At 41.3% G+C, this 144,179-nt stretch overlaps 4 protein-coding genes across 7 annotated transcripts; 2 read left to right on the top strand and 2 right to left on the bottom strand.

Moving 5' to 3' along the window:
- Positions 1-54,277: 54,277 nt before the first annotated feature.
- Positions 54,278-68,549, bottom strand: tes (testis derived transcript (3 LIM domains)). The gene is made up of 7 exons (XM_037768084.1): positions 68,342-68,549; positions 63,668-63,753; positions 60,973-61,558; positions 59,065-59,787; positions 57,383-57,598; positions 57,078-57,236; positions 54,278-55,113 (listed from the first exon to the last, which is right to left on the bottom strand). The coding sequence occupies exons 1-7, from the start codon at positions 68,366-68,368 to the stop codon at positions 54,922-54,924; spliced, it is 1,989 nt and encodes a 662-aa protein (XP_037624012.1). The 5' UTR covers positions 68,369-68,549; the 3' UTR covers positions 54,278-54,921.
- Positions 68,550-74,388: 5,839 nt separating this feature from the next.
- On the top strand, positions 74,389-79,584 carry cpa5 (carboxypeptidase A5). Its single transcript, XM_037765970.1, has 11 exons — positions 74,389-74,575; positions 74,926-75,007; positions 75,208-75,342; positions 75,503-75,607; positions 76,627-76,728; positions 76,883-76,984; positions 77,094-77,204; positions 77,960-78,050; positions 78,600-78,799; positions 79,007-79,091; positions 79,232-79,584. Exons 1-11 carry the CDS (start codon positions 74,511-74,513, stop codon positions 79,417-79,419), a joined length of 1,266 nt encoding a protein of 421 aa, XP_037621898.1. The 5' UTR covers positions 74,389-74,510; the 3' UTR covers positions 79,420-79,584.
- Positions 79,585-80,591: 1,007 nt separating this feature from the next.
- Positions 80,592-89,842, bottom strand: cep41 (centrosomal protein 41). 2 transcript variants are annotated; one of them, XM_037767577.1, is made up of 11 exons: positions 89,700-89,842; positions 89,320-89,383; positions 89,169-89,216; positions 87,293-87,354; positions 86,914-86,983; positions 86,588-86,732; positions 84,785-84,951; positions 84,622-84,689; positions 84,392-84,506; positions 84,017-84,238; positions 80,592-82,942 (listed from the first exon to the last, which is right to left on the bottom strand). In XM_037767577.1, the coding sequence occupies exons 1-11, from the start codon at positions 89,730-89,732 to the stop codon at positions 82,815-82,817; spliced, it is 1,122 nt and encodes a 373-aa protein (XP_037623505.1). In that variant the 5' UTR covers positions 89,733-89,842; the 3' UTR covers positions 80,592-82,814. The 2 variants fall into 2 exon arrangements, with proteins under 2 accessions (XP_037623505.1, XP_037623506.1); XM_037767578.1 differs by having other exon boundaries at positions 89,165-89,216; positions 89,700-89,838.
- A 1,454-nt stretch (positions 89,843-91,296) lies between these two features.
- Positions 91,297-143,300, top strand: poc1b (POC1 centriolar protein B). Of its 3 annotated transcripts, none has more exons than XM_037767574.1 (12): positions 91,297-91,673; positions 92,125-92,209; positions 92,775-92,946; positions 93,049-93,228; positions 94,021-94,128; positions 94,666-94,781; positions 94,923-95,056; positions 95,183-95,251; positions 95,392-95,544; positions 96,546-96,623; positions 140,727-141,038; positions 142,367-143,300. In XM_037767574.1, exons 1-12 carry the CDS (start codon positions 91,659-91,661, stop codon positions 142,514-142,516), a joined length of 1,572 nt encoding a protein of 523 aa, XP_037623502.1. In that variant the 5' UTR covers positions 91,297-91,658; the 3' UTR covers positions 142,517-143,300. The 3 variants fall into 3 exon arrangements, with proteins under 3 accessions (XP_037623502.1, XP_037623504.1, XP_037623503.1); XM_037767576.1 differs by lacking the exons at positions 140,727-141,038; positions 142,367-143,300 and adding exons at positions 127,826-127,911; positions 129,071-129,484; XM_037767575.1 differs by lacking the exons at positions 140,727-141,038; positions 142,367-143,300 and adding an exon at positions 127,826-128,088.
- The last annotated feature ends 879 nt before the right edge of the window (positions 143,301-144,179 follow it).

The following is a 144,179-nucleotide window of genomic DNA, read 5'->3' as shown; positions in this document are numbered from 1 at the left end:
GGCACTGACTGTCACATTTGTTCTAGGCAGTGGAAAAAATTTCAACAACAAGCTTCAAAAGCCCCTCAAACCATTTTCCAAAATAGCCCACAGATCTGTCTCGCAATGTGCTTGGACGCCGTCTGTAAACTCTGTCAGTGTCACCTGTCGCTCTGCTCTCAATCTGCCGGCCGGTTAGAGATAGGACCGTCTTCTTTGACCCATTTGACCCCAAATCAAATGTTTTACCACATTTGCAATACAAACGCACTTTATTAAAGGGATTATGACTCAAACACAATCTGAGGTGTCCTGATACAAAACATATTGGGAGAAATTAAGGCGGTGAACGCCACAACATGAAGCGATGTTCGCTTCAATCAAAGATTGTTGAAAGTTCGCTGTTAAACACGACCTGCTGTCAACAATATATTCTATAAAATAAGGTATTCTTGTATCCCCAGAAGCGATCATGTATCAGTCACCCTACTATCAGCTACTTCCACACAGGTTTCCTCTGTGCTCATCAGTTCTCTCAGTGACATCATTTCCTGTTGTTTTGTGGGAAGGGAGCAGGCACCATCTGCCGTTGTGATGGGTACAAAGCAAACATCATAAAGGCTGATGGGAGCAGTTTTCTGTTGCATTATATTTTGATAAACCTGCATGTGTGTTCCTGTCACACAGGAAGTGAGCATGAAGGTGGTTTGACATCTTCCTGCTCTCAGAGAGAGTGGTTTGTTAATACTAAACCAGAGATAATTCATGAATAACCATCTGTGTGCCACACGCTGACAAGCCATCGACCCCAGGCCTCGATCATGTGTCTCTGTGTGTTTTGTTGCAAAGGTTTATAAAGAAGGCACTTTCTCCTAAACAGGGACTGTGACGTTTAGGACATTTTCACACTTTGACTGACTGGAGAGATTTTGTTTTTTTCGGACCCAAGGCCTTTGTCCCTGAGAGTTTGGTATGTTTGTTGAAGCTGCTGGTGATCTTGGGTGCAGCCCAGAAAACCCTCTGGTCCAACTCAAAACACTGTCATTGTGTACATTACCAATACAGCATGTATTAATATAAACGTATCATGATCATAATCAAAACATACTTTGATGAGACTTACAGTGTGAATGCTGCACTGAGATTACAGCAGAAATGTCTGGTGAGAGCTATGTTGAGCTTTGCACCTCATTTATTAGATGCTGCTACATGATAGCATATCACACAACCAGGTGTGAATACTTTTACTCTCTTTTTCTGTGGTATCAAGATCACAGTTATAAATAATATAATAAAGAGTGTTTTCCCGGGCAAAGTTTTGGATTCTTCTGTGTAAAAATAAACTGAAATTATGACTCCTGCTTCCCAAAATACTGAAGAAACAAACCTCCAATCTAGACTATTTCAACCAACTATGAAAATGCCATGAGTCTCATCTGGCTACATAGATAACAGTGTGGGGCGATGTCGCTGTGTTGGAATAAAACTGTCCTCAGCCAAGAACTTCACATTTACCGATGCTAGTCCTCCTTTATGTCCATCACTCTAACACCCAGGGCTTCATTTGCTTGACAAACTTTGCACATTGTAAAGCAATATACCAATTTGGGAAGTAAACACTCAACAAAGTTGCCAGAATAAATGTTGGCATTGTATGTTCTGCAAACCACGGGATAAGGTGAATGTCGGCTTCTGAACCAAAAATAACTTTCATATCAGCCTCGTATCACGCTTGCAGAAACGCACAATGCCACGTGGTTAACGTTGTGAAACGATTGGTTAGGTTTAGGCAAAAACACTACTTGGTTAAGGTTAGAAAAAAGATAATGGTTTGTATTCAAATGATAACGCAACAATGTAATGTAACAATGTAACTAGCATAAATAAATAACAACCGACCATGGAAGATTTTCTTACGTAACGCTACGTAACAAACGTAAAGTCAACATTTACTTTTCGTTTCACATGGGACATGAACAGCGGTCTCCTGGGTGAAAGTCCTGTATTTGTTAGACCCATCCAACAAAGAGGCCCACCCACCCTTAATGGACTTTCTCGCTTTTATATGCTCATTATTATACCACATAACTTTCAATAAAGATTGTTCGATATACTTCATCACTTGCTCTGACCGTATGCACAAAAATCAACATTCGACGTATCCCTGGTTTGCAGAAACACACAATTTTTCCTGGCGACTGGGCTAACTAAATTGGACTCTATCAAGCACTTACTTTATGAATGACCACACAGGTCTTTCAGTGTTCTGCTTTAAATGGAATAATATGAAATGTATAATAAAAATAATTGGACTGTATTAAAGAGGAAAATTCATGAAATGTTTTACTTTCTAGAAGTTGTCACTGCAGTTGTAGATTAAGCATTAACTTCTCTCTAAAGACATCCACACTGACAACATATACATTGTTGTATTGAGTATTGTGTGGCGCTGAGAATGAAACCATCTACCAAACAGCACTATAGAAAACTCAGCATTGTAGCTTTGATCACAGAGGAAACATTTGAATAGCTTTTTGATCACCTTTCACAATGCCACCCTTTTGTTGGAAACATTACCCATAAAACTGCCTCTTGTGCCGTCATGTTTCGGACTCATAACATAAAAATGGAAAATATGACCTCACGCTGAGAAGGAGAGCTGTGTGCACCTGTCACTGCTTTTTTCTCCTTCGCTGAAACATAAACACCCAGAACTACAGGGACCCCGGGGGGAAAATGATCACTCACGTATGTAGTTGTGCGGGTTATTACGCTCATATCTAGTGAAACTACAGAGTCACTAATGCAGCACGTATCTCAAAGAGAAAATAGCAACAACATAATTTGCGCTGCATCCCCTCTAATCTTTTGGTAACACCCTGTCATCCCGGCACTGATAGAGATTTCACGCCTCGTGCCAAGGGGATGTAATTCCCTCTCACGGATGGCAGACAAAGAATTGCTCTCTTAAGTGATGAGTGTTGGCTCCAACCAGGTGTGAGACACTGATGTTTTTCTCCCTCGTTGAAAGTGATTTTGGATCACGTGAAGGTGAAGGATGACAGCACTGGAAGGTATGTAGAGCAGCTGTTGGGTCATGTACTGTACCACACTGGTACAATGTTTCTAGTGTTGTTGAGTCAGCCATGGAGCTGACAGACCCACCGAACAACTGGCAACCTTATTATTGAGCGGTTTTGGAGAAAAGTATTTGGGCATGGAAACAAAAACATTGTAGCTTCAGGTAACAGTTTCCACCTTCATTCCAGTCAACCTGAGATATGTATACGTCATTTGGTGTTATCAGATATCAAAGAAAACCACCTCTTTGGCTCTGAGAGTGCAAAGTAGAAGTAAAATACCTACTTAAGTAAAACTACCACAATGGAAAAGTACTAATAGATCCTGCATTCAAAATTGTACTTAAAGGTGCAGTGCGTAGGATTTGGCGGCATGTAGCGGTGAAGTTGCAGATTGCAACTAACTGACACTTCTCCCGTGTGCCAAGCGTGTAGGAGAACTATGGTGGCTGACGCAAAAACACAAAAACGCAAAAACGCAAAAACGCAAAAACGCAAAAACGCAAATGGCCCTATATAGAGCTAATGTTTGGTTTGTCCGTTCGGGGCTACTGCAGAAACATGGCGGCCGGCTCCGTGAAGAGGACCCACTCCCTATGTAGATATAAATGGCTCATTCTAAGGTAACGAAAACACAACGATTCTTAATTTCAGGTGATTATACACTTAAGAAAACGTATCAATATTATATTAAATTTCTGCCAATAGATCCCCCTAAAAGTTACACACTGTTCCTTTAAATCGTGACTATGTGTGTCTATTGGCACATTTCCACCAAGCAGTTGTTTTTGTGTTTCCATTAGCAAAAGTTGTGGATGCTACCAATAGAACCGCTCTATTCTTGTTACCAGTTGGTAGAGCAGGCGCCCATGTAACAGGCCTCAGTCCTGACTGCGGTGGCCCGGGTTCGAATCCGGCCTGTGGCCCTTTCCGCATCCACTCTCTCTCTCTCCCCCCTTTCCAAGACTCGATCCACTGTCAATAAAAAAATGGTAAAAAATGCCCCCAAAAAATTACTTTAAAATAAAAATAAAAAACACCCATACTCAGTTCTCTACACACAGAGGTTTTGTTGCTACAGAAGTCAGGGAGTGTTGCACATCTTTATCAGATGGAGTCTTATCAGATAATCTCATCATGCTTCCAACTCTGATTTGACTTGTTTTCTAATGGAAAAGCCATCACACATGGATGTCAGACTTCATGTCCAGACAGCAACCTTTGTGCAAATCGAGCCAAAGGTGAAAGTGGTTTTGAAATCACTCAGTGGTGCAGCTCCAGATTTTCACAATACCAGGGACTTAAATGGTGCCAAGTTTCCTCACTCTTGTTCCATATCACTTATTTACTCCACTGTTTCCAAAAGATAAACGGCACAAACCTGACTGCTCCTAGTCTGTCCTTGTGTGGCACGAAATGTCTTCTTAGTAGGTAGCACATAATAACCCTATTATGCCATTAGGTGGACATGTTAATTAAAGACAACACACAGCTTCAGGTCTGGAAATAAAAAGATTATATGTGAACCAATTCTAACACTAAAACGTTTCACTCCTTGCTCTACACACCAAGTTACCTATAGTTATCCCTAACACTTACTATAGCACAGTCCCCTAGGATGCCGCGTCCTCGGCAGACATTACTGTCTTTCAGAGGCTGTAAACTAGATTGAAGATACTGTTATGAAACTAGATAACCTAAAGAACCCACTGGTACCAACCATGTCATACTAGCTTGTCGCAAAGGAGGCCAAATAACGTTTCAAAGTAAGGCTAAATTTGGCGAGGAAAAAACGGCATTGGCCATTTTCAAAGGGGTCCCTTAACCTCTGACCTCTAGATATGTGAATGAAAATGAGTTCTATGGGTACACACAAGTCTCCCCTTTACAGACAAGCCCACTTTATGATAATCAGATTATGATAATCCCAGCCTCATGAAACCTTACAGTCACAAACTAGAGACCTAGGGCATTCAGAGGATGGATGGCTTTCCTAGCTATATTGACAATAAAGGGGTTTCTGAGTAGTTTCCAAAACAGGAGTGCTCACCATCCAATTGCCGAAAAACCTAAATTTTGCAGAAATCTCACAAATCACAGAATGGCTTTTTCTGTGATGTTCCTCAAGGTCTTGGTGTCTTAATGTGGTATTTTGGACGGATTATTGATCATTTTCTAACAAGAGAGGTTTAAAAACAACAATCATTACGTATCTATCTTTCATTACTTGGCTTATTTGGTATTTGCTCAGGTGCTTAATAATGTCAGGTAAAGATATTTCCACTGCACCTTCATGTGCAGCAGAGCTGGTCTTGTTGGACATAGTTTAGTCAAGTGGTTTCCAACTGCAACAGAATATTAATACTGAAATAAAGTATGTACGCTTGAAAGGTAATCAGCACATCATCATCATCATCATCATCATCATCATCATCATCATCATCATCGTCGTCGTCGTCATCATCATCATCATCATCATCATCATCGTCATCATCATCATCATCATCATCATCATCATCATCATCGATCCGCTGTATTCCCTTGAAACTAGGTAGCTAACATAAATAAAAAACAAACCGTTGTCTATCAGGAGTGATAAGCAAAGGCTCATGCTTTCACCCCGCCCAAAGATCCAAGTATGTGATGAAATGCCTAACGTGTGCTATAATATCCAAAAATAGTCAAACATTTACTTGGGTTGTTTGATTGAATGAGGCTTTAGGGCTACGCTTGTGACTTTAGGGAACACTAGAGTGAGACTGTAGCAAAAAAAATGCTGATGTAAAGGGACACATGGGCTGACCAGAGGGGCATTTGGAGCACACTTGGGCCACTGAATTGCCCTTCTCGCGTAATAACAGGGCTGAAATGATGCATGAACCATCTGGGCATGAACCAGTTGGAATAAAAAAGGAAAAAAAAAAAAATCACACAACTTCAAGTGCATAACAGTTATAATACATAATATTCCAGGAATAGGGATTATGAGCTCTCCCGCTCTTGAGATTCCCGCTTCTTCTAACCATGCAACCTTACTCATGCTTTCAACTCTGTCACAAATACGGGCTGGGTTTGACACACCCAGCTCCTCCATGAGAATCAGCACATCCTCTGCAAGACGTATACACACACATCTGCACCAGCCCACATATCCCAAACCACAGCAGCTCTGACTGGAAGCTCTGAATAACTGTTTAAAGATGTCTGCTTTTTCCTTTCTTTTCTTTTTTAGCCCTGTATGCTCCATCACCCTCCATCAGGCAGAGGAATGTGAGGGCTTGGCTTTTTACTTGGCAAAAACAAGATTCGTGAAACTATGCAACTGACGAATATAGCAAACACATCACGATGATTTTACTGACAGATGTGTTGTCATTCTGCTCATTTATTCATGGTGTGTGGTTGTTTACTTCGGGTGCAATAGCCGTAATGGAAAGTAATAGAGAAGAGCAAAGAATACGATTGCTTTCAATACAACTGAGCACAATATCCGTCAATTGGTTATCCTGTTCAGGGTCATGGAAGACTAGAGCCCAGTCGAGGATGCAGAGATGGAAAACCTCCTGGACAGATGTATCACATACATAGATACATAAAGACATTCACACCTACTGTACGGGCAATTTGGTGTTTCCATTTCACTTGTCCTGCATGTGTTTTTGACTGTGGGAGGAAACAGAAGCACCTGGAGGAAACCCACAATGACACAGGAAACCCCACCATCGTTCTCACTTTGGTCTAGTGGTATCTAGTCATACAGTTTTATTTGTTCTGATTCTGCTGATTGCTGTACTGTTTTGCAAATTTCTGCTCGCACCAAAGCACAATGTAAATCACAGTGTTGTCAGGCATAGCTAAATTGTTTATGTTGACAGGTTGCACAGTTTAACGCAGCTTGCTCAACGCTATCGCCAGCCTCGATATTGGACGATCTTCAAAACCTTAGATTATGTTTTTTCACTTCCGATGGCAGCATTTTTGTAAAATCCAGGCTTTTTATAATGTCTGTTAATGCCAAATACTGTATGGTTAAGATTAGGGAAAGTAAGTGGTTATGGCACATAAAATATGTTTAAGGTTAGGGAAAGACTATGATTATGAAACGCTACTTGCTTTACACACCCACTGTTACACACCCATCTCCCATCCCAGCATCCACACCTTAGCTTTCTACCTGGCTACACAAAGGCCACACTACTTCCTCTGTTAGCATTGAACGTTGACATTGAATGTAAATCGTGAGGTTAATTATTGTCCATTATGGACATAGCTCCTATAGGGGTATTGGACTGCAGTGTTGTAGTCAAGACCACCTAAACCGAGACCAAGTCATGGCCAAGACCAGAGTGTATCGAGACTGAGACAAGACCAAGACCAAGGCAGGCTGAAACTGAGTCAAGACCAAGACCAGACTAATGCAAGTCCCACACTGCATGACACACTTATGATAAAATGTGGAACATGCAAACCAGAAGCACTCCTCAAATTAATCTGCAAGATCCACATTCCCATAGAAACACCCACAGAAAACAAATGAAGATTCCTCTTCTTGAAATAAAATCCTGAGTCCTCTTTTGTCTGAGACCGAGACAAGACCGAGTATGATTTAGAGACGAGGCTGAGACCTTCAAAAAGTGGTCTTGAGCCCGAGGACAGTGGCCGCAACGAGCTGGTCATTTTAAACAATTATTGCCATGTAAAATAAAGGCATTTTAATTTTGTTCAAACACCACAGTGTGCCTTGGATTATTTTTGAGGGAAACTTGCATTTTTGTACTTTTTTGAGACCATATTCCACCCATGCAATGAGCCCTTCACACGACTGAATGAGCCCAATACACCTGAAGGATCCAAAGAGCACCTATATGTGATTACCATAAAGACCCAGCAGCGCTTCTACTCCGTTGTCTTCATGGTCTTGAGCCCGGTCTCAGACCAGAACTGATATTGAGTACTGCAACACTGCTGGATTGACTTGCTAAATGTTAAAGGTGCTATTGATAACATTGATAACATTCAGCCACTGTCTCATTCTCCCTCCCCCGTTCCATTGCATTCACTTCACAACAAGTCGTTGCCAGTCACTTACCGTCAATCTCAGCCATTTATCGTTTTTTTTCACACTAACTGACGACACAGAGACACCACGTCAGACCAACGTCGTTATACGATTGGCTCACAAGCCTTGTTAGAAGTGGGAACAAAATGTCATCTCTTCCACAGAGATAAACAAAACATTCATTTTGGACCCGCCAAAATTCTTTAAATGACTAATTCACATTCAGAATATTTTTTTTTTCAAGAAAAGCCATACTTTTATTCAGTACCTTTCTAAAAGCTCTGTGGATGTATTATGTTATGTGGATGTAAAATTGTTGATTTTTATTCCCCAATTTGGCAGCTAAGCTAGAAAATTAAATGATTTCCTCTAAAATAAAGTGAAAACTGGATCATTTTTGCGCGCCAGATTTCATAATGAATTGTAAACATGCAGTGGGGTCCTTATGAAGTTGCCCCTGGGCCAGTAGTTCGACCCCTCAGTTAAAAGGATAAAGCTGCAGATAAAACTTTAAAACTGCAGACTGCAGTGACTGTATGAGGTTCTCTGTTGCCTTTGTAAGCAATATCCCCCTTAACATAACAAATGTATTGAGTTACTCAGTGTCTGTGTTACCATTGTGACAAACAGCGCTGCTATGGTGATAATAAAGGGGAACAGAGTGCCTCACTGGGTCAATACATTTCCAGATAAACCATTACAAATGCTGAATGTGCTGCCTTCTCTGTTGCTTTTGTAAGCAATTTCACTCTTGTGCAGCTTGAAGGAGATACAAACTTAACAAATGTACATATTTGTTGCTGACTTTTTCTGCTGCTGATAACAATAAGGAGCAAATGGAGCGTCTTACTGGGTCAATAACGCTGAAGATAAAACTTTAAAAGCACATTCTTTATTGAGTGTGTAAGGTTCCCTCAGCATGCTCTCAATGTGCTGAGGTATTCTCATTCCTGAGGTACTTCCACACCTGACACACACATGGAGGGTGTGGCGAACTGAGGAGCCACGAGCCAATAGACACGTTGGCTTGCTGACACACACACACACACACGCACACACACACACACACACACACAAAAACACACACAGTGCCTCCCCGGTAGTTTTCCACAGAAATCTAAGCCCGGGACGTGAATGATGCTTTCACACAAAATGGCCACCGCTGGACGGCTTTCAAAACGGCACAAAGCCTTCTTTTAACACGGCGGCGGGGAAATCTCCGTTTTTAACGATGCCACTTTGTGGCAGGGTTTCCCCCTCAAGACAGAGCATGCGGCCCAGTCCACTCTCACAAATACAGCGCTGCATTGTCTGTAGCCGCCTGCACACACTCCCTCTGTACTTCACTGTTTTTTTGCTTTGAGACGTTTGCTTTGATACTCATCCAGTCTATCCATGCGCATTGATCCAAAGACACACTTCACAGAGCTTTCAATACATTCATGACTTTTCTTCAAACTAATATGAACACTTCACATCCTGAGGAAATCACTGTGATGGAGGTTCAACTTGGCGATTTGACTGTACAGGTTAAACTTTGGTTTGCAATCATCTATCAGTACATCTTCTACGTTTTGTACATCTGAATGGCTCAACCAGTTGCCTTGATATCATGATAAGGACAAGTATCTAGTTCCCATTTCATCAAAATGATACGTTGTGCTGAGGAATCTCCCTGTGGCGGACAACTGGAAGGAGTGGTTGCTATGCTGCGAACAGGCGGTTGCCATGTTGGGAAGCAACCGCAGGGCCAGTCACACAAACATCCCTTCTCTGAGTCACAGGCCGCCGCCTCCCCCTCTCTCCTTCCCCCTCCTCTCACCAGTCCAAGGGGTTCCCTCGCTAAAATCGTCCTGACTCGCCGTTAGTCTGTAATTATGCCTCACTTTCAGTTCCCCCTCTTCTCCTTCTCTCTCTACTTTTCTCTCACTCTCTCTCTCTTCAACCACACCATCCCAGCCCAGACACTGCCCACTCTGTTACCTCCTCTGCCTTTTCCTGTTCCCTTCCACTCACACACCGTCAGGCAGTTCTGACAAATCAGCTCCTGGATGATATTTTTAGGGGTTTCGCCCGCGTCCCCCTCCCATTTTCTTTCCACCTTGTTCCACAAACAAGTACTCTACTCCACTTCTGGAGGAGGAAAACTCAATTCGCTCACTCATTACGGCCTCATCTGGCATGCATAGCTCAGCCTTGCTGACCAAGCGCAGTGGTTTGTTTTACCTTCCTCACCGACAGACGACAAGATGAAGAACAGATCAGAGCAGTGTAGCGCTATTTGGACTGAAGTTGTATCTCAACCTTGAGGATGGTGCTCTCTCTGAGAGCAATCTACCCATCGGCTATCGGTCTAACGACGATTTATCCACTAGCGGCCAATATTTTTGGGGATCCGGTGTAGCCAGCAGATATCTGGATAACGGACATCCGGGCTAAGACTTCCTTTTCCACACGCCAGTCATTGTTTACAGTCTGATTAGCAACTTGAGAAGCAAGATTGGAGTTGGAGTTCAACCAGATTGTTTATCTGCATTCATATGCAGATATCTGTTTATAGAGAATATTAAAAGGCAGATGCTATTTGCACCCAGGTGTCAGTAGCCAACAATACTATTTGCACCCGACTCGGCACACATTAGATACTGTATGTGTAAATGTACTGTATGAATATTTTTCCTAAACCCAACCAAGTAGTTTTGGTGCCTAAATTAGTTCTATCCATAGAAATAGAATAGGAGTAGAATGGACATTCCCATTCAAATCAATGTAGCAGGATGGTCATTTTGTTTGTGTTGTCACCATAACAACTACAACAATCGCCACTTTCTTTTGACCTAGTCAAATGACCACGGCAAAAAAACTCCTATTCTATTTCAATGGTTTTATCATTTTTATTTTTTTTAAATGTGCTTAGTAACTAGTAACTACAGCTTTCAAATAAATGTTGTAGTAGACAAAAACTACAATATTTCCTTCTGAAATGTAGTAAAGTCGATTAATTAAGTGAATAATTGAGAATACTCAAGTAAAAGTATCTCAGAATCAGACTTAAGTACAGTAATTGATGTACTTAGTTAAATTTTCAAGTTTGTGTGCAGGTTTTCTGCTAAGGCATTATGGCCATATTTTAAATGTCAGAAGGCTGCTGGATGTTCAGTGTGTACTGGTTACATCCAGTGTTAAACCCAGTCAAAGGTCATGGCTTAAACTATTTTGCACACTGCCAGTGTTCCACCTCGCTGTCATCCAACCTTTGTGTTTGAGGGCGTGGCTCTGGCCTTCTGGATCTCATTGTTACAGTGTGTGTATGTAGACAAGGAACATTCTTGGAAAAATAGGAGTGTAAGAGAGAGCAGCGGATCTCGGACCACACGCTTCCTCTGTTTAGGAACGCAACCTGCAGCGCTGGTGGGAGGATGGGCTCGGCTCAGAGTCCAAAGGCCGAACCCGGTGACTCCTCGCTGGCGGAAAATAAGGAGGAGAAGGAGGAGAAGGAGAGGGAGCCGGTGCTGTAGAGGAGCAGCCGGTCAGGGGTGTGCAAGGTGTCTGGAGATAAGGAAGAGAAAATGGAAAAGACAAAGACAAGACTCCAAAATGACACATCCACCACCTGAGAAAAGAAACACCCACTCTTGCAAAGTATGAATAGAGGTCGACTGATAGTGGATTTTTAAAGACTGATATAATAACGATAGTTTGGAGCAGACATTGGCTGCCTGTCTTGCTGTCTAGCTGATAGTGTTGTGTTATATATTCGAGAGATACATTTTTCTTCCCCTCTGCCTTGAGTTTGTGTATGGAGCCTCCATGCAAAATGGTGATGTACGACCTCCGTGACTGGTGGCGACTGTGCAGCCATCGGCCACCGTCAGGAGCCCAGTTCCGCTGATAACGCTAGTTTGTAAAACGTCCTATCAACGATTAACAATATCCCCTCTAGTATGGAAGCCCATTCATGCCAGAAAGAGAAGAAAAGTGTTGAAATGTAAGGAAAGACAAAAGTCAAAAGACTCACAGTAAGTCAAAATGATGAGATTTTGACTTATTTAATACAACTGAATTATGATTAGCTCATGATTTTAATATTTTTTTTTTTCATTAACTTTTTTTCTTTCCCTGGCAGAAATGGGCCTCCATATTAAAGAAGTGATTCTAAGGACAAAGAAGAAAGGATTGCTCGCTGTTTTTAAAGTATGGTCCATAGATGAGAAGTTCTGGTTTGATGATAACACTTTGAGATTGATTCTCTTTATATCAAAGATGAAAATAGGAGTTTTCAGACTTGAACTCATCACACAGTAAAACCCTAAATCGTTGTGGTTTGGTTTAGTAGTTAGCAATCTTCAAATCAACAGTTATATTTTTTAGAAATACACTGTATGCATTTTATATTTCTGGCATTATCAGACAGCAGAGGGACATTTAGTAAGTGTGACAGTAGAAGAAGGTTCATCTATAAGATCACCAGCATTGCAACCAGTCAAACGTCAGTGGAGTTATATAAACTCCTGGTACAGTCAGGTACGAGAAAGATTTTTTTTTTTCTGCTTTCCTGTCTCACAAAAGCCTGTCTGGAAGCTGTGGCACGCCACTTTGTTGTGTCGGCACGTTTCATAGGATTTGAATGAAGGACTGACTCAGTGGTTGAGCTTTATAAGTGGAGAAAACATTGCCTTGGGATATGGGTAATTTGGCAGAACTGTGCTGACAAGTTGGTGGAGAAGTGCTGACAAACAGAATGAAACACTAAAAGGAGTGGAGTGAACTAAAGTTGGGTGTGGCAGACAGGGTGGGGTCATTTACATAGAGCACAACCACATGCAGGCTGATTTAGACGCTCGTGAACGGTGGGTTTATTTAAACATATACTGCCAAGTAGAGCCAGTAGCACTACTGTGATCAACCGGTCACACTCGATAACATACTCTAATTGTTCATGGCAATCATAAAAAATAAATATTCTGATAACATGACACTCTCTTGCATGTTTTTGCTAACATTTTGTACAATAAATGTATTATGACTTTGTCTTGACAATTAGCTATTGAACTTTATTTGAATAAGGATGTCTTTGTGTTGCAGAAATTTGAACATGTCGTGTAAGGACACACACAGAGACTCTAAGTCCCCCCACAAAAGATCATTTGACCAAATCTCCCACTACCCTTGCATAATATACACTTTCTTAATATAGATTTAGAGCGAGATCATGGTCTACCATGGAAACTATGCGGCCAACCTCTGCATAAATGGAGGAAAATAAATGTTATACCACACACAGATGCTGGAAAAAAAACTCTCTATTAAATGAACAATATGTATAAAATATGATGGCTGATTACCAGATACGTAAATCTGCTGGACCAGAGGGGGAAATACTGAGTCTGGAGGTTTATTTCTGAGAGGGAGTCTGTAACCAGTTTGAGGTGGAAATAAAGCCCCTGAGTGGAGTTTATCCTTGTATGTGTGTGTGTCTTTGTGTGGACTGAGTTTTAGACTGTGAGAGTGAGTTTATATAGAATAAGGTTAAGGTTAGGGTACTGTAAGGATTGGGGTTAAGCGTACTGTAGGGTTAGAATAAGGGTTGTAGCTATATGATTAGTTGTGGCAGTTCAAGGATAAGGCTGGTCATGTTCCATATTATTCTTTGGAGTATTAACTTCGCCCCCTAACTTAACCGGCCCTTATGTCCAAACCAAACATTGATTTCTATTGTATGGACTAGCACTTTGCAGCTGATGCAAACAACAGACTTCCAACTAAATATACAAAGACCTTCCTCAGTACAGCTTATCTAGACTTAACCAGAAAAAAGGACAAAACCAAGGCAATTACACAGAATTGACTGACAACAAATACAAAAGAGCTACATGTACTGTATGTATGGGCACTGGTGCAAAAGGCATTAATAAGATACAAAATTGAAAGACTTCTCAGACATTTAATAGCAGATTAAATCATCACCAGACAACACAAATAATACAATAATAAGACAAGTTGAACACCACAGCGGCTGGAGTTTGTCCAACCCAGTCGCTAGAAAAAATGTTGGCATTATATGTTTTTGCAAACCGCAAATACATTGAATGTTGACGTTTCTGAACCACGTTTCATATCAGCCTCGTGTCATGTTTGCAGAAACACACAATGACACGGTCAAGGTCACAAATTTTCTCATCTTACAGCTAAACTGTGCACTACAAGATGTTTCTGAAAACATTTGAGGAGAGAAATAGGCAGTACAGTAACAGAATACTGATTCATATTTGATCAGCGCTGCCTAGTTTGACCATTTGATCTGCGTTTGTGAGTGACTGACAGCTGCTCAGACACAACAGACTCCAGCTCGGCTCTGATTGGTTGTTTTCCTCCGGTCTGTGAAATCTTGCAGATGCCATTAGGAGCACCGGAGGACACCGGAGGACACAGAGGACACCGAGGACACCGAGGAACATGATTTTTTTTCAGATTACCTGTCTCATGCACTACTGTCAGGATATAGTGACCGTTTTATAAAAATAACTTTTTTTAATCATATTTGCTCCAATTCTACCCAATGCTGCTTTAACACTACATAACAAGTGTAAAGTCAACGTTTACTTTTGGTTTCATACAGGATATGAACAGCGGTCTCTTGGGTGAAAGTCCTGTGTTTGCTTGACCCACACAACACCCTTCTCACCCACCCTTAGTGGGCTTTGTTGCTTGTTATACTCATTATTTTACCACGTAACTTTCAATAACGTGTGAAAGTGTGGACATTTTCACATTAAAAGGAAAAGATGGTTGTTGACGTTCTCTTCTGGACAGTGATCTGTAATCAGTGAATTTGTTGCAGGCCTATGGATGGCATTCTGTGAGTACTGTGTGTTTCTACTGTTGGCTTTTGATACTTTCTGAAGTGCAGCACCTTGCATGTCCCTGTGTACGATAAGGGAAGTTTGCAGAGCAGCCAGGCGCTGTTCAACTGACAGCTCTTCATCATACAGGTCGTCCATGTTGTTTATCTTTCGATTGTGCTTCAATGCAGAGCTGCTTCACTGTGTTACGTCATTGACGCCTGGATACTGCCAAGCTGATTATGTGCAGCCATTTGTCCTGACACAAGTAGCACCTTACTGCAATTTGCACATGGGAGCATTTGTGCATGTTGACATTTCGTGTGTTTACGTGTGTGTTTGTGTGCAACAAAACCAGAAGCCGGTCAACTTTTATTGAGACATTAATCTCTTCAGATTTGCTTTGAAACGTTGTTGAAAACTTTCATTTGATAGTGGAATAAAAGTGCACGAGTCAAATGGCAAAATAACACTTACGATAAAAAGCTATTCTTTAATTCTATAAACACCCATCGTAAACAAATGATCCCTCCACTTCTGAGACATCAGTTGGTGAGTCATCGTTCAAAAAGGATTATTGCGTTCTAACGAGCAGATGTAAAATGGCAGCAAACGAAAACATTCATGTCCTTTTATAGAAGACATTCTTTTTGCCTTCGTCATACGAAAATTAACTCCAGCAGACATGTTGCGCATGGACTCTGACATTCTACTTCAAATTGTGTGTGAGAGAGTGTTTATTTTGAGTGTCAGCTATTTTTAGAGTAAATGTCTGCACTTGTCTCAAATTAAGTTTCACTTTTAACCCAATAGGTCAAAACGGGAGAGAGAGAGAGAGAAATCTGGGCTCCTCGTGGGATCAGGCGGAGCTGGGAGTAGAAACATAATCTGTCATTTTCTGGGCAGACGAGACAAAAACACACTGGGTCACGTCCAACCACTTCTAAAACATTTAGAAGAACACTGTCCAACCTGAATCTATCATGTGAAATTGATGATTTTCCTTCACATTTCAGGCATTTCAGACCAGAGGGTAATCACCTCTGGGAGTGTTTTTCTGAAAGTATTTTACATGTTTAGCTTTTCATCTGTATCCACAGACTACAGTAACACTGTAAAATATCAAACCTTTTCCGGTTTTCTCATGGAACTTTGGGCCTGTCGACATCAATCCTATCACTTAATTGCTCCCAATAGACAGATTATAAATCTGTGTTACTTATGAAATCACAAGCAGAACTGTTTGTGATTGTGAGACTGAATGTTAGACATTCTAGTTACAAGACAGATTCTTTCAACACGAGACTACCCTGCTGCCCCCTTGAGCATAATCAGACAGTCAGCAAGTACTACATGTCATTTGGCAAAGAACATGGAAGAGTTTAATTTGTGATTACATGAGTGGTACCTCCTGATACGAAACAGAGAGTATAGTGAAAAAGCCCAAAAAGAAACATCACAGCTCTTCTGAAATGATTGTAAGTAAACTATTGAAGGCGTCCTGATCTCCAAAAATGACAGAGGAGGACGTAAATAACGCAACAACACAGCGGAGTGATGTCAATAATTTTTTTTTATATCAGCAGACTTGGAAGTGTGTTGTGCTTATGCAAAAAAAAAAGTCTCCCATTTACGAATCACAGTCCATTTTTCTTAATTTGTTTAAAGTCAGTTTAAAGGTGCTAAATTTGAAAGCACGTCTATTGCCTCCACACGGCTCTCAACATGGCAAAGCTGAGCAGGCGGCTCGCAGCTAATGACGCTAACAGCGCTAACAGTGAAAACTACAGCAACAGTGCTGACGCATTGCAGAGCGGCGGCCGTGAGCTAGCCAGTCGGGCACGCTTGGGTCATGTCTAGAAGGTAACATGCAAATTGCGAAACTCTGACGAAATGGTTAAGATCAGGCATTAACCTCTAATAGTTAAGGTTATTGATCTTGAATGGTTAAAGTGAGGAGGTCGTCAGGCAGAAAATCTTGCTATTGCAAGTTTTTGCAATTTGAGGGTTACCTTGTTGACATGATCGCATGCTTGCATGCACCAACGTGCACTAAAAGCATGTGTGGCCGGCCCGGCTATGTCAACAAAGCACAGAGAAGTAATTTAGAGTTAACAATTAACCTAACCTGATGCCAGTTTGTGGCTCAGTAACAGCTGTAAATCAGCATCACCACTCTACACAGTGAAAAGCACAAAGTTCATTTGCTACACTTCAGTTAGGTAGTTCAGTTTAAAACACGCCGAGCCTTCGATGAACTCACTCTTAAGGAATCTCCCCTCTCACACAAACACACACACACACACACACACACACTGTGCCAGGGATGTCAACATCGTGCCAGAGCGAGACAAGCCTTCCTCAACATTCCACTCAGGAAGTGGTGTACGGCAGATAACGAGCAAATGGGAAGGAGGGGTCAGTGTGTAGTTCAGTGTGCATGTATTTGTATCTGTGTGCACATCAGCCATAAAATCTTGGATAAGCAACATAAGTGGCCGAGCTAAGGCTAATTAATAGCGACCAGGAAGCGTGAGATTTGTTTTCTTTGTGCAGCTGAACATGAAATTAGCGGCGTTATCTCGGCCCCTCAGGCCCCCGGTCGCCATCTTTTAATTGATCCCTGTAGGAAAACTCAGGCCAGAGGTCAGGCTGTGGAACAACAGCTGTGGAACTGCTAGAGCTTTTTATGAAGGACACTTCAGTTGAACAGGGGAGCGATAACTGTTGTCTTGTCGTTGGGCGAGTCACTGCCCACATCTCAGATTTCTTCAGCAGTTCAAATAGGACCGACCAATTACAGCTTTGTAGGCGGGAGAATGGGGACGTCATCTTCCTACTCAGCTAGCTAGCTCTACAAGTTTTTGGAGGTCAACTTGCAGAAATAAAAACTCTTACATAAACATAGACTCAATTCTCACCAACTCAGACAAAGTTAGTGACTAGCTGGTAAAGAAAGTGGAAAATCTAGCAGCTAAATAGTCAGATATTTCTCTGGTGGAGACCAAACCAGAGCTAAAAGAAGATATTAGATTTACATTCAACAGCTGGCCACAAAAAATGACTCCAAATGAAGGCTAATTTTGCTCCATGGAGGTCTATGAAGGATTTATTATACTGTAACTGTTTAAAAAAAGCCATAACTTTATAAGGGTGCTTTCACAAACCGTTTGGCTAGTCCGAATCAGAGTGAAATTGATACCTTTGGTTTTCTTTTCTATTTAGTTTGGTTCGGTTTCACAGTTCACAAATTAAGGGGCATCTACGGAGGAGCGAAGTTATCTTTTTCATCTCGACAGCTGCCACTTCTACGCAGAGAATCACAGTCTTTGAAATACGTTTTTTTTATTTCTGTTCTTTCGATGTTTTTTCACTTTGACTCGGCACTGATCTACTGTGAACATGAATCCCTTCTCTTCCAGTTTATTTCGATTGACTTTATAAATGTCACTATATTTGTGGACTTTATTTAGCATATTCTGTATGTTCTCTTCAGCCCAGATGTCAAGCAAACATCGGACTTCTGCAGAACACCAGGTCAGTCGTCTCCCACTCATGTTAACCTTTGTCCATCTCAACAAATGCCCTCACAGGCAGCCTGCGTTTTGGTTCGCTTGGAAAAGGTCCGAGACCACCACCTCGTGCATGCCGTCTCGGACCAATTGTTTTGCTCGGCACCAGAGTACCATTAATGCGTTCACAACTGCCCAAACAAAAGTGAAAGCATCTTATGACATAAAAATGTCAGGACTGGGCGTCTTTCAGCTTGTTTTGACATTCATCTGCCCTCTAGTGGCCAGAAATATATTAATGCAGCTTAAAATAATAAATATTCCCTAAATTATATGCATACATACTCATCTTTTTAAGAAAACATAAAATACATGTTATGTAATAATGCTTATTATAGTGTAATGCCAGTTGTCTTATGAATGTCTTTCTAATTCTAACAGTGCAAAAGAAAAAAGAAAATGAAACAATGTGGTTATGCAATGACGTGGGTGATCAAATCAAGCGCCTCTCCTCACTGTACTGTGGCCGTGGGTGGTGGGGGGTCAGGTGGTCTCATTCACCCATGGGTGGCTGACAGACAGTAATGGCCCCCCATGTTTTTCTTTGTGCAGCCTGTCAGTCTGTGCTTCATTAACTGTCAGTCTGTCTCTGCAGTTCTTTTGTTCTTCTGGCCTTGTTAAGCCTCGTTGCTCTTCTCTTCACCCTGTCACCTCTCCATTTCTATCTCTCCATCACCCTCTCACACCATTTCTCTCTTTGCACACTCGCTTTTCGTTTTCTCCTTTTCAAAAAAATCTCTCTCTTTCTGTCTTTACATGCCCCGTTAGCGCTTAAACATCAGCCCACCGCGGTGTAGCTGCATAGAAGTGTCTATATAAAGACTCCCTCACCCTCTCACCCATCCGTCAAACCCCCCTCCTCCCCTTCTTCCCACAATCCTCTCTGCCGCTCAGCCCAACCGACCGACGCAGAGTTTCCTGGCTTCGTTTCAGGAAATTGCCGCTCCAAAGAAGGAGGAGGAAAAGGAGGAGGAGGAGGAGGTGGAGGATGGAAACTTAGAGACGGCCGCTTTGCCTTGGATACAATAATAAAACACACACAAACACACACTCACGCACACATTCAGAGAGTGTGAGACAGAGAGAGAGAGAGAGAGAGAGAGGATGCACACACTGCCTGCCTTTGTAATTACTGTAGGCGAAGTGTCTGGATGTCTCTGTTATCAGGATATAGTGTGGGAAAATCAAGACGCTCAAATGAACAAGGGAAGACAAGTTTCTCTCTTTTTCTCTCACTTCTTCACTCTGTGTTGATCTTCCTCCCTTTATCACTCTCTCTCGATCTTTTCAGACATGACTTCTGTAACGTCGCTGGCTTCAGCTACCTGTTAAAGTCATGTCTCTTTGGCATTGACAATATTGGCCTACTCTACGTAAATGTTCCGCAGCAGCTCTATTCAAACTGACTGGAAGTTTATGGATATAGAGCTACACTGCTAGTGCAATAGTTGGCACCAAGTGGCACTGTTGGAGAACCGGGGGGAGTTAGAAAGGAGGGCATAAGAACCGGAATGCACTGGCCAAAATGCAATCAGGGAACCCACCTGCTATCATTTGGCGATGTTTTAGCATTTTATTGCTTTAAAAATAGCTTGTAAACTGTCTACTTACACACCGTCTCTCAACTCCAACTCCAGTCTCGCATCTCAAGTTGTAACTGGACTGTAAACAATGAGCAGCGCACGGGAAAGGAAGTCTTGGCCCGGACACCAGAACCCCAGAAATATAGCCCCTTGCCCTTGTTCAGAGATGCACCAATGTAAACCCATCCATGGCAACATTTGATGCTCAGAGTAACTGCGTTGGCCGACCTTGATGACGTAGTAGAACGAGCAACAAGGCAGAGAGGGTTGGTGGTCAGGGGCGATGGATGGGTCAAACAAATATAGGACTTTCAACCATGAGGCCGCTGTTCGTGTCCCGTGTGAAACCAAAAGTCAACGTTGACTTATTTTAAGTAGCGCAATGTAGGCTACGTTGTGTAACGCTCTTAAGTTACATCACCTAATATAGACTATGTAATTTACTTAAGTTACGTAATATTAAACCAAACCACGATCTTTTACTAAACCTAACCAAGTAGTGTTGTTGCCTAGACCTAAGTGATGCCAAGGGGTCCTGACCAAGCGTCAGTATGTGACAAGCTGGGAATGAGAACGGGTTGTGTGAGCAGTTGACTGAAATATGAAAAGCGGGAGATTGATGGTCTGACGATTTTATCAGTGTTACTGTTTTTCCATGCAGAGGATAAAAATCAATGAAAATACATTTTTACAGATTGATGTATTCAACACATTTATGTAACAAGATACTGTACATGACCAAAAAGGGGCTTCTAGTAACTCTTTTTGTTGCCTCTTTCTCACGTCTCTGTCTTCTTCTCTCACCTGCCTGTCACGTCAGATTGCTCCCGTTTCTCTTTATTAACAGTCTGTCTGTCTCTCCTCTCTCACTAACGTCTCTTTCTCATGATCCTGTGGTCCTCAGCGGTGAAAGAAGAATTGCGTTTTTCCTCTCTGGTGTTCCTCAGTTCTGGTGACTCAGTCTTGCCTTTGAATAACAGAGTTCCCTTCTTCCTTTCTGCATAACCGGCCAATACAGTACGTGTTTTCTCAGTGTTTGCACACACTTACTCCCCCAGATCTCTTCAACAAAGACAGAAACACAAAGGCCAGTGTGTGACAGAGGCTTTACTTTACATACAGTGCAGAATACAGAATTCTGCAATGTACAAAGATTCATGATTGGATGGGTTACGGTCCACGAGTGACCGTTCTGTGTATTTGTATGTTTTTACTGTGGTGCAGTATTTCTTTTAATTCATTCTGTCAATTAAGGCTGGCCAACACATCCCTCGCTCCTCTGTGTTAGGAAGTGTGTTTGGTATTGTTTGTTTTATGGTTTGGCGCCACCAGTAGCCCTTCCCTTTGTTCCACGCCTCCCCTAACTTCTTTCTGTTTTGTGTTGTACTTTGGAGCAGCAGAGCTCACAATTCTGTTAACACCGTGCTCTAAACAATAAACGGCAGTGCATGCCTGACTACATCGCCAGTCTTGTTGCTTCCGTTATTCCTAGACACCTACAGGGTTGTAACAGATGATAAGGATGTTTTTTTACCACATACAGCACCATTTCTAAGGAGTCTGACATTTTATCAAATAACCCTGATTCTTGTCAATGCTCATCTTTGTACTAATTTTGATCTTGAAGAGTTTCATGCTCATCCAAGCTCCACATCAGTGTAATCCCTAAAATCTAGTCACCTAAATTAACTTTTTGCTTTCTGGAACATCTGAAATAAAAATAAAAATTCCTTCCACTTTGCGCACGCGTCCGCATACGCTCTCTCCTCATTGGGAGCAATTGAAAAAAGACGCTGGCGCTCAGAAAAAAAAGCGCTATGTGGACACTCAGCCTTACGTAGAATATTATGTGCCAACTAGAAGTTGAATCAGGCATCCAGCAGCAGCCATCTTTAGTTCTTAGTCCTCATCTCTCACCCCTCTGATGCCAACTGGGCTTCCTCACTCCTCATGCCAGGAAACCACGAGGCCTTTGACCACACTTGGCTTATAAAAACTCTTACACACACGCAGACACAAGGACAACCGATGTGAAGCAAATCTGTATGAGCATGTATACACACATCCTCTCTGATATACACACACAACTATAGCCAAAAATGTATACTGACACACAAACAAAAAGTTTGCTAAACCACTCAGAAATAACATAATCACCTCACACTCACAGGCTCACACACTCACAGGGCTCACACATACTGACACAATCACAGTAAAACCACAACGCAGCGAGCCAGAATACTCTGAAGATGACGTACGTCCTGCCCGGCCACAAATACCCCTCCGAGCACCGTTTCTGTCAACACTGGTGTCTCCCCTTTTTCCTGTAGTTGTAACTTGTTGGCAGCCGGTTGCTATGACAACACTACGTTGCCATGACGACAGTGGTAGGGGAGGTTACATAACCCCCGCCTGCTGGTTCTGTGGGTTTGGATACTGTACTGGGCTCCGGGACAACCTGGCTGACTCACGCCAGACGGGACGAGTTCTGATCCAAAATAAGACATCGGAGGAAAAGAAGGTTCCACAGAGAGAGAGAGAGAGAGAGTAAATGACAAGCTGCTTTATAGTTTACAAGCCCGAATGGTATTTTTAAGGGAGAATGAGTCCACAATGAGAAACATATTTGTTGGAAAAATGGTTTGACAGTTGTAAACCAAAGGGACACAAGACTGCAGAGACTTTCAGGATCTCTACTAAAACTACAAAAGCAGAAGAGTTCAGATCTCTACTTGCAATTACCACTGCTGTAATGTTTGATTGCATGAATACAAACAAACAACCGTCTAACCCCCAGTCTAGACAGCAAGCGTAACATATCATGCAACACATACGCTCTGATTTTAATCAGAGTGGCATGAGAATATTTGTTATTATTTCGTTTTTAAAAATATTTTGTTCATGAGTAGTCATTTAGATCCTGTGAAAGACACGTATGGAAAGAATTCAGGAGGCTTGTATATCAAACAGGAAAAAGGCAAGAGGCGTGAAGGAGTAGCGATGTCGTCTGCCACATGTGAGGGAATTCCGTAGGATGTAGGAGAGTTTGTCAAAAGCCTGACAGGGAAACCCTATCATCCCATGAAATTCCTTCCAAAGCCTCTCACCACACACACACACACACACACACACACACGCTGAAATGTACAACATATGCATTCAGTAGGGCCCTACACCCATGCTCTCTCACATCCACTCTTACACGTACACACAATAGAAGGAGGGAAAACCCATGGAGGAAAAAAAGGACTGGATAGAGGCAGCCGATTAGCGAATGGGAACGTCATGATCCCCGCATGTCTGAGGACACCCCTATGGCCACGTGGTGCAGTCCAGATGGGTGATGGTGGCTGGACACGTATATGGGTCTGGAGCAGGGATTTCCTCAGCCTGTCAGTGGAAAGCTCCTCTGCTAATGGGGCTTCAGTCGATGTGTGTAAATCTATCCGTGAGCTCAGCGGTCATGCAGGCACACGCCCTCATCCTCTGGCTCACATTGTCCCATGTCGGAGCATTGTGTGCCGCCTGGTAGCGGAGAGGATATGACGGCATGTTTTGGAGCTCTGGATGTGAAAACGATACCCCAGAGAGCGTTCTCTTGTTACCCAAATAGGCCTCAGCTGGCTGCTTCCGTGTATTGTCACCACGGTGGGGGAGGACGAGGGGAGGGGGGGTACAGTAGGCTTGGCGAGGACTCCCCCAATGGATTCTCTTCAAAAACTTAATCAGGAGGGAAAATATCAAAACATGTTGGAGGGAAATGATCCCAGAGGGCGTAAACAACACTGTATACTTTTTCCTTTGAGCTGACAAGGGAAGCTGTGTCATGAATTCCTAAGAAAGAGGTCTGATGTGAATGGACAGGCTTTCCTTGTGCCTGAAAACAGTCATCGCAGAACAATCTGTGTCCTGATGGCGTGGCCTTGCAGGGTTTTCTCTGAATGGTTCAGTAGATAGTTAGATGGACCTTTTGGTTCGTTTCCATATCTGAAGGTCCATTTTGTTCATGAGTAATCATCATTTTCCCGAAAAAGACAAATCATCAGCAGTTAAAAGACTTAAGAAAGAAGCCTGGAAGCACATGGTTGAGAAAATTGGTGTTAAATCTAAAATTAATGGGTAAAGGCATGGGTATGCTCGCTAAGACTAGTTCGTACGATGTGTTTATAGCTGATCAAAATGGCCACATTCAATGGAGGATGGAAAAGCCGGCCATCATAGAGAGGGGCGAGACACAGTAATGGTTTAAATGGAAGGATAATGTTGCACATCTTGTGATTCTTTCCCGGAAGGCCTTAATAGCGTTGCACTCGGTCGTGAGCATGGAAAGTGGCAGAAATAGTTGTACAAAGAATAAAAAAAGAAAGTTTGAGAGAGAAGTCCAAACCATGCTTACTTTCTCACCTCCCAACCCTGTCTCCTACAAAATTACATTCCCATACAACTAAACTGCTTTCTCAATTACGTTCCGAGGGAAGCGTATTTTCTCCCGGATTACGGTAGCACTTTTAAACAGTTTTAAACATGTGAATGACGTAAATTGAAACAAAACAAAAACGCAACAAAACTACTTTGTTAGGTTTAGGCAACATAAGTACTTGGTTAGGTTTAGTAATATAACATCATGATTTGGCTTAAAATGACTTCAAAATTGAAACGAAACACAACAAAAATGCAAAAAAAAAACCTACTTGGTTAGGTTTAGCAAAAAAGCATTTTGATTAAAATAAGAAGTGCTGACTTTTGGTTTCACTCGGGACACAAACAGCGGCCTCCTGGGGGGAAGTCCGGTGTTTGTTTGACCACCATCCCGACCTCTTCCTTATGCGGACTATCATTATGAACCGATTAGTCAAATCCATGACAAAATCCCTCGAAATGTAATTCACAATGCAGTTTAGTTGTATGGGAACTTCATTTTTAGGAGACAGGGCTGCACCTCCACACACCTGGCCAATCGCAATCGAATGTGGGCGTGCTTGTTGAACTGTCGGTTACGGAAAGCTCACCCAACTCTGACATCAGAAAGGTGTCGGGGTAATTGTTTCACACGCTTTTCAACCATCCAACCTCTGTTGGAGTATACTGACACCTTAGGGTTCTTCCTACACTGACTAGCTATCTCTGAACCTCTTAACCAAATACAACAGAAAGTAAGTGCACCTGAAATATTGGTTCCTCATTGCATGGAAAAAAACATGTAGTATATAAGTGAAAGTTGATCCAGGAAGTCAATCTGCAAGAACAATTTTTTATGTTTGTCATTGTTTCCTCCTAAAAATAACTTTGTGTACAACCTGTCTGCTCATGGTTCTGATGATACTTATCAGTATCAAAGTCTACAAAGGTGAATAACTGAATATTGTAGGACTATCAAGAAGGACGTAGGTATAAGAGTCTTTGGTACTCAGTGAATTTTCCCTGGATAAACAAAGGTTAAAAGCAAGAGTTGGGCACTCTGTGATATGGCAGCATCAGATGTGGGTGTACCCACATGTGGTCTAGGTCCTCTCTCTCTCTCTTGTTAGTGGGGTAGCTGGCCTGAGGCCCAGATCAGTCTTGGTTTCTAATTAATTCACTTACTGGGCTAATCTTGTTCTGCTTATGATCAATGTGTGGCCTACTGTCCCCAGTTGACCTGAGCTCATTCACCAAACGTTCCTCCACAGTTAACGATCAAACTTCTGGAGTTAATTTGGAGGTTTCCATTGCTGGATAATGGCTGTTTTTTTCTTTTGCGTAAGTGCAGGGTATAGGAAATTAAAAGCATTGCCTTTCTGCTCCCATAAGTTAAGATGTGTAATTTCTGGTCCAGACCAGACCAGGATATATGGAACTGTTACTCACAATTATGGCTAAACAGCCGCTGTAAATAATTTAGTCGGGGCTTTTGAGTTGGATCCAACCAAACACAGAGCGTTTTGTAGTCGTTCTTCTCCAGCAGCACTGACATTGAGTGAGCACGAGTATGCAAGTAACAGATCTGAGTACTTCTTCTACCACTGCTTGGACTTGACTTTGGACTTGATTTTTGACCTGGGACTTGTAAAACAATGACTGGATCTGAGTTGTTTATCAGGAGGTTACAAATGTGTTTCTGCCCCAATGTGAATAACACCAAGAAATCGTGCAAGACTGTGCTGAAAGACCTGCAGAAGAAGTTCCGCTGCAGGCGCCTGTTGGAGTCTGTCACATTGTTACAGGATCCAGTTCATCCAGACCAGCCATCGTCAAGTCTTTGCAAGCCCACGTCAAAGAGCTGTCTGCTCGGCTTGCAAAGAAGGCTGCCTCCAGCCATTGGTGGAAAGATGTCCTCAAGGTCATGGATTTCTCCTCAGGTATACTGGCTGCCTTCTTTCTCATCGCACTCATGAAGCAGCACACCAGCAACTGCAGGCGAGGAGTTGTACAGCAATGCAGCAAAAACTGCTGTCAGACCTCTATATGGCTCGATGGTTAAAGACATACTATGCATTGTCATTTACTGTTTGTAAACACGACATTCAAAGTTGGCCCCTCCTCCCCCCGGCTCAACAACACCAGAAGCACACGCCCCCTGACAGCGGTTGCCAGAACACAGCCCAGTGCACCATCTGCAGCATTAACCCCAGATTCACTCTCGTTTTGGAACAAGATTTGTCCGTTTGGCATTTCACCTTGCTATATTTATGTTTTTTTTCAGCTCTGTGTCTGCCATTTTCGTAGCTTCATCTTGGAAGTGTGCTTGTGCATGCTTGGGGGCTACACACCCAGTGTCCAAAGGCTGGTGCCCAGAAATGTCCCAAACACAGCATCATGAACAGAAAAAAAGAGAATATTTAGGCAGAGGGCTTGATCTCTGCAGACACAGACAACGCAAAACACTTTCTCTTGTATGAGTCTATATAATGTTTTTTTTTAAAAAAAGCTTGCATAGTATACCTTTAACATTGGAGAAACTCTACGCATCAACAAGAGTCGAGGTCGATGTGACCCTTACTGTGTTGCCATGTTGAGTTTCACCCTATGTCGGCGTGGGTTTACTCCGGGTACTCCGGTTTCCTCCCAAACGCCATCTTCGGACAATAAAAACGTTGAATTTCACATCTTGTCAAAGTTAAAAGACTGAGTAGATGACTCACATAAATGGCTAAGTGAAAGTGAAAGAAAATTGTTGGACATAGTGGCAGTTTTATATCATTATAAAGTGCCGCTGACGTGGCTAAAAATTAAAAACTCAAGCCTACCAAAAGCACAAACAGAAAACCTGAAACTAAATATATAGCATAGCTACTAAACCCGAACTACAAACAAACTAACTACATTACAACTGAGGTAATCCACTGTAATTTGTGTATAACCCACAAAATCAATTCACGTGTAATCCTCGTAATCGTGAACCAGGAAATATAAAGAGTGTCAATCATCGCGTAAGGAGGAGGTTGGGGTGGATGGGTGGGTCAAAATATGCCAGACTTTTGCCCAGGAGACCGGAGTTTGTGTCCTGATTTGTCACGTAATTTACATACTTAAGTTACGCCACTTCCGGAGTTATTTTAAGCCAAACCGCTATCTTTTCCTAAACCTAACTAAGTAGTTTTTCTGCCTAATCCTAACTAGGTCGATCTTGTAGGAAAACAAACGAAAGAGGAAGAATAACTTTTTTGTAAGATATCGTACAAACTGTTTTATGAGAATACGCTGAAAAAATCAAATCAATGCAACTGATCTTTGTCATGCATCTATATGATGTTATGACACTATTATACAGTTGTAAGGAGTCCCCTGCAGGTTCATTAGCGGGGGTCGATGGAGCTGCTGTCAGACTGTATAAACTTTCCATGTTAGATGAGCGAATGTATACCTGACACGAAACTGGTGTAGTGGAATGCAGAGAATGCCCTCGACTGACAGAAGTATAAACATGTGAAATAATAGAGGGGAGATGGAAGACCTGTTTACCAGCTTCAGTCTGCTGGGTTCATCTAGAATGGCTGGCGTGGTGGTTGTGGCACAAACACTCATTCACACACACACACACACACACACACACACACACACACACTCAGGATACATAAACAAGAACTAAGACCCATACACACTAGTCACCACCTTTGCATGCAGGTCCACACAAACACAAAAACACAGATTGAGTGTTCACAGAAGCAGAAGCATGCATGTCCTCAGCGACCGCAGGAACGAGCGCTAATTCCTTCCACGGCTCCATGGTGCTGGGCATTGTGAGCAGATACAATTTATTACGGCGAGAGGGGCCGAGTGTATTCTCCAACAGACACACAGAAACAGTGAGGCTCCTGTTCATGTGTCCTGTTAGAAGAGAAATGATAGGGGCTTTACAGTGGAGCTAATAACAATCCCATCTCACACACACACATGAGCATACATCGTGGGAAAAGCACAGGGTGAGAGGGACGATCACACAAAGAGTGGCAACTAGTACGTTTTTTCATCCACCGGCGTTGCTAACAAGCAGCCATGTTAACATTATTCAGCCCTGTCAACTAAAAATGATGTTCCACAACAAAACTGCATTGTGAATTACGTTTCGAGGGAAACATATTTTGTCATGGATCATGTTTGTTTTGACGTGTCACAAATACGTTTGTAATGATAGTCCACGCGGGGAGGAGGTCAGAGTGGATGGGTGAAACAAACACAGGACTTTCACCCAGTACACCGCTGTTTGTGTCCCAAAAGTCAACGTTCACTTATTTTAATTTATGTCTGTAGCTTAATAACGTAACAAAGTACTTATCTTAAACCAAACCGTAAAGTTTTTTACTAAACCTAACCAAGTGCAGGTTGTGCAATAGATTGGCAACGACTTATTGTGAAGTGAATGCAATGGAACGGGGAGGGAGAATGCGACATCTAGTGGCTGAATGTTATCAATTTTACCAAAAGCACTTTTAAAATCTCATGTGCTGTAACTTATTTCATTGAAAATCTATCCTGTACATACCCATAACATACCAGAAGAACCAGAGCAATCTGCTTAATAGTCCACACTGTCAAACAACAGCTGCATCTTTTCACCACCACAGCTGTCCGCATACTGATAGTGATATGTTAGTATGTTCCTAATCTGGCCAGACCATCCCTGAACCAGGAGGTTAACATACAGTACCACCTGGAGACAGAGGAAGGACGGAACGGGCATGGGAGCGTTAAATTCCTTGGTACTGATGATACTCTATATGTGTATGGATGGTTGGTTTTTACATCCATGAGTACATCTAGGGAATACCTTTTATAAAAAAAAAAAGTCAGAGGGATTACAGAGGAATTTTCCAGTGACCTATGTGTTGAAACCAATTCAGCACGTTCCAGCCCCAAAACACTATTTACCTCTGACTCACCAGCGATCAATGTGTGTATTGTACTATCACAGGAAGAAAGAAAAGACATATTTTTCCAAACAGTATCTCTCGGGGATGGAGCCAAAGTACAGCAGTAATTCACCAAGCATACTGCAAAGGGTGGAAATTCTACAATGACTGTGTTTGTGTGTGTGTGTGTGTGTGTGTGTGTGTAATGGCTCAACACATATTATACTACTATAGGTGTACGTGTGCCATTTCCATGCTCCTGGGGCCGTGCTTTCACGTCTCAGTGGCTTTAATTGAGTCTAATCATGGACGGAGAGCCCCACTTTGACATGAATCAGTCCGTGACATTGTGGAAAGTGTGTTGGTCGGCTCAATAGACGCCTGTTTTCAGGGACACCGGGGGGTTGTAACGGGCCTCAGAGCGCTGTGTGTCCGTCTAGACGGCCGGTTGGGAAACACATGACCCAGTCAGTCGGTGCAACCAGGGTCACCCTAACGCCAATCTGGGCTCCAGATCAACACGTGAAGCAATTTGTCGAGTTGAGTGAGATCTATTTAGAAAGAGGAAACAGTTTTTTGCAAAGTGCTTAAGCAATCAAGGACATGAATGCAAAAAGGAGTGCAAACATATTATTAAGGAAAATTATATTTATTTGTTTAGTTGTGGCCTATATTTTTATTTCACATCCAATTATAATCCTGGCCGTTACCTTTTTAAACAAATTTCCAGTTGAACCCAATCATCTTAACCACTCATGTGAAAGTGAAAACACAGAGAGTTTATGAAAAGTCCATTATTGCACACTAAAACTGCATGAAAACACAACTACAGCAGGGACAGTTATTCATAAAGCTGTTCTTAAAAGGTGTAGTGCGTAGGTTGGCAGTATCTAGCAGTGAGGTTGCAGGATGCAATCAACGCGACATTTTAGGCATGGCTTATTGAAAGAGGCTGCGACATGTTTTCATCCCAACTCGTCACATACCGCCTCTTGGGGTCACGCCTATTTCTGGCATCAAAACCACTATAGTTTAGGAAAGAACTACATACAAATATATTCCATTTCTGTTAATAGACTTTCCCAAATTGCTGCACACTGTTCCTTTAAATTCTGTGCTAAGGGATTTCACAAGAGAAGATTACACTACACCAAACCTTTGAGCATACTTTAAAATCTGCTACCTTTGTCTGTGCAGCAGCATTTTTACTAAACGAATAGTTAAAGCTGTTGTCTCGATGCCTTGAGGAAGTTATGCAGCAGAGAAACTGTAACGAAAAGACAAGCTCAGTTCTGCCCATCAAGCCTGAATGTGTCCTGACGATTACCTAACTCACAAAGAACGGGAGGTCGGATAGAATCGCTGCCAAGAGAGCTTTTGATACGTCTCACCTTTATCAGAAAAATAACAACTCTATAGACACTGTCAGAGAGATCAAAGCTGGCCCAGTCTCAGCAAAGCCTCGAGGATTAACCCTCTATTGTCTCAGAGATCTGGCCTCAGCTTCCAAACTCTGACATCAGTGTTTTTCTGTTTCTGATGTACTAAAAACTAAAATATACTCCTCTAATGTGCCAGAGGTCAAACTCAGCTCTACATCAGCACTCAAAACCCCAGAGAACTCTAACACACTTCCTTCACCTCTTGAGTATGAAAGCTATGTAAGAGGACGTCAGCATCACAGAAGTTTAGCATCACAGTACTGACAGATGATGCAGAGCAGGTTGATCCAGATGTTCAGACGCTCATCACATCACATGTAAGGCACCTTGTGAACATGAGAGGCACGCTAGGAATGGCAGCTGAGGAAACAAGTGCTTCACATTCAGTTACTTTCAATTTACCTCCCATAGTTTCCTGTTGTATTATTTGTGTTTTCAGTAGTTTACTCTTTTAAATGTACTGTTACCTCATATTTACATTTACTGTCATCTTTGATGAAGTTTTTTGCTCAAATGTTAAATATTCTGCCCCACACTTAACTTTATCACAACATTTTCATATCAATGTCTCGTTTGATTCTACATGGACATGACAACGTTTCCACCACAAATGGTCTTCCTCCTTAAATGTGTTTGTTCGTAACACTGCATGCAAAGTAAAACAAAGTTGACTACAGACCATCCTGCGATGGGATCACACAAGCCGCAACGCCAAATCGGACCAGGTGCGTAAAGAGGATGGGCCAATGGCCCCTTCCCCACTTCTTACCCACTTCCTACCCCCACACTTCCGGCGCCCTTGCTCGGATCTTCAAACTCGACCTTCACTTTGAACTCAACTACACACCTGTCCAGTTTCATGACTCCATCTTGCACGGTTGTGATGCTATCGCCTTGACAAAATCAGTCCACAGACAGACATATTAACGGACAGACAGAGATATAAACATCTGGCAAAGTACTGAAAACCACTTCTGAGGTATAGTTCCCGCTACAGTAGGTGTCTCCAGAACCACATTTTGCCATGATAACACACACACAGACTCACAAGGTGAAAATAATACTGACGTAGGTAAAGTGGCTCCTGGGCAGAGACTGTATATAAAGATGGACAATGTGTCTTTACTTCCTCCCACTATACAGAAGCCAAAATATCCTGGATATGGGAGATGCCATCTTTAGATTTTGACATCATTTGGAGTCAGAGTCTTTGCAGTAGTGATCAGGCGGTGAAACCACTGTGTTGAGGTCCTGCCCGAGCCATTTGCCAGCCGAGCACGGCCGCAGCTCGTCAGCGAGAGAGACTCACAGCTGCCAATCATAACGTTTCGGCCCCTTTTTATAGCATCAAATAACTTATTAAAACCAAACTCAGAAAAATGAATACTTGAACATATCAGTGTGATAAGAACTACCTAAAATGACAGAAACCATCTTTGGGAAAAATGTATTTTGACTTTTTGGTTTGACCCATGTCCCATCCACTAACATAGAGGAGGTGGGCTGTATGACCTATACTGCAGCCAACCACCAGGGGGCAATCCAGATGTTTTGGCTTCACTTTGGGGAGCTGTCATGTCGTCCATACTTGTATACAAGCTATGCTCCTGGGTGAAAGTCCTGTGTTTTCTGACCCATCCACCTTCCCTTCCGCCCACCATTAGTGTTTGTTTTGCTCTTTAAACTACGTCACCACAGTCATCTCCGGCACACTTTCGTTGAGCATTTACTGTCTTACCATCCTTATTTTTCATCATATACACTACAGCAGATAAGAACATCCAAAACGTCACACAGACTTTTACTCCTGCCAAGAGAAGATGAGCTACGACATCCACTTCTACAGCTCTTATTGAAGGTCAGAGCTCAAGGATCCCCGTTCATTTTTCTTGCCTCGGCTCTTTGTTTTCCTGATATTCTTTATGAAAGGAAAGGCCAGAGTTTGCAATAACAACATTCCCATGAACACATTCTTTCAACAAGTATCGACCGGCACACCAAAAAACACAGAGAACAAGTCAGTCCCAGACGCTGGTGTTTGCTGGAAGTCACGAAGATAAGCAGTGTTGAAACAAGTCGATCATTTTGATGGGATAATGTCTAAGGATTACATCCTCGAGATGTTCAGTGAGCACTCATGTAATTATGAAAAATTAATCTCCTCCGCAGACGTTAATTTAGACCCTGAACGCATGCCAGGAAAACGAGCCGGCCCACAGGGATGTATGCAGTAATTACAGCTCCGAGGGTTGAGTGAGATAGTTTGATCTATGTCTTCTTATCTGTGGCTACATTTCTCTCCATTAGCTAACAAATCATTGATTCATGAATATGAAGTATTGTGTTTTCTTTTACTCAGTGTATGTGCGTTTCCCGCAGCTATACGTCAAAGCCAGCAGCGCAGGGCTTTCCGTGGAAATGTTCCCTCACTCTAACAGGAGGAAGTGTGGATTTTGGCACTGACCAGCGGCTGGGAGGTGGGTGTGGTTTCAAAGGTCAGAGGTCTCAAGATGAGAGCTGTGCAGGGGCTGACACCCAACCTTCCCGTCCGCTCGTGGAATTTGTGAGAGAGTGTGAGGATGAAAGAAAGTTTGTCTTTCATCTTCCTCTCTTCCATTTTTGCTCCATTGCTGCTGTCAGAGGATCACTTGGTCAATAGAGGGATGGATATCTTCTGCGGGTGCTTTAGAGGAGCGCTGCTCCTGAAATGCTTCAGATGGGTTAAATGCAGAGGTCAAATTTCATGTGTATACCTGTACCTCTATATGACCATGTTTTTTTTTAGGTTTAAGGATGTATCTGTAAATAATGAAAGCAAGGAGGGTGTAACGGATGCTTCCACACTTCAGTAGTTTACGTCATTCAACCCTGAAGGACTCTTTCCAAAGTAAGCATTAAAACAATGTGCATACACTTAACACTAAATAAATACAAACTTATAACATATTTCCCTTCTTTACCCTAATAAAAAAGAAGTATACTTCAAGTTTATTTTATGAAGTAAACTTCAGTATAGTTCAAGTATATTCCCAAGTATACATTATGCAATAAGTATACTAATATCAATGTACTAGTATACTTGTAAGTGTACTACTTCAATACTTCTTGGGACTAAATTGGCCCACTTCTTAGTTTATAAAAGTATACTTTTAAGTATACTTTAAATGTAAGAATAGTAAACTTTGAGTACGCAGCTAGTCTACATCCAAGTTGTATTTTGTACTGCAACTATAATATGAACTATACTACAAGTGAACTTATAGGTATACTGTTAGTTTACATACTTGTAGCGTAAACTACTAGTTTAATAGTTTTAACTGCAAGTACACTTGTGCGTTTCTTTTAAGTGAACTTATAGTATTTACCCAAATCTACTTTTCTGTATACTTTTCAGTTTAAGCCAAGTATAATTTGACTTCTCTGTATACTTGTCGATATAAACCAGGTATACTAAAGTATAATTCTGTTAATTTTAAGATTAAAAGAAGTATACTAATAGCATACTTGAATAAACTTATTTTTTTGTAAGGGTATATATACTGAACAATGCATTTCCTAACTACATTTAAATGACCTTTTATGTGGGTGGGTTTCATGCTCACGGATCATTATCAGATTACACACTAAAGAAAACATAATTATATTAAATTTTCTGCCAAATGGTCCTCTAAATGCTACACATTGTTTAACCAGCCTTGTTAACAAAATTCCCTGTAGGCCATGTAGTTCTTCAGTTTATGTTAAAGTAAAGGTAAGGGGTCTAGTGAATGAATAATGAGACAGCAGTGTTTTTGGATGTTTGGTGCAGGGAGGAGACACAGAAAAGAGAGAGTTAAACAGAGAGAGTTACTTAGCAATGATCTCCGACAGATCTGTAAACATCACATTCTCCTTACCACCCGGCCTGCTGCACACTCACACACACATACTAGACATGCTACACATACCCTGGGTTAAACAGCTTGGACTAGGACCAGATGCAGCTACTCACTGATGTGTGGGAGGGCTGATGAGGCATGTAAAAGACGTTTGTGACAGTCAGAGATCAAGACAGAACGAATGTTTGTGTGTCTATGTGTGTGTTCCTTCATTTGTCTGAGCTCATTTACACTGAGTTTGTATGTTTGAATCCAAACCAGAGATCGACTTTCACCATTTCTCCAAACCGTCTGGTCTGCTCTCACATGTGTTCCTTATCAAAGTGCAAGTGTTTACTACGGTTGCCAGGAAACAATTGTGGTGCCCGTTGGTGGGTGGAGCCAGGTGAGTAAGACTGAAAGAAGCCGGGCTGTCTGTACAGGCTGCAAAGAAACGAACAACACTACCCTCACAGGAAAAATAATATCATGTTGAGTCTAGTTAAATGTTATTTTCTGCTCATACGTCTGTGATGCGTTGTAGATTTACTTTTAACAATACCAGAATGCCACTAATGATGTTGTCATGACATGAACACATGATGATCTTTATTCCTGCGGGAGTTTGGAATCAATCTGACAGCGCACAAACAGTTCACTGCAACAGACCACCTATAGGTGTACTTTAGTGGTGCTCCGCTGATTTTATTCATTTTGTTTAGTTCAGTGCAAAGAGACCTAGCCGACACATACATGGATATTTTTGAAAACAGGGTTTTTCCTCCTCTGTTCTAAAAAAAATCCCGTCCACACAAACACTGTTTAAAAAACATATCCATCCAAATGAAGCAAAAACACAATTGAAGCAAAAACACAATTGAAGCAAAAACACAATTGAAGCGCTGTCGTGAGCATGCCAAAACAACAAGCGACGATATAATCCCAACCCTAAAGCCATGTTGGCTAATCATGCAAAGAAGAAGAAGATGTTGGTCAATCAGAAGCCTAAAAAAAGCTATCACCTGAGGGCTACCTGGCTGCAATGGAAGGGTGTCTGTATGAGACGCACTGGTAGTGATGCGCGGGTCGACCCGCAACGGGTCAGGTGCAGGTTATTAGAAAATATTGTGGGTTCGGGCAGGCGGGTCAGAAAGAGACAAAGCAGCGTTCCGAGTAAGTTATTAATAACTTACAGACACATTGCGTGCAATAGTCCGCCTTCACTTCCCCTCTCTCTGTTTCTCATTCATTTGTTGTGCCACTATAATGCATAAAGTTGGCGGTTTATGGGTCGGTTGATTAAAGCATATTTTTGTGGGATGAGCGTTGCGGATCGGCTCTCACTACCCACCGGGCTTTCAACTAACTCCAATGTAAACCCATACGCATCATTATTAGACACTCAGAGCAACCTACATAGCATAAAGAACGAGAATCTCGGCTTAGGAAGGAGGTCAGGTGAAACAAACACAGACTTCTTTCCCCTGGGAGACCGCTGTCTGTGTCCCGTGTGAAACCAAGTTAACGTTGCCTTATTGTACCGTAGTTTTGTTACGTAATATACGTGCTTAACTAACGCCACGCACATAAGTCGTGTAACAACTTATTTTACATAACAAACGTACTTATTTTAAACTCAAACTACAATCTTTTCCTAAACCTAACTAAATAGTTTTGTTGCCTAAACCTAACCAAGTGAACTTGAAAACTAAGAAAAACCTATGTTGAGAGTTTATTTTGAAAAGTGACTGTATGCATGAAACGAGCAGAAACTGACACGCCGTCCCTGAAACTTCCAAAAACTGACGTTAGAGGCGTACCTAGAGCGCCATAGTCTGAAGAAGCCATTGGTAGGCTATTTGACGAGTTGGGAGTGACAACGTGTTGGCCTCTCCCTTCCTTCTGTTCTCCTCTGTGAAAGTGTATCAAAACCGGCCTCGATCCTCACAGGGAAAAAAGACATGAGTTAGTATAAAAAAAGAACCAGCAGTCAATTCTTATGACCATACAAGGCAGCCTCACATTCCTGCCTCGGACATTTACAGGCTCTTAAACTCTGTTCATGGTGCTTGCCAAAACTCTGGGGAGGGATTCTTATCTAGCTACAGTACAGGAGGCTTTCATTTATCTGTTTTTACTATATGGAGGGAGTTATGGGAGCATGGTGAGAGATGGAAGGAGGGGTGAGTGTGTGTAAAAGGCTAATGGGAACAAGTAAAGGGTGGAGAGAAAATGAGGTCAAATAATGAGAAGTTTCCTCCTTCCTTAAAGGCCTACTGACTCTGATAACTGATTGGCTTCAGTGAAACACGCTGCATCTGTAGATGATGATATGCATCTAAAGAAACAGTAAAATTGTTGTCAGAATTTGGGTTTGGAGAAGAAGGATTGACTCAAAGAACACTTACTACGCATCCGCACACGACGGGGGTTTAGGCATAAAGAGGGATTAAGACTGGATTTGAACACATAAAAAGTGTTGAAATTGGCATTGCAGTTAGGTTTTAATGATACGTTTGGTATTTATTGGGTGTTTCTCAAATCCCACAAATCCCAAATCCCACAAAACATGATATCATCCAGATCGGATTTATCCAACTTGCACCATCTTCATTTCCCATATTTAAAATCCGACTGCATATTTTCACACTTTCCCATGAAAATAACTTTTTAATTTACAGGGACCACATTCTCCTGGGCTCATACACTTGTTCTTTAATGATGTCAAAAAGGTCATTATTTCATATGAGCAGGTCAGTGGGTTAATCTATGTTAGTTTAGAGAGAGACACTGGTATGTCAGCTTTAACTCCCCCACACATACACACTCACATACACCTCTTCAGTATCATCAGAGTGCTGGTCCATGTCATGAGCTAAGAGTCTCTTCAGTGTGTGTGTGTGTGTGTGTGTGTGTGGATGATTTTCCACTGCTCTGTTCTGTTCTGCTCTGCCTGGCACAGCAGTGGAATCCCCTCATTAAAACCAGATGTAGAAAGAGACAAATCCAGCAGGCGTCTATACTGACACACACACACACACACACACACACAGACACACACACATGAAAGCATTTATGTGTGCTACTGGCATGCAAGTATGCACCTACAGTAAGTCTGATGAAACACACACACTGAGATGTATCCATGCAAGCACACACAGTCACGAACACTCTTACTACCGACCATACATGTCTCTCTCAGGTATGCTCAGCCTGCGCTTGATTGACATCTCATTTATTCTCCTGTTGCACCTGTCATGGCGAGACACTTTACACCCCTTGTCATATATTTTTACTTTGTTGAGTTCTGTGACCTTGAACTTCAACTTGAGCAGAGGTTTAATTAGCCAGAATAACTGAAAACAACTATGTGGGAATGCAGAACCTATAGTTACAAAAATCTTAGCTTACCATCAACGCTCAATATTCCTAATAGGGCTGTCAATTGATTAAATTACTCACGATTAATCGCATTATGGTCCATAGTCCATTATGGTCGCATTTGTTATCTGTTCAAAATGTCCCTTAAAGGGAGATTTGTCAAGTATTTAACATCACTTACAGAAGCACTAAACTGTCCAACTATGATGTGTCAAGCATATGTGACTCCAGTTTATTATGGGCTGCCAAAGCAGAGCTGGAAAAACTCAAGTTCTGCTACTATAATAACTCAAGTCAGAGCACAAGTAAAAAAAAAGAAAAAAAAAGGAACTCACAAAACCTCATTGTTGCATCGAAGTGAATATAAGTACATCTTGTCAATGCTTGAAGTTCTTTATAAATGAATAAGTAATGTATTGTCTGATTTTGGTCTGCGCTTGTGAGATGTATTTTTCTCGTCTTCCTTCCAGCAACTTTGTGTCTGAAAAGTGAAGCCAATGCGGAAGTGCCTTAAACCTGCATTCTTTCTAACAGCCAGCAGGGGGCGACTCCTCTGGTTGCTAAAAGAAGTCTGATTGTATAGAAGTCTATGAGAAAATGAGCCTACTTCTCACTTGATTTATTACCTCAGTAAACATTGTAAACATGAGATTATGGTCACAATCTCTAGTTTCAAGTCTTCTTCAATACAGTATGATGTTCATTTAGTAAATTATGGTCCCATTTAGAGTCAAATGGACGTTGCCTGGTTTTTGGTCGCCTAAAAATGTCTCATTCAGCGTTTGGTTGTACTTAGCTCCTCTTGTGTCACTTCTGGTTGCAAATAACCGAGATGGCGACGGCCAAAATCTCGAACTCGAGGCTTCAAAATGGTTGTCCACAAACCAATGGGTGACGTCACGGTGACTACATCCACTTCTTATATACAGTCTATGCTTCCTTCCAATCACTCCCAGGTCTACTTATTCGTACATGTGTGCCACAATAAATATGCACTTCTAAAACAAAACTAAAACAAAACTTGAGAAACACCCTAAAAAGAGGTCACATATTTTCAAGTCAACTACTTTTCATTGTGAGCAGTCTTTGAACTGAATTCAGTGTTGGAGGAGAAACGAAAGGACACTGAATGTGTAAATGGTTGGAATGAGTCATGCACATAAAGTAATGATGCATTTAGAGCCGGATACTACCCCCATTGTTCTCAGTTGTTATCCAACGGTAAATTATAAAATTCCACAATGATATGTCGTATTTACAAAATGGTTGCGTATACGTAAGTCTCACCCACGTGGATACATTCTTACTGTTATTGTGGGAAAAAAAGTACATAATGCTCTTCAATTAAACCTTTTAAACCATAATTTTGTTGCATGCCCTCTAATCCAGATACATCACCATCATCATGTCATCATTTCATACTGTAACCTTGAGTGGAGAACTAATTACCTCTGTGAGAATTCAGCTGTTGCTTTTTCCAGCTTACAGCATTGAAAAGAGGAAAGAGTGTGGTTGACAATGGCAGGAAAGGGAAACTTGTAAAGAGTTTGGCTGTAGCCACGACGTTAGCGGTGAGGACAGCGCAGCGGTAGTAGGGGAGATGATTTGCACATTTGCACACAGTGCAGGCTTGTTCTTGAAAACATAAAACATTTGGATGCCATGCAAACATATTGATTTATGGTGCTGGTGGTACTAGTAATGATTTTAATAGTATGTCTGATTATACACCATTTTCTTTGTTGCTGCAATTATGCCGTTTCTGCAGGTATCATTAAATTTAAATGAATCCAAGTTAGTCTAGATCACACTACCCAGAATTTTAAGTGTACATCCTGTTGAGGAATCAGTGACAACACAATAATACTGATATAAAGTCGTCACAATACTGTGTATAATGCATTGATATGACTTTCTTTTTAAGTACATGCTATGTCAACATCCTCAACCTGCCTTAATTGTTTCCACAGCAACATGTTAACCTCACTGTCTCCAGGATCACTTACACCCAGCTGCTTTACAACATGCTAAGGTCACACGACATGTATGAATGACTGAGCTTATCTCAACATGAGATTTAAGTTCAGTATAGGGAACTCTGAGTTAATAATTAAGATAAAAAATAATGCAAGGAGGTCAGCATTCATATTTCAGATGTCTCTAAACAGCCCTGCCAGCACGTTTAACTGAAACAAATATTACCATCTGTAGGACGGAGTAATCAACTGGCGAACTTATCATGAAATGCAAACAGTAACCAGGAGACCCAAAGTCAATATGAAGCAGGATTAGGTCAATAAAATACTGCTTAGCCCAGTGAGGGATTGTTATTGTCAACATTAAGTTCTATGTAAATATTTCTAGATGAGAAACAGTCATTACCTCTGCCTCAAAGTTCATGGGTGCCACGAAGCTCAGAGACAAACAGTCTACTGCCACATTGGTGGTCCTGCAAATACTCATTACAATACACTTCTCCTTAACTGTTTTCAGGTGCAAAATCATTTTTAAGTTGTGCACTTTGTATTTTAATTGTTTTAAGAAACTTACCAACAGCATTTGATTGGATGTATACAAGTCTAATGCAGTGACACTGAGCCTAAGAAGCCTAAAGAGACAATAAAGTACATTGTATCGTATCGTATCGTATCGTATCGTATCGTATCGTATCGTATCGTATTGTATTGTATCGTATCGTACCCATTACACCAGAAACTAAATTGCTGGATGGATGAAAAATGGAGAGACAACTTTGCTATTCTAAAATCTAAAGAAAAGGCCTGAGGGTGCCAGAAGGCAAACCATGTTCTTACCTAATAACTAGTTCACATTACACAACATTAGCTCTGATTTTCTGCTTCCTGACAGTTTTTGGGGCTCCCAGAGAAAAGCCCCAGATCAGAGGCAAATCGGCGTTGGCTCGCTGCTCGCACATCGGCGTTTGAGCGTCATGTGTGAACTTCTGAAAGAAACGAGCCAAGATGCTCACCGATGCCTCGCAGACACATTCCAGATATCTAGCATGTTAAATATCTGGACCTTTTTGGGACTCCGGCCACGAGCTACAGCCAATGAGAGCACCAGGAGGGGTCGCTTGTAACAATAGGAACTTACTGTATGTGTTGCATTTGCAACACGGAGCAAAGTTGTTGTTGCACTTAGAGGAATAATCAGTAAAAAAGAGTGTGGAAACCAGTGGAAACAGGCTATTTTGTGAACATGTGTGCCAACGACAACATCAGCAATTTGTCTTTTGCATGGTATCACATAATATATTTCTTGTTTCTTTGTCTTCTTAGAGAATTTTGGCTGTACCAGGAGCCATTGTTTACATGGTCCCATAAGGCCAAAGAGACATTGTATTTGATATTGGGTTATAGACAAATTAGCGTAACTTGACATTAGCTGCTGCAGAGATTGAACATATGATCCTTCAGTAACTGAATGTTCTAGCCACTAATCTGCCGTTCCAGAAGTAAACACAACCAAGATGTCTGGGCCTGTCTGAGCTGCTATAGCAACGTCAGCTTCCTGGCAACCGCTTTGGATTCCTCAATCAAGGGTGCTGACTAATTGATGAATAATAACAAATACTGACCAGTGTTTCCGAAAAACTGAAAAAAAAAAAAAAAAAACAGTCTACATTGTTGAAAAGTGAGACATTGCTGTATGAAAAGTTTGACAAAGTGAAAACTGGAAGGAAAACTGGAAGGAAAACTGAGCTTGCTAACGTGATTTGTAAGATTTTAAATGTTGTTACCATCTGCCATCTTTTTGAAATGTGAGCTATGAACATTTTTTCTTATTGTCAAAATGGACAGAGAATGAAAGCCCCCAGTCAGAACAGGAGAATACTTTGGCTCCACCGGCAGGATTAAAGTCAAAGCTGTAAAGATGGAGATCTGTTAGACATTTGCTCAACAGGTGCTCCCACAATGCCAGGCAGACGTTTTTAAATCCTCAAAACCTTCCTGCAGATTTTAAAAGCCCATTTAGTCCGACACCCAAGCTCTAATTCATAAAGCACATGTCTGTAGGGAAGAGTGACTCCTACTGGATACATTATAAAGGTCCTAAAGTGTCATATCATGTGATGGACCCTGAAGTAGATCCCACAGACATTGCATGTAGAACCCCCTGTGATATTTCCTTTTAGATGTGACAGTTTGCAGAATCACATGAATGTTGGTACGATTGAGCAGAGAGGGATCAAACTAAGTACTTATACTGGTGGGAAATATTGTATGTTTTATGCCTGAGGGTGGAGTGACTTTCAAGTTGTTGTGGATGTTTTCCCCAACAGCCCATTCCAGACTCGAATAAAATACTTTAACTACATTCTTCAGTGTAGCCTTCTGAGAATTAATCAAAAAAGAGGACAAACCTCTGACAATTAAGCAAAAATAACCAACAACAAATAAAACGTTTATGGACACCGCGGCGGGTGCAACAAGCGTTATTAAGCCACAAATATTAAATAGCCTGACACACATAATAGAATGGACTACAGATTAAAACATCACCAAGACAAACAACACAGATGATAAACGATATAACAAACAATATAAACTGCACAGTGGCTGCAGCCACAGCAAAAAAAAAAGAGCTGCATAATGTATTTATGTACACACACACAACGTTGACCTTCTCCTCTGGAGTTACATTCACGGTGAGCGAGTTGTTGTACTCACTTGCCCGAAGTCTTGCGCACCGCGATGTCCTCCACCATCTGCTCCAGCTTCAATTTATCTGCTGTTAATCCTCAAAGCATAACCAGTCCACTTAGTCTCTCTGTCCAAAGTTTTCAAAAATGTTGAGCTGAATGAGGCTCTGCAGTCACATCAGGGATCATTGTCACAAACAGCAGAAAGACCTCACACACCGTGAGCTCAGAAATCACTGCTGAAGAATCCGCCATGAGCATTTTAGCATTTTAGCATGTTAGCCAGATCCAGCATGCACCTGTCGGTCACAAAACATCATGGGTGTGTTTCATTTTTGTCACTTAGCATGCTCGTCAGATGGAGCAAGGTGGATGCAACCTTTTTTTCCTTACATATGCCAAGATATAATTCGAACCTTAAAGTCTCTGAACACCCACACAGGTGTTTTCAGTTATTCTGGCCGATTAGATCTTTGCTCAGGTTGAAGGTAAGTGGAGCGATGAGAATTTATTAAGTCAAAAATCTTCACCTACCAATAAAATTTATGAAGATGTACTTTGTCCCGCCCTAACAAGTTAAACAAAGCTTACAGGAGACTCAGGAAGATGTCAATCAATTAGTCTGTACACGCCCACACAGTCCGGAGAAGAGGTCTAATCAACCAGGTTAACTGAGAACATCTGTGTGGGTGTTCAGAGACTTTAACCAATAATGACGCACTTATTTATCATATTGTATTGTTGTTCTATATTTAAAAACTGATGGGCCTGGCTTAGTTGCGACTGCACCCCCCCGCCCCCACAGCCCCTGACGCTCGACCTTGACTCGAAGTGTGCATTCAACATGTGCCTGTTACAGCTGAGTTTAGACTGCCACCTCTCTGGAGAAACTAGGGTGAGAAGTAGGCCTACAATACTTGAAATAAAAAAAAAATAAAGAAAAAAAACCCTCATTTTTAAAGTACACAAAAAACAACTTTGTTACAGTGATGAGAGTAAATGTAATTTGTAATGAATTTCACTGGATTTATGCTTATTATGAGATGTCTTCAAAAAAAAACATTTCCATCACTTTGCAGACTCAGATAAAACCTTTTTTTCCTCATTCAAATTTGGAGACAACCTGAAACCCGTCCTCTTCAGGTTTTATCATTATCTCTGCTAACATTGCCTTTATATACTGTAGGCTAGTATCAACATTTTGCCAGCCTGGTAAACAGGTCCAGATCATAATGTCAAAACTGGGATCACAATGTTCTGTTGGCCACAACTCAGGATGATTTCAGCATGAGGCAGAAAGTAAAAATCTGGATGCCATATGATTCACACATCAACAGATATCTGGCACCTCAATCTTTTATTTCTAAGTATCTGTCAATTTAGGCACTTACACAGAGAGAGGGAGATCAGGGAGGCAGAAAGTTACACATGGAAGATGAGAAAGCAGAAAGGAGGCAATGGTGCTGAAGGATGAAAAACAACAAAGTGAAGACGTAATTCACATCAAAGCTCTCCTGTGAGGCTCGCAGTGTTCTGAAGAAGATGAGGAGGACGGAGTAGAGGGAGGATCATGAAAAGGTGTAAGGGGGAGGATGATGATGGATCTCAAAGGGGAGAATAGGGAGAGGGAAGAGCAGATAAAAGGATCAAGAAGAGCATCTTTCTGACATGGAGGAGTAGGATGCATCACATGTTCCTGGACATTCGTAGGAAAACGCACACAAAATATGTTGTTGAATGTCGTGCTGAGCGTCAGGAGAAAAAAAGAAAAATGTTGTGTCTATGTGCACGAATCAAATAGATTCAATTTGGTTACTATTTCACGAATTGCGTGAGACTGTGTTGAGACAGTCCTCCCCAGTTACCTGAACTGACTCCTGTCTGAAACCCTCCAGGTAACAAGCAATTACTGTGCTTCAAAATTACATCCTGCTTTGAGTCATGACTGTGGCTGCACTTATCTAAAAGAGAGAGGACGTTTTGCCTCTTTAGTAAGATACTGAATCTGCTTGATTGGCAGTTATTTTGTCAAGTCTTGGTAAAGTGTTCGGCCAGAGCCACAACAAGCATTCCTTTGGAAAGTTTCGCCAAACTCTACTGGATGCAAGGATGCTGTGGTTTTAGTAGCAGATAATTTGAGAGATTTGTCTCTGAGATTTCTGCTTCCACTCGTAGTCGAAGTGAATGGAATTTCTTTGCTTTGCTCACAGTCTGTATGACGCACTGGCTTTAAACTAACTCCAATTTCAACCCTCCCCAGACGCTCAGAGCAACAGACGTAGTATTAAGTGTGAGAAGTCCTCTAAGGGCTGGATTGAGGTCTCGTGGATGGGTCAAACAAACACAGGACTTTTACTCAGGGGGCCGGCGTTCGTGTCCAATGTGAAACCAAAAGTTGAGTGATTTTTACTGACAACATTATGCCACGTAAAATTATGTCACAAGATGCTACGCCACAGAGTCACTTGCCGTTACGTCTGTAGCTTACATTATGTTACGAGCATGGTTATTTTAAGCCAAACCATGATGTTTTTTATAATCCTAACTAAGTGGTTTTGTTGCCTAAACCTAGCCACCTCCATTTCACAACGTTAACAACGTGTTACAATGATAACCGCAACCGTTTCATCATTAACCACGTGCTAACCTTCAATGTCAAGATAGTATGCAAAAGGCTGCCCCCAATCGGCAAAATATGACAAGTAGGGATGAGATTTAAGCTTTTTCAAACTTTTAGTTTGTCCACATTTCCCTGCAGAATTGAACGGCCACAGCTCGGGAACGGCCGCCACAGCTTTTCATAGACATTGCATGGCAGCTCGCCGCAGGCCGCACTTCGCCACTGCTCTGGTGTGAATTGGACGTAAGCGATGCGATTTTAAATTTGAGTTTTTTTGGTGACCTGGCCCTTTAATCTGTAAAGAGGACTGACTGGCAGCCTACCACCGCGGTGCTGGAAAAGTACAATAGTTGATGAGATGAAGAGCGAGGCTCCACCACACACGCACACAGCTTGTCTGATTGTATCACTGAACATGATCGCTCCTGTCGGCTGGATCACAGCCGGTAATACCAGGCCTTCTCTATAATGACATTCCATAAAAGTGAATTGCTCCTGCTCACTCCCTCTCTGCAGGAATGTGGGTGATGAGTTATCGGATTTTCAGAGAGCTGGCATTTATACCAGTTATGTTAAGATGCCAGCTGATGTTTCTCCTCGTCCTTAGTGAGGGAAGGTTTTTAAGATTCCATCATACAGTACGTCTGTGTTTGACCTGGGATGAAGGCAGTGGTGGAATGTAGCTAAATACATTTACTCAAGTACTGTACGTAAATACAATTTCGAGGTACTTGTACTTTACTTTAGTATTTCCATCTTATCTTACTTTATACTTCTACTCCACTACAATTCAGCAGCAAATATTGCACTTTTTACTCCACTACATTTATATGACAGCTTTAGTCACTAGTTACTTTGAAGATTGAAAACTTAAAGACTCAAAAATGTTATTACAATTGTCATATACATACATTGCCTCGCCTGACCTCTGCATTTAACCCAACTGCATTTAGGAGCAGCGAGCTGCTGTAAAGCGCACGAGGAGCAACTCAGTATCTCCCTCAAGGACACTTCGACATGCGGACAGGAGGAGCTGGGGATTGAACCGCTAACTTTTTTTTTTTTTTTTTTTTAAGGTTTTTTTTTGGGGGCATTTTCCATTTTTTTTTTTATTGAGAGGACAGTGGATAGAGTCTTGGAAAGGGGGGAGAGAGAGTGGATGCGGAAAGGATCGAACCCAGGCCGCCGCGGTCAGGACCAAGCCTTGTTACATGGGCGCCCGCTCTACCAACTGAGCTAACCCAGGCGCCCAAACCGCTAACTTTTAACAGTGGTTAAAAGGCGATCCGCCCTTCCCACTGAGCTTCAGCCGCCCAGAACTTAAGATAGCATTATGTATCAGTAGTATATAAAGTAATTAATACGAGCCCCACTTTTACCAGCTGCAACATTAAAATGATGTACACAATAATACATCAATAATTAAAATCCATAATTACAGGGCTTTGTTGAATAGTCAATTCTGATTGGTCAATCACGGCATTCTACGGTCTGTTATTTCTTTATAACAGACTGTTGCTATGGGCGCAGTTCTGATGTCGGACTCTGGCGGACCTTTTTTGTGTCAAATTATTGATTTCTTTAGTAAGTAGCCGTGTAATAAGTGTGATAACGTACAGCTAGCCGGTCATTGTTGTGAAATAAACCCACCCCTGCGAGGTGCGGCATCACCCTGTTGGGGTTTATTTCACAACAATGACCGACTAGCTGTACATTATCTCTTACATAATATAACATACATTATTCTAAAATGGGCCCTTGGCATAATGAGTACTTTTACTTTTGGTACTTTTAAGTATATTTTGATGCTAATATTACTTTTGAATGTAGGACTTTTACATGTAACTGAGTATTTGTACACTGTAGTATTGCAACTTTTAGTTTAAAAGTAAAATATCTGAGTAGCGTGCTTCTTCCATCACTGGATGACGGAGCCTGAAGAGTCAGGATTGGATATCTAGAAAGTATGAAGCCCTCATCTTAACCAGCCATTTGTGAAATCTGGAAAACAGTTAATATATTGATTTCAATCTTAATAACTTGTTTCTTAGGATATAACGAACATTTGCAGTTTCTCCCCAAAATGTACTTGAAGATGAAAAGGAAACAGTCAAAGTGCACTATTTTGTACATTTACTCTCTTCCTCCTGATATCTTCTTCACCTTCTCTGATCTGTTATCAGCGTGATTAAAATAATCCTTCCCACTTTTCTCGTTGCATCTCTCAACTGCTCTTTTATGTTTCTAGAGTTACGGGTATGTTATCAGGGTACTCTGACTTTTTGTCTCTGTACTTTTTGTTCCTTCAAGTAGCTGAAGCATATTCTTTAAATTAAGTATAATAACTGGTTTTGATTTTGCAGCTGAGGCAGGAACTGAGGAATGTGAGATGAGATGATCTTCAGGTGTTTGCATCTCACATCGGACGGTTCCCCCAGAAACGCTCCGCTCCACTCTGACGCCAGCAGTAAACTATACTGTGATAAGCAAATTCAGATGATTCCATGCAATCCTCACCCTGCAGCCTCTACTGGAAGAATGTGGTAATACCGTCACATATATAGTGAGTCTATCAGTGGTCTTTGTTACAGGACTAAGGCAACATCCTATAATATAAAGATTGGCTTATTTAAACTGAGGAAATATCAGACCCGGTCTCATGGGAAGGCGTATAAATAGCACAACATTACACGGACATTCTGCGTGTCATGAAGACGCATATTAGCCTTTTCGCGTGTCATTGGTAATCCAATTACCCTCCCACCCACTATAAGCAGTCTATCTCGCATTTTATTCTACGTCACTAACTCTGATTTTGGCATATTTACTCGGATGTGTTCATATTGGACTCAATACAGACTGCATGGCGTACAAATGACATGCCAAAAGCAAGAAAGGCGTTAGTATTGCACACTAAAGGCCTTGTGCATTATCGTGGCATTTATACGCCTTTTCGTCCAAACGGACTGCTTCAAAGTTTAAAAACATCTGTTTTGTGTCCCAAGCGCTGATCAACACTACATTGTGTTGTAAATGCTGTAAATGTGCTTCTTGTTGCTGTGTTTGATGTGGTGTCTCCACAGTGCCCTACCGTAGCTGAAGGCTGAGGAAGTTCCAAATAAATTACAAAATTTCATCTTGATTTAATCTCCTATCTGTCTTCGTGTGACTCACTGCTTACACATTGGATACAGTCTGCGTAGATGCTGCCCTACATTCATGCATTTATGACCGGGATTTATGAGATGGGCTAAAGGAGTGTAAGCTCTGAGTATGGTTTACATACTTCTCTCAGAGAGAGTTTCTCCCCTGGAGACTTCAGTTACACTTTTTTTAGGCAACTACTCTGAGTTTAACAAACATTTCAGGCAACATGCAACAATGGTAAACCGTCACCATGCCTCTGCGTAGACACAGATGTTACAGTTGTTGCAAGATTGTTCTGGACAGCAGAGTTACATGGGTTCAAAAGCTTTTACAAACTAGAAAGGACACAGCATGAATACTTCCTCTTGGATGCACAACCTTCTAAATTTTAGACATATCGGAAAAAAGTCACTTTTCAGTGTTTGTGCTCATACATTTGGGTATCTGGAGTGCCTACCAACCCACAAACTGTGAAATAAGACAACCCAGTCAGTTTTTTTGTGGGCTGCCTGGATCAGAAAACATGTGATTCAACAAGCCATTTAGATTTGGCTCCCCTTCCTATGTCACATGCAGGCTCATTAGAATATACCTGCTTAAAGTAGCCACATGGCAACACACCAAAAACTGATCACTTCTTCGTTGGCACATCATGTAGCTTTCCAAATATCACTGAAATCTGTAACTAAGAGACAAAACGACATCATCATTCTTGGCATTTGTTTGTGCAAAGAACCCAAGCAGCGCAAGGTAGGTGGAGTTTACCACATCAGGGTTATAGACCTAACCGACTCTCCTATGACTGCCAACACTTTCTAAGTTTCTTTCCAAGAACTGTAATAGTGGAGTTACCCATGTTTAATACAATTGACATAGTGAGTCTAAAGACTCCGAGGAGGATACACGGAAGGCAGAGACTGTCATCCAGCCCTATTAATCGTCCAGCTCCCCCAAGAAAACCAGTATCATTAATCATTATTTGGTGTTGGTGAGGTAAACCACAAGCCAATCAACACGTCAGCATCTCAGCTCCATTTTTCCATGAGCAAGCACGCAGCTGTGGAGCAAAACAAGTTCCCCTCCACCGAGGAGACGCTGGTATGTGCAATGGAGTCGAGGCGAAGTAAATTTTAACACGATGCAAATTTGTGAGAAATGAATCACAATGCAAATCCCTGTGTTAAACTGCAGCACGATGCAAAGTCAAGTATAAAAACAAATCACATGCAAATTCCAACAAGCTCACAACATTACAGGAAGAAGACCTCACCCTTCTCTACAATGCTTTCAGTGTGTTGAGCTCGTCTTATAACAGTTTGCATGTATGTATGTCTTTAGAAAACAAAAGCTCTTATTCTCAGATCAACACTGCACTCTGACTTCCTGTGACAACTGGAAAAGCAAGGAATAATAATATAAGGAATTTCCGACACAAGAAAATTAGAGAAAGTACACAGGAGGATGTCGGAGAAGGGTTACGACTGGGTGATCCTGGAGCTGGCCAGGCGATGAGGTCACATCAGGTCTGGTAGCGTTGTGGTTGACGGAGGGGAAATAGCAGCACAGCTTTGGGCCGACTGCCATTTAAGACAATGGGGCTTCTCAGAGATGGAGCTTCCTTGAATTGTGCACTGTTTCCACACAGTGAATGAAAATACGAGACCTCGGAGGTGGTTTTTCCATCATGGCCGGCCGGCTACATAGTTCCCATCAGAGTGTAACAGCTGATACGTCAGAGAGCGCTCACCCTGAGCTGCACTGATAATTAAAAGGTAAAGCAATTCTTGGATGAGAAAGTGCTTCACCACCAAGATGTAAAATGTAATGCTGCGTTCCAGAAAACTCGGAACCCGAAAATTTCTAACCTCCTACTTGAAAAAGCACAATGGAACGCCACTCAAAGTTGGAGTTCCTACTTGTAAACTAAGGAAGAAGTAGTCGTTTGATGTCACACAATAATGGAAGCGTACATAGTAAACGGTGAACCATCAACTAAAAGGCAACGTTAAATTTATTTGCCTGTACTTAATTAAAATTATCAGGCTGTTCTTATACACCGTTCGTACAGTATATACCTACAAAATGTAATGTACTGTAATTCGTGTATATCCCACAAAGTCAGTGCGTATTTAATCCACATAATCGTGAACAAGGAAGTATAAAGAGCGACAAATACTAAACCTAACTAAGTGGTTTTGTTGCCTAATCCTTAACAAGTGTTTTAGTTTAATTCACAACATTAAGCATGTGTTTAGTGCGACGGCAAAAGTGACGCCGAGGGGTCTGACAAAGCGTCAGTATGTGACGAGTTGGGATGAGAACGTGTTGGTAAGTTCCGTACTTCAGTAACGCCACTTCCGTAGTTATTTTAACCCAAACAACGATCTTTTCCTAAACCTAACCAAGTGGTTTTGTCGTCTAAACCTAACTAAGTTGTTTCATGTGAAGACAGAAGTTTATTTTGAAAAGATGTGCGGTGTGTTGCTGGACATTCGTAGGAATACGCACAAGAAATGAGGAATTATTTTTTTATAGGATATCATATGAACCGTTGTATGTGGATACCTTGACATAAAACAACTATCATATAGTAAAATCTGCATATAAATTGATGTCAAAGTATGTCACCATGTTATTAGGTAGCTGGTGACGGTAAACAATCTCTGAAATTTTCCCTGCACAAAAGTTATTCAGGAAAACGGTAAAATTGCCCCCAAAAAATGTGGAGGCTGCACTGCTGAGAATTCAGTTGTGTGTACACACAAAGAAACAATCAGTTTGTCACGGTCAGCCATGGTTTTTGTTTACATTTGGCGTCGGGCACCTGGAGCGCTTGGAAGGTCGCATGCTGGAAATTTCAACTGGGAAAATTCCGACCTCCGAAATGTCTGGAACGCAGCATTACTGTGTGTGTTAAGGGCCATGAGTCATTAACACGTTTCACTTTAAAATTAGCTTAAGATGTGTGAAAACTAGAGGAAACTTGAGAAGAATTCAGTATGTATAATAAATCCACTTGACATTTGAGTTTGATGTGGATGTATATCACAATTCAATGCACAAAGAAAACAGAGGAGCTGTTCGCAGGTGCATAACATAAAAACTAATTGTGGATTGTAATGAGCAACAGCTCCAAAACTACTTTGGAAAACAAAGTATGTGGAAAACATTTCACTTCCTCTGTTTTATTATGTTTAATTAGCGGTGGCATTTTAAAGTTTCAGTTTAATTAGCATCCGCTGGCGCAACTCTTGCATCATTTCCTGTTCCTGTACAAAACAGTAACGTGCACTGGCCATAGTCTGTGGCAATTAGTATATACAGTACATGTGGAATCCTTATTTCTCTGTTAGCAGTATCAAAGGCTTGGCAACCCACACAGGTGGTTTCACTTATACGGATTAGATCTCTGCTCAGGTTGAAGCCATGATGGGAGTTACATGAGGTCACCACCATAGACTGGATAATAGCAACAAGGGAAGAGACTTTTCACAGAAGACATGTCATAGCAGGAGAAAGCACAGGTGTAATTAACATTAACGATGGCTGTGTTCAATTTAAGTAAGCCTCTCTGGTATGTTACATACTGGCTCACTGTAATGGTTCACAGAGACATTCAACCCTCATCCAACCGGCCGTACCGAGGTCGACTTTTTGTCATGTCTCACAGGTTTTCATGACTTTGTCAATCAATTTGTTCCTACTGACTTCATATCATTGTTTTGTGTTTCTGTTTTAATTTGTGCTTTCTAAAAAGAACAGTGTATTGGGGTCTCAAACCCTCTCAACTGTACAACAATTTGTGCAATACTGTCATTAATACTGCATTTACACAGTAAAGGGAATCTCCTTATTAATTTCTTATTTATACCATTCTGGTATTTATATTAACACACTTAATAGATCCCACTTCTCAGCATTTTGTATTTACTTATAAGCATTTTGTATTTACTTATTTGCACTGTAGTTATTTGTTATATATTGCACGTCTTAATGCAAATATTTGTACATATTATATTTTTTATTTTAGCATTAAAAACCAAGCCCAGTGTTGCCGACTCTTTTCCAATGAAGCGAAAGTCACTAAATTTAGAAAGAAAGTCACCAAGTCGGCAACACTGACAGTCCATCCCTTCAGGCCTCCCTCCAAAGCCACTCCCCCAAAATTATCAATATGAACATAAACAACGAACATTGATATTGTTAGTACTCACAGCTGTCGAGTTAGCAGCTTGTGCATGACTCTGGTGGCGCGCGATGAGGGCTCGCAGGTAGACATGCAGGTAGCGTGTCAAATCATTTCATATTCCTGTGACAGCCACAGATACTGGATTTTTTTCTTCTTTTGTTTTGTCAGAGCATTTGATTTATTGATTGCTGTCGGGATGTAATATCAACAAATAATAACATTTTTGAAGAACACTACCAACCCTAACTTTAACAGGAGAGTGAGAGAGATGTAAATCAAGCTGTCTGGAGAAGAGGTCTAATCAAGCGTAGATGAAAACACCTGTGTGGGTGGACCACAGCTGTATGTGGGGCTTTAATTAGCTGCAAGAGTGAAAAACTCACGTGCATGATTTATCAGAGATTTAGCTGATGCTCCAAGAAAAAAAATAATATAAAGTGCAGTTTATTGCATGAAAGGGAAAGTACAAGGCACAAAAAGAACACAAAGCGGTTTTATGCGTAGCAATGTCCAGTGTTTTTCCTGAATTCATCAAGTCCCTGGGTACCGTGATGCCATTATTCCTACACAACAACCTTACAGTGTTTATATCCATCAGGAGCCCAGCGGATGATCTATGGATGAAGAAGAATACTTATTTTCTGCACTACATCATTGGTTTGTTCAGCGTTTTTCCCTTTAGTCATACAGAACTATACATTTTTTTTTATTTTGCTTGTAATCATTACTTATATATGGAAATCTATAGAGATCTTTCTGGAAGTTACTGGAGATCCAAACACCTGTTCTATCAAATGCAATCTAATACAGACGCTGAATATTTGTGAATCATATTAATTCTACAGCATTCTCTGAGGATATAGTTTGCAGTGTTATTGTACTGGAATGAACTGCATTACACAATATTACCAGTTCATTAGATAAAAGCCAATGCAATCCAACATCCTTGCAATAATCCATATCTTTGTTCACATTCTTTATCCACATTAACATACACAATAATCATACACCTGCTTATACAGTATACCACCATTTAACTACAAGGCTGTTATTTGGAAAGCAACCGTTTGTACAGGTGTAGCTCATAAACTGGTGGTTACCATCACATATAACCAAACTGTTGTAGCATTTGGAAAAGTTCACCTTCTACTTAAAGTCAAAAATGAAACTGCAGGGGCGCCTGGGTTAGCTCAGTTGGTAGAGCGGGCGCCCATGTAACAAGGCTTGGTCCTGACCGCGGCGGCCTGGGTTCGATCCTTTCCGCATCCACTCTCTCTCCCCCCCCTTTCCAAGACTCTATCCACTGTCCTCTCAATAAAAAATGGAAAATGCCCCCAAAAAAATAACTTAAAAAAAAAAAAAATGAAACTGCAGTTAATGAGAACTGACTTTTGGTTTTGCTCTTGAAAATACATAATATAAAATACTGCAAGGTTTTCACATTGTTTTGTTCCCCTAAAGTACTATAAAATACTACTATACACCTCATTGGATTATGTGCAGTAAAACAACTACAGTAGCCAAAGTTGGTGTGATTTACTTCCGAATCTCTCACTGAAATTCCCACTTGAAGTTGAATTTCATGCTGCAGACTACAGGTGTGTCACTATTATTATTATTATTTCATTTCTGGAAAACAGTGCACTGGAAGCAAAGCGACCCCAAACCTCATGGCTAATATTGCTCGTCATATTGCTGCATACAGGAGAGTATCAGTAGTTTTTTGAAAGAAGGAAGTAGTAAAAGGTGGCATATTAAATCAACAGTAGGTTCTATAGGAGTAGAACGGCACTAATACCATTAAAGACACAGGTTTAACATAAAAAAACAAACTGCTTAGCCACCTCTGACCGATACAAAATTAATCTCATCAGTAAGAAAACACAGTGCAAGAAAGAAAGTGTTGAAAGAAGACGACTGATTTTAAGGCAGATAAACTGGAAGGAGACGGATTTTTATCAATACTGTGATCTGATTCTGTGATGGACAGAAAGAAAGGAGCACCCGCTATTATCATACGTCTCTATATTAGAGGTATCAAGGCACTCTATATGTCAACACAACCACAATCCAGCTGCACCAGTGTTTGTTTTCCCTGCTCTGGTTCCAGTATGAGCCGAACCCATCCTGGTTTCACAAGTGGTTGTGGAGAAGATGGAGGAAGTTGTTTTGGCCCCTCTAAGCCATGGTTTTCTTCTTGCACTCCACAGAGCAGAAGAGGAAGCCCTGCACCGCCATGAAGCGCTGGCCGACCAGGCACTTGGAGCAGCCGGCGCACTTGAAGCACTCCGGCTCGGCGTGCCAGTGGTGCTCGCCGTAGGAAACCCTCTGGGCCTCGGGCTCCACCGGATTCTGGCAGGCTGTGCATTTCTGGCATGGTGAGGAAATAATGATGTTAAGGCACAATTTTCACAATTCATTTTGATATTGTTTTAATTTTATTTAATTTTCCCTTTAGGTTTTAGTCAGTTTGTCTTTTCAAAGTACACTGCTGAAAAAACTTCAATCAAACTCCACTGGAGCCACTAGGTCACGATACAGGAAATTTAGTAGTTGATATCAGTACTGATATAGGGTGAATAGGGTGCGTCCCTTGGATGCATCACTCGATATAAAATGTCTTTTGGACGCAGTAAACTCACTATCGTCCCCGTGACGAAGGGACGGCGTTATTCTCTGGCCCTGACGGTATCTATGGTACCCTGCGGTACTGTAGAAAAACGAGTACTGTCACATTTTCAGAATTTTGGCATCAAATGTAAGTATGAACATGAAACAAGCACGCACACATAACAAACATACACAGAAAAACACCACAATGTTCGCAGAAATGTGACAAATATTGGTCAGAACTGTTCACAGAGAAAAGTGTTTTGAGTGCAATTTTCCTTTAAAGCCAATTGTTGTAAAGAAGTTTTGGGGCAAGGTTAAATATAGAAAACTTCACTGACATTTCAGGCACTAAATAATGGAGCTATTTGCAAAATTTTGCAATACAGACAAAAATTAAATCTTTGCTAAATGATTTGCTAACAGTTGCTTTGTAACCCAGTGGAATATGTTTAAATACTTAAAAGGAAGCACATAGTTCTTAATGTTTACTTTGATACAGTCAGTCATACTTGAGGACAAGTATGAAGTTACATAAAAACATTGGCTTTGTGGGGATTATGTTGGATAAATCATGTATACACATGCTGAGGGCGTCACTTTCTTGACTTTGGGCAGCCAGCTTTCATTTACAATCGTTCTCTAATTTCAGTTTAAGACTGAGTTCTGTTGTTTGACGTGTGCGAGACCCTTTTACACCAAACCCTAACCTAATGACCCACGACACCCTGGTTTTTACAGAAAATATTTGATGTACTGTATTGATCCAAATAATGACGATTCTTCACTGGAAAACAATATAATGAGCTGCATTACTGTAGTCTCAGTTTATTTTTTTAGATATTGCCACTAAGATATTACTGCTATTAGCAGATTGGCTAAAGTCTACACACATTTCTTGTAGGTCAGAAGGGGACTTTCTCTGGTTAAGGCAGGCCCACACTAAAAGATTTTTCAAATCTTAACAGATGTTGAAAATGTCAGAGAGCCCGCAAATAAGAACACTGTTTTGTTCCTGTAGTAAAGTGATAGTAATAGTTTTCCTAAAACAGCACACCACAAACTAACAGCTTCCATTCATGAACAACAAGAGAGAGTCCCGACTCAAAAACAAACTGTCAATCTCGCAAAAGAAATCAAACGTGACTTTAGTATTCACGAACATGGCGGACAACGGGCGGGAAGAATTAGCGATGTTAGTTTTTGCACAACTTTTTACTGAAAAGTCACGAGGAAAAAATAAAAATAATGAAGACGTGGAGACATGTTAAATAAACACTTGTGTTGTTGCCACAAATCAACAAGTTGCACTACTTTATGCTTCACATTTTGCATTAGCCGCGGTTGCCATGACGGCGGTGGTTGTCCTTCCTTCTTCAGTCAGGTTGGTTTTTAATTGGCTATCGTTCTTTCCCACGTGACTGTGTCATCGGCTGTCCTCGGGGTTCACCACACACAATAGGATCGTAAATATTGAACATGTTTAATATTTATGATCTGAAATCGGTGCGGTCAGGATGGACTTCCGAGCCGATCTTAACATACCTCAACATACCATTCTCCTGTACTCTGTACCCGGAATTAGGGGTTTGACTCGCTTTAGGACCACTCAAGCGAAAAGTGTATGCAGTAAGAGACCTGAATTGAGGTTTGGATAACAGCTTCCGATAAACAAATACTAAAATGTCAACTATTTAAACAAAGAGAAAGAGCGTGTGTCTTACCACAGCGTAGCTCTTCATGTAGCACGGCTGGCAGACAGGCTTGTCGTTCTCCATGACATACGTCTCTCCGGCGAGGATGCAGTCACATTCAAAACAGCAGAAGTGCTTCAGATGCCAGTTTTGGTTCTCAGCCTGAGTGTACTCATTACAGAAGATCAGCTGTGGACAGACACACATCAACATGTAGATCAGATAGAGCTACCGACCTCCAAACTACAGAGAAACTGATGCATTCAATGAAAACAAAACTACTAATACCTTACTAATACTTTTCAAATAATTGAAATGATCATATTGTCTCTCACCTCATCACAGCCTCCGCAGCGCGGCTTCTCGCTGTCTCCATAGTGGCGTCCACAGTACAGCTTGCCTTTCTTCCAGAAGTAGATCATGTCCACCAGTAGCTCGCTGCAGGTGCAACACACAAAGCATGCTGGGTGCCACATCTTGTCGTAGCCGGCCCGCTCCGCATAGACTGCTGGCTCGCCACGACGCATCGGCTGCTGGCAGTGACAGCATGACTTAGGGGGAGAGAAGAAAAGAAGAGATGGTTGGTTTGGTGGTGGATTTGATTTTGGACTTTTTTAGGAGCTCTTCTTTGTCTAACACCAACATGGCGTTTCAACAGGTGAAGTCAAATTCCCTGATTCCCATTAATAAGTGATTACGTTGAATCATTTCCATTTTGTGAATTGTTGGTTTATAATAGAGCAACAACTAATGATTCATTTTTATTGCTGATTATTAATTTATCAATTATTTTAAATTTTTAAAATGTTAAACAGCCCATCATAAGTTCCTAACGTACAAGTTGATGTCTTTAAATTGCTTGTTTTGTTTGTTTGTTTGGAGTTTTTGATAAATTCTATGAATTAAATGAGTATTTGTTGATTGATTGATCATTATTTAATCGCCAAATTGTTTTAGTACGGGGTTTGTTCTCTTATTTGGCAAAATAGTTTTTTTCATTTTCCTGATTGTGACACACAATGTATGTATTAGATGGAGTACCAATATATAGAACAGTCAGTTGCATCCTGTCTCCAAAAGATTTCTTTCATCCCCTGTAGTAATAACAGAGAATTATTATGTACTTCCAGTAGGTTTACACAAAGGCCAATATCCTCCTCTTTGAGTCCATTTCAAAGTCAAAAACCTCCTTTGATCTGACAAAAAGGCCATTTTATAAGGGAACATTTGAACTTTTTGCCCCCCTGACTGGTAGAGAATGACACATTTTACTGCTGAAAATGGACAGAATCCCCCTTTATAAACACAGAAGCAAACTGTGACCTGACCCTGCTATTAATCAAGATGAGATGACGGCTACTGGAGTTAAGGTGAAGATAGAGATAAGTAAATACAAAGTAGTTAGGACGCTCCCTGCCAGGAGAGAAGAGTCGAATGTACTGTGATGAATTAAGATGGAGGATAAAGCTCAGAGAGAGAAAGAGAATATAAGAACAACGGGTTGAAAGAAGACAGAAACATGGAGACGAATCTTAAATCATAAGACTCTACACAGCGAGAATTAACTGGCTGCACATGATGGTGATGATGTGACTCATGACCCACTGTGAATTATAATTAAATCAATATCATCCTGAATGGGGAAGGCTGAGTCAGAGTTGGTCTTATGGCTCCATCTGGTGGCCTGTCTGATTATTACTGACAGTGATGCACTGTGGAAACTGTAGTTCCCAGCCTGGAGGTAGGGACCTACCCAAAGGGTCAGTAGAAAGTGGAAAAATATTGTTCTACTACATACTTTCCTTTCCTTCATTTTACTTTTAAAATCAGAAAATCTGAAACAAACTTTAGTTTCATAAAGTGCATAACAGTGAAATTGCTTTGAAAATTTGTTTTTTTTGCCATACGACTATCAGTATGAGGAAATATCCCTTTTAATACTGTGATACTAATGTCAACCAATTAATCTGGCCAGGATACTAATACAGTGTACATGTACAGGATAGAAACTGCTTACAAAGGCCTGATCTGGTAGTCCAGTTTGCTGAGCTCCAGGGACGCCCATGGCTCCAGGGACGCCCATGGCTCCAGGGACGCCCATGGCTCCAGCAGTGGCAGTGGTACCCATGGCTCCTCCAGCTGGCCCAAAGCCAGCAGACGGTCCAGTCCCAGGCCCTGAAAGTGGTCCAGCACCACCAGCTCCAGCTCCTCTACCCCCTGCTCCAGGTCCAAAGCCAGCACCAGCTCCAGCTCCTCTACCCCCTGCTCCAGGTCCAAAACCAGCACCAGCTCCAGCCCCAGCCATAGGCCCAACACCAGTGCCTGCATACCCTGGCCCATAATCGCCAACACCAGGGCCTGCAGCTCCTGGCCCAGAACCAGAACCAGCACCAGCACCAGCCCTGGCCCCGCCAACTCCCGGTCCGAACCCTGCCCCTCCTGCCCCTCCAGCACCGGGCGCACCTCCAGCCCCGACACCAACTCCTCCCTGCCGTCCTGCCTGAACCAGAGCCATCTCTTCCGGCAGCATAACATCTCCGACCCCCAGGGCCTCGTCCTTGTACTTGCGGACGAACTGCTGCATCTGCTTGACCTCGGCGGGGCTCAGCTCGTGGCACATGGACGGGTCCTGGTCGTGCTCGGGCAGCTGGCGGGCCATCTGCTGCCTACGGTAAACAGCTCCCTCCGAACCGGCCACCGGACGTTTCTCTGGCGGGAGCAGCTCGATGTAACGCACCGCCTGGAGGTCAGAGGGAAAATGAGAAGAAACCGTTTAGCTCAGAGGGGATAAAGAAAGATCGTATGAAGGACACAGACGAGAAGAGTACACAGAGAGAAGTTAAGGACCAATCAGAAAGAGAGTAAGAGGAAATACTTTTTAAACAGAGGCTTGTGGTGAGAAAGACATGCAAAACAAGGGTCCTACAGATACAGTACTAGACTAAACAAACAGATACAGGACTTACTAGCAGAGTTTTAAAGTTCTGGTAGTAACGCCAAGTAGGAGATGAGTGAAAAGGAGAGAGCTGTGAACTTTAAAAAAACATCTCCTTTTTAATCAAAATTAATTAATTATTATTATATTTATTATCTCAAAAAATGCCTGCTGAAAAATCTAAAGTATCCATGGTCTAAATTGGCTGTTATTGGGACCTTATGTGGACAAAAGCTTCATGAGGAGCCCCGAAGTGCTAAAACTTTATCATGCTGGAAACAGACCCTTTAAACTTCCAATCAGATGAAGCAGTTGTCTCATAGATAGCAATGAAATGTATCTGCTTTTATTTTCCCGCACTAAACTAGTCATCATCAACCTACCATACCTGCTGAACACACGGTTGTGAACAACAACTTATTTTAAGGTGAACATTTTAAGGATTTTTCAATGTTTTTCATGGTTATTTTGCAGAAATTTCAAGATCCCACGTTAAAAGTTGCTTTCTTTCTTGTGAACATTTTATAAAAGCAATAAGACAACTGATGTTTCAGAATAACTAAAAGGCACTGACAGGATGGTTTACATTAGGGTAAGGCAAAATCCCAGAGCTTTCCTGTGACCACTATGTGTCACTTCTACAAAATTAAACAAGCGCAATCGAATGATTGATAATAATGCCTTTAAATGGAACAAACACCCACATGATATCGCTTGACAAGTCACAGCAGAGAGCCGTCTCGTGCTGTTTAGGACAAAGTGCAGACGTGGGCTACCAGTACATAATGGCAAAAGCAAAAGTTATTTTTTGGCTGATTAAAACTGCATCCCTTGATAAATGACTCAAAGGAGCAGTGTGTAGGATCTGCTGGTATCTAGTGGTGAGGTTGCAGATTACAAATTTTCCTTTAAATGATTAATCGATTATCAAAAAATCAACTCAACATTTACTTTGTTAAAAGTAATTTTAGCACTAGTTTGAACTCTTACCAGATACTTATTGGCTACTGGTGGTGCCCAGTCATAGGTGACAGTCTTCATTGGCACATCTTGGGTGACTGGTACCAAATTGGCTGGTGTGGCGCTGACAGCAACCGGCCCTTTGTTCACCTTGACAGGTGTGACGCCGGCTGGTAGAGGCTGACCCGGAGCCCGAACCGGAGGCCGAGGGGGAGCCCGACCCTGAGCGCTGCCGGGTGCTGAACCTGCAGCGGCTCCAGCAGGATGCACAGAACCAGCAGGATGCACAGAACCGGCAGGCTGCACAGAACCAGGAGGCTGCACTGAACCACCACGCTGCACAGAACCGGCAGGCTGCACAGAACCAGCTGTGCCAAACGGAGGCACCACAGTGGAAGAAGAAGCACTCGGTGGTACAATGTAAGCGGTACCAGAGCTGGGCAGAGAGATGGTCACCATGTTGCCCTTGTAGCTGGGGATGCCGTCCGTCTTCAGCTTGGCGATGAGGCCGGTGTACTTGGTGTCCTCGAACAGCTTGCCTACCTTCTTGTTCTCCTCCGAGTTCATCTGCACGTTGTGCTCCTGGAGGCCACATTTACAGTTTCGGCAGATTTTTCTGTAGAAGAGAAGAAGAGGAAAGCATTTAGGATTTTTCAAAAATTTACAAATATGTTAAAACGTTTTTTAGCGTGAGAGAGGGAAAGATTGTTTTATGGGAGTATGTGTTGTAGATGTACTCTGTCTCATCCTTTAATGTGAACTCCTAAAGTGATTAATAGAATGTATTGATGCTTGGTTCAGTGTGTCTAATTGTATATTATACATGTTGCATATTATGTTGCTTTGGAAATATGTTGAATAAGCCTCTAAGCCTTTATGCTCTCTTAACTGCATTTTACTTTTTAAACAAACATGCTTTTCTTTTGGATTTTTTCTTACTAAGACAATCACAATCTGCTTCAACTTTGCTTCAATACTACACCAATAAAACAAGCCCCGTGTTAAACTCATACTCAGATATCTGCACTTTTCACATGCCTCAACACAACTTGCTTCATATTTGTAGAGAAAACTATGACATCATTTATGACTGCTAGGCGTGCTTCAGCATGACCAGCCCACAGAGTTCTCTCAGCAGCGTCAAGCAGCTTTTCTAAACCCAGTTTGATTTGTATAGATGAGAACAAACAACAATAACGACAGCGTTTATATTCAGCACAAGAATCAGAAAAATATTTTTAAACTAAGGATTTCCTAATAACTGATAAAAACTCATTCTTACATTAAAATCTTTACCTTTCATTCTGGTGATGTTAAAGGGGCCCGGTGGAGTTTTCTTGTAAGCAAAGAAAAGTTGTGTATACACATAACTTTTGTTATATACTTAACTCATAATTCATTCTTATTATTAATGTTACCGCCACCACCTGATGATCAGTGGAATAGTGTGACATCAGTGGTAGGACTGTGTATTACGTCACCCGTGTCCGTGTGCATGCATGCACGTGCGTCTGTATATAAGAAGTGGACGTAGTCCCCGTGACGTCACCCATTGGTTTGTGGACTGTTTTGAAGCCTCGAGTTTGGCGTTTTGGCCGTCGCCACCCTGCTTTATGATCTATTTGACTCTAAATGGAACCATAATTTACTAAATGAACATCATGCTGTATTGAAGAAGACTTGAAACTAGCGATTGAGACCATAAACTCATGTTTACTGAGGGAATAAATCAAGTGAGAAGTAGGCTAGAGGTCTTAAACTCCACAGGGGACCTTTAATGGTAATGAAATATATTGAAACCATAAATATGCAGCATAGTTTTCATATGTTTTAAGTTTTGGAGTTGAGGAAAGCCTTAAACTGGGTGGAAAACATGTGCACGGCCACTGTCTGACTGTACCAGAACAACATTCCTTGCTGAATGTCAGACAGATGAAAACACCACCACAGGCCCGTGGTGGGCCTTTGTGCTGGTTCTGCGGTGGGCATCAGGGCACCCGTTGCTGTCTTCAGGAAACCTAACCAAGTGTGGATGAATGTCCAGACAGAACAGTATTTCATGAGGCATATAATTGCACATATCGTGACAGACAAGGGAAGCAAGACAGAGAACCCTAGGTAGTCAGGCTGCGTGTACACGGTCCTGTGATTTGTTTTGATTTTTTTACACAATAACTTATGAGCATCTTTGTTGAGGCGTGCCTCGGAGGGCAGTTCTCAGCCTCCAATTACAATTATTTTCTTGAATCAGGCTCCCCCCCTGACTCTCAGCACTAATTAGACCTAAAGTACTGTAGACTCACACTGGTCGTTTTTGTGAACAATAAGCTGATGGAATGAATGAATGAATGAAAAGCGGCTGTACTCAGGAACAGCATGTTCCTCTTAGGCATGACTCCTGCTGCTAACGGAGTATTGTTCATTAAGCAAAGAGGAAAGTGATGTTATTGACCAGCCTGTCTTGGATTATTCCAGGAACAATGTGCTGATAAACATGCTTTTCTTTAATGCCCTGCTTCATAGTCATATACTAACATGCTTAGCAGCTGCCCAATAAAAGCAGTTCTCTACTGTGGGCCACTATGCAGCTCCACCTGAGGGTTCAGTGCTTTGCTCAACAAGACCCCTTTAACCATAGCTGCTGCTCATTCACTTTAATTACCCAAATGTCTCAGGAAGTCAAGGGACTAAGGGACACTTGCTGCTTGACAGAAGCTGTACAAACCTCCAGAAATGCAGCTCGAAGCCTTCGCACTTGTCCTTGCACTTCAAACAGGCCGCTCCGGCGCCAAACTCGTGCCCGAGGGTCATCTGCAAAACAGAGCACACGATGGGGGTTACAAGAGTTATCACAGTTTTGCTTTGACTTTTTCACCACTTAAAGGAAGTGCTAAGGAATTACAAACTAATCAACAACCTGTTCTGTATGGAGGACAGAACCTGGCAAAGTCAAAAATAAATGAATAAATAAATAAATGGCTCGATAAATGAATAACTATGTCATTAAGTGTTGCAGAAATCTTAAAAATAAATGTAGCCATTAATTAATTGACATAATTTTATATTTCTGTTTTGATTTGCCTCTTTAATAATTATCCTTTTTAATACCCTTATCTATTTACTCTTCTGTTTAATTTCCCCTTTTATTAATTTTTATAATTTTTTTATTTTATTTATTTATTAATTTATGTTTGCATTTTTTATCTATTTATTCATTTTTTAATTTACTTTTTATTTACTTTAAATTTATTTTATTTTAAGCGCTCTGAGTGGTCAGAAGACTAGAAAATCACTATATAAATACAAGTCCATATACCATTTACCACTTTTAAATTAATGTATTTATTTATTTATGCATTTATTTATTTATGCATGATTTTCCCTTTGCATTTCACCCTTTATTTTTTCCCCCAAACATATTTATTTCTTTATTCTTTTCTTTTATTTACACATTTCTTTCTACATTTTTTTTTTTTTATATCTTTTTTTGTTAATGCTTAATTACTCTGGATTTAAGACTAGCAACAACAAAAGTCACGGGATCATGACACACTATTCAGGAAAACTAAACTAAATATGTTTTTTGACAATATAACCTTAGTTTGGGGGGGAAAAACACAGTATTTAATGTCACTGTAGGCCTTCTTATTGGAGTTCAAATGACTTGTGATCCAAGCAAAATAGTTTTATCTTTTGCCTTATTTCTCTTAAATTCCCATAACTGCAATCAGGAATTTTTTTCCTTTCCAGTTTTCTGGCCGGTGACTCTGTGCTGCTCTTCTCTCCTTAACATGTGCATCCTTTCCACCACACTTTCATGTCCACCGTAAGCCATTACCGCTGTTTATGACCATGTATGGCCAACTATTCAATGCTGTTGAAAGCCTCAAGGCATCCCAGGAGGCAGCCCTTTTGTCTGAGAGACGTTTTTGACCACTCACTACTGAGGAATGCAGACAGTGACTCCTGTTTTTAAAGGCAGAGCCATGATGCCAATACTTTAGCTTCTATTAGACCTTCAAGGGAAGTGAGACTTTCCTCCCCTGGGAGCCGTCGGGGAGCAGAAGACGTTTAGCAGTTTAGCACCATGATTTGTTATGATAGTTAAGTGGCAAACACATCAGTTAATCTTATACCCTTTTCCCACCAAAATTAGTTCTCGTATATGCAGGTTTTAAATAAAAATAGGAGATAGACCTATTTCCCAATGCCAGTAGACGAGTGCTTTTCTGTTTGTTTGTTTTTCTGGTGTGTCACATTCAATGTCACAAACGTGCCGGAAAACTGGGTTAGTAAAAAATGAAATTGGTGGTTGGTTATGTATTCAGTTTCTCTTTTAAACTCTCAAACCAGAGTTGGTGATTGTTGGAACGGTGGAAAGACTAAGAAAGATGGTTTTGATGAGTTTTATTTTGTTTCTGTCGAGTTTGAATGAAGCTTGTTTTACAATCATCAGTGAGGTAAAATTACTGTTTCTGTGAATGGAGTCTGGTGGCTTTGAGGAGAGCATATAACGGCTGTTCCTTTTCACTTCTAACTCGGTGAATTAAGGGTTTATTTCGACCAAACCAGAGCCGGTGATTGTTGGAACAGCGGAAAGACTAACAGAGATGGTTTTGATGAGTTTTATTTTGTTTCTGTCGAGTCTGAATGAAGAGGGTTTCGATGATCAGCGAGGTAAAATTACTGTTGTCTGACTGGAGACTCGTGGCTTTGAGGAGAACGCATTAATTGTATGTTTTGTACGTTAATAAATTATAATATTTGTAAATAAAGTTCTCCTGTGACTATGACTGAACCATAAGCAAGGTTTTGGTAATAGTGCCGATCTGAAACTAGCATTTTTTTCTTTTTACAGTCTACATGATTGTATTTCTTATTTGGCAAAAGAAGCTGTGAACTACATACTTGCACTCCATCTTGCTTGCAGAGTTTGTGATGTGTTAATTTCAGAGAATCTACTGTGTTCATTTTCAGACACTCTGGACAAGAGGATCAGCTAAATACCTCAGATGCAAAAGTAAGTGTTGTGATTTAAAGCGAACCGAGCTGAGTGTTCGCCACTTGTGGAAGTCTAAATATTTGTCTCAGGCATAGTAGAGGACGACTGGCCCTTTTTAGCTGAGGTCACTCAGTGTGTGTGTATTTCCTTGGAACACAGTCTCACAAACTGCATTAGCAGCTGATGTTGATCAATGACTTTGTGTTATGACTAAGCCTGCAGGGTGAATAAGCGCGGTGACAACACTCTGCAAAGAGGTTGTTCGGACACAAATTATACAGTTGAGGTCCGATGAGTCATGTTCATGAGTCATTCTGTTGCAGCAGGCCTGAGCTGCAGACTAGAGGCAGCTGTAATGACGGTGGTCACTGGATATGGAGAAATTTTCATTTCAGCAGGCCACCTGCACTCAGACATCTTGTTTCTGCAACATCAAGGAGAAGCCAAAACATTTTAAATTTTCAATTTAAACGTTACTGTTATTTGAGTTGTCTTCAATCTACGGTATGTCTACAGTATTTTATTTCTGCAGTGCAGCAAAACTGTCAGGCAGATACAAGGATGCAGCAGAGTTTAATTCAATCAAGCCGGTCCCACAATTCAGAAAGTAGCACTTACCTACTTCACACATTGTAGCAGCTGTTAGTTTGGTTTCATTTTACAATACTTGATATCATGTTATATAACAACTAGGGCTTTCACATGATGATGACCCAGACAGACCCAGTCGGACATCTGCTTTTAATCCCCAGGGGGGATAAGTGTTCAGCGGCGGCCTGCAGGGTTTCTGGCTGCTGGAGGCTGCAGGTCGCTGGGGGGAAGGCTGCTGTAATTACTGTCGAACTGTAGCTGCTCTTTTCAAGAAAAGCAACCTGTGTGTTTAGGTAATACTCTGCTCGATTAAGCTCATGCAGTGAAGTCTTCCAAAAAGAAGGCTGAGGTAATGGGTGGTGACAATGAGCCCACTGTGTACAGGCTGGGAAATCAGCATCACTGCAATTCAATCAAATTGAAGTTGTTTCTGAGTCATGTTCTTCTCTGAACAGCCTAATCGTTGTTGAAGTTGCCATGGGCAAGAATTTTGAGGGAAAAGTCGCGACAGGGAAGAGTGACCTAATCCTATGCTGGCTCAAATTAATTTTAGATTTCCCTGTTGGACTGTAGGACTTTCTCTGGCAAATAGATCTGCAAACAGACAGCCACATGAATACATGTTGGCTCTATCACAGGCTGGTGAATTCCTTCACTTTGGCAGACAAAAAGCTATATGTTTGGCGATCCTGCTCCAGTAAAAAAGTCTAACAGCCAAAAAAAGAAATAAGTCACAATGGCTGGCGAATCCTGGAATAGTACAAATTGTGGGTAGCCAACTATAGATTAGTGTCATTCCACACATGCAGTATGGGCAGCATCACGTGCTTCACCCACTTTTAATTGACAGTCTGTCTCACGTAAAGCAAGAATCATTACTTTACATGAATTAGGCTGCAAACAAACTGTAGCTTACCTGCTACACATCACACTAACCAGTTTATACCCCTGCAGCATCCACTGCTGCCAGTTATCTGCAGGTCTATGCAACATATGATGGATGGGTGGGCATCTAAAAATGAACTCTCTGATCTTTAATGAATGAAAACACATTGCACAAACGTTGTAGCCTTTTCTAAATATAATCCCTGTCCGTAAACAGAAAAACCCACACTTTCAGAGAACCACAGTAACATTTTAAGGCACATCAAAGTAGATGACTTTTTCCTCCTTCCTTGCATGACCAAAGTCCATTAAGAAATCCTTTAATTTTAGCTCCTCTAGCTTAAAAGCTGCAGTATATTAATAAAAATACCTAACTTCATATATTATAAGCACCACTGAGAGTAGCTCTACAATTCGGCAACTTTATATTTCTTATTTACTTAGTTACTCTTTGTTAAATTAACTTTTAACTGGTTTAATTCCACTGTCATGATGATTCAGTTGTGCGTATTTGGAGCAATGCGCACTACTACTAAAACATGAATATTGTATAAACTAGAAAGTTTTCGTGCACAATATCCAAGCCGAACTTTGCAATGGCATCTATTGTTTTGCTAAATAATTGCTAAAATATTAAAAGCTTGTGAGTTTTGTTGTCAAGCAGAGTAACACTAAATAGTCAGAAATTCAAACGGAGTCTGGCGTTGGAGTTATTTCAGATGGGAACATATTTCTGAAAGGGAAGTAACTTTGCTAAGAAGGAAGACGTGACTCTGACACACGCTCGTAATGAAAGCTGAAGAACAAACAAGAAAATGGCAGTGATACTGTAACTTTAGTGGCCACCTGCCTCCGTGGTCGACACACCTTCTCAGGGCGTTCCCCGGTCAGTCTCTCAGATAAAGAGTCACGTACACTTACCTTCTTTACTTCTCTCTCTATCTCCATGTTTGTGTCTGTCGTTGGTCCAGACGAAGCGAACAGATGAGTTAAAACTAAAACTACTGTCAAAACCAAAAGAACTGATGGAAAACGGGACCGGAGAGATGATACAACACGACCCGGTTCACTCTCCGTTTTCTCTCCGGAGGTCCTGCTCGACACTGGTGTCAAAACACACAGAATCAGCAGAATGGTTTCCGGTTATGGCTTTCAAAATAAAACGCTTGTTCGCAAGGTTTACCTACAGGTACATTCAGTCTGTACTGTAACTAATTAACTAACAAACTAAGTAACTAACCAATACAATTATGAATAACAAAAAAAAAAAAGCATTTTCACCATGTAATTTTATGTGAGACAAAAGTAAAATGTATAAAAGAGATCATTTAAATTATATGATAATGTATTAAATAATACTATAATAATAATAAAAATAATAATAGAAATAAAAGGTACTTTTTGGAATAAGTCAATGCCAAAATGACAAATTTACATGAACACACTTACTATGGCATGCATGCAGCATGTATTCTCATGGCAGGTGCAAAATGTGCTCAAATTAATAGTAACTGGTAAACTTGTAGAAGAAAAAAAAAATCTTGTAGAAGCAGAAGGAGTTTCTACTGACGCGGTGCATGGAGAAGGGAAAAAGTCTGAAGAGTCAAATTTCTTGCCCATTTAAACCCTTTAGGTGTTTAGAGAAGAACGTGACTCAGAAACAACTTCAATTTGATTGAATTACGGTGATGATGATTACCCAGCATGTACACAGTGTGTTCATACATAATACAGAATGTGCTGATTTTTCTTAAATGTACATCTACTTTACGTAAACGACCACTCATACCCATAGAGATTCAAGTCACGGCAATATTCCACATAATCAGTTTTGTTAAAGCTACTTTGATGGTCTAATAGTAGCACATTACTAAAGTTTGATCCACAGAAAAACTGACAACGAAATAAATTGTTAAACCCACAAAATAAAATAAAATTAGTTTGAAGAAAATATTATATATATATAATATTTTCTTCAAACTAATTGTATTATTTTATTTATTTATTAACTCAATATATTGAGTTCAAATATCTTTCTCTGCCAGTATAAATCCTACATGCTGTATATACAGATATATAGACATGTATACATATATACTGGACATAATCCAGACCATGTATATCCATTCAGTATTTATTCTTTGTACAATTTATATTGTTTACAGTTAAAGAAACTTGACAGCACATAGACATTTTTATTTTATTTCTTTATTGTGGTTATTGGTGCTTCTTATATATATATAATAACAATAATAATACAATTTCTGTGTAAGTACACTCAGAGAGATGCATAAAAGCCAGAGTCAATGTACGTACTTGGCAAATGAAATCGATTCTGTTTGATTCTGATTCAAATAAACGATAAAATGAATAAAGATCAAATTGACACAAAATTGCCTTTTTTAAACACTTTCCAAATGTGAATTTAATTTGACTACCACCACACCACTGCAGACCGTGGTTAACTTACATGTCACGAACACTGCATGCATGGTGAAGCAGAAATACAGCTGTGTTGCAGTTATTTTTCTGCCTTTTATTTTGAAAAGACAATTTCTTTACTTTCTGAAACATGTGTACGTCATCTCTCGAGCTTTACGCGTCTCTCACTCTGGAGGTCCCAGTTCACTTTTCATTGATTTCCAAGGGGGGACTTCCGCTCTGATAGATCTTCATATCGACCAATAGGAATAGAGGAAGTGGGCACTAGAGCGCAGGACGACCAATCAGAGAGCAGAAGGGGCGTGTTCTTCTCACACAAAGGATATGATAGTATTTTGACAGATTTAACCTGCTTTAGTGCTGATTCAAGGTTTGCTGTTTTCTTAACCAAAAAGTTTACTTTTTATTGTCTTTATCATGATGTTGTGAGTTTTTTTAAGGCATAGTGTAATAAAAAGAGAGAGAAATATGTCAATAAATGTGGTGAAATGTGTCTTTAATTTAAAAACATACATTTTTTAATGCAGTTTTGGAATAATTCTTGGACACACACACAAAGGTAAAAGCTCTTAAATTCTGACAAGATAAGATAAGATAAGAGCCACATTTATTGATGAGGTTATTTCTATAAAACAATGTTTAAAAGCAAATATTGCAGCAGGAAGAAGGGTTTTTTATTGTCACATACAATGCACGTAACCCTTTTGGTGCTTTAAAGAAACTTTTTTAATAAATCAAATCTTACACATGAGTTTGTGCTGCAACAATTAGTTGATTAAGGGATGGGTTGTTAAATATAAAATAATAACTATTAAAGTTAATGCTGTCAAAGTACAACCAATAATAACGCGTTAAAGCAAATTCATTTTAACGGCACTAATTTCTTTAAGGCATTAACGCAACTTGTGATTTTTAATTAACCTCTTAAAAATACGACGGGGACACTAGAGCGCAGGACGACCAATCAGAGAGCAGAATGAGCGTGTTCTTCTCACACAAAGGATATGATAGTATTTTGACAGATTTAACCTGCTTTAGTACTGATTCAAGGTTTGCTGTTTTCTTAACCAAAGAGTTTACTTTTTATTCTCTTTATCATGATGTTGTACGTTTTTTGAAGGCATAGTGCAATAGAAATATGTCAATAAATGTGGTGAAACGTGTCTTTGATTTAAAAAACAAAATGTTTTGAATGCATTAGTACACATTAAAATAATCCTTGAACACGCACACCCAGAGACACAAACCACACACCACAGCTGGTGTATTTTGTGATCTGACATTTTCGCGGTTTGTAATGAAACGCCTGTTAAACAGCTGCAGCGTTGCCTCGGTGACAGGAAACTATGTGGTTAGCAACTTCCTCTGTGAACTGCTGTTGGCCTCCTCATATAGGAAACAACACTGTCACACCGTGACAGGTCAGATAGCTTATCTGTCTGAGTGTTGATGCTGTTTTTCAACAACTGTGCTTCACTGTGATGTCTGATCTATGCAGTCTGGTAAGAACATCTGTAATACAGAATTTTCTTAAATGTTTCAGCATCTTTAAACTCTCAGACATCTGTTCCCCCCCTGTCTCCAGAGATGTTGTCATTTCTTCTGCAGTATCCAAAACCTCAGTCATCGCATGTTATTAACCAGTTTGATGCAGTGACCTTGACACATAAAATAGTCCGGTTATAGCAAGTATAGTAAGTAGTAACAGCTTCCAGTTCCAGCTATAGTAGCACAAACTATAGCCCATTGATGTTATCTGTGCAGGTGGACAAAACAAAGAGTCTGTTAGGTATGTTTTCTGTCCTTTGATGGAGAAAGTGAACTGTTTTCTTGTATAGAAATGGTACCAACAAATTAAAATGTTCTCCTCACATGGTGATGTTGGTGCCGTTGGTGTTGTGTCTTTCAGCAGAAACTTTAACTGCAATTGTACCCAGCAGCTATATAGATGTAGCACCCACTCACTCTCATTTCCATAAAATCAACTGGTCATCAACTAGTTATTAGACGTAGTTGTTTTTCACTGGAAACAAAAATATACCTCATGGCTTCATCTATTAACTACTAAATAGTCCCGCCCCTCCCATGCAACAGATATTTCTCGACTACATGTTTCATAGAAAAGCATACATCAAAATAAGGAAGTTATATATTCTCAAAACGCTGTTTCACTGTGACGACAACAGACTTCAGACATGTCTGTGTTTTAGCTGATTCCCTTTAGTGATGCCTAAACTCAGCATGTAGGAGCTCAGTGTCTTGCTCGAGGACACTTCGGCAGAACACATGGATGTGGACAGACATACTATCTTTACTGTAAGTCTCTGTGAATCAGAAGCCCTCCAGCAGGTGTTTTCCACACCTGACTCACTGACTCTGTCTCTTTACTTTTCCTCTGAAATGTCCTTATCAGCTGGGTTACATAACACAAACCTGCAGGTTCTGGGACAGTGGATGGAGGTCGAATTAGTGAGTAAATGTCAAGGATCTTTTACTTTGCTATCATGTGAGCTAAATGAGTACATGCTCAAGTGATCAATATGTTGTGATAAGGACATAAGAAGTATCCATATGAGGAAATAATTGGATTTTAGTGTCATTTAAAAATGTTGAAAATGTTATCAGGTGTCCATTGGTCAGTGTTTAAACTTTCTCTATGAGTCTACCTGCTAAAATGTGACTATTTTAGAAGCAGAAGGTAAAAGCTGATGTTAATAGTGAGTGTTAACTTTGATGCAGGTTTTCTGTTTGTTTCCTGCTGGGGTCACATTTTTGGGTGAATGTCTCATTTTGAAATGAAACCATGCGAACGCACCAGATGTGAATTTTTGCACTCTGACATCTCAAGTTGTCTCATATCTGAAAGAGTTTTAGTGTTAACATGTGGGGTTCACGGAGCATGTATCCCAGCAGCTGGTTTAAATTTAGCTCGTTGAAGCTGATTGCAGCGTTGCCCCACCGGTAACAAAGAGGAAGCTGTAACACACAGTGGACGGTTGCAGCTTCCTATTGAGCAGTGAGACTCCATCTTGAGCCGTAAACAGAATTTAGACCAGCATGGACAATGACCTACTATTGTTTCATTGTGTTGTATCTATCATTTTTTTCATTTTCCTTAGAAACTGTAGTTATTCACACAATAACAACAACAGGAAAATGTAACAAGGACACAGGGACAAAACATAGTGGTGAGATAAAGACATATCGTGAAGGACAGACAATATAAAATAAATGACGAAGAATCAATAAAACCACAACATATTATGTAAAATAAAGATAAAAGCTCTGAAATTCTGACAAGATAAGATAAGATAAGAGCCACATTTATTGATGAGGGTGTTTCTATAAAACAATGTTTAAAAGCAAATGTTGCAGCAGGAAGAAGGTGTTTTTATTGTCACATACAATGCACATAACCCTTTTGGTGCTATAAAGAAACTTTTTTAATAACTAAAATCTTACACAATGACATGGGTTTGTTCTGCAACAGTTAGTTGATTAAGGGATGGGTTGTTAAAGATGAAATAATAACTATTAAAGTTAATGCTGTCAAAGTTAACCCGATAATAATGCATTAAAGCAAATTCCTTTTAACGGCACTAATTTCTTTAAGGCATTAATGCAACTTGTGATTTTTAATTAACCTCTTAAAAATCTATAAAACCTAAGGAATCCATTAGTACTAACCATGTCATACTAGTTTGTTGCGAAGGAGGTTAAATAACGCTCTAAACTTAACGCTAAATTATGGCGAGGAACAACTGTCATGGCCATTTTCAAAGGGGTCCCTTGACCTCTGACCTCCAGATATGTGAATGAAAATGGGTTCTCTGGGTACCCACGAGTCTCCCCTTTACAGACATGCCCACTTTATGATAATCACATGCAGTTTTGGGGCAAGTCATAGTCCAGTCAGCACACTGACACACTGACAGCTGTTGTTGTCTGTTGGGTTGCAGTTTGCCATTTTATGATTTAAGCATATTTTTTATGCTAAATGCAGTACCTGTGAGGGTTTCTGGACAATATTTGTCATTGTTTTGTGTTGTTAATTGATTTCCAATAATAAATATATACGTACATTCGCATAAAGCAAGCATATTTGCCAACTCCCATGTTGATAAGAATATTAAATACTTGACAAATCTCCCTTTAAGGTACATTAACTATGGACGGTCATGCATATTCTCTGGTTCCAGCTGCTTATATATGTGATGCTGCTTTTCTCTGTTTTATCATCATAAACTGAATATATTTAGAGTTTTGGACAAAACAAACACTTGTCTTGTGAATTTTTCACTATTTTCTAACATTTTACAGACTAAAAGGAATAAACAACTCATAAAAAAATAATTAAAATTATTAAAGAACCAGACTGGATTCAACAGACAGAACCAAACTCAGAAGACCTTGAACAACCTTCGTCTTTCTTTGCTAACTGAACACAACACCACGTATGTCATCAACATGCATGGTGCAACCGTGGTGCAACTTTTTCTCTGGTATCTTCAGGCTGGTGTGGGAAAGAGACCAGCCGCTGACACACCTCCATCACCTTAAGCAAGGTTGTGGTTTTGGACACGTGAGCCGGTACACTCAGCCATAAAAGCCTGTGTTCGGCCCCGCCAGGTTCACACTGTTGGTCAGGATGAGGGGGCTGCTCGCATTCGCCGCGCTGTTTGTCGCCGTTCTCGGCAAGGAGACGTTTGAGGGGTAAGTTGGCCTGTCAGAGCCTCCCACTGCTTTATAAGTGATCAGTATGTATGTGTGCAGAAATAATGACTCATATGTAGTGCCTATAATAAAACACCTTTTTTTAAAACCTAAATGCATCCCTTTGATGCCTGCCAATATAAACCGCTTCAGATATTTTACAATAAAATGAATTACTTTTATTTTTCTGAGGAAGTTTACAAGACCAGCAGAGGAGTCAATGTGCATACCTGATGCACATTTTGAGTGTCAGCCTTGAGAAAATCTTACTTCACCTCATGTGTGCCAACTTCTCTCTTGGTTTTGTGTTGAGTCAAAGGATGTTAAACACTGTGGTTCTCTTTCTGCAGGCATCAGGTGCTTCGCATTGTTGCAAAGGATGAAGACCAGCTGTCTCTTATCAAGCAGCTGGAGGACATGGTCGAGTTTGAGGTCATTTATCACCCACTAACAATAATTCTAACTATATTCTAAAATAAAAAGTAAAAAAAGTAAAGAGTGAAGTTTCAAATAAGTGAGACCCTTTTCTTTATCATCTTTATCTCTATTTGTAACAAAGCTATTTGTTCCAAGGACCTAGTTAATACATTAAATTTTTAAACTTAATGTATGATATGTGTGTTTTCTTTCAGCTGGACTTCTGGATGGGTGTGACTGATGTGGCCTCTCCTGTGGATGTCAGAGTTCCCTTCCACAGCCTGCAGTCCGTCAAAATTCACCTGGAGAGTCAGGGCATGGAGTACTCCATCATGATCGAAGACCTTCAGGTACTAGACCTGGAAACAGCTCTCAAGTCAAGTTCAATAGAAACAAAACTGAATCACTAGGTTTTGAGTTTGAAGCAGATTTTGGGCCAAAGCTCAATCTGACTTTTTAATAAATGTCTTGACCACTAACTCACATATGAACAATGTTATTGCCCTGCAGATGATACTGGATGAGGAGCAGGAGGAGATGGAGTCTGCTGCTCGTTTCGCTGAGCCCAGAAACACTGACAGCTTCGACTACTCCAACTACCACACCCTCAGCGAGGTTAGTACACTCACTTGCTCTGTTATATCTAGTAAAAGCATTAATACCACAGATAACTTTATTAAATAGTTTGACTCAATCCTTGGTTCTAATGTATGAACATAAAAATAATCAGGATGGTTTTTGTAGCATTCATACATTAGATAATAATAATAATAATAATTGTAAGTATCTGATTTTAATTACAGTCGTTGTACTCCATGGATGTTTTGATTATGTTTAATTTTTGAAAAAATAATGACCTTTTTAAGGTCACATTTCACTAGAGGGGAATTACTTTGTTTATGGTTTTTAAATCTAGTATCCCTGCAACTGATATAATTTCACCAAAACTTCAAAATGTAGTAGTACGCCAAGTATATTTTTGGAAAAAATACATATGATTCATGCTGAGTTGCAATGGCTGCAGGCTAAGCAAAGTAGTCCAGAGGTCCCTCTCCACAGCAAAGTTTACCTGGGATATTCAAATGCGTTACCAAGCTTAACAAGATCTCCAGCGTGTTCTGGGTCTAACCTCCAAAGAAGGCCTCCATTTTACCCTCACTTGTGAACAAGACTCTGAGATACTTTAATACCTTTGCTTGGAGCCCGACTGCCTAACAATCGACTGCAAACTGTCCCAGTGTGTGCTGAAGGTCCTGGTCTGATGAAGCCAAAAGAAACACATCATCTGCAAAGAAATAATTCGGAGGTCCCCAAACTGGACACTCTCCTCCCCCAGGTTGCACCTGGAGATCTTATCCACAAGCAGCAAGGGACCCTGGTGGAGCCCAACATCCACTGAAAATGTGTTTGACTTCTTACCGACAATACGGACACCGCTCTCACTCTGGTTATATTAGAACCGGATAGCTCGTAGCAACGGCTCCTGATGAACTACATCAGCATCCAACTAGATTATTGTGTTGCAACCCAAAATGATAGCTCTTCATCAACAGATTTAAACTCATTCAGGACCAGACAGTGCTATACAGAATTATGTCACAATCCTAAAGGCCAGAATTTTGTCTTTGGTTTAGATCTACAGTTTCCAGGACATGCTGGTGGCCGAGAATCCCAAACTGGTCAGCAAGATTGTGATCGGTCAGAGCTACGAGGGTCGTCCCCTGAATGTGCTCAAGGTAAGTAAAACAGGCTGGAGATCAGCAAATGAAGACTCTAGTTACAAATAAAACAAACCATTGTTCTTCACGTAGGATAGTAGATGAGTCGAGCACTCGCTCGACAAAATGAAGAGATTTCTTCATGCTGGACTGCTCTTTTCCTTTCCTGTAGTTCAGCACTGGTGGAACCAACCGTCCCGCCATCTGGATCGACACTGGAATCCATTCCAGGGAGTGGGTCACTCAGGCCAGCGGCACCTGGTTCGCCAAAAAGGTGCTTTGATAATTCCCCCATTGTTTTGAGTTTTTCTTCACTGTCTCTGCAGCTTCTAACCACTAACCTGCTGATCACTGAATATCATATTTTTTACATTTCTATGTAGATTGTGACTGATTATGGGCGTGACCCCGCTTTGACCGCCATCCTCAACAAGATGGACATCTTCCTGGAGACTGTGACCAACCCCGATGGCTTCTACTACACTCACACCAGGGTGAGTCTCATAGCTAAATTTTTAACTGAGTGATTATAGAATGATTTCCTGCCACATTCATGTATTTCATTGACAGTATGGTATTTTTTAAAGGCTTCTACGGGGTTTCTCGACCATGTTTAGACTCCAAAGTTGGCAATAAGAGAGTTGTCTAAGTATCATGTGAATTTGAGCATTGGCATAGAACATCAATATTGTCCTGTCTTCTTCTACAAAACTACTGACGTGTGATTAATGTGTGTTTTATATTTTATGATGTCCTTGTTTATGATCATTTTAGCTGTGTAAAGTGTCTTTGAGTTTCTTGAAAAGCGCTATATAAACAAAATGTATTATTATTACTGTATGCAGTGAGATTTTTTTGACATTGATGAGTTTGTGAGTTATATAAGTGATACTAGAACCTTTCAGTTTCAAATGTAACGTGCTGAGTAAAGATAAAAACAGGAACTGGTGATGCTAATTAGCATACACTGGCAGGATGATATAACACATGCACATATCATGGTCTATTCTAATGAGCCTGCATGTGACATAGGAAGGGGAGCCAAAACTGAATGGCTTGTTGAATCACATCTTTTCTGATCTAAACAGCCCACAAAAAACTGACTGAGTTGTCGTATTTCACAGTTTGTGGGTTGGTAGGCACTCCAGATACCAAAATGTATGTGTACAAGCACTGAAAAAAGTGAGTTTTCCATGATATGTCCCCTTTAAAGGTAACAAATTGTGATGAGCCACTCTTATTTTTCCAGAACCGTATGTGGCGTAAGACCAGGAAGCCCAACTCTGGCTCTAGCTGTATGGGAGTCGATCCCAACAGGAACTGGGATGCTGGTTTTGGAGGTAACGTCTTTCACTTGTAGGCACCACACGTCATTCTCAAAACTTATTTTTGAAAGTCCAACCTACCGACTGAAGTAATTATCAGTGGGGATGTGACATCGATGATTGTTATAGATTGTTACTTATAATTTTTTTAAATTTTGACCTGTATTTAAAATGACTTTGTGTAGGATTTTAGTGACTTACACTGACGTCTGTCAGTGTCATCCTCGATAGTACCACCTGAGGGTGCCAAAGTACCAAATGTTAAATTTCTACACACAGTGGCTTTAAACAGGATGGTCTTTTTCAAGAGAGCTCTGGCCAAAATGACAGCACAATTACACAGATTTGCCACCTACATGCAGAGGACACAATATAAAATACATCAAATAAATAACACATTTTTTGATGGTCACTACATGACATGTTTTGCTCCCTTGCACTTTATGGATACACATACTTTGAGTGTTACTATCTAAGGAACCAAGTGTTCAGCGGGTATTTATAGACAGCCGGTGGCATCCGTTCCCTTGCAGTGTCTCTGACTCTTTTGTCATCCCTGTGTAGGACCCGGTGCCAGCGGCAACCCCTGCTCAGAGACCTACCGCGGACCCAGGGCTCACTCCGAGTCTGAGGTCAAGTCCATTGTGGACTTTGTGAAGTCCCACGGTAACTTCAAGGCCTTCGTCTCCATCCATTCCTACTCCCAGATGCTCCTGTACCCCTACGGCTACACCAGGACTCCAGTCAGGGACCAAGCCGAGCTGGTAAAAATCACTCTCTACACCTTTTAATGACTTCTTTACCCAGAACCTTTTTTTTTATTTTTCATGATCAAACAGGGAAAACTGATTGTAGATCTCTTCTCTGGGTTCATGAGTTTGTTTTAGTTTAGCTGTAATGTTAGACATGTAAGAATATGCAACAGCAATATGATAAAATTCATATGTGATGGTGGTAATCCCTTCCCACAGGACAATCTGGCTAAGAAGGCTATCACTGACCTGGCCTCCCTGTACGGTACTCGCTACAGATATGGCAGCATCATCAACACCATCTGTAAGTCACAAGTATTTCAATTCTACATACAGGTTTTAATAGTGAAATGAAACATACCTAATGGAATTGACGACCTCCATTTCGGCTGCCATCTTTCGTCTATATAAAAATAACCTGAGCAATACCTGTTTCAATTGCAGACCAAGCTAGCGGCGGCACCATTGACTGGACCTACAACCAGGGCATCAAGTACTCCTACACCTTCGAGCTGAGGGACACCGGCCGTTACGGCTTCGCCCTGCCAGCCAATCAGATCATCCCCACCGCCAAGGAGACTTGGCTGGCTCTGATGGCCATCATGGACCACACCTTCAAGAACCCATACTAATCTGTGTGTGTGTGTACAAGTGGAAATCCTCATGGAGAGGACATTGTTGGCAAATGTCACCTTTAAAATGTCATCTTCAAGACTACTGTCACCATCATCATCATCATCATCATGACTCTTTAGACAGTGAACATCACAAATAAATGAGCACACTGGAAAACTGCAGTTTCTATTTCTTTATGATTTTATCGTTTTTTAATTGGGTGCACGTTGGACACGTTTATGCACAAATATAATTATTTCCACTTCCTTTAAACCTCTCATCACTAAGACTATTATCAGTCAATATTTATCTGCTTTTTAGAAATATTTTGAACCTTAAATAAATAATAGTATAAATGTTGGCACAGAGTGAAACTTTATTCCTGTCTTTTTCAATTCCAATTTATTTCTTCCTATCTCTTCCTGACCCTGACACTTTTTGTGCCAATTTTACTTCATGCTTATGGGATACAATTTTCCTGTTTTTACCCAGATGTGACCAGAGATGGTTACATTTTCATCCAGTAAACCAGTGCCTGAATAAGACCAAAACAGGGGTCAGTGCCATAATTCAGCAATTGCATGACATGATCATCGTATGTGTCTTGGATATATTTATATTTATATGTATATCTTGATAATATATCCCACTTCAAATGCATTTTTGTATGCATTTCATTACATACATTAGGCTTCATACGACATACATTTCCACATTTTGTACATAAATGTATTTGGTTAATAAAAATTGTTTATGTACAAATCAAATTGTACACAAATCTAATATGGCATATTGCTTAATATGATATCTGTTGGCCTGCAGATTAAATTGGATAATGAGAAGAAATACCAAAAACATTTGTCATTTGCTGTTTTCTCAGCATTAAGCTAGCTATGTTTTTACACATGATGATGCATTTACATGGGTGTTTATGGTTGCGGACCTAGACTCACCAGGAGGTGGTAGTGTGCAATAAGAAGTAAGGGTACAAAAATCAGAAGTGCCGGTACTCAGTACTGGTGAGTATCGGCCCATTTCAGGCACTGCAGTAAACTACTGAATTAGACCAGTCCTCCTTTAAACAGTAGATTTAATTAAACGTTATTGAACTACAATAAATAATTTAGTCACTTTTGCTATTTGTTCTGTCAACATTTATGTTGTATTAAGACAAGGAAATGATACAGCAAACAATCATACACTTTATTTGACATTCATTTACAAACACAATCATGTGATCAGATCGTTTAATGTGAGTTAAGACTGACTGAAATTACAAAAAAAGCGCTGTGGAGTAGTCCATACTGTCATTAAATGCACTTAATAGGAGACTGTGTGAGTGTATCCAGGAACAATGGACCAATGCAACAAGTCACAACCATGCCAACAAAACAAAAGGCCACAAAATAACAATACTGTATTTCAAATGCATCTGTGAGTATGGGAGTGCTGCTTGTACTTTTTTTACAACCAAGACAAAATGCCCATTTCCTTCTTTCAGTGACACTGCGATAATGATAATGAAGACTGCATGAAGGCCACAGTTAATCAGTTAGTGTGATCACACGCACACATAAAGAAAACCACAGTCATGTAACAGCATAAGCAGAAGGTACATAAAGGCCGTCAGGTTAGGAATCACAATAAGACATCATGACAATGTGGAAGAAATTACAAAAATACAGCACAGCTTTTCTTAGTTTTACAAAATGGATCAAGTGCTGTCACGTTATTTATAGAAATGACATCTCATGTAATACATACGTAGATTCCCAGCATATCCTTCATATCATATCAACATTCAATTACTCTGTCTCCAACCAAAAAGTCTTTTAGGAATGCCATTTATTTGGTGGCTGTCATACTGATGGATCTAAGCGGGACCTTTTTGGACATTATATTTAAAAAAAAAAAAGAAGGAAAAGAAAACAGATTATCCGCAGAATGAAGTGATGAAGAGTTTCAGTTCAGGTTCTACAGAACAACAAAAAAATGGACGTGTTAAATGAAAAAATGAATTTGAGTGCAAAAAGATCCATCAGTTTTCAGGTTCACAGATGAGGCACTGTGCAAACATTCAAACACACAGCATTTATTAAATATTATAAGAAAAATAAAAAAAAACATCAATTGGAAATACTTCAGTCTGACATAAATCTCCAGAGGTGAAGATGAAGAGTTTAGTATTATACTTCTTACTGAGGAGTCTGAATATGAAATGTTCTGTTCCTACAGATTTTTAATGTGTTTTTAATGTCAAACTGTTGTCCAGTCTTAACTAAAGGTATAATATGTAACAGTTGTGTTTGTAAACACACCACATTCAAAGTTGGCCCCTCCTCCTCAGCTCAACTAGCGAGAGGGAAACTAGTGAGAGGGAGAGAGGGCAGCGATGGTCGAGCGAGCTATAGAGAGAACGGAGAGAGAGTGCCGCTAGTGAGAACAAAGCAGCGAATCAGAAAAATAAAACATTATTTTTTTATTGTTTCACAGCGGTTACGTTCTAAAACACAAATGAACACACAACTAACTCCGCACACCTCCATACAATCCTGACGGGAAGGTGTCAAGTTGCCGGATTTTTAATGAATACAGCCGAATGGCAGGCTGTCCTCTCTGCCTGGTGTGTGTGCCTCGGTCAAACTGACACACCGATAGTAGCACACAGCAGCCACTGCGCACAGCAGAGAAGAGACAGAGGAACAGGGGAACTCACAGCGATGTAAAAAACCTGTTCTGATCTGTCAAATACGGCCACAATGCATCTACAGGGGGGCTTGTGCCCATCAATGTATAGCCTAATGCTTGTGCCTTGGTATCAGAAGCCAAGGGGCGTGACAAGGCGTCTAGGGTATTATTGATTGGAGGTTACACCCCCATGTGAGGCCCCAAAGGCTGCTTGCAGACATCCAACAGCGTCCTGAGTAAATCAAAATAATAAGAAAAGAGAAAATACAGGCTGCAGCGTCTCTGCAGAAACAGACACCGCCACACACTTCTAGTGCGGTATGAGTGATGATTGAGACGGATTATTTTAGTATCAGTCTATACATTGCTTTTTAAGACATTGTTGCATATTATACCTTTAAGTCTTAAATAGAGTTTAAAATATGTTGGTCATTGTTGTTGTGTAGTGTTAATTACTTTCCCAAGGTGTGTGTAATTTTCAAAATCCATATTCAGCAGCTGTGTGGTAGAGGGGCGTAGAGGGGCGTCATACATGTACAAGCTGCTGTAACGTAGTAGTTGTGGCGTTTCCTGTCCACCTCTGTACAGCAGTGTCATGGAAGATTATTTTGCTGACTGGGACCAGTTATGGAGCAAGGAAATCTGAACCTGAAACAAATGGACTTTGTGTTGGAGGTATGTTTGTTTGTGTATATCTGTGTGGCTGAAGGGGGTGGTGGTGGTGTTATTTCCAGGGTCTACTGCTCTGAACTCTGGCGCTGTCCCTCCCAGCTGTAGAGGAACTCTGTCGACTCCGAGCGCTGGACGCTTTAGACTGGGCGCTGCTGGTTGACATGCGGCTGGACATGCGGCCTGCGGTGAACACACAGGCAAACAATACTGAAGGGTAGCAAAGAGATCAGACAGGGACAAACATAGCATTTGTGAGTCCAAGCAAAAATATCAGGAGGGATGGGCCTCTCTGAACTGCCCCAGCCCTATTTTGTGATCTAGACTGATAAGATTGGTATTTTTCTATAATTTCCTTGAAAGGACATGGTATGCAACTTCAAATTCGTGGGAAACTTACGGGAAGCAACTACGTAATTTGGTTAACTTGCACAGCAGCTGGATTCTCACACGATAATTGCCGGATCACATATCACATGAAAATCAATCTTGTCAGGCTTCAAGTAATGCGTTTGTGTTCAGCAAGCCAGACCACGGGCCAATCAGCGTCCTGTGAGGAGCTACTAGCAGCTACGGGCGTGGTTTAGGTGTGTGTGATGACACGGAGAGGAGACTGTTCATTCTAAACAACAATGGCGGCTCCTGGAGAGGTTAGCGTAGATGCTGAAATAGCATCAGTTCTATCAGAAAGTGAGAGTATTTATTCACTGAAAAAAGAGCGAACAACGACACTGAAGGTTTTTCTCGATGGAAAAGATGTTTTCACTCTTCTCCTGACTGGCTTCTGCAAGAGTTTGATTGACAGATGGTTCATCCAATCACCTGCCAAGTATTTTCTGAAAATGCCTGCTCTTTTCCAAACAGTTTCCAAAGACAGCTTTTCAGATGGTTCTGGGTAGTAATTTGGAACTTATTACAGGGAAAAATTAAGAAAGTGTTGATACACTTCCAATCAATTAAACCAAATTAATTGCCAGCGTAACTAGAGAGTCTTTGTGTGCAGCAGGTGTATGGTCAAGCATACAATCCATCATATGTGGAGAATGAAGTTTCCAATAATACAAGAATAATTAATTTACTTTGGTTTAAATGGAGCATTTTCTTTCCAAAAGCTGCTTATAAACTCAACACAACTAACTAAACCGAAATAAAAATCTGTTGCAGAACTTTGGCTCTATTTTCCCCACACTTAGTACCAAGTTCTTCCCGGGGAAACAATGCTCTAATTAATTTGAGTTTGTGAAAGTGTGGTCTTACTGTTGGAGTTACTGGGGATGAGCATCTCCTCCAGCTGCTCCTGGATCTTGGTCTGCTCGTCTGATGTAAACCGCCACCTCTTCTCTGCTGCCGACAGCTGCTGCAGTGGCGGCGGCACGGAGCTCTTCTTCCCCCTCGCTGATGTGGGAGAGGACAGGCATGAGGTCGGGATGGAGCCCGTCGTCAACCCTTCTGGAAATTTCTGAGCGATTACCTTGAGACCTTGGAGAGGATCATTCAGATGCACACGTGTTAGCTCTAGCCACACTCACAGCTACAATCAAATAGCGACCGAAGATATATAGGATATATGAGATGACATCTTCTTCACTGGGGATTAGATTACTTTAAAACGAAGTAGACCAGATACCTTACCTCCAGACAGCAGAAACAGATTCTCAATTCCTCGTTCACACATGATGGTGGCTGCCTGGCTGGCTATTCTCTCATCCTCATCGTACATGATGATGATCTTTCCTGCTGCATTTTTCTACACAGTTTGTGGGTTAAGTTAAAATCAATAGTCAGTTGTAACTGTGTTTCAACATTGGTTTTGCTACATGAAAAAAAGGCAGGACAGGTAAATGTTTAGTGTTGAAGGATACATATTCCAGCACATCTCTGGTGTAGGGATTCATTGCTCTAGATAGCATGGCAATGGGGAAACTGTGTGCTGTAGGAGAGAGAAATTATTAAAACAATAAATATGTTTGGCATAAGAGCCAAGCAAGAACCGTGATGATCCAGCTTCATGTTCTTGCCACTTACCGCTGATGATGTGGCAGCGGTCGTATTCGTCCCGGTCCCGTACGTCCAGCAGCAGGTAGGGGCAGCCGGGGTAGGGCATGTCAGGTAGCTCGGGGCTGAACACCGACTCGTTCTCCATCTTCCGATGGTTCCTGTCCAGGTTCAGCTCTCCAACACCACTAATAACACTGTAAGCCGCAAAACATTCCTTGTTTGTACGACTTTTGCTTTTATAGACATTTCTTTTGCTCCGTCACTCTTCATGTTAATAAGTAAGCAATAGAAGAAGACGTTATCTAAGATGTTGTTTTTATTCTTAACTACAATGAGGGAAGCCTGCGAAATGTCATTGTACCTGAGTATAATGACAATGAAGATCTTTCCGATTCTGATAACGCACAATTAGGTATCCAATATAAGAAAATAACGGATGAGACAAGGTCAGTTATTGTTTATGGTGTAAGACAGCCTTGCCATATTTATGCAGTGGCAACCAAGCAAAGAAAACAAAAAAGGGAAAAAAAGTCATCCATTTATACAAATTATTTTGGCAAATGTGACATTGTTTCCTTAAATTTCTGTTAGTTTAACATTATTGGTGAGTTTAACCTTTAATATAGCGTTAAATATAAGTAAAATTAGTGCACGTACTGTAGCTTAACTTTTAGTCTAATGCAGGTTAGAAAACCATATGTGCTGATTTAGAATGCTGATTAAACTCTTGACCAATCCCATTATATGATTTATATTGACAGCAGTTGGCCATTAAGACACACATATTTTTCTTGGCACCAGTGGTGGACACATCACTGCTACATCCTACATACACATGTCTGTAATAGTCAATAAGGATTCAGCAGAGGACAGTACTGATTTTGTTTCTTAAAGCAGGGAGGGGTTGATCTCCCGAGTGTCGAACCAGTCAATGTGAAACCAGAGCCTTGAGGAAAAACACTCGCTGCAGCTAATGTGAGTATGGAGCTGAGCCAAACACTGTAGAAGCACACCACTTTCCCCTTGTGTAGGTTTACCCAAGCGCTGCCCTACTTTCTCTCTCCATCTGTCATCCCCCCCACAAGGTGAAGGTGACCTAACAGCTCTGCCACTACAGAGAGCACAGATAGAGTTACACTCCTGGGGTTCCTGTTGGAGCTGGAGGGGGGAAAGAGGACGCAGGTGAGAGGAGGGGACGCTAAGAACATATTGAGCGAGGTTATTGTGTGGTATACAGGAGGGTGGGGGCGTGGGACAGGCAGATTTCTTAAAGGATTATAAAGAGAATATAAATTCAACAGCAGCATGTCTTTCCAGAAACAGTGTTGCAATTACTCCAGATTATCCAGACCACTGTGTAAACAGTTCTTCCTGAGTAAAATGGACATTAGTTCTGGGATGTTTCTAAATTGCTGTATGATATACAGTATATATGTGTAATTTCAGTGAGCTGACCCTTTAAATGTGCTGATATAGATGCATAGATCTAACCTATTAGCTACTGAGACAACAGCAAACCACTATCTGGAGTTCCTATTTTGTTCTCAATATCAAGTTGTAAAAGTGATAAGTGAATTTCATACAGTAGCTACCTACTACTGGAAGTCCAGGACACAAAAGTCAACCAGAAAAAAGTTGCAGCTGCACATGCTCAGAGGGCAAAGCATGACACTATCACCAAGGACAGAGGTACAGTTCTCCCCAGAACAAACACACACTGATGTATTAAGTATTTGTCTTCAGACTTATACAAGGTATTTCATGCATAAAGGTTGTCAACCAAACTATGAGTGGTATGGTGTGTTGTGTACAGTATGAGGTGTTCAGTACCTCAGCAGTGTTGACCTGGCAGAGTAGCAGATTTCCCCGGTGTCTCCTGTATCCTGGCGATCTGAAAGCGGTGATGCCTGTGGGGAGCCGTTGGTGTGATCAGACAGACACTCCAGGTCTGCATCAGACACCACTGACAGACCATCTGCAAACCAGCAGCGAGTGGGAAATCGACAGATTTTCACTTACAGTACTTACAGAATATCCAGTACAATTAATGTTAGTGGCCCAAGTTAAATTTGTTTTCAAATGACCCATTCAGTATGAAGCTGGAGACAAATAAAGTATCACAATGTTGAAAGTGAATGAGTAACTTTGCTAGTTACCTTCTGGGATGTGTGACTCGCCGTCAATCCCCATTTCATTCAGGTCTGATACGGAGGCTACCTGAAGTATCTGGTGGGAAAAACAAGTTCAGAAATCTAAGATGCTTCTACATTACTAGGAAGAGCAAAGAGAATGGTATCCTAGAGTCTGTAAATGAAGGTAACAAACTGAGCTGAATGAATTCAGAGCCCTCTGTCCAAAACTATTCACACAAGTAGTCTATCAATTATTAAACTCTGTAAATGGATCAGGGTTTCTCACTGCGTTCTTTCCATCATCTTAAAAAAATAACTGTTGGCTGGATGTTCCATTGAGTACGAAATATAAATGTTGCAGGACGTTACAGTATTGCAGGAAAAAATAAACATGAATGCTTACCAATTGTGCAAACGTTGTCACCTTTAACCGCTTGAACAATTCATCTTTTCGATACCTGTAATCTGAAAAGAAGGGGAGAAAAAAGCATAATTTAAATCTAGGACAAGTTATAGGAGGTAGGAGCCTCAAAGCCCTGGTGACAGTCTTGGCCGCTGTAGCTGAAGATACCAACTTTGCACCTTCAGTCAAAAAGTCTGACCACTTGTTAAATCGCTGTGTTTGATAATTGCATAATCTAGCAAAACAATTATGATAATTACTTTTGCAGCCATACTACACACAACTCACCTGGGTCTTGCAGGTCCTCCTTCTCCTCATCCCTCACTAATGCTTCACTAAACCTCAGCTCTGCCCTGTCTGTTCCCATGCTACCTTGCAGCCAAAGCTCCCACGACTACACCTAAATCAGGCTGCTCAGACGGTTTTATCTGTGCTATTGATGCTGGTATTACTCACTCACTAGCTCTAAGACCCCTGCTGGCATCCGACCAGCTTGTTCCCACAGTCACACAGAGGAATACTTGTAGACAGCAGTACAATCCTCCATTGGAGAGCGAAGGCGTCAGTGTTACTTATCCGTGAGAAATCAGAGGACAGGTCAACACAAAATGACCACTGTCCACAAAGAACTTATTTAACTGGGAAATATCAGTGAGGTAGAACTTCTCCAGTTTACCTCTTGAAGTACACGGACAGACAGAGAAGAGAAACCCACAGATCCTTGGGAAAATGAGGTGCCAAGTTGGCAGGTCTTACAGCAATCCACACTCATCCATACTACTCTGAGAAAAAAAACCTTTATGAAGGATTATTTTTCTGTAATTGGATCATGTGTAAGTTTCACATAATCCTGCCAAACCGGGCTATTTAATGCACCTTTAGAAGAATGGAAATGCCAATGGACTGAACTAATGTCATGGGTCCAACAGTCTATTGCAACAGTCTAGTTGCCCGGTGGACTACTCTGTATGCAAATTTGTTTTAACGCTACTAATTTCTAATTTCTAAAGAGTATTAAATACGTAAATACAAAACAGATACAAAATACAAAACAGATACAAAAATGTGGATTAATTTGTGATTTATCGCGATTAACTTCGGACAATCATGCGATTAATCATGATTAATTATTTGAATCGATTGTCAGCCCTAGTATGTATCTTTGTGAAGTGTCTTTTAGGAAGACATTGAAGCTGTTCATATCTATAGTGAACCCATCATGAGTCGTGATTCTCAGACACAGAAGTTAAAATGTGAAGACTTGAAAAAGATGGTTTGGTTATGTAGAAAAAAAATAACAAACAGCCACCTTTATACACTGGTTTCAAAGATATCCAATCATCAAAAACCTCCTGTTGATTCAAATTTACATTTTCACTCAGATTATGAAAAATATAGTTGAAATTAAATATTTATGTCTTTAGAAGCCGGATATAGATAGATAGATAGATAGTAACTTTATTGATCCCGAGGGAAATTCAAGTTTCCAGTATCACAGTTCCATAGTGCAAAACATGTTAGTAAAAGGCAGTAAAAAAGTTAGTAATGCAAATTACAAAAAAATATACCAGATATAAAAATATAAGGAGATGAAGAAAACTGTTAAAACGGAATATAGTGCAGGGTAACAGCTGTGATACATGACTATTATAAAAGTGAATATACTGTAGTGCAGAAGAGACTGTTAAAAGTGAGTATAGTGCAGTATAACACCAGTAGCTTAGTCTATGAAAGTGCACTGTGTGCCAAAACATAAAGCATGTGGGATGTGTGAGTGCATCAAAAAAAAGTGCATGTAGTAGAATAGAAAGATAAAAACATGATACTTATAAATATATGCACAATTACTTGCCAGCTTTTCAAATGAGTTACTCACTTTTTTTAATCTCCTCCAGTCTTTCCATATACTTTGTGAGGCTGCATCCTGTTATATAAAGATGACAGTAACATTCATAATAAATCACTTTGGTCATAACACATGGCACTAGTTTATAACATTGTAGTACATCTGAACATGGACATGATACCTGTGTCCAGCCTGGTTCTGACATGTTGGTACTTTTCGTTTGTCGGTATCCTTTTCTTCAGGTACTAGAAGGGAAAAGACAACCATGGGTTTATGTTAAGCTGTATGACCAGAAAACAAAGACTGGGCAGCAAATTCTAGTTAAGTTACTCTGCAAGCATGGGAGCTTCCAGAAAGAGCTCAGCTGACGACATGCTCCTTACAGGTGCACTGTGGTTGACATGGCAACTAAACACTGACCACAGCTAACGAGCTAGCATGCTAGAAGAGCTCCATTTGTTTCTATAGCTGCAATAACAACACATGCTACTATCAACAGTACAATATTACCAGTTAAGCGGGTAAATAAACTAAGTAATGTTGACATTTAACTGACGTTACCTCCACACTGCCGATGCCCCGATTGAGCGACATCTTTTTCAAACCGAAAAACCCAAACACCAGTTTCCAAGTTTAACAAGCTCGCTGCTGATTGGTCCGTTTTGTTTCACGGACCAATCAGAGAAGCTGATACTGATGATGCCGCTTGTCCGTCACAGCAGCAGCTTCATATGATATGGCTGGTTTAGTTGCTTAGCAGCGAAAGACGCTCCACCTTTAATGACATGATGCATTCAGGTTACATAAAAATAACGGGTACGTTTTGGGGTAAGTTCACAAAACAAAGTTTCCCGGCTCGCTGGTAGCGCCCTGGTGTGTTCACAGTCACACATTCTACCAAAGGCTTACTTAGCATTCATGTTTTGTTTTCATTTTGGTTTCATTTGATGTTCACTCGCTATAGTTGTCTGCGGGCCTCTCCCAAAGGAATTCTTATATCGACTTCTCCTACATCCCCCGTTTTCATATGTTCCTTGAATGGATCACTGCTCTCTCTTCTAGTGATGGGAATTACGGCTCTTTTTAGTGAGCCAGATCATTTGGCTCAGCTCACCAAGAAGAGCCGGCTCTTTCGGCTCCCAAACGGCTCTTCATTTTTACCACTTCTGCCTTTTATAATTCAGCCAAATTTAGCGCAGTTTTGACCTATGATTAGTGTGTGTGCACATATAGCAGTTAAGTTATTCAATACAATAATACTAAACCTTATAATTTCCAGAATACCATCATTTTACATACTGCTTCATTTCCGACACTCATCTTTTCTGCTATTCGCGCACCGCATTCCTCACTCTCTTTCTTTCCTCCTCTCCCTCCTGCTCTGTACCTGTAGACCGTCAGCCAACCCCGCCCCTCCCTGCTTGATGGTATGATCCTTGTCTCTCATCACCTGATTGGTCGCACGGACTTCATCCACATAACATTCAGTCACAGTTAAGCCCCCAGGAAGTGCGCAGGTCGACGATCCGGTCTTTCGTAGTGTCCAAACGGCAGTACTGCAACTTCCGTGTCAGTCATGTGATGCCGTTGGGCCCAAAAATACTTTTTCCCATAGACTTACATTGGGAAAGAGACGTCTGTAACTCAGCGGATAATTTTTTTTGAGGTGAATCAACTTCCAAGTACGAACACTCTAATAGCCCTTTTTTTTAAAATTAAGTTTTTAAAGTTGTAAAATGCACTAATGGCTGAATCCAGAGTTATTTCCCATTCATGTGAGTGAGACCCAGACCGAGACTGGAGCGCAAGCCGTGACGACGGCGTGACGTTAGGACCCCGTGACCAAGTCATGTGACCGAGCGGACGCTACTCCGCCAAGATCCAGGTACTTTTCCAGACGGAAGTCGAGCCATTTAGGCTTCATGCGCCAATGAGCAACTCTCATAGGAATGACTGGGGCCCCGCCTCCAACGCTGTATCCAGTACTCTTATTACATCCATGGTCACAGTCAGTGCATGGAGTGCCCGTGGCGCGGAAATGTCATCATATCATTCTGCCTAGAATTAATTAAAGAAAAAATAAAACAGGAGAGGACAGGAGCCGGCTCTTATCGTTCACTTAAAAGAGCCGGCTCTTATCGTTCACTTAAAAGAGCCGGCTCTTATCGTTCACTTAAAAGAGCCGGCTCTTTGAACCGACTCGTTCGCGACCGACACATCACTACAAGCCACAGGTTGCCAGTTATTTATCGCTAGCTTTAGAAATAGCGGGTGTTTTACCGGCTGCTTATGCAAACACACAACTCAGTTTTAATTTACAGATCATAAAAGTTAAAGTCCAATAAGTTTACTAAGAGAGTATCGAGCAGAACACCGTGTTATCTGAGCTCGACAGGTCAGGTCTGAGTGCTGCTGAAGGCGCCCTGTTTGACAGTTAGTTCACTAACTATGGAGGAAACGTTACTGAGCAGCGGGAAGGCTTCACTCTCTCTCTGACTACATCAGCTGTTTTAGCCCACAATGGCTTCTGTTATGGTGAGTATATTAGTTAATACTTTGATAAGTTAACTGGTGCTTATAGCAGCTGAGTCGGCGAGTCTGCTAGCTGCTCTCTGCTAAGAGGATTTACTATCAAACACTCCTCCTATCCTCTCTGTTAGATCCTTACAGCATAATAACAGATGTGCTTGTTGGTATATAAAGTTCTTCAGCTCTTTAAGTTTCTACTCAGTGTCACTTTAATGCTGTCCCTAACCATGTTTGTTCCCTCCACTACCAGCAACACAACCTTTTCACCAACCTCTTCAGAGCTCTTCCACAGACATGACACTAACAAAGAGTGAACATAGTGGATGAGCTTACAGTGTTTGTTCATCACAGTGCTATCCATGGGACCCTTCATCACAGTTTTTTGCACACTTCTTGTATACTATTCCTTCACTAACACTGCAGAGTTTCCCTGACTGACTCTGTGTTGTTGTTGCAGGAGGATCCAACCCTAGAGAGACACTTCAAGGGGCATAAAGATGCTGTCACCTGTACAGACTTCAATCCAAACTGCAAACAACTGGGTAATTTATGCTGCTGCCACAAACTTAACAAATCCACAGATGCTATTCAGTTTCAGTTTCAGTTGTGCAAAACTCAGCTGCCAGATTTGGCTCTTCTTTCATATAAGGCACAATTAAGCAATAACCTTTATTTATATAGCAACTTTAAAAGCAGAGTTTACAAAGTGCTTTGACAGACAAAGTAAGCAGGATATGTGGCAGTTTGACAGCAGAAAGCCAAACAGTGAGGCCAAACAAAAGCAAGACAAAACAGTACAATCTAAAAACAATAAAAACATATCAATTAAATAAATACTGATAAAAGTAAAAGGGAATAAAAACAATAATATAATACAAAGATGATAAAAGAACATCACATAAAAGCAAGTCTATAAAAATGTTTTTTATGAAGTGATTCAAAACAGATTCAAGGTTAGGTTAACAATACAAACTGAGCTCACTTTATTCACTGTAATAACCTCTTTAGATACCAGTAATGATTAAATCTACTGCACTTCTTTTGCATGAAATCTGTACTGTTTATTGTGTAAGTCTTCTTCATTCATCTTCCTTTGTCTCCCTCTAGCCTCGGGGTCAGTGGATAAGAGTCTGATGATCTGGAATCTGGCTCCAAAGGGGAGAGCTTTCCGCTATGTTGACCACCAAGACGTCATCACTGGGGTGCAGTTCTCCCCCTCTGGTAACCTGGTGGCAACTTCCTCCAAGGACAGAACGGTCCGACTGTGGACACCTTCCATGTAGGCTCAAGTCACTTCTTCCACTTTAATCAAGACCTTTTTGTTGACTAAGTAAGATGAGTGGACCGTAATATGAAATTATTATGTGTCTGCGTGTTACAGGAAAGGAGAGTCAACCGTGTTCAAAGCCCACACGGCCGCTGTACGCAGTGTTGCTTTCTCCCCCGATGGCCAGAGACTGGTGACGGCGTCTGACGACAAGTCTGTCAAAGTGTGGAGCGTTCACCGGCAGTGCTTCGTCTACTCTCTCAACCAGCACACCAACTGGGTGCGCTGTGCCAGGTATCCAACAGCACCACATCCCCAGTTACCTCTCCTGCTGTAGCATGTTTCTGTGTGTATGGGTGTATGTTATAGGTAACCTAAAAATAGCTTTATCACTTGGCTACTATCTGAAATTAAGTTTTGGTCCCGCTTGCCAAGGATTCGTCCAAGGACAAACAAAGTTATACATCAGTAGGGCTGTCCCGAAAACAATGTTTTGGTCTTCGAAGCTTCAGTGAGAAATATTCAAAGGTATTTGAAGCTTCTCTTCGCGGCGTTGTGCACCCTGCTGACATGTTCTTCTGTCTGTCTGTCTCCATCTGCCCTGTTTCAGTGCCATACTACTGTACACACACACACACACACACACCTCTACACACAACAAACAGCGATATCCGTCTGAGAATAACTTATAATAATGAATGTTGAATATGAATAATGTTGGTGGATTATTCCTTATTTCATGGGTTGTTTTGGGATTTATACTGTAGTTTTACAAACCTATATAAAAAAACAAACAAAGCGTTTGAATACTGATCTGGAGGTCGATTACCATGGCAACGGTCAAAGCTTGGAAGCTTTGAAGCATTCGGGTCAGCCCTACACATCAGGAATACTTTTTACAAACCAAGATAAGAGTTATGCACTTTTTCTAAATATATGTAATTTTTCTTCTTCTCCATCCCTTTAACATTTTTTTGAATCACTATATGAATCACCTGATGGAGACAAGTAGATACAAATTTAGTGGTCAAGATTGGCTGCAGTGTGCACTGTAGGTGTCATTATTTTGTCTTTTCTTTACTGCAGGTTTTCTCCAGACGGGCGGCTGATAGCGTCCTGTGGAGACGACCGCAGCGTCCGGCTGTGGGACACGTCCACCAAACACTGCATCAACTGTTTCACTGACTATGGAGGGTAAGTCCTAAAAGTGTCCTGTTAGCCTTTGTAGCTTTGATTTTAAGATAAGATAAGATAAGATAAGATAATCCTTTATGAGTCCCACAGCGGGGGAATTTGCAGTGTTTTCTTTATTTTATTTTAGCTTTGTGACTAGGATTCTGTTAGTTTTAGTCACTTTATTTAATTGTCTTGTTGTGTAATTGTACTTGACACAGTCTCTGGACATTATATTTTTTACCTATTGTAATATCACAACCAATACATTTCCAAACAGGAGATTCACAGGAGATGGAGAATGTAGTTTCTGATTCCAGACGAAAGGCCAAAACATCACTGAATATAGTCAAAAGTTTTTAAAAAGACGTTACAAAATTGATCATCAATTTAATGTAGTCATTACTTTGTTTCTCCCGTAGATGGCATTGTTGTATGTTATTTACACACTAGACTGTTAAACTGCTGCAGGTCTGAATTTATTTGCTACTGCAAATATTATTATTGCAAATTTCCCCACTGCGGGACTAATAAAGGAATATTTCTCTCTTATTCCAGATCAGCAACGTTTGTTGGCTTCAACTCCAGTGGCACCTGTATCGCGTCCTCGGGAGCCGACAGTTCACTGAAAATCTGGGATCTACGGACAAACAAGTTGATTCAGCATTATCAAGGTATGTCGAAATGTCAGAACTATAATAATGCTAGTATGTATTCAGTTTGGAAAATAACGTAATTGTCTGAAATATTCTTTCATTACAATATCTGTGCACCAAGATTGTACTGTAATTGCTGTTAATATGTTTTTGGACCAGTCCACAGTGCAGGAATCAACAGCTTTTCCTTCCACCCGTCCAACAACTACCTGATCAGTGGCTCCAGTGACAGCACTGTTAAGATCCTGGACCTGCTGGAGGGACGTCTCATCTACACCCTGCATGGACACAAGGTGATGCTACTTCATCAGACAATATCAGACACTATATGCAGTCTGAGCAGCGTTATTCCAATATTTCCCTGAATAAGTCCTTGATGGTGTTTGTCATGGTGAGACATCGTTTACTTTGTTTTCCAGGGCGTTGTAATCACAGTAGCCTTTTCCAGGGCAGGAGACCTCTTTGCCTCGGGGGGAGCTGATGGTCAGGTTGGTGTTTCATGACTACATCACAACCCAGTATTCCCCGTACTCTCAGCAGCTTCAAGGTTATATTTCTTCTTTCTGTAGTAGTAGAAAATCTGAAGAACTTTGGTCATGGTAGTTGTGCTGGTCCCTTGATCCCGTAGGTGCTGATGTGGAGGACAAACTTTGATACCAAATGCTACCAGGAGGTCCTGCAGCAACACAGCCGGAGGTCCACCCCGGATCCCCTGCCCCACGTGAGTGACATCCACCCCAGAGGACCTCACCTTCACCGTCCGCAGCCCACAGCCATTCAGGTCAGTTCAGTTTGACCTAACTTCATAGGAAAATAATTTTTTTATCAAGTTATCCAAGTTCTACTTAGAATGATATATTTCCCTGTTCATTTCTTCTCACCTACCATACAAACTAACATGAAGAAGGTACGACTCGACAAGACCAGGAATAAAATCATGAAATCCTCAGTGAGCGTCTGTGTCCCTAGTTTTTGTGGCGTTTCCCACAGCTCTAGTTGGCCCTTGTCTGCGGCTTTTTCGGCAGATTTAGCGTGTTAAATCGGCGGCGGAGCCTGTCAGTGAGAGAAATCACTCTGATTAGCGGTCCATCTTAAATTAATCAGTGCACGAGAAGAGAAACGGAAGTGAGGAAAGCAAGCCAATGATTAAAATCAAGAGTCAAAACACAGAGGGCACTGCTCATTTTTCATCTTCATCTCATCTGATCATTTCAATACACGGATATTTTCACAATGACATGGCTGTCTGGAATGAAGCTAAGTGGTGAGTGAGAGTGGTGTGAAAATGGTCGGCAAACGCTGCTTTGTTTCATGTACGTATCATAACAACGGCTTGTGTATCCGCAGTCCTCGGTCTTCCTGACTATCGCCGCCTGCTGCTATGAAGACTTATTTCCTCTCACGCAGGCGCAGAACGTATGTGCTAGTTGGCCGGTGGCTGTAGTCTTTGCGGTGCAACGTGAGACAACACACCAGTCGGCCTTCGTCGCCACTAGTTCATTGATGCCGGTTTGGTGGGTCCTTTAGGCTACCCATCATTCTCTGGTCAGAGGGCCATATACTAGTTCCCTGGCCTACAAACCATCAGAATCTCTTATTTTATTATAACTGACTACTGTTCTGCAAAGACAAGAAGTATGTAGTGAAAACGACCTGGTCCACAGACATTCTACATAACATCTGTGTGCTCAGTAAATTATACAGGTGATAAATCAAGAGATACTGTATGTTGTAAAGGTCAAAAGGGGAGCAGCTACATATGACTTTTCTTTCTCTCCACAGATCAGTCCAACAGTGGCAGACACTCAGTCCACTGATCCGCACGTCATAGAGTTGGGCCAATCTGTCCACAGCACCACGGTAAGCTGGCATATCTATATTATATTGCTGCTTTTTACAGGCTAAAATTAAAAGTTTGTGCCTGTAAAATTTACTTTGTTATCATTGCTGTTCTTGGGACAGATCAAGGTTGTATGTATTTTAGAGGGGGGGTGTTCCCATGACCACCAGGTGGCAGTGCAGACCAGTCTATAGTTTTGCCGTCCAGCTGCAGCACTGATACCTGCCTCAAAGGACATCAGTCCATTCACTTGTCAGAGATGAGGTGATGCCAGCAGAAAGCAACTAACTGTCTGTCTTTGCTCTTTAAAGTGTCAATTTTAGTTTAGCAGTCATTTTTTTGTTAATACATGAGCAATAAGTTTCCATCATTTTTGTGTGTATTCATTGGTAAAAAAAACTGTAAACGGGCAGTCACACATAATGTTGAATGTTGCCACAGACACTCAGTTTGTAATACTGCAAATATATTCATCATCACTCATTTCATCATGGGCCATAGGATCAATCACTGTTGTGTTACCTCCTTCAGAGATAGATAGTGACTTAACAGACATTTATTTGAATTAAAATCTTTGCGTTTCAATTTGTATTTATCCTTAAAAAAACTTTGTTCAGCATCATCTCTAATCATACAATTCTGCACTTTTGCACAACTACAAGTGATTACATTGATAACATGTTGAATTAGTTATCTTAAAATGTAAATGTAGCTTAAATCTTGAAGGCTGAATTACAGTTCAGTAAGAGTTACATTTTATGGGTCCAGTTGAAACGTCCCTGTTCAACATTAGTCCTGGTATAAGCCTTACGTATCTATTTTCAATTAGTTTTCAGATTCAACTGTTTAAGAGTATAATTTAGAAGGTTTAGAACCTATCCTATGTGAGTTTTGATTTTGGCAATTTCGCCAAATACAGCCCCAGCTGGCCACTGAGCGGCTCTGTCAGAGCAACAGGGGAATATACTTCTTGCTTCAGGACATTTTCCCATTACAAGCCTATTTCTCCAACTATTTCAGCTGTCCTCTTGTGTATTTTTTGACCGAACAACCTTGTGAAGCCATGTTGTGTTTTCCGGATCATTCCTTTCTGTAGTTTGTTTTGTTGCTGAAGGCCCGTCTGGGACGGCAGGGCAGTGACTTGGCCCTGAGCTTGAGTAGTTCACGTTTTGTTGGTAAAATCCTGGATGTGAATTAGCGCTATCCGCTTACTCCGCAAATGCTGATCCTGGATAAACGGGTAGAAACATGAGATTGATTTGGTCGGGTCTTAATGAACAGGTTTAATGCGCATTAGGAAAACAACATACTTTCACAGAAGTGAGGACGGCTGGTTAAGATGTAAGGTTTGTGTGAATATGTCTAATTCACTGCCATGTTAAAGACCATAGAATACGAGATCAGTAATTTGCTCATGGTTGCTGTAAACTACACCAGAGTTACTAGAATAGTTCATTCTGGCATTTAGTTTCTAGCCTGCCATCTAAGAAAATATCTCCTCCTGAATTTTCTGAATCCACTGATTAGATTGTAAAAATGCATTCATTACAACATCCCAGTCAACATGCTACAGGTCCCTAGTGGGGTCCCTGAGTAGTGGGAGTAGGATCAGCAGCCTTTCCCCCTTTACACAGCATCCCAGAGAAGTTACAGGTCATTACTGCCTCTTACTGTTGTAAAAAGAGAATCACAGGGCATTAAATGAAAAGTCTCGGGGGTCACTCTGGTGCTTTATCCACCCATCCAGCATGATTTAGTAATATGAACTATAAATATTTAGACACATTCAGTGGTCACTGTGCATTGTTTAGGCAGCCCTCACTCACACAAGTAAGGGATAATGTACAGCGAGCTGGTCATTGTTGTGAAAGAAACCCTGACATTAAAAGAAGGGTTTTTTTCACAACAATGACCCGCTAGCTGTACATTATCCCGCTTATTACACGGCTACTTACTGAAGAAATCAATAATTTGACACAAAAAACGGTCCGCCAGAGTCCGACATCAGAACTGCGCCCATAGCAACGGTCTGTTATACATAGCAACGGTCTGCTATAAAGAAATAACAGACCGTAGAATTCTGTGATTGACCAATCAGAATCAATAAAGCTGTATCTACTTATACAGTACGCCATGAAACAATCATAACAATAAATCAAAAAGCAATTGTTTAATCAATGATGAAAAAGAAAGGCCTGGTCAAAATTATCTGTGTGCTTTATAATCAGTGTATCATTACAAATCATCATTGCAAATTGAATATGAAAGGCATTTAATGATTCATAGTAATATTTGTATTTTACTCCCTGACCCTCAGCGTGCACATGAGCTCATTCGTGTATATTCATGAGCAGATGAATGTGAGTTTGGGCATGTTTTCTGTTTGGATATGGATATAGTGTGCAAAGTGAAATGGTGCACATAATTTCCCTTTAGGGGCTGTGACGCTTTTCAAACTCTAAACTAAAAGTCAAGTCGTGTGAAAGTCTTTTGAGTTCCCTGCACAGTTGATATGGGACGACGTTGTTTGTATTTATCCCATTCTATGGGCATTGTTCTGACAAAGAAGTGACTTCATACTACAACCGAACAACCAAAAGTATTTGCTTTTAATGATCTCCTTCTCCCTTTTTCAGTTCCTAAAAAAGAAACATGTTGTTAAACTGATAACTCCTATTGCAGCAGTATTCATTTTTCTTTACCGTGCATGCATGCAAAACTTCATTAAGCACCTAAATTATGTTTTTTTTGTTGCCACTGTTTGATCACTGCTGTGTAGCCAACATCAGGATCTTTCTCAGATTTGGCTCCTTCTCTCTTGCCCTCTCTTCATCTTCCTCCTCCTCCTCCTCCTCCTTCTCTTCCTTCTCTGCGTTGCTTGAAGGAGCTTTGCTCGCTGTATGAATCGCCCAAGCGTGCCTGAATGAAAAGACCCGTGAGAGATCAGAGAGAGAGAGAGATGTGGAGAAATAGAGATCAGAGACATGGGGAGAGAGCAGGAATCCACGTGCCGATGCCCTGGCCCGCGGGGGACGCAGCAGCCGCAGCCGCAGCTCTAATAATAGACGAGCTGGAGTTCTGCCTGCCTGTTTAACTCACTGACTAACTCCACTGCTGCACCCTGGTGTCACACACATTTAATACCTATACATCAGTTTTATCTTTGCCACAAATGGCAAGATGAATGCTTGACCCTTACATGCTTACTCGCTGCAGCTAATTGTGCTTACATTTAAAAGACACACACACATAGCTCCTGACTCACTCATGCACTTCCATTCCTTCTCCGTGCCTCCTGCAGCTTGTTGTAGCCTCTGTGTTTATTAGGGGTGGGAAAAAAATTGATTCGCCTACTGTATGTATTGTGATTTTTTTTTTTTTACGATGTTGAAATCGATTTTTTTAATGCCAGAATCGATATATTTGCTTCATTTGAGTCTATGGGGAGGTAGAAGGAAGTTACTGCTGTTATTGTTGTAGTCTGAGTACCGTGACGTCATATCCGTTACGTATCTATCAACCAAAACAAACTAGCCGGCTGCCGCGGGCCGAAACGAGAAAATAGAAAACGGTGGAGGGTCTGCGTGGATTCGACCTGCACCCTCACATGTTAAATCCAAAGTGGTAAACACTACACATACAGTTAAGTATGGAAACACTTTGGGTTTCACACATTGCCAGGAAAAGCAGAGCTAGACATCACGGCTAAAGCTGCATGTTAACTCTGTCATGGACAGGAAAAGTTATCGTATTGTGTCAACGTGCAGTCAAGCCAGCCGTCACTTGCATCTCCGTGGTCAAATGGGCCGATGCTACAACTGTAGAGCACCTATATACTGACATTTATGTTAAATGCATTCAAACGGCCCCGATGGAGCTGACCATGGATGTATAAAGAGAACGGAGCTGACGGGAGAGCTAGAGACGAAAATCAAACATTTTTACTGTGTTAATTAAGTTATTTCCCAAAGTAAAAGTCCCTATAGTGTATGATTCAACTTTTTCCCATGGTCTAGTGTTAAATAAGTTAACAAAAATAAATTGCAATATCTAATTGCAATACTTGTAGAATCAGCACTCGTGATAGTATCGAATCGGGAGATAGGTGTATTGTCCCAGACCTAGTGTTTATATGCATGTGAGTGCAGTTGTGTCAGCGTGCATGTGAGTGAGTGAACGAGCCTGTACGTGTGTTAACGTAGTGAGTGCACGTGTCTGAGGACATGCAAATTTGCTAAGTTATGTGTATGTGTATGTATGTGTGTGTGTGTGTGTGTGTGTATATATTTGGGGTTTATTTGTGTGCATACATGAGTCACTGGGTTTTGGAGTGTGAATGTGAGTGTGTGTGAGAGTCATCCCTGGCTAAAACGGGTCGAGCAGGGAGCCCCCAGTGCTACTCCTCCTGTCAGCTCTGATTTCCATCACTGAGGAACTCCTCCCCTCCCCTCCTCGTTTCCGACTCCTCTCCTCTCCTCTTCTCCTCTGGACATTTCCTACTCCTTACGTCCTCCTTCCACCGTTGCTGATGTCCTCAGAGTGCTTTCCCTTCCGCCCTGCATCCGTGTTTCCCCCCCATCGCCCTAATGGGTCCAAGCGTGGGCGGAAGAGAGAAAAGGGGCAGAGAGAGAGAGGGAAGGACGGGGGATGCAAATGGCCTGAGGTGGTTACGTGGGTGGCTGGATGGGGATGTTCCTGCTTTCACAGTTCCTGCTGCCATGGGTGACGTTCATAATCTTAAGTTAGGGCCGTCTCCTCTTATCACTTATGCATTTTTTTTTCTTTTGACTTCAATGGCACTAAACTTCACAATGCTGTGCATGTGTTTTAATAAGCGCTGCACGATTTTGAAAAAATATCAAATTGCGATTATTTTGACTGATAGTGCAAGAGGGAATGATGAGTGTGAGCGTTATTGTCCAGGGTGTCCCCCTCCTTCGCCCAATGTCAGCTGGGATCAGCTCCAGCCCTCTCCCCCCCCCGCGACCCAGAATAGGATAAGTGGTCACAGATAATGGATGGATGTGCAGCCCTAGTTTTAATGTGTTTAAATGTCCTCATATGGCTGAGACACTACATAGTTTTGTGTACATTTCGGGGGCTTTTTTTTTGCTGGTTTTGGCTAGGCCTCTTTGTCCCAATGAAGCACTAAACGTCACAATGTTGTGCATTTGTTTTAATATCCTCATATGGCTGAGACACTGTTGGGAATTAATGCTGCAGCACACAATATTAGATACATCTGCAGCCAAGTTTTAAATCTGGTTTTGACATCTTTAACAACAAAATTTGTGTAATGTTTGAGTGGCCATATAATTTTGGCCAAGAAGTCTAGCCAAGAGCAATATCCTGAAACAAATTGGCTACTAATATCAATAATGACCAAACAAAGAACTAATAATCTTTAGTTTTTGAATCATGTGTGCACACATGGGACGACCATGCACGAGGTTACTGCAGAAGAAATTACTATACATGAGGCCTGTAAGGTGTCCTCATGTTGTTTGCATTGTATGAATTCAGGACGTTTGTATGGACAGAGAGGTCAGTGATGTCAGTAATGACATGATGACACTGATGTGGCATCAGCTGTGTCTTTGTCCCCTTCCTCCCTTCCTCTCTCTCTCTCTCTGCATTAGCCATTAAGCTCTGCAGTGCAGAGCTAGCGGCACTAGCAGGGCTCAGTGCTTCTGAATGGAGTGTTATCAGCAAACACTACGTCATCGCAGAGCAGACAAGAGGCCAAGGGTGGTGCCCTCACTCTATATTGACATTACAGAGCTACAATATACACACCAGTACAGCCATAAAGTGACGTATCTCATCTGCGCCGACAGCCATAATGTCCATCAGCTGCTCTCTGCGTGTCCTTGAGCACTGAACCCTTTCATACTCCCTCTTTGGAAACTAGGATAACAGATCAACGTACAACCTTGAATATCACATATTTTAATGGTAGCAATGTGACATCATTCAGTTTTGTTTTTTTTTTAGCCCAATGAGACTGAATTATATACAATGTAATTTAACGGATGTTAATCTGTGGTAACTCTTGTGTTTAATTTAGCAGTTAGTATAAAGCCCCTTTCCTACTGGACAAAATACCCCACTAACACCTGCTAACATCTGGCTTTTTTCTTCAGTGGGAAAGGTTACAATCAGCATTTATTCCCAGGACAAATGACTCTGCAGTAGTCACAGGTATTTATTGGAAAAGGGTATTACATTGTCCTTTTTTTCATAGCCACAAACTCCACTCGATGTACCACTACGCTCTGCTTTAGGTGTGCATTCAGCACTATGCCTTTTAGCCTTCTTGCTTTCATAAACTCAAATTTGTCTAAATTTACCATATTGAAATAAGTTGAGCTGGGTTGAAATGGATCCTTAGCAAAAGTAGTTTGTTGTGCAAATTAAAAAAACAAATGTCTGAACAAAAAGTCTGAAAATGTTCGAAAAAAAGTCTGAAATACGTCTGAAGCTGTTCAGCTGGAGCTGTTGCCCCCGCGACCCGATCCCGGATAAGCAGTTGAAGATGGATGGATGGATATCTGAAAAATAAAGTCAGAAAAATGAGTGAACAAAAAGACTGAAAAATGTTCGAAAAAAAGTCTGAAATATGTCTCTAATTTAAGCTTGTGTGTGCATGGTTTACCTGTTTTTAAAAGGACTGAAATGTCCACATCAGTAAGTTCATAAAAATATACAAAGGAGAGCTTGTTGCTAATTGCAACTTAACACAAAGGTATTGGTTTAGTTCAGTTTTGCACACCAGATTTTCGGATCATGTTGAGCATGGAGTTAATTAAAGTTAGCTATAGAGTGTTGACGCTAAAGGTTTTTAATAATACTGCTGATAAACGGTCCTCAAAGCTTTAGCAGTCCAAATGTGTGTTTAAGAGGTGATTAGATAGCAGGAGGTTAGATTTGGTTACTCGCGCCATCTCTCGTGTCGCTGCAGACGTTAGCTGTGACGCTGGTTTGACCAGACAAGGTGTCCTCTACTGACAGGCCTCCTGTCAAAGACCTTTGTGTGCGTGTGCATGTGTGTGTTTCTTTTGTGGTTGTATGTCCCTACCGTGAGTGTATAATCTTCATCATGTGTGAGTGTATGTAGTTAATTTACTGTGCTCTCTTCAGGTGCATCCATCGACTGTGAATATGTACAGTAAGGCCATGCATGTTTGTGTAATTGCAGTGTGTACTATATGTGTCTACATCTACACCCCCACCCTCACCCCTCTCTAGCTTCCTGTGCAGGGGAAGTACAGGATATTGGATGGCCCGGAGGTTTAGATACCAGATTTAAGTGCTGTAGAGGAGAACACGAGTGACAAGACACGACGGAAATGAGCTAAAGATAGTAACAGCTCCGGGGGGGTGCGAGGGGGGTTCACTTTCCACCAGGACAAGGGCTCCCAGGGGCTGCATAACAAACACACACACAAACACACTGTTATACTCGGGCAAACATGCTGGTGCACACAATCGGACACGTTCATTCATACATTCTCACACTGGCTTACGTACTCACTTTCATGCAGACTGAATCTGATACACATGCCGGCACACAGAACATGATATAAAAAACGTGCTTAGACTTGCTTTAAGTGATTATTTTGATAATAAGGTTAATATGACTTCATGTAATGTGAGAGGATCAGTCATAGTGCTAGACAAACTTAGAATCAACATCCAACTTTGCAGCGCTGCACAGTTGTAAGCCTCTTAGCTTATTGTTTTGGCTTTCCAGCTTGCACGTAGGCAACGTTTTGACCTAAAACACCACTGCGCTAAAAGAAAAATGTAAGAGGCTGTGATGGTGTGTTGCTACAGGTATTGGTAAAAAGGTGAAAAACAATCCAGCATGTCCAGTTTGAGTGATATACCTAAAGCTGTTCAGGTACCTAAACACCGCACTTTGATTTATAAACTATAAAGACAGGATTTTACAACTTCAGAAAGTTATCATGGCGTCAATCATTTTCCTCCTTTGTCTTGGCAAATGTCATGGTTGACATCAGTGTTGTAGTACTCGAGATTGGACTTGTCTTGTCTCAAGACCACTCGTCTCGTCTCGTCTCGGAATCGACCGCATTTTTACTTGGTCTTGTCTCGGTCTCAGACAAAGAGGACACATGATTTTATTTCAAGTCTGGTCAAGACCACAACTGCAGGGATATCACTAAATTGCCCGTGCATTGTCTGATTTATTTGACAATGCAATGATCATTACGGTGATTGCTCATGGAAAACTAAAAAAAATTCCCACAAATAAAATTCACCTCTGCCATGCCTTTTGATTATTTTATCAAGACATTCCTCATGGTACACTTATACATACACACATACTGTATATGTGACAAGAAAGAGGTGAATGAAGAGGAATCTTCATTGTTTTCTGTGGGTGTTTTTATGGTAATGTGGATCTTTCAGGTCAATTTGAGGAGTGTCTATGGTTTGCATGTTCCCCATTTCATCATAAGTGTCTCATGCAGTGTGTGGCTCACACTGGTCTGGTCTTGGTCTTGACTCGCTCTCAATCCCTCAAAGTCTTGGTCTTTTCTCGGTCTTGATATACTCTGGTCTTGGTCTCGACTACAACACTGGTTGACATGATTGGTCTACGCTATTTGTTGCCATTTGATATTGCATTGCATTGTTGCAAAAGTTGAGCCAGCAACATTTTTTTTTGGGGGAAAACTCATTGTTTGTTTACCCTACATAGGAGCCCTCTTTACTTTGCCAACTGTTCACTACATGCACAGCACAAAACAGCAAACCAATAAAGTCTGATTTTTTTTCTATCATTACAACTCAACTCCTTACAACTGACTCGTGTGACATAATTCAGGCTACTTTATTAACCATAGGTAGATTTGATTTTCAGTAAAAAGACAAGGTATTCACACACATTTTACAAACACAGACAATTGACAAACATGATACAAATACTCCACTGATCACTAAAACCACTAAAATACAATCTCGCTATGACTTGTTCATCTGAGTGATGGCTGCTGGAACAAAGCTATTTTCTCCTCCTCCTTCTAGTGGGCAGAGAGCCCTTACTGCAGCTCTAAGTATTTGATGAGGCCTTGTGTAACTGGAATATTACATGACACCTCCTGACCAGTCGATGGGCCCATTGACATCAGAGTCAAAGCGGAAACCCGTCTCGGGACACCGCGCACATCCCGTAATGCTGTGTTTTTGCTGCGAGACTCCCTGTGGCGTCTCCGGTCTCCTTGGCGCTGACATGCAAGTGTTCAAAAACTTGATCTTCCTCATCAAAAATACAAGAGGGCAAGCCTTATCACTAATTCAAGAGGGTTCTCTGTTCGGGTTCCCATCCGTCCTTTCCCCTCTCACCCTTCCTCTTCCCTTTCTCTCCTCTCGTAACGCTTATCTTTTATCTCAACCTTATGCAACACTCACTTACGGGAAGCAGGTGGTTACTTTAGGGCCATGCAGTATCACTTTCAAGTCTAGTCAGGTCAATTTTATTTATATAGCCCAATATCACAAATCACAAATTTGCCTCAGGGAGACTTTACAATGTGTACCGCATACAACACTCTCTCTCCCTGGACCTTCGCTGTGGATAAGAAAAAAAATTGCAACTAACTGAAACTTCTCCCGTGTGCCATGCGTGTCGGAGAACTACGGTGGCCAACGTGAAAAAGCGAATGGACCTCTCTAGAGTTTTTGTAAGAGTAGCGTAGGCCATTTGGAGAATAGCAGAGCCACTGCGTAGAGTGTGTGTGTGTACGTGGGAAGTGAGTGGTTAAGCGAGAGAATGTGTATGATTGAATAATTGAACTGGCAGAGCAGTCAGAGTTAGCTTCGCTTTGAGAATGTCAAGCGAATGTACCGAGGAAGTTGCAGTTTGTGCAGAAATAAATGCTGCAGCTCCTCAAGACCAACAGAGGGTTCCTGTGTCTTGTTCCTGGCGGCTGAGTGGAGCGGCGGCAGGGGGTTAACTGCGGAGCGAGTAACGTTATTGACTCCGGCCCAAGCAGGAAAAGTTAGCAGTGTTTGGTTTGTCTGTTCTGGGCTACTGTTTCTGCTCTTGGATTGTTGGGTACAAAAACAGTGTTTCTGTTTCTGTTTTATACAATTATAAATTATGATTATTTGTGTTTTGTAATGTCGGATGGACAGAATCAATGATTTGAAAATGTCAACTTGGACTCTGGGGATTTGTGAAAGGGAAAAAAATTCTTATTTCCAACATTTTTAAAGACTAAATAATTAGTTGGTTAGTAATTAACAAATTAATTAATAAAGAAAATAATAATTTGTAGCAGACCTACTCCAAAATAACCGTTAAGACTAATATACAGTACTGCATTTTATAGTTTTCAAGGACATTAGAGTCCCTGATGTCATTTTGCACACTATTTAGTTCTGAACATGTAGAATTAATATGTAGTACGAAGGTGAGACACGTGGAAGCATGTGACTGGATGATGATGTGGTACAGGTACGATCTGGATCACAATCTGTTTTAGCTTTTTAAGGTGAAATACCAACAAGGACAAATGTCAATATCAGTAAATTATTGGTTTATATCCAGTCTTATTAAAATACTTTAGGGGTGATTTGGTGTAAAATTCATGTGCTGGTAAAATTGATATGATGTCAGTAATAAGTCTTACATCATAGAGTTTCCACAGTTTTTCTCACCGTTTTTCTCAGCGTTCCTGCTACTCTTAGGGCTTCCCTTCTTCCATCGCACCTCCGCCATCCTTCCACATCCGACCAATCCCCAGCCTCTCTGTGTGAGTGTGCTCTCTCAAGGGTACAGCCTGTATCCTCAGGGGCCTCTGCTGGGAACGTGACAGTCGTTCCGTGCAAGAGGCTAAAAATAGCTCGGCAGGTCTATTACAGGTACCAGGGACACCTGAAAGGCAAATGTTGATGTGTTATGTTTTCTTCCCTGCTTGCTGTTATCCCTGCCTGCAGAAATGGCAGAGAGATGAAAATAGAGCTAGGATGATATAAAAAAAAAAAGAGCCGACACGAGATTGAATTTATGTTGTCGTCATCTTGCCTGTAAGACCCTGGCAAGAAGAGAGAGCGAGAGAAAATTCAACCAAAACATATTCGTGGTACATTTCTATCCTCTTGTGATCAGTTCATGTTGTTTAATGATTCCCAGCTTGCTCGTTGAATCGGTGTTCTCCAAATTCAACGACTGAGTATTTGACTTTGCTGATTTTCGTCTTTCATTCTCTTGTATGTACAATAAGCCCCAGTGAAGCTTGATGTATTTATTATTTTTTTTACTTGTAACATTAATATGCAGCTTAATAAACATACTAAGATGACCATGACTTTAACTCAACCTAGATATACTCTTCCGAAAAAAACAAAAAACATCCAGTTTATGTTGAATTGGCTTTGCTAACTACCACCCCTTCAAGTGTGCCAAAAAAGGACAACATATTGCATCGTGTTCTGAGATCTCCATATTTGTCATTAGAGCAACATTAAATTATAAGATGTTCTCATCATCATCATACTGATTATATTTATTATCTCACACTGATGAAGTTTTATGTAGTGTATTTATTGTCATGTGGATGTTTTTTTGTCTACCTGCCCAACGACAACAGATGCAAATTAGCTTTTAACTAACTCCGATGCAATTACTTTTAATTGTGTGCTGTCCCTGCAAAAATAAACAATAAAATGAATAAAAATAACCCGGCACAGTACAGGATGCCAGACTATCACAGGGCGGACACATAAAGACAGACAACAATTCGTGCTCACATTCACACCTAAATGTAAAATATGATTGTAGATATATGTACAGTATATTTTGATATGTGGAAGTGCAAGTATGACAGGGATATACGCCTAGCTAAGTGTACAATTATGATATGCCATATTTGCGTGTGAATAGATGAACTAGGATTGCAAACTGTAATATTTGTAAAACGGCAAGAGGGGTGGGTGGCAGAGTGGGCAAGGGGACGGCTCCTTGCTCCACTTTTTTTTGTACTTATGTATGTATAATTTGTATATCCGTATGTTTATGCCATCTTGTGAGGATGGCATGGAAAATGAATACAAAGTTGTTCACAAAAAAAATCCAAGTTGCCATTTATGGCTGTTTTGTTTAGGGCTGCCCCCTCTTAGTCGATTGGTTGACTAATCAGTCGTTTTGGTTTTAGTCCACTAAGATTTCTTTAGTCAATTTATATGTTTTTTTTCATGCTGAATGACTTATTTCCAAGAAACTTCTGAGCACATCTCTGGTAAACACAAGATTTAAAATGGTGCTTTTGTGTGATTCTTTGTGAAGAAACTCAGTTTTATAGATCTGTCGATTAAATCAACTAATCAATTAGTAGACAAAATCATATGAATGTTTGTCGACTAAGAATTTATTTGGTCGAGGGCAGCCATAGCTTTGTTTGAGTTGCAGCTCCAGTAGCTGCTCCATTTAGGAATGATGTTTATAATAAGACTAATGTGCAGTTGTAGCTTGTTTGTAACTGAAAATGTAGTTGATATTGTTTTAAAGGTGGACCAGCTAACCATATTAAGGCCAAATAATTGGATTCACTGTATTTAGTTCTGTCTAACTGTGGTGGACGACTGCAGCTATGCCAATATAATACTATTGTGCCTATGTGTGTGTGAAATAACAGGCTACCTTAATATCTGGCAGTGCTGCTCGCTGATGCTATTTTCTCCCTGAGTGGAGGCAGAGAGGATGTGGCCCGGTGAACCGCGTAGGCAGATCAGACGCCTCATGGCTCTGTTGCCGGCCAGGCTTATTTCTGTGCAGCTCATCCAGGCTCGCAGAGAAATACAAGTTGTTGATTTTCCTTAACATTTTTTATGTTATTTCTTTTTTCCTCCCATTGGGAGGCATCTACCTGCAGACCTTGAGTGAATAGGGCGAAGGTTAGCCAAGACGGACTATACTTTAGTTGACTTTCAGTGCATTTAGGAATGGATTTTTTAACGCTATTTTTAGTTTGGTCGTGGGTTGAGAATATTCCCATCTGTCTCATCTGTTTGCTAGAGGCAGTAGCACTGGCTTGTTTTTCTCTTAATCTCTGTTTGAGCTGTTTGTGGAACAGTTCTTCTATAGATTTTACTGCCAGAGCTCCTTGTATGAACCCCCTAAATCAATATTTAATGCTCAAGAATGTGTGTGAGCATTTTAGTCTTTGTGTGCCTCTAAAAGTATCTGTACATTTGTCTTCTTTGCGCAAACGTCTGTGTAAATCTTCATACGTGTGTCTGTGTGAAGGGAGGATTACTGGGAAAGGACTAGGAAAACAAATCCATTTCCTGTAGAGTTGAGAAAGCCACGGGGTCATGGTTTCTCTCCGGAGGTGCAGCTGTAACTCAACACTGCCTCAGTTCCCAGGTTAAAGCCCACCTCCTCTCGCTGCTACCCCCCTCCTGTTAAGCTCATAGTCCACCTGTTAGGAAGTCATTCATCTCTCTGTTCCCCGGAGAGGGATAACTGGATCCCCCCCCCCCCCAACCCCCCCCCCCCCCCACCTCTGACCACAGCTGCACTGATGGATGGCTTTAATGCGCTTTTATTGTTTGATGTATCCACTCTCTTCCTCTCTCTTTTCCAAATCCAATCTGCTGTTTTATATCTCTTTACTCATGACTTACCTTTTACCTCATTTTCTCTTTTGTGTTTATCTTCCATTTCCTCTTCACATATTCAGCATTATAATGGGACATTACAGTGTCCCATATTGTAAATTACAAACATGATGAATCCTCATTCAATACAGTGAGACCACTCCAGCGAAAAAAACAACAACAAACACACACACGCTATTTTTCCATCAATAAAGACAATCCTAACTTGACCTTTGGTGTAGTGCAGTCCAACAACGTCTGTCTACACACTGAGTAGTCTTAATAATTGGCTGTGAACACAACATTAATCACCCATTCCCATCTAATTGACCTCTAAACCCTTGAATTTACAACATGTAGGTCAGTTTATGTATTTTTTTTCTTTTTTTAAATGAACTTTCTGAGGATTTTATAACCACTGTGCACACAGCTTGCCTCTTTGTTTCTGCACTTTGCTGATACATTTGATCTTTTGAGAAGGTCCCGTCTTAATCAGATACCAAAAAAAGCATTTTTTTTGTATGCCAAAGATGTGATTATGATGTCAATACAATTTCTTTTTAATATTGTTAGATTCAGAGTACTAATAGCTTTTTTTTTTGCATTATTATTGTTTTTTGTTTGATTCTTTGTCAAGGTTCAGATGTAATCTTCTTGCTTAAAGACGCTTAAGTGTTGTGCGGTGGCCGTGAGCCCGGTATGTGTGGGAACATGGGAAAACGCCAGGTTGCTAAAATAGTCTGAGAGGGGGATTAGGGCTAGCCTTGAGCTCGCATTGTTTTACAGTGGGACAATTAGAAATTAGCAGTGGGGTTATTCTGAATGGCAAATGAGTTTCCCACAGGTGCTTAGCAGTCCTTTTGGTATTAGCGTAAGTGCTAAAGCAGATTAGCAGGCATTTGTGTGGCAATGCAGCTCAATCCAATCTCCCTTATGGATACCCGCCTGTTTTGGCAATTTTCTTGTGAGAGCCGCCGCCTTTAGTTTTATATTTGTGTGAAGATGTTGCTGGCTTTATTGTATTCCATTGTTTTTCTGCTCCCTTTTTGTACTTTTACGCTCTGCCTTTCACGTGAGTATTGGCAGCAGATGGGCTTCAAAGTACAGGATTTCCGGTGACACTTTCCATCACTACGTCTGCAATCTGTCCATCCTCTCCGTCACTTTTTCTCTCCCTCCGAGTTGTTTACCTGTCCAGTAATCTCCGGGTTGGCTTTCTCAGAAATAAAAGGATGTGAGTCATGCTTATGGTTGGATGTGTGTCAAGATTACACAGAAAGATTAACCACCTGCTGTCACCTAAGCCCTCCATATGGCAACACATTTCTTCCTTGAATACAAATCCTGGTTGTCTTTTGGTTCAGTTTTAGTGTAAATAATCAAATTAATTGCAAAGGGGAGGTGAAAAAAATATATTTAAGGGAGCACCAAAATTCCTCAGGTGGTAAAAAACATTCTCATCTCAAAATACGTCAAGATAAAACACCTAATTTTTTAGCTTTTTTTATACTACGTTACGTCACTTTCTTCTCAGGTATTACCCCGTATTCTGGCACCCATTCTTCCAGCCATGTTTATTATTCTTGGTCACGACACCATTAGGGTATTAACTGTCTAGCTAAACAGCATTAGGTAACTGCCATTCAGAAGTACAGTACAACTTGTGAATGGTCTGTTACAGTTGTCAGCTTATTACTGCGGTCCTCCATTTATGAGATCCATCTTACGATTGAACATGTTTAATATTTACGATTTGAAATTGGTGCGGCCAGGATGGATTGATGGATTGACGGATTAATGGATGACACAATTTCACTTTGTGTTCAATAATCTGTACCATGATTCCATAAAAAACTGACAGATATTATATATATATGAGTAGTAGAGTAATTCAAACTATAATTTCTGACATCACATATTGGCAACATACAGTGAACATTTGCATCATCTTTATAGCAATAATATAAACCTAAGGATTAATATTGGATCTCAAAGTGCATCTATGACACCCTCAAATTAATTCCTCCAATTTCACATCATTACCATTGGAACTATGAATACACTGTGACAGAATGCTGTACATAAGCGTCTATTGTATAGAGATACACTATATAAATGGAACAAACTCAGCGTACATGTCCTCACCCTGACCCACCACAGCTCTCTTCCTGAACATGTCCACATGCCACCTTTGTGCTGTAAGTCCCCTTGTGACCGGCTATATTTGAACACTTAAGTGAGCCTAATGAAAGGAAGTCACCCATTTATATCCCTCTCTACAGTTAGTTATTCTTAGAAAGTCCCTACGCTGCTCTGATGAATCAGTTGCACCACTTCAAAGGCCTCAGTCTGAACTGGCAGCCTTGGCCCCTGTCAAGAAACATCCAGTAATCGTGTGTCACACAGCAGAAGTTATGTTTGGAATGGCCCATGTGAGGGCAATTGACGAGAGATCTGGTCAACAAGTGACATATTGGCGGCCCTGAATTTGGCATGGATCTATTGGATTAGGTCTCAGGAATCCAATTACTCTATATGTTTCCCTTGAATTCATATGGTGTCATACTTAAAGACTCTATATAAGAAGTGGACGAAGTCACTGTGACGTCACTTATTGGTTTATGGACTGCCGTTTTGAAGCCTCGAGTCTGGCATTTTGGCTGTCGCTATCTTGGTATTTGGCTGTAGCCATCTTGGTCTTTTGCAACCAGAAGTGACACGAGAGGTCAGAGCTAAGTAAAACTGAACCCTGAATAAGACATTTCAGGCTACAAAAAAGGTTATAATTAACTTTCATGAACTGTAAACACACTGTGAAAGGGTTGGCTGACGAAAACACAGACAACTCCCAGACCGGACAACGCCGTGGTAGCAACCTGTCAATTACAAGGTAGCCCCGCCATAAAGTATACCCTACTTTATGGCTGATTTGACCATAAATGGGACCATCATTTACTAAATGAACATCATGCTGTATTGAAGAAGACTTGAAACTAGCAATTGAGACCATAAACTGATGTTTACAATGTTTACCAAGGTAATAAATCAAGTGAGAAGTAGGCTCATTTTCTCATTTTCTCATTTTTTCTGAAAAGTCAATCCTGTGCTGGCTATTACAAAGAATGCAAGTTTAAGGCACTTACACATTGGCTTCACTTTTCAGACCTTTCAGGGTTGCCCACTGGTCATAATGTACAGTATGTTCTTATAGAACCTGTGTGTTGAATACTTCAGCAGATAGTCTGTCTCCTTTCTATAGGCCTTGAGTTTGGTCAGGAACAATTGCTGATACAAGAGATACCTGCAGGCTTTCCACAAACATTTCTTGAGCATTTTAATTGTATGCCTTTATCCAAAATTTGCATCCAGAATGAAATTAGCAGGTAGGGATCCTGATGTCTTACCTAAAATCTCGTGAATGCTCAAGCAAGTGACCTTCCGGTTACAATGTGTTTTCCCAAACCAGTAATCGTACTGCTGCCACTCCTACAGTACACACTCCATTTATTCTTTGTTCCCATTTGTCATATTTGTTCTACTATTTACAGTTGTCTACTCCCAAACCCTCTCTCCCACTGCCTATGTTCTGAAGCAGTAGGACTTTGCTGCCTTGACGATAGACCACATTTCCTCTTTTCCTACCATGGAGCACAAAAGCCTGGGTGTTTGGAAGTGCCCAGGAGGACACTTGACAGTCTGTTGATCCACCTGTTTCAGGACAGAGTGGGCTTGAAGGTTTGGATTGTTTGGCGTCAACCCCTGGACCTTGTGGAGGTGGTACCATGAAAATGACAAGAAGGGCTCCACTGTTTCAAATGTTTTCCTCTGGTTCTCAGAAGTTCCCCCATTAGGACCTCTCCTACCTCTGGAGCATTTTCCCTCCTCTGCAAAGTATTCTTTAAAGCTGTGGTATGCATTTCTCCCTCCTTAAAATAACACATTAATACAATATAGCATAGATTACAGTTCTGTAACCACCAACACAAATGCTCCAACGCGCCTGAACGCAGCCAAAATAGTTTTTTCAGGATGTAACTCTGTAAGTTACTGAGCATTGCTGCAGAAAAGGACTGGGACGATAACTAGGAAATAACTTGATCCCGTCGTAGTCCGGCGGTGTCAGCTGTGCACATAATTTAAAATTTTGATAAAAGTCGAGGATGGGCATAGTATTATTTATGCTGTATTTAGAGTTATGTAAAATGTTAGTTTAACGTTTAAAGGTGCTCTATACAATATCCAGAGAATCAATGTAGCAGTAAACAGCTATTGTCTATGTAAAGATATAGAGGATTAATGTCTACCTGAGCAGAGAATGAAGTCACTCTCCCTCCGTGAGTGTTGTATCTGAGCTTCTCTGTGCTTTGCATACATAATTGGGCTGGCTGTGCCTGCCTTTTAGGCTTTAGGCTTGACAATGGACACGATGGACATTTCACACACACGGGACGAGAGAGAGTTGACAGATAAGAATGATCGCGGAGGATTTGGTGTCAAAGTGAAAAGCAAAAGCGCCTATTTGGCAATTTTTTCGGATTTAAACCCAATGCTATAAGGGAACCATAACATTAATGAGATAATCGCTGTGCGGAGGACGGAGCGGTCACAGCCGGTGTGCACGGCGCTGGAAACCTACAACCTCGCAGCGAAAGCTGGACCAGAGAGGCCAGACACACAGCCATCCGACGGTAACGATCAAAGTAAGCGCTCAATAGATATTGACCGACATCTTTTCTTGAAAAATGTATGGCGTAAATGGTAACACCGGTGTTGTCACAAGTTTATTAACCGGTGGGAAAATTTCCTCAACGTGACATCCTAAGTGCCTTTTAATCCATGTTCGTGCATGTGAGCGTGCCCCACTGGCTAGGTCACGGCTCTGCACTGCTCTCATAAGGCGGTTACAGGCGATAACGCTGTTCCGACTGATGGCGCCCTTGCGGAAGCATAGCACCGACCCTCCGGTTTCCCCCCAGGTAAACACTGTTAGCTCCGTCAGTAGTGTTACTGTTGTTTTCACGGTTAGCGCTTTAAGCACCGTTAGCTGCGAGCAGTTGGCACGTGGAGAGCCCTGCGGAGGCAATAGAAATGCTCCCAATCTTGCAATTAGCACCTTCAGTGTTTCAAGTTAGTGTGCTTAAAACAGAGCTTTAATGTCAATGACAGTTTATTTTGTGATTATTGAACCAACCGTTCTTACATAACTCCTGCTCTAAAAGTATTTTTGGATTGGCTCAATTTTGCCTACAAATAATGTCATTTTAAAAAGTGCCAAAGCTGAAATCTGCACAAAACCAGGCAAACACAGAGAACCTGGACACGCTGTTGTTCAGGCCTTGAAGGCAGAAGTGAAGGCGATATTTTAGCAATACACACAGAATCTGATGTAACCATCCCTTGTGGTATTTAGACTGAACGCCTACATAAAAACCTGGCTTTGGTGTTAGAGGAGGTGGGTGAGCGCAGGAATGTCACAGGGGTTACAAAAAAAAAAAACATCTACTCTGCCAGCTAATCTCATCACATCTCCAGATATTCAAAAAGCAGATTCTACAGCCCCAGAAGCTCCCACCTACACCACCCACCTCCTGCTCGGCTCGGCTCTGTGCTCACCTTTACAATCGTCTACACAACCCCGACTCTGCCTCTACTTTTGTCTGATTGGTGCATAACTCACTTCATGATAAGTTTTGAGTGATATTTACAGTGCATTGTCAATTCCTTAGTCCCAGTCTGGATGGTGAAAATGTTCTGCTTATAGAGAAATGGGCCAAACGTGGCTTTTGCCATTTGGATTAATTGGCTTTGGGCACAACACCTAATTGCTAATCTTTTTGTTTTTTGGCAAAAGCACATAGTATACAGGCTTACCAGTTTGCAGACAAAACTTCCGTTAAAACTACAGACAAATTAATCAGAGGAGGAGCTTTATTCACACTGAGAACTGCAGCTTAAAGGTTTGCAGGAACTGATTGTGGGTCACACGTGTCTGATTTGTCACTAATGTAGTGCCCTTTGCAGTACACATATTAACATAACGCCTGTAAAGCAGCACCCAAAATGTTTATGTTGGTCCTGTACTTAGGTTTGTATTCTCAATGTGTCCATTGACTGCAGTGTCCATGAATACTGGCTTACACACACGCACGCACGCACGCACGCACGCACGCACGCACGCACACACACACACACACACACACACACACACACACACACACACACACACACACACACACACACACACACACACACACTCTCTCTCTACATGGAACCTCTTATTCTCAGGAAATCTATCATGGTCCTCGTGCATCCCATCGTTTGATGTGTAAGGGCTTAGCAGCGGATGTCAGCCTAATTTAGCTCTGTCAGCCGAGGTTTAAATCTGACCCCTCAGTGCTGCCACCAGAGTAGGATGTTCAGGAGGATGAGACTCAAAAATGAGGAGAACAAACAAACTATCAAAAGCTTCACGCAAACTTTGTAATGGTAAATGTTTTAACATCATGTTTGACTGTTCTGGCAATCTGCCTACAAAGTAATGTTTTCTGTAACATTTATGTCTCTTCAAATCGTCAGGAAAGACACATACAAGATTACTTATGTGTGACAACCAATGCGAACCAGTGATGATAGATGATGAAGTGACACTTTATGTGCTGCATTTTGATCAATTGGAACCTTTTTGAGCTTAGGTTTAACTCTGAAGAAGCTTTTGTGAAACACACATGCTACTTTTCTCGAAATAGCTGAAAGTTGTACTGATGCTGAAATAACAGAAGCCCGAATCGGCAAGTGGTAAAAAAAACACTTGACCCCATAATTTTTCCGGAGCTGATGATGGAAGTAGCTACGCAGTGAGCCATCTCGCTTCCGTCTCATCTCTGTTGAGAGTTGCACATGCGCAGTACCGATAGGGCACTGGTGAGAAAATGGCGGCGGGTAAAAAACAAAGTTTATGAGCTGAAGCCAAGCCCCCAGGAGGAGCGAATTTTCGTAGTTGCCAATGGTGGAATTACAACTTCTGTGTCCGTCACGTGATGCCTTTTGGGCCTAAAAATACTTTTTCCCATAGACTTACACTGGGAAAGAGACGTCTGTAAATCAGCGGATAATTTTTTTTTTTACGTAAATCAACTTCCCAGTACGAACACTTGACTGGCCCTTATTTAAATCATTAGATTGGGACAACATTGAACTTGGAACTTGGAACCTATGTGACAGCCAAAAAGCAATTACTTAAACCGATAGATGAGCCCAAAGTTGCAGATTCCATGTCTGAAAACGCCTAAAGCATTAAAAACGAACAGAAGGCCACTCAGATGTTTACCAGATGTACACATGTGCTTTTTATATCATTCACATTCTACAGATTTGCAAATGCAGATTTAATTAGCTGTCATGATTTGCCACCGCTCTGATGCATGATCATCATATTGAGCATCCACACAAAAACAAAAAACTTTTCGTATAATAATAATTGGAGCAAAGCTGTGAAGATGCACACAATACATATGGAAATATGTGGACACACACATGGACAGATAAGCCTGCTTGTTGTTTGTCTCTCTGATAGAGGGCTGAGAGGCAGCTTGGTGCTACAGGACCCATGATGACAGACCACAAAGCCCACCTGTGGTTGTCAGGGCCTGGGGCAGCTCTCTCTGCTCCCTCCTGCCTGTACTGTGAAGGGCAGAGACACAGCATGACCTGTAAACCCCCACTGCTCCAGCTGCCAATCAAGCAGTCCAGCATGCACCCCCCACCTTCCAGTGCTCGCTCTCTGTGATGCTACTCAATGGTGGCAGGGCTAGCTGCTTCCTCTTTGAGGGCCTCTCTAGCCCAATCAGCTGGCCGTCCTTGTCATTCATTTAGCCACCTGCCACAGTAAGAGCACTTTCCACAGGTTGGCATTTCAGAGTGGGTTTGGAGAGTGTTAGAGCTGTCTGTGGATCGTTGTTGACATTTCTGTTCATCAACCCAATATGTCATTTTCCGCCACGATAGATGAAGATAGCTTTCAGTTAATTGCCACTGCAACATTATTTATTACACTCTCATCTAGTGCTGCTTCTGCTTTAGTGAAGTGGAACTGACTGCTAATTAAATCAGGATACTTCCTCAACATAGTGTTTACACAAATGCTTGTGTGGGCAGGGTGGCTAACTTAATTTGTCAAAATGATTGCAGAGCAGTGTTTCCCCGAGGTTGACTGCTATAGCCTGGCGGATGCGCCGGGGGGGAGGGCTAACACAATTACACCACACCAAATTCCGTTCTCAATTTAACGCTTTAAAGTTTCTTTAAATATTTATCAGTCACTTTTCAAAATATACATAAACCACTCTTCACATCAGCATCATTAGATCCACTGCACAGCACTTATGTAAAACGAAAATGCATCACTTTTAAGACTGGTTCCCGTTATTTCCTACTTCCAAAACACCAGGAGCAAATGCCAGGAGTTGAGTTTTCATTAAAACAACATTTTGACTGGTATAACTGGATGCTAAGGTCACACAAGGTCAAATTGTCTCCTTAATTACAATATGACCATTTGCAAGCAATATAGCATTTAAAAGGCTATTTTTTTAAATGGAGTCTAGTGTAGTGCTCACTTCCCGGGGCTACATTACATCACTTCCAGCAAACGTCACGGAGAACAATGAGGGCAAAACAGCATCACCGATCTGATTTAACCGAGTATTCTCTGGTCTAGCTCAGCTAAAAACACAAAAACACTGAATCCGTCAGCACGTTAGCGTGTCATTCACTATACCGAGTCTGTTTGTAACTGGTAGGCTACAAACAACGTTATTTTCACTTTTCACTGCTGAAGTGTCAGTGTGTAAGATGACAGACACTCGACTACCCCGCTGTTTTTACAGACGTTAACTAACCACAGACACTTGCCGCGTTCATGGACTCCCGGCAGAGCACCGCTGCAGAAGGAATATAGGGGAAACAGTTGGTGTTATTTTAGGCTTTAAAAAAAAGATTTGTTTGGCCTGCTGCCCAGTGCTTTGTAACATGTAATTGGTCAGCAGTGTCATGATTGGATGCAGACTATTTTCTGTTCAATAGACCTCTAATTTACTGAAACTAAAGCAACTGCAAACGCAAACTTGTGTGGCAAGCCTGTGTGACAAAATGATATTTGCAATTTTAGTTTCCAGTGGAACCCTGGTGCAGAATGTCACAAACTGAAAAAGATGCTGGGTGAACAGCTGGATACATTAGAGGAATAGCTTACCAGCAGGTGGAGTTGATTGGGCATTACCCAAACTAACTCCACTAATCACATCAGCTCCTCTCGTCCCCTTTGAAAGCAGCAAATAAAAACAATAAAAACTGTTAATGGCTTTAATACAGCACAAAAATAGCCCCTCAAGGTTGCATATAACCATTGTTTCAATGGGAAATATGTATGTTTGGCTGTCTGTTATTGTTGAAAGCCATCAGTATGACCATGCAGAGCCTTGCTAGTGCACCTGGCTCGGCCTCACCCCCACGTTCTGGCTGTTTTTTTTTTTAATATACCTGCTTCCCCTGAATGATTATGTTGGCATTTAAGAGTTACATTTGCTTGTCATATACTTTGTGCATGTTCATGCTCATTCATCCAAACAAGTACAATGTCTATATGTGTTTCCCCCATTTCAATAATGTCAATACTCCTCATTGTATCCGCACAATACTCACACTTGAGTGAGGTCAATGAACCTTGAAATTTCTTCCCTTGCATTAAGCCTCCTGCTGCCTTATTTCATTGCCACGGATTTTGATTTTAGCCAGCATGTGCATGTGTGGGTGGGAATGTCCATTAAAATGTGAATAATGTGGGTAAATCTTACTAAGGGGCTTTAAAATGGGCTAATCCCATGCAAAGCCACAATGACGCTCATTCACTTCCTCACTGTGAAAGGATTCGCCTCCACTTGAGACTTTGGTGGGAAAGAAACTGAAGAAAAACCCCATGGTTGGGATATGAGTTACTGAACTTCTCAGCGAAAGCCTCATTTCCTCTCTGACAAGAGACGTTTCTCAGGAACCTCTGCTGTGTGATGCTAACCCATTCAAAGCTCATTTAAAAGAATGTTATCCTGAAGCTATAGGCGTAAACCATCAACACTAACATTGTTCAGATTGGTTAAATACAAAGTGGTTTTCCTGTGTTTGTCCTTTACTTTTAGCCAATACCTTGCGTAGCATTCGAGTAATCCTGGTTTCCTTTCATGAGACAGTTAAACCACTCACATTTTGTTTTTCATGAACCTGAAAGATAGTGGTGCCTTTGAAACATCAAGACACTCACCACAAAACTCAACTTGCTAACCCAACATGAGAAATAGAAAAAGGTTGACAGTCCTATTAAGATGGCAAGAAGATTACCATGAAATTCAAAGCTTAACTTGGATTGTAATGTAATGAATCATACCACACAGGGATTTTGCAACTTTCTAAATATGGTTTTGCTTTGTTGCGATGACAATGACCAGTCAACAGACATTAATCACGACCACTATCTTCCCATTTTTGTGTCTGGGCTGATTAGTCAGAGGATGACTAACAAACGGTTATTTCAGGGCGTAGCCATAGATACACAGAATCAGATAACCTAAAGATCCACTGCCACTTTGCACGTAACCGAGAGAAAAGTGGAAGTAAAAAGAGGAAGCATAGTAGAACAGAGAGGGAGAAAACATGAGGGAGTGATGAAACAAGAGGAACCAGAGTTGCTGACTGACTCATAGGATGTAGAAAGAAGAAAATAGAGCCAAAAAAAGAAAGGAACTGAAAGTTAAAGCAAAGGGGAAAAAAATAACCCTGTTCTCCTGTGTCTGGGTTGATGACCTAAATTGTTGGTCTTCATTTACTGTTGTTAGTTCATGTTTTGGCAGGAAGGTCACTCCTAAATCTTATCCACATGTGCAACATTGATTAGATCTATCCACCAAGTGAACTTGCATAGCCATGTTTCATGTTCAAGTCTCCATGACAGTAAACATCCTGCAGAAGTGCCTGATTATTTCAGGGGTACTGCTCTGCTGCTGACCCTAACCTCTGACCTGCCTGGGGAGCAGTTACAAGAAAAAAGAGGACTTTTCTAAAGAGAAGAATGACTTCTTTATTATTTATTGACCTTTTGTCAGTTAGCAGAGGAGGACATAAAGGTCTTGACACACCAAGGCCATTGATGGATGTCGAGCTGTCATTGAGCATCGGTGGCTGACCATCAGCTGTAGTTTTTGCATTATGTGTGCAGCACTGTTGGCAATGTTGTTCAGTTGAGCCTGTTAAACCCATAGACTGTATATAAGAAGTGGACATAGTCATCGTGATGTCACTCATTTGTTTGTGTGCTACGGTTTTGAAGCCTTGATTTCATCAATTTGGCCATCGTCATTTTGTTTTTTGGCCGCAGCCATCTTGTCATTTTTGGAACAACAAGTGACACGAGAGGGTGGAGCTAAGTACAACTGAACATTGAATAAGACATTTTTAGGCGACCAAAATGTTACAATTAACTTTCATGAACTGAAAACACACTGTGAAACGGTTGAAGTTGTAAGATGAAAACATGGACAACTCCCAGACCGGACAACGCCGTGGTAGAAACTTCAACTTCAACTTTGTCAATCACAGAGTAGCAACGCCCTAAAGCATACCCTGCTTTTGGTCTATTTGACTCTAAATGGGACCATAATTTAATAAATGAACATCATGCTGTATTAAAGAAGACTTGAAACTAGCGATTGAGACCATAAAGTTGCATTGTAAACATGAGTTTACAATGTTTACTGAGGTAATAAATCAAATGAGAAGTAGGCACATTTTCTCATAGACCTATATACAATCAGACTTCTTTTTGCAACCAGAGGAGTCGTCCCCTGCTGGCTATTAGAAAGAATGCAGGTTTCAGGCACTTCCGCATTGACTTCACTTTTCAGATCCGGATGTTGTCGCCTGGTTAAATAATTGGAGGAGGCAACTTGCCTGAATGCTTTTCTGCTGAGCAAATCGGGGATTTCACCCACATTCACCGCAGGGACTTTTCCAGGAACCGAGGACTCTTCCTACAATAGGATGTCTGGAACCTTACCTCCGTTTCCACCACAAGAATCATGATCTAACTTTAGTTTCTCTGCCACACTTCCTGGTGCCCACAAATTCCCTGCTCTGGGGTTAGTAATTCGGATGGCCCAGGATCTGTTTAATGTGCAGAACATTGCCGACTGGTCAAACACAAGCTTCCGGCTGTTACAACTTGGGTGCAGCTTCATTCACACCTTAAGCAATCATTGGATGCCCTTTGTATCTTGTAATGTTTATTGCCGTTATAAAGGCTGTGTGTGAAAGTTGCATGTCAAACAATGCCATTGCTTTTATTATTCTAAGATACCTAATTTTCACAGTTCTTCTGATACAGTGAAAACACAATCAGGAATGCATAAACAGGACTTAATTGGTTTGCTTGTTCATGTACAACTTTTAGATGAAGGTGGGATGTGATAAAAATATTTGATTGGTCAGCCTTTGCAGCACTACTCCTTTGAGATCAGTTTGGTATGTCAGTGCCCTGATACAAGAGCAGGATATGGGTTATAATTCAGGGTGGTAGTATATTTACCGCCAACAAACTGAGATTAAATTAGCTGGTTTCACTGCAGACTACCAGAGGCTAGGACTAACAAAGACATTTTGAAGGCAGATGCAATTCCTCTTGGCCATGGTAACAGGTGAGGGTTACCTAAGTGTGCAAATAAAAAAAAAAACCTGGCTCAGGTTAAACACATAACACGGTGGCTCTGTACCTCGTGGTAAACACAATAACAGCACCAGGACAAAGGCCAGAATTGTGTGTGGGTGTATTTGCATGGGCGTGATCATGTAAGTGCGTGCACTGTTGTCCCAGGTGTGAATGTTTGTGATAGTGCATGTGTGCATCCATCGGGGTTAAGGCCTCCAAAGCACACAATCACGTTAGGATGGGTGTATTTGCTCTGTGGGTGTTTGCAGAGTGAAAAACAGCCTAGTCAGGAAAACATGTTCTTGCCACCTCAACCATACTCTTGTTAAATAGGCAACCTTTGCCTTTGTTTTTGTCTCAGTCTGTTCATCCATCTGTCTGATGATGGAGAGGCCCTTACTAACTTGTAGTGAAGTTACAGCTGTCATCTGAATGACAAATCGAAATAACAACTGGAGAACTAGAACTGACCTACTGTATTTGTCTTGTTATAACCTTGACTTGGTTTTAATCTTACGTAAAATACCTTGTTTGGTGTAGAAATTTGAGTGCCCTTTTGTTGTTATCGCCATAATCCCAGTGAATGTAGGTTATGTTTGCTTTGTCCTCTTATCTTTGGGGTAAAGAAAGTCATGACATGACCCGAGTGGTGTTTTTGGCGTTAATGATCAACAAGATTTGTGCCAGGTAATATTTACAGTCTGTTAGGGAGAACTGCTGTTAAGTATGTCTGACCTTTGCTGGAATTACATGATAGTAGCTTAACACATTTTCAGAGGTAGAGTGATCATTATTATGTATTTTATACTCTTATCAACATGGGCAAATATGCTTGCTTTATGCAAATGTATGTATATATTTATTGGAAATCGATTAACAACACAAAATAATGACAAATATTGTCCAGAAACCCTCACAGGTACTGCATTTAGCATAAAAAATATGCTCAAATCATAACATGGCAAACTGCAGCCCAACAGGCAACAACAGCTGTCAGCGTGTCAGTGTGCTGACTTGACTATGACTTGCCCCAAACTGCATGTGATTATCATAAAGTGGGCATGTCTGTAAAGGGGAGACTCGTGGGTACCCATAGAACCCATTTTCATTTACATATCTTGAGGTCAGAGGTCAAGGGACCTCTGTGAAAATGGCCATGCCAGTTTTTCCTCATCAAAATTTAGCATACATTTTGAGCGTTATTTAGCCTCCTTTTGCGACAAGCTAGCATGACATTGTTGGTACCAATGGATTCCTTAAGTTTTCCAGTTTCATATGATGCCAATATCTTCACTCTAGCTTTAAAAATGAGCCCGCTACAACCCAAAAACCGCAAGTTGCGTTAATGGGTTAAAGAAATTAGTGGCGTTAAAATGAATTTGCATTAACGTGTTATTATCGCGTTAACTTTGACAGCCCTAATTTTAGTCTTTATGATTTCAGGAGCAAAGTTATTTCCCTGCTCCTCAGATGTGTACTACATCTTCAGCAGTCCCGTTGTCACAAAATATGCAAAGTGATACAGGAGTTTACAATATTGCAGATACACCTCTATTTTAAAGTGAATTGTGAATCATAACATCATTTTTAGTGCAGTTAGTTGAAGCAGGAAACAGTGTCTTTTTTTGTCACCACTCAGAGGAGAAGCACGGTGAAAACCACACATGGCCAACACTCTAACTTGACACCAATGGCCACCATGTTTCAACACTGCTGTGGCACGGGGAGGGCACGGGGGCAGTGCTTTTTCAATATGGGTTAAATCTGACTCCCTGTAGGCTTGGTAACTGCGCTTGATCTTTTCTTCGGCATATTCAGAGTAAACAACAATACTCGCTCCTCACACTATATGACCCACTTGCCAAGTGCTCGTCCTGGTCAGTCAAGCATGCTTAAACTTAAAAATTATTTTATATCCATAAAGAGACAAAAACAGCCATCCCTCAAAAGGTGTAGTTTTGAGTCTGTGCTCTCTAAAAATGTAGAAAACATGGAATCTTTGAGTGGAAAAGCACAGTAGCTGTGGAAGCCATACTAATCAATTACTCACCACGAGGGAGGGCAGGGACATAACCTTCTCAGAGGCAGCCAAATTTAATTTCCTGCCCCTTGTTGGTCTGGTAATGCCATGTTAATAGCTTCCTGCTCTCATGCATTACAGCCACACTGCCACACATGCTTGTTTATTTCCGCCACAGCCTGCCCGCCTAACCTCACTGTTACACGAATGACCTGTTCTCAGCACTGAAATGTACACAAACACACACCATACATATGATTCAGTTGTAATCATTGACTAGATTACACTAAACTGTTCAATTGCTTGTGACACAAAATAAAGGGGAACATGAAGTTATCAACCAAAGTGCATTTTGCAAGTCTAATTTGTGGTTCAGGCTTGACCTTCTGTACTTACTGTAGTTGTGTACTTGCAGTTTTACAGTGCAAAGGATGATGACAGTAGACATCTTGGTTTCTTCATCTTTGTTGTCACTTCCTAAAAAAGTGGTGTAGAAAATATGTGAATTTGTTTCAAACCCTTCTGAACACTTAGTATTGATTCATTTTTCAGTTGTTCTATTCCATAAAACAGTTAACATAATTACAAATGTGATGAATGCATTTTCCTCCTTATATAAACATTATTATATATAATAAAGGGCTGTCAATTGATTCAAGTATTTAAGTGTGATTAATCGCATGATTGTTCAAGATTAATCACCAAATTAACCACACATTTTTTTAATTGTAGTAAAAGAGCATTGTACAAGAAGATGTTTTTCTTTAATAACACACTTTAGCCTTTTTTATCCGATTAATAATCAATTAATCAAAGTAATAATCAACAGTTTAATCAATTATCAAAATAGCTGCCCTACTAGCAGCCGATGATGCACTATATGTTTACAAAGCCACCCTCTCCTGTTGGCAGGAATATCTGTCACGTCACCTGCGTGCTTGTGCGCAGCCTATTAGAGCACGAGATACAAACAAAATAGGGACCCAGTTATCACAACGTTGCTTCATAGAGCCACACAATACCGAAGGCAGTAAACTGTTGTTACAACCCAAAAGAATGAAAACTAAGAAAATAACCATAGCTGTAAAAAAATAATTTTTCTTTAACACAAAGTAGCTCAACAGTGAAATCTGTGTTTAACGATACTGCAGCTTCTCATCTGACTCGTGTGTTGGTGTGCCTTCCTATCTCTGTGCAGGTGTGTCTGTGTAGGTGGTTCTGTGTAGGTGGTTCTATGTAGGTGGTTCTGTGTCCTTGTATCTGTGTATGTTCTCTGTTACATCCCTAACATGAAAGCATTACTGCTCTTCATGGGAGCTGCAGGAAGCTTAACCTCCGTGTCCCATGACGATGACTCATCTTTGGCATGATGTTATTACGTAAGCGGGTGGAGTGTCCTCTTGAAAAAAGGCAGACACTTTTTCATGAAGACAGACAAACTGGACATTATCACCTGGCTGGCTGTAACTGAGATGTGATTACATATTAACTAAACCACCTGCACATATGGTGTGTCGGTTCTGATCGTATTTCCGTTGTAATCCCAAGAGTTTATGATTTAGACATCATGTAGGGTTATATTTATCCACAAGCCACTGAAACACACTTTCGCAAGTCTGCTGTCCTTGTTTGGACATTTTGTCTTGAATTGAACTAATCAAGGGTTTGTAGTCCATTCCCTGTGAACATTGGCCCGTTGTTTTTGAGGCAGACTGGTGATAATGAGGGCTTTTCACCAAGCAGCGGTCCAGATCACGACTTGTGCTCCGGTGTGACTCATTCTTCTTAAAGAGGAGGGGGTAAATTGAAGGCGTCTTCAGAACCAAAGTGGGAACTAATGAGAGGGCGTACTAGCTGTTTGTTGTCTTGTGGTCCCAAAACAATCCACTTCATGGCCAACAAAGCCTGTTTCCACACCAACGCTGCAAGTGCTTGTCCATATCTAATGAACACTCAGCAACCTTTTTTTCAAGGATGCTTTCAACCAAAACCCTCCACTGTCAACACTGTGTCCATTTTTAGCATGAGTGGGAACCTGTAACCCTATCATTGTAAGTGCTATGTTCTATCCAGTAAGCGACAGAGTATTGAAAGCACCTAAATATTCAAGTAAACTGCATTCTCAATTATGTTTCAAGGGAAACATATTTTCTCCCAGATTACGGCTGCAGTTTTAAACAGTTTTCAATCTTGATAGATGTTGAAATATATTAGTAGCATCCCTGAGGATCTTTTGAGATCTTTATAATTTGGTAGGTTACTTCTGGGGGGTTTGAAGCTGGTTAAAACTAATTGTATTGCCACTTTGGGGCAGCACAATAAGTTTTAAACACAATGTTGAAATAATATCAACTTATAAAGTTAATATAGTGAATGTGTTGGCAAAGAGTTGCCCATCTGCAAATCCAGCAGACACGGAGAAACATTAGCAGTCATGTTTCTGGCCACCTGATGCATTTTAGTCCAATATTTATTCTCCTTTTGGTTCTGGTTTGGTCTCCACCAACTCCTGAGGGAAATCTGGCTCCAGAACTGCGAGTTTGATGATGCTGTTATAAGGAAAATAAATCATAAGACAACATAATATCTGGTCAGAGCATTTGGGGTTCATACTGTTAGGTGTTTAGTCATGAGTGAATAGAAGTGCAGTCTCAGAAGTCTCAGAAGAAGTAGTGTCCCACCTATCCACATGTTCATCATTTCCTCTGATCAAATTCTGAACATCTTGCTCTTGGGTGTGAGCGATAAGATTGATTAGAGGGGAAGATGTTGTGCCTCTCTCTCTCTCCGTCTCTTCATTACCTCTCTTTACTCCTTTCTCTCAGCGAGCTAAGCAGTGGCGGGCGATGAGTCATCGTCTTCATTCTTGGTGGGATTCGGCGACAGATGCTCGCTCGTTCATCCTGCAGAAGTGGGTCAGAGTGTCGAGTTCATCTTCACACCGATATACAGCTTTCCTCCTCTTTTTCCTAGACTTGCTTTATTTCTCCAGAATTTTTACTGTCTCACTCAGATCATTTTTTGTTTCTCTTTCTGTATATCTCATTTTCTGGACCCAGCATCTTATATCCTGATAGATACAAATAAATACAACTTGAGATTGATTACAGTTCAATGATAAGACTCCGCTCATTGATCAGCAGCACATTAATCCCAACTGTTACATCATATTTATTATGGGATAAGCAACAGTAGAAAGTTAATTTAACTTTTATTAGGCAAGACACATTATGTACTACTGCCAACCACCCCAAGAGGCCCAATATGTGTTTGCATGACTTTAAACTAAGGATGTCCCGATCGGTCTTTTTGAGTCCTTTAATATTGAGTATCTGCCGATTTTCTACGGCAGGAACTTTCCCCCGTAACTAGGAACCTTTTGGGGAACTCATTGCGTTTTAACCGTAGGGACCAGGTACAGAACATTTTACCTGCGCCCCTCAGGGTGGGGTTAACAGGGGATGACCGTCACTGATTGGTCAAACATTGGACTAATTTGCCTAATCTTCGCAGATCTTTAGACCGCGATTAAAGCAGACAACAATGGGCCAAAAGAACCTTTTATTTCCTTGAAAAGTAGTCCTGAGACTAAAACTTCCAGACACTGGCTTGCAGGGTGCATTTTAACCCAACGACAGGCAAGTTTTATAATATATAATAATATAATATGATATCTATTTTACTTTCACACATTCTAATATTCACTCACATATACAGTGAAATGTTTGTAGCGTAGAGTCCAGCTGTCATTAAGGAGAGCAGCTCTGCAACACCAGCAGGCTGAGGTGGACAGAACACAGTAGAGTACAGTAAAGAACGGATCAGATTTTGATCGGCTTTATTTTACCCGATAGGATCCATTACAATATGCCCCAATCTAGTTTGTATATAAACAGATTGCCGCGGCATTATGCATGACGTGCAGTTTCCCATCCAAAGACTACATAATTCATTTAATCTATATTGAAATGATACATTATTTGTTTTTTACATGTTATACATAATTCTCCATCCATTACATAAGAAGACTCTGTCTCCTCTTCCCACTCTCTCACTTTTTCTACCTCCATCTGCCAGTGTTCACACATTTCCCAGAGATATACGTCTTGCCTGCCACTGGGATTGAATCCACACCTTCCGTCCAAAAGCTGCATTTATGCATAACTTATCAAATAAATGCTGACACCGTGGTACGACAGCGGAGCCAACGAGGACCTCCGTTGCATAATTCCTCAGAATGAGGAGCGTTTGTTGTGAATGAATCGCTGCGGCACAGCATTCATTCATTCAACAGAATTTGTATTTATGGAATAGTTATCGTTTGTGTCTTGAGTGTTTTGGCTTGGACATGGATTGTTTCTCATGATGTGAGAATTGCTTACTTGCGTGTGTCCTTGTAATGTGTGTGTAAGAAACATACTGTATTCTTGGGTTGACTCGTGTGTGTGTGTGTTATGTGTTTCTATAAAGGTGTGTCGGTGCAATTTCAGGCTCCTCTATGCATAATTGTGTACGGTATACAGTATGTGTTATTCGAAGAGGAGATACAGTATTTGTTTGTGCTTTCATGTGCAATTATGATCTATTTGTGTGTTATGTATAGTTGTAGTTAGCTGTTTTTTATTTTTCATGGTCGAGGTGTTTTCTGTTCATGTGTGTGTGCAATGCGGTCAGAAAACGCAATCCGCCGCCGAGCAGGATATTTTTGACTGAGCGTGAGGGTGGCTGCTGTGCGGATGTCAGAGACAGACAGATAGGGGAGAGAGAAGGAGGAAGGGAGGGTGAGAAATAAAGAGGATGTAGCCACTTCCTCAAAGCCACATGAACCTTGTCTCGGTTTCCTGCTCGTCTTTCAGCATTTTCAAAAACATCAACATTGCCGCACCTCTGACAAAGATGCTTTTGGATCAGATTAGCGGTTCCAGCTAAATTATAGTAACATGACTTGTGTGTACAGCATGTGTTCATGTGCCTGTTTTCTTAGTCTGCACATGCTTTGGTGTGTCAGGTTTGTGTGTTTGTGTTTTGTTTGAAGAGCTACAATGCCACGGTGCAGGTGTTGATAGAGCACCTGGGTACGTGACAACTAGGTGTGACCGAGATGAATGGAAAATGAATCCTCTGATGTGGTGTCTTGGTAATACCGAGAGGAAATGAAGCCTTCAGACGCTTCAGATCTCTGGCCAGCTCTACCTGCCACCTGTCTTGCTATTAAAGGTTAAAGGTCAGGGGTGGAGGATATTGTGTGTGTTTCTGTTTATAACCACACAGGAGGCAGGTTAGTTTTTAATGACAGTTATATTTGGTTCAGTCTGTACACAGAGCACTAATGCTGCTTCTACTGCTATTAGTACTACTAGTACATGCCACTGTTCCCTCTTCTAAGTGGGAATTCAGACCAATGAATGAGACAAATGAGACAATGAAATATGATCCAGGAAGTCCGGTTTGAGTAATAAATCCACGAGTTTAAAGTTTATCAGGTGCCAAAACATTGCACAGCCATTTATAAAACTATGAGACAAGAAACTTTAGAAGGTTACAATCATTTTATCTTTTGTCACAGCGATCACAAGGTAAGCAGTAAAAATACAGTATTCATTTTACAGAGTAATCTACCAGGAATGTGACCTTGTGCGTATTTTCTTGCCGGACGACATTGCATTGCCTTGCGGCAAAAGTTGAGCCAGGTTCAACTTTGTTTGGCCAGACAACCCTGTGTTTTTTAAGTGGGGACTCGGTGTCGGCCCCAGACGGCAACCTCTGAAAAGTGAAGCCAACGCCGAAGTGCTTTAAGGTTGCAGTCTTTCTAATAGCCAGCAGGGGGCGACTCCTCTGGTTGCAAAAAGAAGTCTGATTGTATAGAAGTCTCTCACTTGATTTATTACCTCAATAAACATTGTAAACATGAATTTATGGTCTCAATCTCTAGTTTCAAGTCTTCTTCAATACAGCGTGATGTTCATTTAGTAAATTATGGTCCCATTTAGAGTCAAATAGACCATAAAGCAGGGTATGCTTTAGTGCGTGGCTACCTTGTGATTGACAGGTCACTACCACGGCGTTGTCCGGTCTGGGAGTCGTCTGTGTTTTTGTCTTACAACTTTAACCCTTTCACAGTGTGTTTTCAGTTCATGAAAGTTAATTGTAGCATTTTGGTCGACTGAAAATGACTTATTCAGCGTTCGGTTGTACTTAGCTCCACCCTCTCATGTCACTTCTGGTTGCAAAAGACCAAGATGTGACGGCCAAAATGCTGAACTCGAGGCTGCAAAACGGCAGTCCTCAAACCGATGGGTGACGTCCACTTCTTCCCACGTAGGGCTAATGACCGTCTGAACACTTGCCTAAGGCTGCTGCTGCTGCTGCCTCTGCAACCACAACCTGACCGCAATCCACGGTTTTCTTGTTTCCTGCAATTTCATGCAGCGATGTCGCCTCAAGGGATCATTTTAGTTTTTGTTCCACATCTGTAATGCAGTTTGTAGAGTTTAAAACATCACATAAACATGTAATGAACACTAAAAGGCATGAATTGAATCGAATCGCTGTTATAGAGAGGCGTGACGGTACATTGTACTGTTGATATTTTTTATTTCCTGTGTTCTCTCAAAGCAATGTGGGCCCCACCACCCTCAAGGCAGGGGCCAATGCAAACTGACTCCTGCCTACCAAAGCTGACTTTTGGGACGCGTTATGTCACTTCTCTGGCTAAGGAGTTGGAGCAAGTATGGGAGGTGAAGGAATACAGACTAGAAACAGTTGGGCCCAAGTCAACGCACAGAACCTGCTGTGGTACTGTTGATCTCTTGCACAGGGTCATCTCTTTGACCCAGCTGAAGATAAAATGAATGCTGACATGATGCCCATACCAGCGCAGCCCCTTGTATTACTTTTTTAATGCAGTGCCATTTTCTTAGTCTCATAGAGTTCAAGAGGTTATCTTCTAGTCTATGTGACTGTGTTGCGAAGAGTAGGGTCCTGACTGCTGTTTATAATCAAGGGAAGAATTTTGGAGAGTGACTCCAGCTGTGTGAGCTGTGTTTGTGTGTGCGGTGCTAGTTGTTGAGTGAATAATTGTTTGAGTGTGTGTCCATCTTTTCGTACGAATGGCAGCCAATATTACGCGCGTACCATTGACCATTGTGTACGTGCCACAATTGATGTTTGCTTGGACTGCATGTGTGTTAAGAGTCCAGAGGGCAACCATGTGATTGCATGTGCAAGTGTGTGTTGGTCTGCAAAAATAGAAAAGTGAAACCAGGGCGGAGGGTCAGGGCCGGCTAATGCCTCCTTTGATTTTCTAACAAGGATTTCCTCCCTCCATGGAGCCTGCTTTATTAACGGCATTACATGGCATCCTGTGACCAGGAAACGCTCCCTTACCATCACAGCGCCAATTTCAGTTCCACGCCAACCGTCTAATACAGGAAAGGAGTGGTGAGGTTACTTGATGAGTGCACACTAGACTTAGACAAATACGTTTCAGATGCCAGTATCCCTGTCCATCATGTTCTAATTTGATCATTTTCCTTTATGAAACATTTAAAAAAGATTTCTGCATTTTTTGTGCAGGGTGTAAAGGCTTTGAAACACCAACAACAACTCTTGTTAAGGTTTTTATTCGTACTAATGTAGTGTCTGTTCGTGCTGTGGCCGTTCGAAGCGTGTGCCCATTCGGAACGTAACGATCGCTTAGCTCCTGGTAGCCTCCCGGTATTACTTGTGGCAGCATTTTTGGGGCCGCATTTGGAGCAGGCCAATTGGCTTGGCTCCCGTTAGCCTCCCGGTATTGCTGCTTGCAGTGTTGTCGGTGGCTCGTGTCCGTTCGGAGCAGGCCGCTTGCTTGGCCCCAGAGAAGTGCTGCTTGCAGCGTTGTCGAGAACTGTTCATCGCTCATCGACTCCAGGGAAGTACAGAAGAGTTTGGTTGTAACGTTAGTATATCCAGCATCCGCTGCGGATGACATCCTGGACAGTTTGAGGAGCCCTGAAGCCTCACCCCTGCTGCTGAACAGCGCACCGTTCGCTTGTTTATTCAAAGTTTATTAATATTGAGCATGTCAAATGTCCTAATTGCACCAAATTCGACAAAGCACTCCATGGGGTCCCCAGCAATACACCCCCCCAAGTGTGATTCGATCGGATGAGCGGTTCTTGAGATATGCAAAGGACACACACACACATAAAGATTCTATCTAGATTTATTTTGATAAAATTAATGAATTAATATAATTAGTTCAAGACATTACATAATACGATGAGTAGGCTTTGCAATCAATCAAACTGAATCATAGCCATCATATCAAACGTAGGAGATACACAGCGGCCAATTTCAGATTTGTGATCAAAATAGTGCTCACTGACAGCGCTGACTCACCAGCATGCTGACTGACCACACACTTCTTTATACATGTTTTAGAATCAAATTAAGATTCTCACTATTTTATAGCCTCCCAGATAAAGCCATGCTGCCGTGTTATCATGACATACTGGATAAAAGGCTCAGGAGGAAGTCAAGCAGTGGTGTATTTACCTCTCTCTTAACAGATGCAGCTTGACAATCGCTAATAGTCCGTTTCCTGTGAGCGCCACGGAGAGCAACAAAGGGAATCACCCGCAGACCTGTTTGATTGGTTGATTGTTTGAAGCACTCACGCTACTCCGCTGAAAGAGCTCACAAATTGGACTGTGTGTTTGTGTGTATTCACAGTGTTCAGAAAGAGCTGAAAAGAGAGATGTGTGTATGTGCATTTCTGCCTGTGACGTTGTGTATTCACGTTTTTGATTAGTGATATGTGCGAATGGGAGAGTTTCAACCTTGAACAACTTTTGTTCCAAGAAGTTATTCTGTTCATAATTTCCATTTGAATACATTCATTAACCCCATGTCACATAGATTATTTGAGTATCACTTTGTGCAGTCACGCTCTCACCTTAAGTAGTGCTTATGAGACAATATTTGTCTCATTATGGTCAGCATGTAAACAGCCAGCACTTGGCATCACGAGGGCAGGCAGCTCAGCGTTGAATACTAAACATCACGAGGCTGAAGAGCCCCATCTGTGTCCTCTCCAGTGGACACTGAAGGATGCTCTGACCAATGAGACCGACCACCTTATGAGGCGTGCTCACCCTGCCGATTTTTATTTACAATTTAGATTTCAGCCTTTTAGTGTCATTCAAAAGTAAACCTGATCTGCACACATCTACTCACAAAATGTTGTATCTATGTTGTTGAATATATGCAGAATATATGAGTGATGAGCTTATTTTCTTTTGAAAAGGACTGTTTTTATTAAAGATAGGGTCGACGATGTTGGAAAGAAAGTAGCATCGCCTCAGGAGCTCCGTCTAAACCCGCTCCCTCGCCTCGGGGCTCCTTCATCTTCCATTCTCCAGTAAACTTGCGGCGGCGACGCACTTTGAGTTCAGGCTAGTGCACGCCAAGGGTAGAGTACGAGCAGGGAGGCATCTGATCGTTTTTTTCCAAGTGGACCGCGAGGCAGTGATTGGTAGACGTTTTTACAGGATTACAGCAGCTACAGAAGACAGCTCTTTTCCAGTCCTTTTTCAGAGCTCATAAGTAATGGATCGCTGTCGGGGTGTAAAGACCATTTCAACCAATATAACAAATAGTGTATGCTGGAGAACATCGTCAACCCTGTCTTTAACTAGAGCCTCATTTCAAAATAAGATGTACGGTGAAAATGTGAAGTTATTTCTCTTTCATTGTTTTTTATTTTCAACATAATAAAATGACACAATACCATGACCTACAATTGAGAGAAGACATACCGAAAACCACAAAATACAAATCCACACAGATACACACGCTCACAAAAATAAATTAATAAATAAATAAGAATAAAATGTGAGCATCAGCAATTGTCACAACCCGGTGAATTTAACAATTGCACGTACTCATACTGTTATATTTGTTACCACTTATTACCACTTATTACTCTTGACCATTCCTCTTCCAGGTATATTGCTATTGGGGACCAGTCACTTACAAACACATCAAGAGTACGTCTCTTAACACATGTGATAGTCTCTCCAATAGACATAAGGTTTTTCATACCACGCTACTATATCGGGGGTTCTTCGTCCAACCATTTTTGTAATATTGTGAGGCGTGTAGCACACAGAGCGACTCTAAGAATGTACCTGTACCTACGTTCATAATTGGGGTCTAATCCCAGTACAAAATGATGTGGATTTAGAGGTATATCTCTCCCAAATACTTTCTTAATCTCGCTTTGGACTGACAGACAAAAAGTTACAATTTTAGGGCACAATCACATAAGATGATTATATGTACCACAGCTATTTTTGCATTTTAGACATAATGGAAAGCATATAGAAATAGCATTAGAAGGATTTTTGCTCACATCATGAGGAGGATTTTCAAAGTTAAATAATAAACATCAGGTGTTTTTTTTGAAGATGAGTATGTGGCTTCAGGTAGAGCGGGGGAGCCGCAACATCAGAGAGGCCCTTCAATTAAGATCAAACAGCTTCTTTTTTATGTAAGGGTCACAGTGTCTGAGGGTTTCCTGCCAACAGAGAGAGCGCAGCTAATTCTGGCACTCATGGTAATCATGTTTTCGATCAGACATCAACTGTGATTAGAAATGGAGGGGAGGCTATTTTTGATCTGTTTCTTCTCTTGAGGATCCTTTTGATCGTGAACATCACACTTTTAACTGCTCTCCTGATAACATTGCCGTGTTATAGGGTGAATCTGCTGTGAAGTTATCGACGGTATGAGCAATGAATAAGCATCTCTCACTTTACATCTGATTATCAGTTAACGTGGAAACATTTCATGTATTGCAGTAATAATCACAATTTGTATGCAGTGTACCCTTTACTACACAAAGCATTTAACCCCTCATGACCTGGTAACCTTTCACCAGGCATTCAGCACCGAGCCTCTTTATCCCACAGAATCCAGTGATGTACAATAGTCTTTCGTTCACAACGCCACGCCGAGACAACGTGGACATTGTTGCCTCGCTATCATCTCCGGGGCACTTTCCCGTCACTCCCACTTCCCCCCTTATTATCACAGCGGCTAGTTTCTGCTCTGCTCTGCCACCCCGACCCCTAACCACCCACTCATCTCCCATCGCACAAAAAAAAAAACTGTCTGGCTTCACGCCATCGCCACACATTCCCGCCACTACTGGCCTGCGGTTACAGCGAGCCATGACCCCTGACATTCCACAGAGATGATTTTATCTGAGAAATGACCGTTGTAATTATGAGGATCTTGTTTTAGATATCATGCTTTAGCTCCATGTGCCTTGAAATAATATCATAATCAATCTGATCTTGTTTTTGCATAGCTGGCACAGTGTCCTTATGGAGCTTCTGTCTAATATGCTGTCAGTACATTTGATTAAGTGAACTAGTATGACTGTAGATCTGCATGTTCACATGATTTTGCTCGTTCTTCTGTGTACCTGATAGTGTAATTAACTCGTTTACATGCTTCTACATCTTGCAAGATGTTTGATTTTTATATATTTGTTCTTCATCTTCTCAATATTTTGCAGTGATCACATGTCACGCTTCCTTTGAATGCTCTTTATTTGCCCTAGGGATCATTAGTTTCATAAAATCTTGTGCTTTTTATGAGTTTGAATTTGCGTGTGTGTGCATTGATTTGACACTCAGGCCAGCCAGGGTACCCTGCCTGTTAAATGTTTGATTGCACCCAAACTTCCTGGCGGAGGGGGGGGCCGAGCGATAGAGGTCTGCATCTGCTGAGTGTAAATGAGCTGAGCAGATGTTGGCCAGATGTGGCTAGGAAGGAAGGGGGAGTTGGAGGGATAAAGAGAGGAGAAAATAAAGAGAGAAATGAGCGGAGATAGCAAGAGAGACTCACCATCCACACACTGACAGCTTTGTTCACCTCCACTCAGGAGTTCAGAGTAACTCTCCCTCCTCCTTTCTTCACACACACACACACACACACTCTCCTCATCTCCTCTCCTCTCCTCCCTCCATCCCTCCTGCCTCCCTCCACGCTCTCTTTGAAGTGAGGACAGTGCGCAGGAAGCGAGCCGGAATCGATTGCTCCATGCATTAGGCCAGGAATGTGTGACACCCGCCTCCCCTTCACCCTCCTCTTCCTTCCTCCTCCATCCTCCTGACACATCCCTCGTTTATTTCCCCCCCTTCTGCTCCTCTTCGTTCGCTCCAAACACCACCTGCCCCCCCTCCACCTTTCACACAAGACCCTACTATTATTTTGGGGCGAAAACCCAACTTTCCTTCACTTGGTGCTGTTTATGAGGAGAGTCTAGACACTGATCGGAGTACAGCTGTTCAGAGTGTCATGATTTGTGTGTGAGTGCTGATCTGAAGCCAATGCAGAGAGCCTGGATAGTGTTGAAATGATTAAATGGTTAATCTATTTGACATAAAATTACTCTGTGAAAATATTGTAATTGAGCAATTAAGTAATTTATTAACCAAAAAATGCTCCAAACATTCTCACATGTGAGGATTCGTTGCTTTTCTCAGCTTTAAGTCATTTTAAATGGAATATTTTGAGGTTTTGGACTGTTCGTCGGACAAAACAAGCAATTTGAAGACGTCACCGTTGGTAATTATGATAGGTCATTTAAACTATTTTCTTACAAAACAAGTAAGTGATTAATCGAAAACAGATTAATGGATCAATGGTAATGGTCCTTACTTGCAGTCTGTATTCAAAGTGGAACAAAAAGAATGATACAAGTGAGGTAGCTGAGGAGCTTAGATGGCTCTCTTCTTGCCCTACTAAAGATGTCTTTTATCTGTCAATCAGTTTATCGATAAATTCATACCCTTGAATTCAGTTTGTGAAACTTTTACATTTGTTTGACTTGACTTGCTTGTCATACTAGTTGAAAACTCTCTCAGTCAAAGCAGGAGCAGAAGTCTACGGAGAGTGTTAGTTAAAAATATAGAGAATAAAGTCAAAATTTCTGTATGTGTATGTGCTTACGCTAGTAGATTAATTTCTTCTCAAATGTTCAACGATCAATGTTTCGACTTTATTCTCAACATCTCAATTTTATTCTCTCATATATTTTCTTATGCCTGGCCCTAATACTCTCCCATAGAAGTCTCACGACTAGAAAGTTGTTGTTTGAATTGCAAACTCCCCAGTGTTGTTCTAGGTGTCCTTGAGCAACAACACTCCTCAGCTGTAGAATCCTGTGCCTGTACTGTAAAGCATCTGTTGTGCATGTGTGAAACTATTTAAATGTGAAGTCATGCTCAGTTCTCTCTGCCCGGATAAATGATGAACGAGGAAAATGTGTCCCCGGTTAAACTGAACATAAAGTTCTCTCTCTTTGTTCGGTCTCCCACCATGTGGTTCTCTTTACTCATGAAAAGGAAAATCATTTTGTTACGACCGCTCTGGATAAAAGTAAAGGTTAGATAAAAAAAAGAGATGTTCTCTGTTTTGCTCTGTGGCTATCGCTCTCCCTGCCTTAAAGTGCAAATAAACTTGTGAACTTGCCTTTTGCCAGCAAGTTAGTCAGTCAGTCAGTCACGGAGTCTGTCGTTCAGTCAGTAATCCAGCAGTGTGAGTCATCCACCTTCTTCAGTCTGCCAAGTTACAACAGGCTCAAGGCCTTCTCCACTGATAGAACAATGAGACAGGAAGGATGTTGGCTAAACCTGCATAGCATTATGTATCACCAATACACATTAGCTGGGCAAAGTAATACTCCGATTCCTGTACATTTCAGACAGGACAATAAAGCAGGCGAGATGTTAAGCGCTCCACTTATGGTGTGTTATTAGTATTATTATTAACAATTGAAATTTTAACTCCATCCAGTGCTTACACTTCAACTGAGAGATTAAACTTCTACCTTCACTTTAACTTCTTTGAGTGCTCACACTTAAAGGGACTATTTGTAACTTTCCGAAATGCTTCTTAACAGCGACACCTGTGGCCGTGAAATCAACGAAAGTCAGCGTCGGGCTCGTGCTTGTGCTCGCTCTAAATGGACATGAACGAGCATCGTTCAAAACAGTGAAGCGACACATGTCAGCTAAAGCACAATATCACTATATTTCAGCTGCTTGGCAGTAATGTTAGCTGACCAGACGAAGGTCTCTCCATGAATCAATGCTGATACTCTGTTTGCTTCTCCTGCCTCAGCGCAGGATTCAGCAGCGGGGCTCCCCAGCGAGAAACTCGTCTCCCTCCGCCCGCAGCCGGAGAGAGCAGGAAGACACCGGCAACCGGTCGGTAACGAGACGGTAACGTTTCTCTCTGCGGAGCCCCGTTACTTCCCAAGACACGGGAAACCTCTGTTGGTCTGGAGGAGCTGCAGCATTTATTTCTGCACAAATGTCCACTGTGCATTCACTAGATATTCTCAGAGCTAAACTAACTCTTCTGCAGTGTGGAGTGAGCGCGCGTTCACGTCTAGAGGTGGAGCGAGTACGCGAGAACGCGCGCGCTGTCTGAGTGAAGGCGTGCAGGCAGAGGAGACTTGACAGCGGCCACACGCGAGCGCGCGTGTGTGCCGACCCGCTACATTTATACGCTTAGAAAGTTACAAACAGTCCCTTTAAGCCTCGGTTATACACCCAAACCAACATGTACACGGACAGCTGCGGACACAACGGAGAGAAGTTCTGTTTATTCTGTCCGCTTGGAGCACACGCTTTACACATGCGCAGTATAGACCGCTATGCTACCACTTGTAGTGTAGTGGTGTAGCGTTGTAGCGCAGAGCGTCCGCACGGTCACAACAAATTGCTGGTACACGGATTTCCGCACAAAGCCTATGCGTATACCCTCCGATGATGAAATTTACGTCACGCGGACCCTAGCGGTCCCTCGCATACTTGCGGATGTGGAAAGAATAACTTCTGCCATATGGTACGTGTCCACAGGATCCGTCCTTAAAAGACATTTAATACTCTTCCCAGTCATTATCTATGTTAGCAGCCGTGCAATGCGTTCTAGTACTGTAGCGTTCTCGTTGGCCGCTCCTCATTTGCATAAAGTTGAGGTCTAGGCTACTTTATGCAAATCAGGGACGTCTGACACAACTCGCCACCTCTGGAAAATATGAAGACAGATTCACTGAACTGTTTTTGTAATATAAGAGAAGAAAGTTTCCAAACGTTCCAGTTTGGAAGCTGGAAGCAGCAGCCCACGAGTGAAAGTGTACATCCAATCAGGTGCCTTGTGTCTGGTGGCAGCCCATCAAGCGTCCAATACTGGGAAGCGAGGCGATCTCTCGCATCCCCAAAAGGCCCCTATGGACACATTACACCATTATACATTGAAGCTGTTTCAAATGTTTCAGCTGCACATTTGCAGTGGATGCGAGCACACTGACATTTTCTTCAGTGAAATGTCCTTTTCTCGTCCCTCACTCTTTGCTTCATGTACATTTCCAGCAGAGTGTTGAATCAGGCTGGACACTTACGGCGCCTTTAATGGGGTATTATTTTAAGGTCCCATTGTTTTCAGTGGCATGTCCTCAATTAAATGTCAAGGTGTCACAATGGTGATTTGATTTAGTGTGGGTTTCTTCTGGGATACAATGCCTTTGATGAGAGCGAAATTCACGGCCGACCTGAGCACAGCACTTGTGTCAAAGAAAACACCCCCACAAATATAGGAGAGCACAATGCACTGAAAATCAATCAGCTGAAGACCAGTCTTTCTTTCTCTCCTCGCTTTCATCTCCAGCTCTTAAACGGTCAAACACACTTGACGTCCACGCAGGCCGGCGCCAACAGCCACCACTCCAACGGTTTGCCGGCGCGTCACGTGGCCAGTTCAAGAGTGGGAGGATGGATGGGAGACGAAAGTGCCAGCGGGGCAGGTGCGGCTGTTTGGAGCCAGACTGGGAACGGCGGGGGAGGAAGAAGAAGGAGAGAGGAGGAGGAGGAGGAAGAGGAGAGAGGGCAGACGCACCCACTGGAAGTTCTCTCCGGGCATCCATCGAGTCTGGACTCGACGCTGAGGCACATTGTTCAACAGTTGGATATTCTCACGCAGGTCAGTTATTAGTAAAGGTCCAAACTGTCAACTCAGGATACTGGCAGGGTGTGAAATCACACAAAAAACATTAAAATGTGGAAATGAATATGAAAGTGTGGTAGACGGGCCAACAGGTTACTGTTGAAAGTTAATAATCCTCCGTCTGAAGGGTTTAATCTCAGCGTCTGGTCACATTTACGAATCAAAATGTCTTTGATTTAAGATCTAGATATATTTTTCTTAATATGAAAGTCAGTCGAAGCAGTTTATTAATCCATTAAACTCGCAGCGGTTTTCCATCTGAGGCCAAGTCAAATAAAAAAGGCATAAAAAACAAACACAGAAGCCACTAGAAGAAGGTTTTATGGTTTACCTGCCCCCGCTCTGCACCTGTTTGAGCAGGTGTCACTGGTAGCTGAACAGTAGGCTAGGGATTTAACTTGCTGAAGCGGTGTTTGTGGCTAGAGGATTTATGTGTTCAATATATTTAAATTCATAATTTTTTCATATTTAATTTTATTGAACTCTCAATTATTTTTGATATTTTAACTTTTGAGGTTCTTTCTTTCTTTAAAGTTACTGTGAGGAACTTTTAACTGGTTATAAAACAGTCTCAATTTAATACTGATGCTTCCATATGACCTACATAAGCAAACAAGACCATCAGCGAGAAAATCGTCTTTTTCTATATAGTTATTCTGAATGCCTGCCATCGGTGCCATCGGGTCCGATTCTGGTGATCTCATGCAGGTTCACCAGAAACTCCTTTAGCTCAGACTCCAGCGGGGCCTACGCAGTGACCAGCCCACCGCGGACAGACCCACATCCGGCTTCGACCTGCACTTGGAGCTCCGGCGGGAGGTGGAGATTCCTCCTCCGGCCAGCAGCAGAGTTTTGCTGCTGAAGGCCCAGGTCATATTGCTGGGCCCGCTACATGTCATCAGACATGTATATGTACACAATTTAAGTTTGCTGTGCATTTTTTACCAGAAACTCACCCCTATAAAACACTCGATGACTCCAATTGAAGTGATAATTCATGAAAAATGTAACGTAATTAACTGTAAAACAAAGAGTTTTATAATCAGAACCGTGCTGATGAGCTACTTTCAGCATCAAGGCCAAAGTGCTGCTGTCCTGATGTGTCACAGGAACTAAAAAGCCTCTTCCGTCCCTCTTTAGCTCTTGTGTTATTTGTCCATAATGGCGACAGGATTGATTTCAAGGCTCTCAGACTGATGTCTGCTCTTCAGATTTTCTACTTGTATAATTATTCTATGACTGCTTTATAATTATTGTACCCCCCACCCCCTCACCAACCCACTCCCACCTCATCAAACACAAAGACTGTTTCAGTGCTGGAGGAGCGTCTCACCCTGACCGAGGACAAGCTGAAGGAGTGTCTCTTCAACCAATCCCAGATCCTCAAGGACGTGCGATCGAGGCGGAGGACGGAGAGCGAGGAGACGGACGGATCACCTGTTCATTTCACTTGAGGACGACCTCACCCTCCGTCACACCGCAGCACAACACACACAGACTGAGTTGCACTGCTTAACTCCCACGACTGCTGGACATGGGTGTGTGTGTTGTGTCTATGTACATATATGTGTGTCTGAGTGTGATTGTAAATGTCCACCTTGGTGGTCTCTCTCAGGGGTCAGTGGGTTAATCAGGATTTGAGCTGTGGTGTGTGTGTGTGTGTGTGTGTGTGTGTGTGTGTGTGTGTGTGTGTGTGTGTGTGTGTGTGTGTGTGTGTGTGTGTGTGTGTGTGTGTGTGTGTGTGTGTGTGTGTGCGTGCGTGCGCGTGCGTGCGTGTGTGTGTGTGTGTAATACCAACATATTTTCTACATGTCTTTCTTCACCTCTTAAGGATATCCAGCTGTACAGCCAAGCGCAGTCTGGCTGGGACATTCCATGTGTGTGTGTTTGTGTGTGTGTGTGTGTGTGTGTGTGTGTGTGTGTTGATATGGATGTTACATCCAATCTGGACAGCTGCAGCTATGAAAACAGACGGTGCTTGTCTGCTGTATGACCTCGCTCTCTGTGTGTGTGTGTGTGTGTGTGTGTTTACGTGTGTATATGTGTGTATTAGCTCATGTTTTAGCAGTTGGTGTCTTCTGCAATTACATATTTCATTGTAATCTTGTTTGCATCTTTTTTTTACATTTTAAAACCCGACTCATATATAATTTATATGATTAAATGATATTCTATATTGCACTGATGTTATTAGTATTGTCTGTATATATGTCCAGAAAAATAAAAAATAAACTCTTACACTCAGTATTTTTTTTGTTTTGATAACATTAATGTTCACAGGGTGTCTGCAAAACTAAGATATCTACAATCTGATTTTATGCCCTTTAATTTTGAGTTTATAATTCCTTCATTTTAAGACCACATCTTTTTTTCATAGGTCCAAAAATTTTGTGCTCTGAATTTAGATTATTATTATTATTATTATTCATTGAGAAGTAATTGCTGTTACAGACCTTTATTTATTTTTATTTTATTTTTTTTATTTTTTTTAAGTCTTAAAAAATTACATTTGGACTGGTCAATATATGGAATCCCAATACTGCCAGGAAAAAAATTTAATATTGTGAAAAGTCGTGAAAAACAATTGGAAATGTTTATACTTTCTAATTGAAATCCCCACTGGAAGCGAGACGTGAGCGGCGCGTTAAACATTATCTCATCCAATCCACACTGAGTCCGTCTCCCATCACCTGGCTAACCTGCCTCCACCAGGCTGACTGACAGCAGACATTTACTGAACCAAAATAAGTTTTCATGTCAGCTCCAGGCAAAGAAATCCACAGTGTTTGTATGTATTGATTCTTTCTTTTTTTTTTACCCGCCCACCGTAGCGAGTGAGAAGAATCTGCTTGTAGTGAAACAGGCGATCTCACAGACAGCTGGGAGCCTCGATCAATACGGTTCATAAGTTCAAAACACATATACAATGGGATATTTGTTTGAGTTAAACAGCTGTCTGTGAAGTTTTCACTTCACTAAACGCAAGAAAGAGTTAAAAAAGTGCGCCAAAAACACTTCTAAAAACACTTTCTATACGGATTCCCCATTAGTCAGATATTTGAGATACTACTGCAATTCTAAATTATCATAGTTTGTCAAAATGTTATACTATAATAA

The sequence above is a fragment of the Sebastes umbrosus genome, chromosome 4, assembly GCF_015220745.1.
Source record: "Sebastes umbrosus isolate fSebUmb1 chromosome 4, fSebUmb1.pri, whole genome shotgun sequence".
Lineage (NCBI taxonomy): Eukaryota > Metazoa > Chordata > Actinopteri > Perciformes > Sebastidae > Sebastes > Sebastes umbrosus.
Note: the sequence above shows the minus strand (reverse complement) of the source record. Positions and strands in the feature narration are given on the sequence as shown.

Coding starts and splice junctions, on each gene's coding strand:
- cpa5 (XM_037765970.1), top strand. CDS start 74,511: ATGAGGGGGCTGCTCGCATTCGCCGCGCTGTTTGTCGCCGTTCTCGGC. Junction 76,729..76,882: donor GTCCCCTGAATGTGCTCAAG/GTAAGTAAAACA, acceptor CCTTTCCTGTAG/TTCAGCACTGGTGGAACCAA. Junction 77,205..77,959: donor TCTACTACACTCACACCAGG/GTGAGTCTCATA, acceptor TTATTTTTCCAG/AACCGTATGTGGCGTAAGAC.
- cep41 (XM_037767577.1), bottom strand. CDS start 89,732: ATGTCGCTCAATCGGGGCATCGGCAGTGTGGAG. Junction 89,217..89,319: donor CAGAACCAGGCTGGACACAG/GTATCATGTCCA, acceptor TTTATATAACAG/GATGCAGCCTCACAAAGTAT. Junction 82,943..84,016: donor CATCCCCAGTAACTCCAACA/GTAAGACCACAC, acceptor TGTTCACCGCAG/GCCGCATGTCCAGCCGCATG.
- poc1b (XM_037767574.1), top strand. Junction 92,210..92,774: donor TCCAAACTGCAAACAACTGG/GTAATTTATGCT, acceptor GTCTCCCTCTAG/CCTCGGGGTCAGTGGATAAG. Junction 95,252..95,391: donor CGGGGGGAGCTGATGGTCAG/GTTGGTGTTTCA, acceptor TTGATCCCGTAG/GTGCTGATGTGGAGGACAAA.
- tes (XM_037768084.1), bottom strand. CDS start 68,368: ATGGAGATAGAGAGAGAAGTAAAGAAG. Junction 59,788..60,972: donor CAGTAGCCAATAAGTATCTG/GTAAGAGTTCAA, acceptor TCTGACCTCCAG/GCGGTGCGTTACATCGAGCT. Junction 57,237..57,382: donor GCTGCGGAGGCTGTGATGAG/GTGAGAGACAAT, acceptor GTCTGTCCACAG/CTGATCTTCTGTAATGAGTA.